Raw genomic sequence first — 144,179 nt, 5'->3', positions numbered from 1 at the left:
TCTTCTTCTGTATGATACTGTAGGCAAAATGGTTTTCTTTTGAAAAGCAGAATGGAGATAAGGGCATGGTGAGCTCTGAGATGAACTATTCCTGAAGGTCACTTACTTAGGCACCTCATCCTGGACAGGATATTCCATTCCTGCGCATCTTTTGACAATCAATCCTATCAGGTTGCCCAGGAATTTATTGGCTTTGTGGCACTGACAAATAGTCAATCATTCCAGTGGCAGCCTATAGGAAGTATGGTTTGAGCTCATGTTTCCAGAGGTGAAAGTCTAGGGCAATTTAACCCATTTTTCACACTTGTAATTTTCAGAGAAGCAGACATTATTTGAACAAGATTCTGGATTCTGAATTTCACAAAGAAGGTGCAAGGCTATGATTTTTTATTCAAGTTTCATCAAATTTTTCTGCATAAGATGAATGAATGAATAAGTTACTAACTAACTAACTGAAGACACCCTCATCAAGCAGCTTTTACTGGCTGAACCAAGTGTCCTATGGCCTTCATCAAGCTGCGCTCTCTCTGAGGTAGGGAATGACTGCTTTTAAGTGAGCACATTATGAAGTGCCATCTGCAATGTGCCGTCCTCCTGGATATTTTTATCAGGACTAACATAGCTGTCAGGATGTCATGGAATGAATGTCGGATAATTTGTACACTTGATTTTTTTTTTTTTTTCATAAAGCTCTTCCATACTATTATTATAATGATAAAGGCAGCTTTCTGCTTGAAGTGCACTTGCTACTTTCTCAATGATCTTAACTGAAGTTTTTCTTCTTTAAAATCTTTAACATTACAAATTTTGTTTAATAATACAAACATTGTGAAGCAACACAGTATGCATTGAATAATCAAGGCTTCTGTGAGGAGTGTGGTGAGTGTGGATTTTTGTAAGTTCTATAATTTATCTCCTCCATTTATTGCCTTCAGAACCAGGAGCAACTTTTCCTTATTTGTTAAAACCAGAGAACATGGTAGATCTTTAATTCACATTCCAGGAAGATCTGCATTTTTTATTTGAGTACTCATTGTTTCGATTCCTATCTGTAAGACATGGGAAATTCTAAGCTACCTCGCAGAGAAGGTAATGGAAATGCACTGAGGTGGCTGCAGGCATTCAGATAAGAGGTGGGTGACCATGAGAGCACCAGGTGAATCTCTAAAACATGACCAGCAACTTTTGTCACCTCTTTTTTGTGCTGGGCTGTGTACTCCAGTCCTCTCCAATGGACTATTATTATTTTATATTTTGTTGTGCTAAATCATCTCTTAATGCTAGGTAAAATAACTTTCCTTCTCATGGTTTGCCCCCTGTTGATTCATCAATTTAGTTGTCTAAGTGGGACCTCCTTATTTTCATAATGTTGAGGTATAACTTCACTAAAATTTTCACTGGAATTATCTTGGAGTCATTTCAGTTTTCTGTGTCACAAGGCATATTTTCAGGACAATCTGAGCCAATGTATAGGATCATGATGGTCAAGGAGTGGACCTTAACTCTCCCGTGCCCTAACACCTAGTCTGGCTCAGAACTGCACATAGGTTGCTCAGTTTGGGATAGGTTTGGCTCAGGTGTTTGGGTGTTAGTCAATTTAGCTCACTCAAATACAGAAAGTAGCCCAGAAATGAAAACAACAACAACAACAAAGTAGGTATTTCTTTGCTGAACTGGTGCTCCTCTGGACTCACTCCAACAGGTCCACATCCTTCTTATGTTGGGGCTCCAAAGATGGACACAATACTCCACATGGGGTCTGAGAAGATGAGTAAAGGGGGAGAATCACCTGCCTGGACCTGCTGGTCATGCTTATGTTGCTGCAGCCCAGGATTCAAATGCCTTTCTGGGCTCCAAACATGCAGTGCTGGGTCATGTGCAGCCTCTCATCCACCAGCACCCCCAAGTCCTTCTCCTCAGGGCTGCTCTCCACTCACTGCTGCCCAGCCTGTGTTTGCGCTTGGAACTGCCCTGTCCCAGGCTCAAGGCCTTGCACTCAGCCTTGTTGAACCATGAAGTTTGCACAGGCCCAGCTCTCAAGCCTGTCCAGGTCCCTCTGGATGGAATCTCTTCTCTCCATTATATCAACAACAGCACACAACTTGGTGGCATTGGAAAACTTGCTAAAGGTGCATTTGATCCCACTGTCCACATCACCAACAAGCACATCTCCTGCCGGTGGATGAATTAAACCAGCAAGCTGCAAACATACAGGAAAATGTTAGGTGATTTGTAGTAGAAGGAGCAGCAAAAGAGAAAAGGAAAGAGGGCAGTGTTTGTGGTTTTGGGCTGTTGTTGTTTGATTTGGCTTGTTTTGAGCAGCACTCCAGCAACAGTTTTGGAACCAGAACAAAAGTGTTAAGAACCGGAGCAATGTATTCTTAAGATCTTGGAGATGTTGATAATCTTTACCTGGACTCCCTTTCTCATTAGGAGAACCTTTCCAGACCTCAGTGATGAGTAACATTCCATTCTGTATGGTCAGCCTAGGTCTTTCCTTCTCTACAACTAATTGTACCTCTCTGTGCTCAAATGGACCTTATTTATGGAGAAGGACCTCAAATTAGCCTTATTATGTGTTATAGCTTTGGGATGATGAATCAGAACCTGAAAGCTATTGGCTGGAGGGAATTATTTAGTGGAATGAATTGCAGAGTTAAGCTATTCATAGAAATGTACCAGTTCACAGCCTGGAACTAATGTCATTTCTGTTCCCTCTCACCCCCTCCAATACCTGCTTCCCATAGCACACTCCTTTAAACTTATAGTTTAATAACAAGAATTGCATTTAGATATTTAAGGAAATCCAAGTCTCTGATCCTCATGATCTTCTAGTTGCTGGTTTTTTTGACATTGGGCTCCCATAAAAAACCCGTTTCTCTGAACTGGTACCTCCAAAGACTTAATACAGTGCTGGGGCCACTATGCCTGTCTCCCCCTTGGCAGACTACTTAGTAATTGTTTTCCTTTTGCTAAAAGCTTTCTCTCTGGAAACAAATTGCATTCTCACAGAACAATTTTCAGAGTTTTTTGGGTTTTGTTTCTTTGGTTTTTATTTAAATTTTCAATTTTTAAAATCTTACTTTGATTTTTTGAAAGGTTGAGAGAAGTTTTTCAGCAGCAAGTAGAGAGAAATCTCAGGTGCTGCTGAATGATGGGGCTGTGGCTGAAGAATGGATACACTGTTTGCTTTCTTTTTTTTTTTTTTCTCTTTGTGTTTTTTTTTCTCTCCCGTAACTTCGCAAACATTGCTCTGTTCTGGTTTTTGCAAGAAACCAGATTTTTCTTCCCATTGATATGCTTTCCCAATTGAAACAGAGAATCAGTCAGCAAGGAAGGCATCCTAGAACCATGCTAGAAGCCTAAATCTCAGAAATTCAGGTAAGCAACAAGGGAAAGTTTTAATTTCCTGTACTAGACATGTTCAAATATATATCTGTTGCTGAGCCATTTACTTTGAGCCTGTGCAGACTTTATATATTTTATCTCTACTTGCTTCAGTAAATTCATAGGATCAGCTACTAAATACACTTTTTTTGTGGCTATTTCATCAGACCTTTTTGAAACTGAATTTGGAGCAAGTGTACTAAAAAGCTCAGAAAATATACTTTTTGAGCATGTAAAATAATAACCACAGCTTGCCTCAGTTTCCTTACTTAAAACCTACTTTTACCTTGGGAAGCTGACTTTTTAACATAGTTGTCTGTGTATTTTTGTGATTAAATAATTGTTCTTTTGTAAGATTTGGCTTGTCACAAAGAAATTTCCTCAGAAAGGGATCATTTCAGCTCTGTCTTTTCACACTACTGCTGAAATTAGTGAATTTATCATCTTCTTTTTTAAATCCACCCGCCCAATCTCTCAGAAAGAGCTGTTACACAATTCCTGCAGTGGCTTAAACTTCGTAGGAACTTGCGGTTACTCTTTAAACCTGCAGCTGCTTTGAACTCTGAGATACAATCAAGGTTAATTTCAGTGTCCTAATGCCTTGAAACTGATACTCATGGATACAGAAATCGGTTCTCCTGGTCACAACAGAGCACAAAGTCAACTATTAGTGTCACATGCAAGCTGGTCTTTGCATATGGACAGAATTGCATTAGGGGAAAATTAAATGCTATCAGTTTAGACCAGGGGCTTTGCAAAGCAGATAGCCTTCAGAGCTATTGTGGTTTTTAAACGTCAGGTTAATTGAGAACTGCTGTATATTTAATAGGGGGGCCTTTGGGATATGACTACAAGGACTCTTTGTTGTTCAGCAGCACATTAGGCAGAAACTGCACTTCTGAAATGGTCATAAAAATCCCAGGAGGCATAACCATTAATGGGACACTAAGCTCCAATTAAGGGCATGGCCCAAAAGACCAAGGTGAAAAACACGGTCCTCAGCATCTGTCTCAGAGGATCTCTGATCCAGCTGCTTGACTTCAGCTGCAGAAACATAATTGCAAATAACAAAATATTTACTCTGAAAAAACCTCCCCTACTTCTTGTTGTCTGGAATATAAATAAGAAAAAAGAGAAAAACCAAAGGTCTTACAAATTACATTCTCCAAGTTCCTTACAACAAAACTAGAACTGCATATCACAGCTAACAGTTGTGATCCCTTGTCTCTTCATAGGATTTCATAACAGTTGCAGTCCAGCCCTCTAAACTTCGTCTTACACATTTTTAATATAAAATCCAGCACCTCTGCAAGTTTATATTGAGAAACTGTAAAGGACTTTCCTCTGCAACCCTGTTTAAGTTTTGTTTCTGTTTTTTGGTGGTTTTTTGTTTGTTTGTTTGTTTGTTTGTTTTTGATTCTCTGAGTTCCATGAGACACAGATACCCAGTTCAGTCAGTGTGCTGGTAACTTTATTAATGAATTACTGGGTCTTATGGCCTTCTTCTGGTTAAAGACTGTGATTCTGCCTCAGATAGACATGGATTTTCTGGAATGCCATAAATGTACAATTTCAGAAAACACTGGGTCCTTAGAGTCTAGCTGAAAATGACTGCTATCTTCTGGAAATTTCCACCTTGATAACTTCAATTACCTTGACAATACATTAGGAAGTAAATAATATGTGTCTCCATATGAATATCTTCCACTGTTTTATTCTGCTTGTAATCCAAACTTTTCACTGAAATTGCCCAGAGATAACCTAGTCATTTTCCATCTAGACAGACCATCTGAGTGGGATGTTAATTAATATGACACTATAGAATTCAGTTTAGTGAAGTACCACAAAAAACGAAATTAATTTCAATCATTGACAAACTTGTCAATTTAGTTGTATTGATTTTTTGATACCTCTGAAGCACATGGCAAAGTTCATACATTGTAAAATACATCATTATTATTGGCTCACTCTGCTGGATGTAAGTGGGCTGTTATTTTTTTTTTTAAGAAATTGACATTCTTTAAACGTATAAAAATGCAAAATTATGTAAGGGGCTTTTATTACTATTTTTAATAAAACATCAATTTGCTATCTTTAATGATGAACTCTCAGTCAGAGACCTATTTCCCAGAGCCCAAAAGATATTTGGTCTCAAAGCAACCTGAAAATAATAGTTCCCTGTGTTGGCAAAGTTTAGCAGAAAAAACAGCTGATGAATCTGGCCATCAGCAGCTGTTGGCCATGAGCTTCCTGGTGGGAGCTGGTATTCTTCAGAGGCTCTGGGTCCTCCTGGGGTTGGAGTGACTGCGGGACCCTGGGATGAAAGATGTTGCTAAAGCAGAGTGTGGATCCCTCTCCAGTTGTCTCTCGCAGGGCAGTGATGTCAAAGTGCACTCTAAAAGAGCAAAGATCAATTGCAGAATGCTCAGCCTCTACAGTGTTTAAGAAGTCAGTGACCAACACTGTATTTTGCTTTTGTCATGCTTCTGTGATGGAAAATCAAAAAAGGAATTGTTGTTCTGCTGACTCCAGCTCTAGCAAAAATAAGTTGAAGGTGTTCTGATTAAGTTTCTGATTTTGGTCTGCCTCTTCAGAGCATATAGAACTGTAGAAAACCCATATTTGGCTTGTGCCTGTAAGTTTCCTGGTTTTTAAATGCAATACTCTCATATTCCCACCTGAGGTCATTAGCCACAAGGTAGGTTAAAAAAAAAGTTTGAAGGATGGATGGATATAGCTGCATACAAACCCAGGCAATCTGCACTCATATCTATGCTGATGCTTCTGAAATTCATCGTGTTACTCTGTTAAAACTCAGGTCTACAGAATGTAGTGCTTGTCTAAATTTTCAGATAGAATTTTTATACTGAGGACTGCCTGTAATAGAGGAGGGAAAGCATGTATTTCTGATGGAATGCAATTGCTTTGCATTTCAGCCTATGAGACAGATAGTAATATCTGAGGTTTGATTTTGTTTTGTTGGGTGATTTTATTTTTAATTCCTTAGCGTCCCTAAACATTGTTTCAAAGTCAGTAAAAGACACATGAACTTCTGAGACAGCAATAAGATGTGGGAGAGGAAGGGGCAAATAATTAAAAAAGTTAAATCCTAAACACTTGAGGTTGAAAAGATTTTTTCCAGCATTAAATGTATAGTAATGGAACCAATCTTCCCTATAGAAGAATGCATTTAGTTATTGTCAAGCACTATTCTGTGAATTTTAGTCCTTCGGGCAATTGCAATCTTTCTCCACACAACACGATGTATCAAAAAATTCAAAATACACATTTCTATGGACTTCAATTTCAGAACCTTCTTATTTGGTCAAAATTTAAATTTGTCAACATTTGCCATAGAAATATTAGAGCTTTTCCATTCATAAATTAGAGATTTTTAGCTAAAAATATCAGTAAAGAAATAAACTCTGACAGAATCCCTAAATTAAAATCTGCTTATTTGAGCTGAAATTATTTAGACCAGTTTCCACAGTAGTATGTCTGAAGCATGATAGTGGAGTTTCCTTTTTTCTCTAAACGTTTATTGTCTTCAAGGCTGGAATTTCCAAGCTGCTCTGTGTGACCAGCCAATGTTCAGCCCACCAGCTTAGGATGGGGTTGAACATTTAGTTGCTCATTTAAGTCCTATTTTAACAATTCCTTCAATGAAGAGAGAAACTGAGGCAGAAATGGGCAGTGAGTCGTTACATCTTCTTGCACATAATGGAAGTAACAGATTATCCATTTTCAGTCTTGGGCTTACCAAGTGTTTTTCCAAGATAATGTGCAATGCTATATGTTGTCCTTGTTAAGGGGGAATATTTGCTGTCTCATTCCTTGGTAGGGTGTTCAGACTCAGCTGTGACAGGAGCAGCAGCAGTTTCTTCAGTTGGCACAGTTACATTTGACAGGGATCATGAATCAGAGCCCTGGGGTGACGTAATTTTCCAAGAGGGAAGGACTGCTGGGTGAAAACTTCTTTGGCACTGTGTGAATCACTGCTTTTGTGTTAATACAATTAGGTGCCTACAATTAGTCAGTCTAAGGACATAATCTATCTATTGACCCACACAGCAGATTGGGCTGCAGGTCGTCAGATCTTACTTCATTACAAGGCTCTAATTACCTCTCTTAGTTTTCCCTTCAGGACAATACTGGTAGGGATACCTGTCAGGAATGTTGTGAGGAGTTTGCAAAGAGCCTTGAAGACAAAATGCTGTGTGAGTACATGGGCCTGGACTGCTGCTGCTGTCTTTGGATGCCTGACTCCTGCTGAAAGAGCTGCCGAGCACAGGCACGTCTCTGGGGCTCTCAGCCATAGTCACCAGCTAAGGACGGAAAAAGAGGAGAATTGCTTTAGTCTAATCCCATGGGTCTCTTATATCAGACCTTCAGGTGTGATGGAGCTTTCTGGAGAGGCTAGAAGACTAAGGCACTGTTCCTTTTTCTCATGAACAGCAGAGGGAGGAGAGGACAACCAGTTGAGCTCTCTTCTGTGGTTGCTGATGTGAGAGCAGGGCAGAGTTTGGCCTGGAGGATTTAGACATTACTTTTAAAATCTGCCCAGCAATTTCATTAGCTAGCCCTGGGGCCATTTTGCTGCAGTGGATTCAAGCCTGACAGGGCACCCTGGCAAGATTTCCAGCTAAAGTTCTCACTGCTGGATTAGGGATTTATGCAGAGCCAGGATGAAGCTTGTTGTCAGGATCAGGGCCAAGACATTATAAAAAACCACAGGAAAATAGATTGTGTATAAGGGTACAATCAGCTGTGCATGACTGACATGTGTTTCATGATGTGAAACTGTACTCAGTACTAAGGCATATTTAAAGTGAGCACCAGGTACTGCATTTGGCCTTCCAGCTATTAAACATCACCACAAAACAGTCAGCAGAGCAATGTCATCTAGATCACTTTGACACAATTGCAATCCACAATTAACAGGCAATGAAGGACTTCCTAAAAGCACATGTTTGACACCCTGCTTTGTCATGGGTTTTTGTACTGTTGCAGGGATTAAAAAAAATTAAATTAACTTTGTGCCAGTGCATATCATATTTGGACAAGGGACTAGATGAAATGATTAGAATAATAGCCTTAGAAAAGATCACATTTCCCTACTGTGCCAATGTATTTGACTGCATACAGCAACCCTTTTAGGCCACTGTTCACGGTGAATTGTAACAACTTCCTGCAAAGATCTAAGTTCTGCATCTTTTGAATGGCAAATTATTAGAACTAGGTCAGGTCTAAGAAGAAATAACCACCTTTATTAACCAGAAATATCTAGCTTTATTAATATGAACTTCACTTTTAGGGTAGTTCACATGAATAAAGCCCTGCTAATAAAAAAATACAAAATCACCTGATTTTAATTACCATCCCTCAACAAAGAAGGGATGCATCCTATATCATTGCTAAACACTACGGGTAAACTGTCACCTGGCTTGAGGAAATCTCTGGGCCATTCTCTGTGAGACTCATCATTAATTGTCTTTTAAATCAACTGAGCAGTGGAAAGTAGAAAATCTTGAACAAAAGACCATTTACCAGTATTTACATATAAATTTTCCTAAAAAAAGTATTTTGTAGAGTGAGAAGTATCTTTATGAGATTCAGAAAAACTGAAGTGGTCAGCAGTATACCAAATGTGCAGCTACATTTGCTAGCAAACGTCTGTCTTGTTTGACTAAAGCATACCTATATCTCTCCAATGTTTTTTGTAATCTTAAAAGTAATACTTGCTGTATTTTGGGTCAGAGCTGTTTCATAGGGCAGGAGCTCTATGTAACATTCACATCAGACCATGGAGGCCTATGGTCATCTCGTCCTTATTCCCTTTATTACTCCCTTCTCCCCAGAAAATCTTTTCTTTAACTTCCTTTTCATTTGAGCTCCCCGTATGTGCACGTCTTTGTTGAGTCCTTCATGTCATTTTACTTCTGCTGTACGTCTCTGAGTGCCTTGATTTGTTAAAACAGAATGATTTTTTCAAAAGAAAATGAGAAAAATTATAAATTAATAGTTTTGTAGGATTAGACTTCCTTTAGACTTCTTTGAAAATTTAGCCCATATAAGAACTAAATTCAGATGATCATTCTGTTCTCTTTTAAACTCAGATGACTGTGACAGGACACCCATCACAGATCAGTGTCCTAGTTAGAACAATATTTTCTGGAACTGCTGCTCACTGTTAATTACCTATGTGGTGCATTAGAAGCTCACAGCAGGTTCTCTTAGGAAGCTCACAGAAGGTTCCCTCAGGAAGTTAAAATAACACACAGGGTGCACACATGGGCTGCTTTGGGAAGGCAGTATCATGCCATATTCTAAGACTGATCAAGCTAACCACTTCCATTAAGGCTGCCCATTTCTCCAGGCTGTATGTTCAGAGCATTTCATCAAAGCATCTGTATAGATAATCTTGGAGATATTTTCCAAGCTTAATGATTCTATGATTTTTAAAAAATAAATCAATTTGTACTAAATATCAACTGAAATCTGCAGAATGGTTAGAAAATACTCCTCCAGCCGAGGAGAATTTTGAGATTGTACTTGGGTCCAGTAAATGCACACACACTCACAGGCACATACAACAAAAAAGATTTTTGTTTCAAAATAATCTTCATTACATGAGGATTATCATAATTGTCATTTCAATTGACTGATTTTAGTCTTTAAAAGAGGGTATAATAGCATTCACTGTCTGAGACTGAATTACTGTCATTATGTTAAAGGTGCACTTTATCACTTAGCTTTTCTCCATTATAAACGCTCACAGACACACTCCACTTTCTGCTGCTACAAAATCTTCAAAACACAATATGACAAAGTTTTGTATCCAGACACTTTGTTACTAAAACTTCAGAACAAAGGGTTACCAAAGGCAATCTGCCATTGTTAATATAACCACAGTACTAAAAGATAGAGAGGATAATTTTGCAATAGCAAGTTTCTGAATTCCTGCAGAAGAATGCAAACTGTTCATTGAGATAAAAAGGCATTTTGTGTATCTTTTGCCAGCAGGGAAGATGCAGAGTTGCTCTTCTGCTCAGAGCAAACTTATTAAAGTAAAAGCAGATCAAGCAAATATCAGCCCAAATGAGAGAAGTAGCCACGCCATGCTATCCCAGACTTGTCAAACTTTTCTCGGTGATGTTTGGATGAAAATCCAGACATTGCCATGATATTAACCTGCCAGTGTATAAATGACATTTATCATTTCTGCAATCTCTTTTGATCTGATATCTTAAGATTCTTCATATGTAGAAGTTTTCAACACATTGCCCTGTCATCTTAATACATATGGGACATCTTTTACTTCTGCAGGCACAGAAGAACCAAGTCTGGATATGTCACTACGGCACAACACTTGGGCAGAGCTCTGTTGAAGTAAATGTCACTGTGCCTGGAGTAAGAGGCTATAGAGAGGCATGAAGGTATTAACATCAGATCTAGAGAGATCAAGGCTAAGAATTTGCCTGAGGAGCAAAGCTTTTTCTTTAGGGGAAGAAGGTAGCCTCAATTCAGAGATGCTCAAAAAGGGACAATTTAAAGAATCTGATTTTCAGAGGCTGTGGTCAGCATAAGATGAGCTAATTATATAGTGCTACTTGAACAAATAATTTCCCAAAAATGTTTTAAAATCTTGGGCTAAGTGCTAGAGCACTAAAGAATCTTACAAATTTTTTTGTAAGTGGCAGCACTCCAACAGTTCCTCTGACCTACCCTGGACTATACAACTCAGTGCTCTGTTTGCTTTATTCAGGCTCCTGAGCTTTGGGAACTTCATGCCTTTCCCTTGAAAATCTGAATATTGGGGGAGGTTTGAAACTTGTCACCCTAATCACTTCTGAACATTTCAGCCTACATTCTCCCACCCCTTTATGGGATTTTTTTCCTGTTGTAATGTTTTCTTCTTCCTTCAAAGTGATTATTAACAGATTTTTCTAAAATGCCCAGAGCAGCATACTTAGGTCAGAAAACAGAAGCTAGCGTGTTTTTGTCTGCCAGCTTCCTCCCTTACTTATCTTATAACATTTCCCTTATGTATCCCCGGGTCATGCACAGGTCTGGTTCCAACATTGCTTTGTGAGGCAGTGAGTAGGTTCTTGCCTAGAAACAGATTTAGAGTACAAAGGTTTGAGAGATAGATATTCTCTTATTTATTTATTTATTTATTTAAATCAAAAGACCTTATATAGAAAAAAATCATGGGCACTTAGAAATATCTATGTCATAAGAAGAGTTTGTGGCATTATAGGAAATGTTTATCCAATGATTTTTAAAAATGTTCAATAACGGGACTATAAAATATCAGCAACAACAAAAGGAATTAATACCCTAATTGTATTTATGACACTTAGAGAAATAATACTGGTCTGAGGTGTTTTGTGCATAAAAAGATATTTTTCTTTAAATTATGTGAATCAAATTAACAAAAATAATAAAAAAGGCTACCCATGCTTTGTCAAGGTGTTTTACTCTGTGTCACATTCAACTCAACTAACCTGGTGGCTAAATGAACACTCATGGTTAAGGGCTTGAATACAGTCAGAGAAATGTTCAGGTGCTGGCACACTGAATCACACTATGTTGTCTGAACTTGAAAATTCAGGTTGGAAACCTAGAAAGAGGTTTTTCCCAGTGAGACATGCTGCTGATAGACTTTTCTTACAATGATTTCAGGTTGTGCAGGGTTTTTTGTTGTTGTTTGGCTGTTTGGTTTTTTTGTTTGTTTGTGGTTTTTTGGGTTTTTTGTGGTTTTTTTGTGTTTTTTTTTTTGTTTTTTGTTTTTTGTTTTTTTTCCCCTCCATTCCAGGAAATCACTTATAGGACAGGGGCAAGTATGAGCAAAACTCAGCTTATATAAAGCTTCTGAGACTTCAGAAAGATACTAGAATAAAATGCAGTAACAGGATTTCCAGAGGGAAATTTCCTTTTATCTAAATGAGCTACCAAAATACCAATTTTCTGAAAACAAAGGAAGCTTTCTTTCTAGAGGAACGACCAGACATTTTTGCTTCTGTTTTTCAGAAGTTGCTTATTTCTATAATACTGGAACTGACCCTCAAATTTTCTGTAGTTAGACAGGGAAAAATCACTGAATCTTCAATGACTAATGAGCTGGGACTTTTACTCTAAATGTAGATCTCAGTCTAGTAGGAAAAGTAAGGGAATGCAAAAGCACATCTGGTAATTGGAAAGATGAAAAAAGTAATAATAAAGTGCTCATTTTGAGGCAACAATGATGAAGATAATGGATGATAGCCAAGCAGGCCATATGCACTTGGCTAACAGAATTAATCATGGACTATGCAATGCAAAGCAAGAAAGACAAGTACAATAAAACACTTAAAGACAAGAATGGATTTTAATTTTAGGAGAAGTATAAAACAATATGATAATAGTGGTAGCCAAGTTAGTCCTGTGATTGCACAACCCAAACAGGACACAAATTAAAGCTATAAATAATATTTAATCTGCTATACCAATACATGCTAAAAAGTAATAATGACGAAAAATGATTAGATTTAATCAAATGAGGAGTTCTGTTTCTAGCATATTCAGAAGGGCTGAGGCAATTCTAAAATTGTCAGATATGCAGTCATGTTTGGAAATGAAAGAGGAATATTACAAGTTTCCAACACAGTTTAGCAAAGGCAATATCTGAAAATGCAAGCTAGTGCTTAAATTTCTATTAGTAAGGGAAGACATATTATTAGAGCTTTGTGATTAGCAGTGTAAAATTCTCATAAAGCAATTTTGTAAATATCCCATCTTGAAGTCATTTTGCAGCATCATCTGCCACTAAGCCTCCAGCTACAGCACCTAAGGGATCGTGTTTTCTGTCGCTTGCTGTTACATTTTTCTGTTACATTTCCATATACTTGTATTTCAAATTGTCCAAACAGTTTGTGTATTACAAGACCTCACCTAAGTGCAGGTACTGTAGCTTTAGGAATTCTAGGGGACAGACTTTCTGCTGGGCCAGAAAATAGGTAATGAGAGGTGCTGAGCATCCTCTCCTCCCATTGCATCACAGTATCCTTTGACCTTTACAGAGAAGAAACAACAGTCTTAGGGATGCTAATAAAAAATACAACAAAATAACCAGCACTCTCTGTAGGTAACACTACAATAAGAGACTGCTGTATGGTTTTCTGAATTGCATGGCAAGATTTCTTACATCTTTAATACAAGCTGCAAAAAATCCCCTTATGGTCACAAATTAGTGATTATTAATTTGAACAAAATCAGGTATGATTATGGCTGTGCTCTAAGCAGTCAGATGAGTTTAAAAAGGAGAATGAGTACCTGAATGTAGGAATATGAATAGAATAGAATAGAATAGAATAGAATAGAATAGAATAGAATAGAATAGAATAGAATAGAATAGAATAGAATAGAATAGAATAGAATAATACAATAGGTTGGAATCATTTAGGTTGGACCCTTCACCAGCTCCATTGCCCTTCTCTGGATATGTTCCAGCACTCAGATTTCTTTTTTGTCCTGTCCTGAGGGGACCAGAACTGAACACAGGATTCAAGGTGTGGCCTCACCAGTGCCAAGTACAGTGGTATAATCACTGCCCTGGTCCTGCTGGCCACACTTCAGCTATGCCATTGGCCTTCTTGGCCACCTGGGCACTGCTGGCTCATCTTCAGCTGGTATTGACCAGCACTCCCAGGCCCTTTTCCACCAGGAATCTTTCCAGCCACTCTGCCCCCAGCTTGTAGAGCTGTAGGGGTTTGCTGTTGACCCATGGGCAGAATGTGGTCCTTGGCCTTGTTGAAAAACACACCACTGGCTTTGGTCCATTGATCCAGCCTGTCCAGATCCTTCTGCAGAGCGTTTCTACCCTCCAGAAGACATTCTTCTGAACAACATTCCAGCCCAATTTTGTGTCATCTTCAAACTGATTGAGGGTGCCCTCAATCTCCTTGTCCAGATCATCAGTAAAGATACTAGGCAGGATTGAGCCCTTGGGAATATCAGGAGTGACCAGGCACCAGGTGGATGTAGCACCAATCATCACCACTCTCTGGGCCTGGTGATCCAGTCAGTGTTTTGCCTAGCAAAGGTTATACCATCCAAGCCATGAACAGCAGGTTTCTCCAGGAGATTGGTGCGGGAAAGAGTGTCAAAAACTACTGAAGTTGAGGTAGAAAACATTCACAGATTTTCCCTCATTCACTAAGCAGATCACCTTGTCATAGAAGGACATCAGGTTGGTCAAGGAAGACCTGTCTTTCCTAAACCCATACTGGCTGGGCCTGATCCTCTGGCTGTCCTGTATGTCTTGTGTGATGGTCTAGTCCTGGCACCAAGCTCAGACTGATAGGCCTGTAGTTTCCTTGATCCACCTTTCTGGGCCTTTGTGTCAATGGGTGTCATCACACTGGCCAATTTCCAGTCACCTTGTACCTCCCCAGCCGACCAGGACTGCTGGTAAATGATGGAAAGTGGCTCAGCAAGCACTTCCACCAGCTCTGTCAGTAACCCTGGGCAGATCCCATCTGGCCCCATAGACCTGTGTGCGTCTAAGTAGGGTAGCAAGTCACTGACCACCTTTCCTTGAATTTAGGTGTTTCATTCTGCTCCCCACCCCTGTCTTCCAGCTCAGGCAGCTTGGTACCCTCATAACTGGTCTTACTTTTAAAGACCAAGCCAAAGAATTCATTAAGTACCTGATCCTTTCCCTTATCTTCACATTTCCCCCCACATCCAATAAAGGACAGTGATTCTTCTGAGCCCTCCTTTTGCTGCAGAAGTATTTATAGAAACATTTTCAATTGTCTTTTATGGAAATAACCAAACTAAGGTCTAGCTGGGCTTTAGCACTTCTAATTTTCACTCTGCATAACTTCACAATATCCCTGTAGTCCTCCTCAATGGCCTGCCCCTTCTAAAGGACATAAACTCTCCTGTTTTTCCTGAGCACCAGCCACTCTCTGAATGAACAGTACCTCTCTGTTCATTCAGACTGGTTTTCTTCCTGGCTATCTGCTCTTTTGGCACACGAGGATGATCTGATCCTGTGCCTTCAGCATTTCCTTCTTGAAGAATGAAGAACCTTCCTGGATCCTTTGCCCTTCAGGACTCACTCCTAAGGGACTCCCTCAACCAGCCTCCTAAACTGATCAAAGTGTCCCCTTTGGAAGTCCAAGGTAGCAGTTCTGATTCCCTTCCTTTCTTTCCAAAGAATGAAAAACTCATAATTTTGTGATTTTTATGTGCTTCAACCACCACATCACCCACCAACCCTTCTCTGTTCACAATCCACAGGTCCAGCCAGGAGCCTTCCCTAGCTGGCAAAGAAAGAACAAGAAGGTTGGAACTTGAGAGTAATTAGTGATTTGAATATAAATAATAACTAAAAAAGAAAGAACCGCAAAAGATAAAAGGTGAGGTTGTCAGTCAAGTTACATCAATGTTTTCACATGGCAGGCTTAACACTATTTCAGATGTAAATAAAAGGATGGAACATGAATTCTTCTAGAAATATTGTTTCTGTCTCTACAAACAGAATAATTCTTTACTGAATACAATGGTGGAATTTGACAGTACAAAATATATTTCTTGGGGTTTTTTATTTGTTTCCAGTGTTTTGTCTAATCATACTATGCATGTATTTCCCTAAGACCTACAGTTTTTAACAGTGTAAATTCTGCATACATGAAGGTCCATGATAAACACAAATTTACTTCTTCTAACCTAAACAATCATAATCTGAATTTTGTATATGATGGTAACGTCTTTTTTTAAGATGAGGTTTTTGTTAGAGGTATGTGTATTCATGTTTATGCAAGTTTGTGTTTATTCAACTGGTCAAATCGCTTTTTACATCCCTGACTATTTCCTTTGCTTACTGTGGGCTCTATGGATTATGGTGAGGGCAAAGATGATCAGCTGGAGACAGCTCATAGTTGAACTTGGGCAGGAAGCCAACCATGTTGTCAGCAGATGTTTTGCTGTATGTGGGTCACTAGGAATAATCTAAGTATATTTTCCCCCCTTTACATCACTGTAAAGACCCTCAAGCTGACAACTAGAAGCACAGCTCTTCTACCCTAAAATATTTGTTATTTAAATACAGTAAATTGTTAGTCTCCTTTGGGATTTGTGTAGCAAGCTGAACAACTGTTGTGTCAGAAAGGTGCACATGGTATGTGTGCAGCTCTGCCATGGTAGCACACTGACCTGGATTGAAAACATTTACATTTTGTTGAGAGCCTTGGAGTTGTATAAACCTGAGTGGACCTGGAGTCTTTGCTTGTCTATTCATAATGTCAGTCTCTTCTACTGGAAAGTAATTTCTCTGATTATTTTAACCAGGTCCTGTTGCAATAACTTGCAAAAAGCATTTTGAGAAGCCCTCTTCTATCTTGCATGCCCATCCTTCTTTATGCAACTATATCTGTCAGGAACATACATACATTCATATATTTACATTAGTACACACACGCACACACACACACACACACATATATATATAATGTGTATATATATATATAATGTATATACATACGTAGATTTTTTTTCTGGTGTGCTGCCTAGATGTGGTAATTATGGGAAAGAGGATGGGAGTTCTCTATAACTGGTGCCCCAGCCTCTGCAGAGGATATTTTATAGCCCTTTCCAGTTCACTCTGAGTAAAAAATCTAAACTGTGCAGTTTTTGGACACTGATAATAACAAAAATTTCTATCTTGTACACTTGGATCTCTTCCCCATGCATGTTCATGAAGGAGGTGGATGAAAAATTCTGATTTGTACTGAAGAGTTCTGGTAAAACAGGAAACCAGTATTGAGGGAAATTTTATTTCTTGAAGGTTTTTTCAAAAGCTGATACCGTATGGCATTATTACTCCAGTGGTTTCATCACCATGGAATGCTGAGACTTACACTGTGGCCATTAGCTGAGAAGCAGGTTTTAGTGTCAAACAGGTGCATGATCCTGCTTATCCTATGATCTGAAATAGAAGTAGATGACAGCTGCCTTCATAGCCCCACATCATCAGGTGGATCTGGGGCACTGCCCCAGGGGGCACATCACAGCCCAGGGCGTTAGCAGTCATCATGAGGGCTGTGACTCCACTACTTGTAACAGGAGTGCTTTGTAAGAATCTTGCCTGGGCATTAGCAGGACTGGAACATTAAACTCTCCCATCCCTGTGAGGAAAAGGAAAGTTTTTTATTGGAAAGAACTTTAGCAGCTGTCCTGCTTGCTGAGCAGCATGGAGGTAGGCAACCATGTCAGACACAATTACTGCTCCTTTTGTAATAACCCCTTTTTACAGACAACCAGTGAAGTGAATTACCAGCCTGTTAAGCCAGATGTAACTTACTCAGACCTAGGCAATGCTTTGTTTTCTGGGCTCCCTCCAGCTCTGTTGCACCAGGGAGAAGCTGCTGCGAAAGTTAGCATTCCATGCTGTTGTGCCAGTCACCCCTCTGTAGGGAGAGGCTGAGGAAGGAGACAGAAGGAATATGTGGGGAAAATTCACTTCTCTTGGCCATGGTGATGTGAAGGGTGAGAGGATGGCAGAAGATATGGGAAGAACTCTCTGCTCATGCTCCTCTTCTCACTCTGAAGTTCCATTCCTTCCCAGGCAAGCTACTCTTCCAACTGATAAAAAAAAAAATATATATATAGCCCACCAGTCAGGTGGGGTGTCCTTTTTGTCAGTTGTGAGGCAGTTGTCACCCCATCCTTTCCCATTCTGAGTGTAATGCAGGCTGTGAGAATGAAATTTCTAATATTACGGTGCTGTAACCGCTCTGTATGTGTAGAGAAATTGGAGGATTAAGAGCGAGAATGACTGAGTGGAAGACCCTTGTATAAAAATGACAGATGCCCTGGTTTAAAAGGTGACAATTTGCCTATGCAGTGAAATGGTTCTGTCAAGGCATCAGGAAATTTGGGGACTTGAGTGTAGAGAAGGAAGCATTTGAAAATGCAGTCTGCCTTGAGCTTCTGAAGTAGCCTATGAGCTCCAGAACTGATGTTTTGTAATTTTGCCTTATCATCTGCTTGGGTTTATCATGGTGGTAATAGGGATAATGACAGAGAGTCAGTCATTTCCACTTAGATGCCAGTTTTTAAGTAATAATAAGCTCACAGCGGGTTCGATTTGGTCTGTGCTGAGAGTACCTGGGGTTATTTTCCCTTTGCTTTCTCATGCTAAATTATCTCAGCCCACCAGGGCCAAACTGATTTTCTTGCTGTAAAAACAGAGAAGACGAACATGCAGCACTGCACTGTGCTGTACACTTAGCTGCTTTCTTCTTTGTTGTTTTCTTCATGTTATTTAGGAAGAGAAAATTCTCTGAGCCACCCATTATGGTTCAAATCCAGGACATAAAAAATAGTGTAAACTAATAGTGGACTGTCTCCCCTAGCCCTCTCACCCCATGCATCTCTCCCCTGTATTGCTGTCCCTAATGGGAACATTTAAAACCAGTGCTTATGATAATGCCCTTGTTCCCATGGACACCACAGCGCTGCAGAACCAAGATTAATGGAGGACCATTGAGACTGGTCCTAAAAGATTGTCCCTCTTGTGTATTATGGTCTGTCATGCTGCATCCATTAACAGAGGAGCGGAGGGTCCTCATCGTGTTGGTATCACTGGGACCAAACCGAGCTACTGCAAGATGGCATTTCCATAGCACATCAACAGATCATTTCACCACTGCTTAAGGCATCGTAAATTGGACTTATAGCTCAGCTGCTGGCATAAATAAGTCCCTTTGATAGTTAGTGGAAGACGTTATGACACTCCAGGGTACAGGAGGGGACATTGGCACTGTCATTTTTTTTCTCTAGCCCTGGCACCCTGGTGCCTCTGATCTTTCTGAAGATTCAGGGCACGCGCTCTTCATTACGGTTTGGGCACCAGGGACTTGTTTTTTTTGCAAGATTAATGAGCGCCACGGAAATTCTCCAGCGCATCTCGATAATTAAGTCTTTGTTTATCAAAAAACAAGTTATATTAGGAGCAGAAAATTCGCAGTAATTATTCATAATTCTAACAATTCAAGTATAGCTACCTCATTTGCCTGGGTAATTCTGCTTTTTAATTTCTTGCATACATTTGCATATTAATTTTGCCCGTCGGCTGCAGCAGGCTTTGACAGTTTGTTACTATGTGATGGTTTTCACAGGGGTGCGACTCAGTTGGGTGGCATTTCGACTGGGTGCAATGATAAATTATGAATTTTCTAATTTGCTGCATAATGAAGTAACCCCTTCCAACCCAATTAAAAAAAAAAAAGCAAAAATGGTGTCTTTTAAATAATATTTCCCAGGTATTTCATCTCTCCAGTTTTGTTGTTGTTGTTTTGCAAGCTTTTTTTTTTTTTTCACTTAGAAAGCAGATGACTGCATTTGCAGCCTTTCAGAGTGACTGTGCCTTTCCATACATCAAACATGATTCATGATTCATGTATCCCCAGACTATATTCATGCTGTAAATTGGCCACTCCTCAACCCTCAGGGCAATCATGGATGATAGCAAAGAAGTCCTAGTTTCTTCTCTGATGTCCAATTTGGGCTGTAGTGATCTGTGTGTATGAGTCTGTCTGTCTGTCTGTCAGGGAGTAGGGATTTGAAATGAGAGAAATAAATGATGTGTTTGTTTTACACACTAGCTCAGGAGGCTGTACTGTTGTAAATTAACTGCTAAACTACTGTGTGGGTTTCCTTCTAATTTCTTAAAATGGTTGTACAAATAAATATACATGTATTTATTACTTCAGCATTGTAAAAAAGGATCTTTGGAGACTTAATTTGTGGGTGAGAGATAAGGGATTTTAGTTCAGTGTTGGGTAAGTGTGTTCAGTACATTTGGTAATTTTATGCTCATAATGCAGCACTTAGAAAGCACAAGTATTGCCGGGTAAAATTTGTGGTGTTTCATTATACAACTGCAGACGGGCAAAACAGTTTAGAAATACTGTAGGCCTGATGCCATCCTGACTTTAAGGAATCTGAAATAACCCAGCCAATCTGTTTAGCATGATGCAAATATTGTAATTACACAATTATACTGCATTTTTAATATAGAACAATTCCTATACATTTTGTTGTCTCTTAAAATTCTGCATTATTAAGAAAAGCCACGATTTTATCAGTCTCCGCCACAACCACATAGCAGTACATCATGAAAGATTTTGACATTAATACCCCGCAATCAAGCAGCAGAGAGCACACAACATCAATGCAAAAAAACCCACAAAGTGCAGATTACATAACTAATTCTGCACATCCCCACCAGGCAAGCGAGGAGCCGTCCACGCTCCCCTCGCCCAGCCTGGCACTGCACAAAGCCCCTGCACCACCTTGCAGGAGCTCAGAAGAGCTGCAAAGTGCCTTTCAGCCCTGTCAACATTATTGTAACACACAGCACACAATGTGAGCCGGGCACAACTGGGCAGCACGGAGCCTGGTGATATTATAGCGTAATCACACAGCTAAATCCCTGCCTACAGTACAGAGCGAGCAGCAGCAGTGCTGAGCACAATGCAGCGCTGTCATAACATATATTAAAGGCGTTCAGCACAGCCACAGAGAGTGGTGGCATGTTCCATGTTTATACATAAAAGCAGAGCAGACTGTACTCAGCACACAGATGGTGCAGTGCTCTCACCACAGCTGTATGCCCACCCCAAAACAGGCATGAGCACCTACAGCCAAACAACCACAGTGCAGGAAGCAGCACCAAAACACAGCTTTCACTCCTCTGGTACAAAATACAGACCCACAGCACAAGTCCATAAAAGACCTCAAATAAATACCTGACATGTACACTCGTTACTTCATGATTTAATTGTGGTGTACACACAGCCACAAAACACTTTGCCTCATACAGTCCTAAAAGTAATACAACTTTCCTGAAATCTACCAAAGTAATTTGAAAGAGAACACCTTGTTACTTATTTGTATTAATCACAAGAAAAAATCCTTTCATGATCTTTTACCAGTGGAAAGTGCAGCTTTGTCAAAATCAAGCTTTTCCATAGTAATGTCTTGGTTTAATGACATTTTGACAGATGAGGGGGTAGGTTTTTGTGGTTTTTTTCAGTGTTAACCAATCAATTAGATTTTTTTATTTTTGCATACCTTCTTTTCTTTGAATTTTTGTATGATTAAGAAGGGTTTTTAACATATCAAAATTATCCAAATCAGTATTATTTTAACATTGATGGTTAGCCTCAAATTTCCCCCCAAATTCAGCTTTCTGATGAATGCAGTTGCTTGATTCTGAACAGGAACAACATTTTTGTTAATACTTTTTATTTCATATGTGAGAGAAGAAGTGCTGTCTCTGTCTTTTTATGAAAGTGAGTTCAAATCCTTGCAAGTGCCTAGGTGAAGCTAATAGAGGTCCAGCAAGCCACAGAATACCCCAACACCACAATTAGTGCAGCAAGGACAAAATGCTGGATGTTTAGCCGCTGTGATGGTACTGACATTATATGGTACATCCTCAACAACAATTCCGCCTGCACAGTCTTTGATTGAGAAGTGTCAGTCTGGGGGGTGCCTGCAGCTTGGGCTGCCCCATGTGGAAGCAGAGTGTGCCCCACAGTGTGAGGCAGACGGGGTGCAGCACTGGGCAGAGCCAGTGTGAACACAAATGTCGCTGAAAGGCAGCGTCACTGCACACCAACACAGCCTTGCTTTCTGGTGTCTGCTGGGCAAAACATTGCCACTGTGTAAAGGGAAGAGACTGATCATTAAATGTATGCTAATGACATGAGTCTTGGGCTGAAAGCATCAATATACTCCAGTAAAGTGCACAGTTAGTACACGGCAATTAATATTTATCTAATCTGATTTATACTAGGGCTTTCTATAATGCCCGCTGCTGCATCATCTATGCTGTGATCAAGTGCACCAGACATACATAGCAAAGCATCTTCCCAGACTTCAGTCTCCTCCCTTCCCTCATTCTCTTTCACTTTGTTATTTATTATTATTCAAATTTATACATCACTAAACAAAAGAGCACTCATCCCAAGCCACTGATAAACTCTTAAAAATACATCTCATAAAATGAGCAGACTCCATAATTATCCATGGATAAAAATGCAACAGTAACCATGTGACTACACTAAATTTAATCAAAATTATTAACAAATCACCACCAGAGTTCCTTCCAACCATTTCTTTGCTCATCTTTTGCCAATGAGCTACACAGAAAAGAATGGTTTTGCACTGACACCTGAAGGTTGTTTTGAATCAAAAATCAAATGTATTTGAAGTGATAGATCCTATCTGGGAAATACCCTTTCCTTTTAGTACCTGTACTGATTTCTTTGGGAGACAGCAGTGATAGCACACGTGTATTGAACTAGTTCATGTATCAGTTTGGGTGTAACTTGGCAATATGGCAGTGCTACTATGTGAACTCAAGTGCTGGCTGACTCAAGAAGAACAAATAAAATTAAAAAAAAATTAATTCTTTTCATAGCCTTCAATGGTCATTTAAGATAAGAGAGAAATTTAAAGCCAGTCTCATATCTTCAACTGGAGAGTAGAACCTTTCTGATGGAGACCTTTGTGCCTGCCCTGTGTCAGTGCTTGGTTGTGTCAACAGCTGCAGTAACCCAGGGTTTTTTGGTGAGGGGGACATGGAAACATCAGGGACATTCTGTTCTGGAAAGGGGCACTTGCACACACAGACTGACCTCCAAGCCTTTGTGACAGAGGTTATGATTTATTTTCTGTTGAGTACCTTCAGAAGAGACTGATGGACCAGCAAGGACAGGTCTGCATGTGCTTCTGGAGGAGGAGGAATGGTAAAACTAAACTATGTAAAAAGCCTTTGAGACAGGAACTTCCCCACAGTGGTTCTAGTGGACTTTGTAGGACAGGAAATGCTGATCTTGGAGTGGGCTTGTACATACTACTCTTTGTGATTGGTCCATGTAAGGGATTATCCTGAGATCCAGGCAATGGTTGTTTCCTGAAGAGAGAGATGAGGGTCTAAAACAAAATTCAAAGGTGAGATAATTATTAATGAATGTGGACTATTGGGGTTCCCGTGCCCAGGGACGCATTCTGAACTTTTCTCAGCTTTTCTTTAGCATTGTAGAGTTGACTTAATCCCTTGTTGATTTCATGAATTACTTTTTCTCCTCTTGTGGAGAAGGGTTAGTGGGTTTGACATTCACTTAAACTCATTCCCTACCACTTCCTGACCTGAAATCTGTTTTCAAAATTGGCTGCGAGGTGAGCCTAGTTTAGGGATTTAACTCTGTAGACCAGTGTTTCATGGACCATTTCCTTTCCCTATACCTTAAGTCTCTGTGTTTGACTATTACAAATGCTTCACTGTTTGGTTCACTGTAGGTATTCCAAATAAGCCAGGCTTTTTATAGAAAGTTAAATACATTATATTCCCTTTATATATTCCCATTATTTGAGAAGTGACAGATTGTTCTACTAGTGTTTCTTCCTTCAAGATTCCGTGTTGCACAGCTCTACTTTTGAGGGGCTGAAGACCAACACCAGGGCACCAGGGCTGCTGGCTTGCAGGCAGTGAGACAGGGTTTCTTGTGTACCCTTTCATGGAAGTCATCTGTTACTCATCTCCTAGGTTTTCTTAATAGTGGGGAATATTTTGCCTGAAAAAAAAATCCATACACTATTAATGTAAAAAAAGATTTAGAACGATGTACCACTGAAAGCTGACTCAGACTCCTGAATTGTTAATAATAATAAAGATCAGCAGGATGTGTAACCCATCCACTTGTCTTGTTATGTTGCTCCTATATTCAGCTGCAGAGGTGCACATATAAAAATTGCTTCCCTACTAAAACCAGCTGGAGAAACTTTTCCCTCCATTATGGAAAGTAGAAGATAATGCATTTAGTACTACAAGATATAGATTACTGAAAACTTGGTGCCTAATGTAGCAATACTACTTCTTTAAGATAATTTTTAAGCAATTTTATAGTTACTGATTGACTGTTCTAATCTAGATTCTAAAATCTCTGTCTCAAATGGAAATGTAGATGAGGGGTAAGAACAAGATTTTTTTGTTGCTGTAGAAAACCTCAAACTTTTTATTATATCCTTCCTAAAGTCAAAATACTCAAAAGTCATTGACAATGCAGAGTCTTTGCCCAAAGAAACAAAACCTTGTACGTTATTCCCTGGATATTGTCATATCTGTAAAGCTTCAGCCTGGCTTGTCACTTTGAGTCGGCAACTATTGCTTACTGATTTTAATTGCTATTCTTCTGGCTATAGTAGGCAGAGTGAGCACACAAATGATAGAATGGCCTGGGTTGGAAGGGTTATTAAACATCATCTAGTTCCAACCCCCCAACCTCCTCTGGACCAGTTGCTCAAAGCTCCATCCAGCCTGGCCTTGAACTTTTCCAGGGACAAGGCAATTGCAACTTCTCTGGAAAAGCTGTTCCAGTGCCTTATCACTCGCAGAGTAAAGAATTGCTTCCTAACATATGACCTAAACCTACCCTCTTTCAGTCTGAAGCCATTCCCTCTTGTCCTGTATTTAAATGCTCTTGTAAATAGTCTCTGTCTTTCCTTTAGATTCTCTTTCGGTTCTGCAAGGCTGGAATTGGGTCACCCTGAAGCTTTCTCTTCTCCAGGCTGAACAGACCCAATTCTCTCAGCCTTTCCTCATAGGGGATGTTCTATCCTCCTAATGAACTTTGTGGCCCTCCTCTGGACTCTGACCACTAACTTTTGCTGCTGCATGTTTCTGTCGCTAGCTGTACCACTCATCTGCATGAAATATTTTTATTCCCTAAAAAACTTGCTTCAGAATTGTTAAAATAAAAAGTATAGCAACTACTTATAAAGCTGTGGTAAAATGTAATTAGCAAATCAGACTGGACTAATGTTTTTCCTCATTTTTGTACAAATATTTTTAATTTAGCTTTTTGCTTTCTAAATTAAGCATGTGTATTAAAAAAAAAAAAAAAACAAAACCCAAACAACAACAAAAAAACTCCTAAAATGGAAAAAATTTCTTTGAATTGCCAAAAGAAATAATTTAGTTGGAAAAATATTTGCCTTACAAGTATCATGAAAGAATAAACCCTTCCACCACATTTATTAGCAAAATATTTGTAACTCATCTTTAATATGGCAATGACTATATGTTAATTATTATCAATAATAATTAACAGACAGTTAATAATAATAATTATATAAAGGACTGAAAACTTTTTTGCATATTGTCTGAACAATATGCAAGACAGCAAGTTCAGAACCTAAAGCTATAAATACACAAGGGAATAGTTATTTAACATGTGCTGTAATTTCCACTATTTAAATCTAATATTAGAGCTGTGGCTTTTTTATATCAAATCTGGAGTGCTTCAGCAATGTTAGATATAAATGGTCATTTCTGCATTTCTGAAATAGATTGTGCTGTTTATTAAAAGAATGCCATGTAGATTTAATCCGTGTTAACCGAGATCTTTCTCATTATATGCATAGGATAAAGTGTTTTCATTTCATCACATTCAGTAAAGACAAACTATTTTTAAGTTTCTGTACTTATCTGCAAAGACTGGTAATACACAATGAAGTTTGTCTAAAAGGATGATGTGCATTGATTTGACTTTCCCAGTTAATGGGTTCAGTCCAGTCTATTTTTTGTAATGGGGAGGAAAAATTCAAGAATATAATATTCAATATGATATTATTCAAAATAATTTTGTGTCATTTAGGGGAACCACGAATGTAGAACCAAGGGAGGGAAAGGGAAATCATAATAACTGTTCAAATAATTTTAGCCTGAGAAGAAAATAGATTTGACTGCAGTGCCCACCCCCCCAACTGTATTTGTGTACACTGGTTCAGAGTTTAAGATTCAGATAACACTCAGTATTCAAATTTGTCATAAGCCATATGTGCAGGTGAGAAATTGCAACGTTTTGAACTGTTTAAAATTCATTTTATTTGAAACTGTGCTTCAAAACCAGAACAGTCCTGCTAACATTCTAAACGTCACTTGACTCTTTAATAGTATTTGTAGGGATATTTTGAGCAGAGCTAATTTTAAGTACAGGTAGTTAGCTAGAGTTTAGGCCCCTTATCAGCTAAACAACTTGTGTCACGTTTACATCAAACTTGATTATGATATTTGTTTTTAGTAGGAAATCATGTGCATATCCATTGCTTAATTTTATTTTGCTTATAATTAGGATGGCACACACAGCACTCAAAAAGAGAAGAAAGTGCAACATTTTAAGTGTGTGCTTCTGTAACAGTGCTTTGTATTGATGTATTAGTGTATAAAAAAGAATTGAATACAGGGTAGGAACGGACAGTACTAGGCTGCTGTTTTTATATAAGATATAAATCTAAGCCCATATTTCAGCACCCTGGGGTTTGCTTATTTCACTTTCTCATATTCTTGATGGCCAATTCTGGAGGTAGTTGTGAACCAAGAAAGTTTTGTGCTGAGGTTAGGTCTCAATGGGAAGCAGGGCTGCTGGGGTCCAGACAATCCCTATCCAGTCTGTCTTCAGTGTATTATCTTCTTTTACCACCCAGCTTGCTAAAAGTTTTACAAGCCTATTGTTTCCTAGCCAATGATGTACTTTGGAATAACCTTTAATTTAGCAGCCTGTCTTTATCAGCCCACAGTGCTTTTTTGTTCTCCACAAAGGCAAACTAGTGTTCACTAACGTAAAAGCTGTGGCAATACTGAGGAGAGAAACTAAGAAAAACAAAACTGATTAGGACAAGATTTGCTTTCAGAGAACCTATTTCTGTCACAAGGGGATGGATAAATAAAATAATGTTTCAATAATTTATGCAGTGCACACAGGGAAAACATTGGAAATGTGAAATAAAAACGACATGTAAGGAACAACTGAAGTTGAAACCGCTTTAATCAGCTCAGGTGATAATTCTAAAATAAATGGAAATATGACTCCTGTTTTCAGCTCATGGATGGCAAAAGACTTTTGGTTATGTATCCCCCCTCCCAGGAGTTCACTGCAGTCTTGTTCTTCTCACTGCAATGTGGGACCAGATGAGGTGTGGCCATGACCTAAATATGAACTGTCCTAATCCCCAAGGGGCTGCATGAATCCCCTTGCAAGGTTGTCAGCCCGAAGCTGGAGGAAACAGGCACTGGCAGTCAGCCCTCAGCTCAAGATGCATTTTGGGAACACAGTTAGGTCAGTGCCTTACTTGCTCTGTGCCTCAGTTTACCTGCCTGTAAGTGCAGGGGTTTATCTGCTCCCTTGGGGAATGATGAAGGGGAAGGAATACAGACATCATGCTCCGGCAACTTTTAAACCATTGCTCTCCCTGCTGAATGATGAGCACCTCTGCCTCCTTTTCTCTCCTTGAGCTCTGCACATCCTTTTGGCCACAACATTCGCCCTCAGATTCTTATGTCAGCTCAAAATGAAAAGAGAAGTTGCTATGGCATCAGCTTAGTGCTCGCAGAGAAGGCAGAGCAAAGCAAGCAGGGCAGCCTGGGGCCCTGGAGATGCTGGGGCCAGGGAGGGAAGGCAGCAGAAGGGCTCAGGGTCACACTGGGGACCAGCACCTGCAGTCACACAGCCACTGTCCCTCAACACCAAGCCCGAGTGTTGGGCTCCTGCAGGATTTTTGTGGAGGCATGCTATTGTTTTGCAATGATTCTTTGTGCTGGCTGCCTGCTTTTGTTGGCCTGCTGCAGGCAGGGGCAGGGCAGTGTCACAGCCCTGACACAGGCGGAGGTGCCAGTGCAGGTGGCAGCGTGGGACACCGGGGCCGTGTAGGCTCAGAAAGGTCGGGTCCCCAAGGGCTGCGACAGGGAAGATGCTGGCATGTCACTGGGTGATGCTGCTGAAGAAGTTGAAGCCTCTTTTTCACTCTCCCTCTGCTTCTCTTTCCCCTCCATTCCTGCCTGCCCACCCCCACCCCTCCCCACCAGCCCTTTGTCGACACTTGATCATTTACATCAAGTTGACATTCGCAGAGTTTACTCAGGGGTCTGTAATTGTATTCTTTCACCGGTTCTGCATTACCAACCATGAAAATGGAATCTTATCATCCTTGACCAATTTTTAATGTACAAAATGATTTGGCCGAGGTTCAAAGGGAGTCACAATTGAAATCAGGTGAATGATACATGTAGGGGTTTTTTTTTCAGTTTCTCCGTGCCTTGATTTGATTTTTCTCTTAGGCATACAGGGAGATGTAGCTTATTTTTATATGTGTGTGTTTGTACAAGCCATATAAATGCATGTATATACTCTGCACATATATTGAGGCACTATCCACCTATCTATATTTTGTGTACATATCACTCAAATTTACCTCTTTGCAATGCAATGGATGACAATGAAGTTTGCTCTAATCCCTAAAAAGCAATCAAAGAATTGGAACAGGGTTAAATCCTACTGATAGTGCACTGCGATTAATAGGACATTATTAAATAGCCCCCCTCCTTCAGCTCCTCTTCCCTCCACCCCCTCCCCCACCATCTTGCCAGATGAAAAGAGGCCTGGGAGACAAAATAAATAAATAAATGAGGTTACATTTACATTATAAAGAATAGGGAAGAAAACAATAGGGAATCCTCCTCACTGAAAAGCATACCATTTCCAAAGGGACAGAGTCCTCAAAGTATGAGGGGGCGAAGGGGAGTTCCTGCTCTCAAATATCATTAGAATGTTTTTTATCTTTTGGCAGTTTCATATTGTGAATAATACGGACATTTATAACTCAGTCAAGCTGCTTCTTTCAAGAGTACGGTTCCTTAAGATCAAGGAATCTATCAACTTACATAGCTCCCTTAGCTATCTTATCTAAGTGCCTCACAAACAGGAATGTATTTATCCTCACAATCCCTGGGCAGAAGGAAAATGTTCTTGTCTCCATTTTATAGATTGAGGAGAATGACAAAGAGATTTGTAGCCTCAAAACTGGTTTTGGAGGGCCTGGCTTGAGGCACCCAGGACTTTCCACCTTTCCTCGTCTGTAAGGGTTGCTCCCTGCATCGATGCCCAGATGATAGACATCTTACCTGTATTGCTGAATTAAATGAATAGTTTCTGAAAACTATACTGAAGAAATACCAGGTTTGACATTCCTGAGTCTCTGGCCATTTTTCAGGACAAGCGACTTCCTTGAGGTCACTTAAGAGAGCAGGAGGCTACGCTGTGAACTGAACCTGGCCTTTTCCAATCACAGGATGCTGTTTCCTAAGACTTTTGGTAAGAGAGGAAATCTGTACTTGGAATATTGGAAGAATCAGCAGATGGGGCTTTTTGGTAAATGCTCAGGATGGACAAATGGTCTTCTAATTGCTATATCCATAACAGGTCTATAGTGGGAATAGGAAAGATCTGGTGTGTTGACACTGAGATGTGTGTACAGCTTCCACACAGGCAAATTGTTAATGACAATAGAGCCAAAGTGGTTCCAAGAGTCCTCAGGGTTAATATTTGGTGATGGGACAATGGCATAACTGGTAAGAAAGTATATCTTTGGTGGGGATTTGTAGTGTTGAAGTAACTGGTAAAACATTCAGCATTCCAGGTCTGGTGATGTCCAAGTCAAAAGTCAGTTCTGGGAAAAAGATATAACCTGGAAGTGTGCTATGTGCTATGAAGTAAACCTCATGGCTGAATTCTCATAAGATTAAGTGTGCTGCATGCAATATCCATTTGTCTTAATTGACAAGTTGAGTTATTTGATGTTCTGAAATAGATTTGCAATTTTAATCATATTTGGATTCTAGAGAAACTCACCCTGAAATATTTCACCACCATTAAAAAAACGTGGTTCCTTTAAGCAATCATTAATTTCCCTAATTTTTGGTTGAACCCCAGGACCAGGAAAATTTCTGAAGTCACCATCCTCATGCCCTTAGTTTTGCTGTGGAATAAGAAGTGTAGAACTTGTGCTTTTAAAAGTAGCTTTGATTTGAACTGTGATCTTCTGATTAAAACGTTATGGGAAAAATTTAAAAAATTCCCTGTAAACTGTGTGTCTGTTAATGGTAATTTTAATGGCAAAATATAGACACCTCTGAAACACTCACACTCATTGAAGTGCTTCTTGCTCATTCCATACTCTATTTCTCATCTCAGTTATGTAGCTGTGAGTTTATATTAAAGGCTAGAAATTAGCCTGACCAGAACAAAATTATTGTTCATGTCCCAGATGTATTCAGATAGTGTTTTGATGTTTTATGGTGAACAGTGTTACTAAAAAGGATTTGCATACTCCCTTTGGAGTTGTTCTGGCAGGGTGGTTTTCCAGTCTGGAGTCAACACATTGCACACACAACAACTCAGAAAATGCAGTTATTTCTGTACTTCAGAAGTATCCAGTGACAGATCTAAAAATGTGATGATGGTTAAGCACTGGCTCAAAGATGACAAGAATCAAAGAAAGCTCTTCTATGCAAAGCTTTGTTTCCATAGTCTGTGTTCTTGAAAAAGTGCATGTTAGTGACAGAAGTAGTAGGCTAAGCTACTCCTCTCATATATAAACCTTGCAATGAGGGAAATCAACAGAGCTGCAATTGTAAATAAGGGTTTCCTTGATGCAAAGAGAAGGGCAATGTTTTCTAAGGAATGGGAAACAAAATAACAATTCCTCCTTGGCATGCTGGACAATGCTTGACATGACTGGTGATTGTCCTGAGAAACATATTTGGGAACAGCACCCTTTTTTCAAAGGAAAGCTTTGGATCCTGCTTATTTGTGGTGGGTGGGAAGGATATAGAAACATGATAGCGCAGCTATTTTAATGTAATTTTCATGAAATGAAAATAATGTCACTTCTGCCCAGCAAAAAGAGTACAAGCAAACAAAGATAGAGACACTAAGATACTGGGAAGGTGAGAAGTATTAGTTTTCTATACACCATAGCCTGGCACTATGTATGCTATGTGACTTCACAGTGTCCATGTGTGCTGAAGTTTTGTTGAGCATGTTACAGGCAAGAGACAAACTTTACACATTGGCAATGTGGCCGTGACTGAATTCAACAAAATCATTGCCAGTAACCTGGGAAACCGAAAATACAGTGCTGCTGGTGGCTGTCAGGATGATGATGGCTCTGATTTTGGCAAAGCTGATGTGGGCTCCAGATTGCTGAGGTATTTGTACAAATATTTAGTTAATTGGCTCTTAAATTCTGATATTTAATGATCTAAGTATTATTAAAGACTTTAGCTTTCTTTTGTCTTTGCTGTGGTGCAAATCCTTGCAATGATATAAAAAAAATATTAACACTGATTTCACTGTTTTAGGTATGATTTCAATATGATAACTTCATTTAGCCTTACTGTAAAAATGATTATGTATATAGCATATCATAACTCAAAATGGTCTTCTGGTTTGGGTCACAGTGATATAGAGGATAGTAATATATAGCCTTTGTTAAATAAGAATGAGATGAAAATTTATAACAGTCCATAAGTATCATAATGAATACAATAAAGTCTGCTTTTAGCTGTTGATTTTTATTATTGTAGGATCACCTGTATCACAGGAGCATTCCTGACATTTGCCAGAGTTAGAAAGATTTATCCTTGGGCTAAAAGGAAATGCCACAGGCAGAAAGTGTGATAAATTGTTAGAGTTTTTCACAGTAGATTATTTAGAATTAATACTAAAAGAAAGGCAACAGAACAGAACCACTACAGCCTCCAACAAATCAGTTCTAGAACCAAAACATCATGACTACTTACCTAACTACTTTTATTTTAGTTTGGAGGAGCTGTGAGTGAAAAAGAAGAGCTTGTTAATGAAATCTCAAAAAAAAAAAAAAAAAAAAAAAAGGCAGAACTGCAGGTAATTAAATTATCTCCTTTGGGATACTATAATATCACAAGAGATGTGTTAATCTTTGAAGAAAAGGAAGCTTGAGAATTATCCAGAAAGAAGTAATAAAACTCAAAGCAAAAGCTGGTGCAAACATTCTGATGCAGCTGAAGGAAAACAGACAATTTCACAAAAATTGTTCTGTCTATAAACTTAAATTTTTTGAATGCCATTCAGCAATTTAGCATGGGGAGGTATCTAGAAACCAAAACTGATCAAAAACTGAGTTTTGTTCTCACAAAACATATATAAGCATAACAAAGCATAAAAGCATTGGGGAAATAAAACTTTCAGAAATGTTGTCTTTGCATAAGGTAAAGTGTTTGATTTTTATATTTTCAATTATTTCATCATTAAACTGCATCTGCTAAGAGTTTTGCTAGAATTCCAGTTTGGATGTGAGACAGTTCAGTCAGCTCTACCTATTGGATTCACAGCTGAGTTTCGGTTTCTGTAACGCAATTGCTGGGGGCTGTGTATACTTGCTGTTGGGTTTTTGTGGAAGGATGGAAAAAAGGTGTTTCTAGCCCCATTTCAGCTTCTTGCCTAAATCAGAATTGGTGCATGGATTGACTACAAAGGCACGAAGGCAAAGCAACCCAACAAAATGTAACCAAGGTAGGGAGTTAAATCTTACTTTTCTGTTTCTGCAATGGAAAAATACCTATTCATTTGTGAAAAAAACTGAATAATTTTCAAAGAACATTTTGGGTATTCAAAAATTGCAGACCACGTGTGGGTAATGTCAGAAAACAAAAGCTGCAGTCAGAATTCTGCTATTCTTAGCCACGGTCAGGTATAAAGTGTGTGTCTTCTCCACTGCTCTTTTTGAGGTTGTTCTGGTTGTGTATAGAAGCAGTCAGGACCTTAGGGAGGTTGTTCTTTTCATGCAGACAGAACAGGTTTGGGCTGCATTCCTAGGGCAGCTGTATTTTATACAGTGGAGTAGGCAATTTCTTGCTGAGTTGAACCACACATATGTTACTTGCTATTGTCCATGAATAACTTTGGGAAAGATGTCACAAGTCTATCCACTTCCTAATTCTTCCTTCTTTCGTTCTTTTAGCACTGAGACTGTTTAGTACTATTATATATAGAATTCTCTTTGTGTAGGTTTACATAACATATCTATTACTGGAATTTCATAGTGTTTAGACAAATATATATTTGGGCAAATATTAAAATAATTTACAGTCTGAAATTTGGGATTTTGAATTATTAATAAATAAACTGAGAAGCTGTTGAGCATCTGCGAAATGGGAAGCAATTTTCTGGGACATGAGAGAATTATATCAGAGAAAGGCTGTGGGCTAAGCCCCAAAACTCTCTACATAAAAAAGTCTGGTTAAACACCTTGCAAATATGTTCTTGGATTTTGGCTTTCTATTGTCTCTCAAAGCCTTTTGTCAAATAGGTACATTTCTTAGATTAAATGATTTGTCCAGAGCTGTCCCATTTCATCTGAGACTCAAGCTGAGTTATTTTCTGGCCCTTGTCAGGTCTAGAAGTTTGCAGGCTTTAGTTACCTCTGTGCAAATCCTCTGCTACCAGAATTCAATGGAGAAGACACTGGATTTTTACATCTGTGGAGCAGAAAAGCCAATAGCTACATGCAGTGAGTAGTGTGCACTTACTGGCTTTTCTGAGTAGAACCATGTCTGAAACACCCCAAGAGGCCACAGTTACGTGGAAGAGAAGCACCTCTCTCTTTCCAGCCCCAGTCAAGCAAGGTGTGCATGCCAAGAGTATAATATTTTGCTGCTTTTAATATTTTACTCGTTATGTTGTGAGACACTGTCAAGTCAATCTAATATCAAACCAGAGGTTTTGTAAATCAATGATGTATAAAGCCTGGCAGCAATAGAAAAGAATCCATGACATTAAAAAAGTCTGGAGGAATCTTAATTTTAAAGAAACAGCATAGCTGTGTGTTGTTTGTTACTCGGACATCACTGTATACTCATGTGTAAAAAAAAGGCAGGGAACCTGATTAGAAGGAGGCACAATCAATAAAAGTGAGATTGATCTGCCCTTCCTTAATCTTTGAGTAATGTACAAAAATTAAATAGAATAGGGAGATGTGACTTTGTTTTGATAATTCTATGCCTTTTGAATAAAACTGAGATATTTCTTTCTTTCTTTAGATGTAAATGAGATTACTAGTCTTTTTGTTGTCATCACTTTTCTTGCAAATATTTTCTACTGCTAGTGCATTTGCCAAATCCAAAACAATTTTTGGCCTCCAAATCTTTATAGTATTGAAGGCACTATTTGGAAAGGGAGGGAACTGATTAGAACTTCTATCTGGGGCTGATCAAGAAGGTTTGGAGGTCTTCCAGATGTGTTTGCTGTTTGGTCTTCATAATGTTGCTGTTAAATTAATCCTGAAACAACTTGCAAGTCAAAGCAGTAGCATCCAATAGATCCAGGTATGTAATGCTGGGGCCAAAATTCATGACTACACAGGATAAAGACCTAGTTAAAGTAACAACTCTGTTAAGTATTCACACTTGATTCTAGTGAGAACCTTAATGTACTTTAAAAGTGCTTGAAAGAAATTGGAGTTCAGCTCTCACATGGATAGAGTAAATTGCACCCTTAATTTAAAAAACAAAGACTTTTATGAACCCTTTCCCCTGGCAGCTTCCTTCTAGTTATCAAGCCCTTCCATTCTACTTTTACCATCTCTTTCCTTCCATACCATTTTCCCAATCAAGTCGTGTTTCTTTTCTTTCTTCTTACCCACTTCTTCTCTGATCTCTTGAAGCTGCTCACTCTGCCTCATTTAGAGAGGCCCAGGAAGAAGTTGGTTTTTTGTCTACTTTTAATACCTTTGGGTGTATTAATATAGTTGAAAATACAAAGTGGAGGGGTGGCCAGCCAGAAAAGCTTCCAATTAATCAAAGCATATAGAGAAACTTACTTGGTTAAATGCAATGGTGACTAAATCTACTAGATGTTAAAATACTTCTAATAATTTTGCTTCTCAATATACTGCTTCCAAAGAGATGTACAAAGATATCTGCAGTTTTATTGAATCTCACAAGTCAATTATTTTGATCACACACAGTAAATTATCTGCATTTACCAAATGTTGGGAGAGTTTACAGAGAGAGCAGTAGTGATTTATGCTGTTCTCCCTGTACCTGTCTCTATAAAGTGCCTCAGTGTTTATCCAGAAAATGCAGACCTCTGGACAGTTCTTTGTTTGGAATTTTAACACTCTTAAATAAACTCTTCCTATTAGTAGATCCCAGTGACATCAGACTGCTGTACCATGTTTAATTGAAAGTGGCAAGCAAACACTGTACAACTGCTTCTAAAATGCCTGGGAGCTATTTGAAAGCTTTAGCATGTTAGAGGGAGAGATGGCCTGGTTCTATCTCCTTCTTGAGGGAGGGAAGTAGGTGTTGAGAGGGAGAGAAAATTAACCTTCCTGTGCTCCAGAACTGCTTTGTCTATGTGTCCTTAGCCTTTGGTAAGCTACTAATTTTGGAGTGATTGAATTTCTGTGGATACCCCTTCTGTAATGTGATTATGAAAACAACCAACTAATTGCTAACTGACAGTGGGTTTGGTCAGGTTCTATTCATATTTAATTGGTTTTAAGAGGGTTTGGGTGTGCTAGTGCACTTGTTTGTGCTATAAAATTATGTACTATGTGTGAGAGAGACCTAGAGACGAAGGTAATAGTCTTAAACACTTAAACAAATTTAGGAAAGGGCATTCCTATTCTCCGTTCTGAGAACTAAATGGCAGCCTGGTGCCAGCAGTAAGGAGTGACATTTATAGCATCTAACAGATAGAAAACCTTCAGATAAGCAACCCTTGCATTTCCTGGTAGGAGTCCTTCTGGCAAGGAAGATCACCTTTAGTAGGTTAAGAAACTATTTTTTTCAGTCTTTAATATAAAGGAAGCATGGATTTTGTCACTTTTGAATACTTAAAAATTATATTTAAATTATTTATTTAGAATATTGCTGGGGGATGCAGGTAATAAATCAGTGCTTTTTTTCACCAACAAAAAAGCCTGGTGACTATAATCATAGCCTACACAAATTCATTGATCTCTTTTTACACCATATTCTCAGGGTTTACCCTACAGTTGATTAAATCTATTAGAGAGCTGCTTTTGCTTAGCTGCCTAAATATTGTGGTTTTTGAATTTTGTGATGCATCTGTAATTAATCCTGTAGTGGAGCTTTGGAAATTTTCCATGTATTATTCCACATGGCAAAAGGTAGCAAGGTTACTGTGTGGGACCTTGGCTATTTAAGCACTTCTTAGCATCTTGATACTGCAGGACTTGTAACGTCATTTCATGCAGAAATGATGGAGCTAAATATTTCTTCAGCCTTACTGATAGCAAATTAAATAGCTTTTTTTTTCTGGGAGGCAATTAGTTGATACCCCCAGTGAAGTTCTAATTTATTTTGCAAGAGAAGCCTATAATTGGACATTGTTCCCACCCAATATTGAGCACAAGTGGGTTTTTTTGTTCCAGCAGTACACACCTCTTCTCAATGTAACATTTTTCATATTGAAGAGCAGCCTTTAATTTCTATTTAAAATGTGGTTTTCAGTGGCCTGTGTGTGCAAAGCACTGCTCCCCAGTCCAGAGGTGAAACCACCACTACTACACCACAAACCATTCTGGGACTGCAGTGTATGACCTCAGAGGTCAGTATGTGGAGAATAAATGAGATGGAAAAGGGAAAATGGAGAGAATTACTTAAAAGAAAAAAGAGTAAAATAAATTTCTAGAAGGTTCTGGAGGCTGTAGGCAATGAGACAACAGAATAACTGTCTGGCATATTCCAAAGGGAGTGTATTGGGTGTGTGTGGCCAGCTTCTGGAAGGGGGTGGGCTACAGGGCTGGCTTCTGTGGGAAGCTGAGCTGCTTCCCCCAGGTCCGGGGAAGCCAATGCCAGCTGGACCCACCACTGGCTGAACCCATCTGTTGATGTTGGTTGTGCCTTTCAGATAACTTATTTAAGAAGAGGAAGAAGTTTCTGAACCTCTGCAACTTCAGCTGTAGAGAGGAGTGAGAATGTGTGAGAGGAGCAGCTTTGCAGACCCCCAGGTCAGTGCAGAAGGAGAGGCAAGAGGTGCTGCACACGAGGTGAGGACCATGGTGAGGCAGCTTTGCCCCTGCAGCCCCTGGAGCACCACAGGGGAGCAGAGATCCATCAGCAGCCCTTGGAAGAGCCCACACTGGAGCAGGAGGGTGCCCAAAGGAGGTTGTGACCCTGTAGGAAGCCTGTGCTGGATCAGGGTCCCTGTCCTAATCTTGGTTAAGGAAATCTCTGTCCAGCTGAGGAGGGCAGTGACAGACCAGCTTTTGTGGGCACCTGGCATCCAGCCAGGGTCAACCCACCACAGAGGGATTATCAGGAATGATTGCAGTCTAGCAAAGCTCTATTTACTGCAAACCATTTTCTGTTGTTGAACTATATTGTGCTTATAGCTCTTTATTCAGGTGAACTATCCCACTGGCAACAGATGGACTACTTCTTTGAAAAGATCTCTGCATAGTTTTCTATGTAGGCCTCTTAGACTGCAAAATTCTCTGTCAAGAAAAGAAAATGAGGTCCCAATAGGGAAAATATTTAGTAATGGTTTGGATGAAGCCCGTGTTAACTGACTCTGGAGGATGGTCTTTCTGTGCTGGTCTCAACCAGCAGATCTGAGGTTAGGACTAAACTGAAGGAGTTGAAATTGTCCTAACACTGTAAAATCTCAGCCATGTTCTGACTCAGTATTATGGCAAGAAATAATTGTACCTTTTCTCCCCCCTGCATTGTGACTTCAATTGCCAAGGAAATGTGAGCCACAGGGGAAAAGCTCCAGCCAAGGTCTGGATCTGGATGCTATGGGCAGCAAGGGCCTGGCATGGGGCACAGTTCACATAGCCCATAACAGAGTCAAGAAGGAATAGAAGTAGAGACATGCCTGATTCTCCTAATTAAATTACCATGTGTTAGATATTTATATTTCAATGAATGGTTTACTGACAGTGCAGTATTCTGAACTTGTGAAATAAGGAGTGACAATTCTTAACAATAAAAATCTTTTGAAGACTTAAAGGCTGCATTCACTGAGGTTATTTTTTTTCCTTTTTTCCTCCCTCTTTTTCCATCCTGACCCCACACACCCCCTTAGTGGGCAAGAATCAAAACTTTTACTTTTTCCAGATTCACTTTGGAATAAATTCTTTAAAAAGGTGAATTTTGTGAAAAGTAAAGTACAAAGAATACCCAGGTAACTGAGTTTGGTTTACTTTGGGTTTTTATAGATCAAATTTGAATGGGACACATGGTGTGTCTCATTCTGATTCTCTCAGTCATCTTGTCCACAACATTAAACTGTCCAAAGATTTGCTTTTATGTGCTATTGAAAAGCCATGAGCTTAAATATAGTTGCAGTTTTGTTTTGGGACTGGAAAGCATTACTAGAGCTATAGTCAGAAACCTCTCTCTCTCTCCCTCTGTCTTCCTTTAGCCAGTACAATCATTCTCTCGGAGACCTGTGTCTGGGATTAATACTTTATGCATGAAATGTTTTGTGTACAGTAGTGACATAATAAGAAGAGGCATTGTATTAGTTTGTGCATGAAGAAGAATTGATTACAGAAACAGGAAGTGTGTAAGGACTTGCCTTAAGATGCCATTTTTATTAACACCTAAGTTTATTGTTTTAAAGTGCACATGGTTTATGCTTTTTAGTTTTTTATTTTAAATTTGCCAGGCCCTGTCTAAAGAGGTATCACCCCATTTATTTGTGTTCTTCATGCATATCTTGCACAGAAAATAGCCCATGTGGAAAGACAGCAAACAGATAGCTGCAGCTGTTGCCACTTATGCTCCACAGCACAATTTTAGAAATTAATGGTTTCTAATCCCAAAAATAATATAGATACAAAATGGTGTTACATTCCAAACTGCCAGGATGAAGTCCCTTGCTCTTATTTCATAAATATGTTTATAAGAGTCTGGATTAATCTCTCAGCTGCAAGAAAATCTTTAGAAATCAGCTGGGTTTTAAAGCTAAAGTTATTGACCTTTGGCAAATCATTGGTAGCCAGGGAAATACGCTGAGGTATCTCTTTGTTGAAATATTCAAGACAATTGTAAGGCATCAGAGCTATTGTTAGATAGAGCTCCTTCTGGTCTTGCCATCTACTTCACTGGCTGAAGATAAATGCAAATGCTTTTGGCACTTTTGGGCTATTGTTAAAGTGCAGGAATAAAACATGCTTGTCTGACAATTGCAGGTTATTAAAGACTATTATATTGGTAATCCCTAGGAAATAGAGGTAAATCTCTCTTCAGTAGCAGCAACAGAACAACTTTTGTCTAAGATTTTGATTATTATTATTACTTTGTGGTTTAGTAAAACAATCTGGAAATTGTTCCTGACCTCAGATTTTCAAAAATCATGAGTCAAATCTCTTTACTCCCAAGACATGAAGCAAAATATTGTCCTACCTGTTTCCATAGGTTGTATTTTCAAAATCTTTTTTCCAACTGGAGGGTTTGTGCTTTCTGTAAAATAATATCAACCTTATTAGCATGAGCTGTACTATAAGGAAAGTACCTAATAATATCTATATAATGGTAGAATCATAAGAATAGGATATTTACTACATAAATATTTTATTTTAATAGCTTCTAAAATTAATCTCAAATGGATGAATTTATTGACAACAAATATATATGTTGCAGGAGAAAAAATACAATAAATGACAACTTTTTTTTCAGCACTTCTGATCTCCCTCACTTCCAGATGAAAATGAAGAGACATGCTGGTGCATGGTGTCTCTGAAAATCAGACTGCTGTTCATATCTTATTACCAAAGCAGGGTGACAGTGACGATGTATTGACAAATAAGATGCCTTCTATTCCATCCTTCTCTTCATGCTACATTAGTTTTACTCTCATCAGTAAATGTGTTATTAAAATAAGTGATATCCAAGACGACAGAGAAAGAGCTACTGTAGGGGGCTTGATGATGCCAGGGTCATACCAGTCCACTTGTTGTTGAAGATATATATCCATCTTCCCAGTTTTACCTCTTTAGAGTCTTTTGTTGTTGTTGTTGTTAACCTTTAAAAGCAGATGGGTTACCTATTCTATGTGCAGAAAGTTTGGCTAAGCTTTTATAACCTCAGCTGTCTTTTCTCTCTCATTACAGCTGCTGGCCATTGGCAGTGTAAGTACTCTGTAGCCCTTTTCCCCCTCCAACCCCTTAGTTCTCAACAATACCCAACATCTTGCTCTGTACCATCCTGGGAACTGGAAAATAGAGAGTAAAGATGTGTGAGAAATCATCCTGGAGCTAGAGCCATGGCACTGCAGTAAAAGGGATATTGCCCTGCAGGCAACAAAGCACACAGAAGTTCTCTTGTTCATTTAATATAGGACTTGGAAAAGACTTGGACTTCTGCTTCCTTCTAGTTCTCCTTGGATCACATGAGAGTCACATGGAGCAGTCAGAGCAATGGGGCTTCAAACTTGCTTGGATTTTCAGACAAAAGACAAAAAATTAATAGGAACATGAGGGAACCATTTCACACTCCATTCAGTTTGAATCCTGACATGATTATTCAGTTTTTTTGTGGAAAGTTAAGGGATTGCTGTCTCCCAACTCAGGCTATGCAACACATGGAGTTTAAATATGTCCCATTAATCTGGACATAGCATGGAGGGCTGAGTGGACTAATGCAAACTGTCTTGAGGTCTGTCAGTGTGCTCCTGCAATCTGTGATGCATTTCAAAATTGGGAAATGCTTAAAGTCCATGGATATTTTTTTAGTTTTAGGATGTTTTTAATAAAGCACTTTGTGACCAAGAGAAGAAGCAAATGGTAAGTATTTGTGAAGAAGATAGACTTCCAAAAAAAATTTTCAATCTCAACACATTGAAGGGTCTCAAGCATTATGCTATCCATCAAAACAGATGTGAGAGTAAGTTTAAAAAAATAATCAGATTCATAGGCTGTAATGAAATTAATTATGTAGGCTCTTACATGCAGGTGAACCATGAACTCATGTAACACAAGGAGTAAAGTCAGGTTTTTGTTCTGACTGGCTAGGAAAAATTTACTATAATCTGAAGAAGCTTGGCCAGTTTGCCAGGGAAAATACAAGGCTGCAAAATATAAGATTTTTGAACACACCAAACTGGAAAAGTAAAAAAAAGTGTGGCAAACATCATAATGGTCCTAAGAAAAGGCAATGAAAGTGAAACCAGTTGTATTTACAATACAGAGCTGGAGTGCAAGAAGGAAAACCAGAAAGCTGGGAAGTGTAGTAATGAGATGGGGAGTGTGTGAAACAGCAGAAGAATGGAGAACTGAATTGCAGAGTACAAAAAAACCCAATCCATGACTACAGTGAAGTTCCTGGAAAAGAAATAATAGATTAGTATCAGGTTAAGATCAGATGAAGAGATGTAAATGGTGGGTGCTCAGGAGAGCAGGAAGTTACAACATAACACAGAATTTGCCTCAGAGAAGGGTGGAGAAAAGCCCAAACACTGGCTGGAATGCAGGCATGAAATGGTCCCACTGCATTCACTTTACATAGTGACAGAAGGTTTTTACAGATCGTCATCTTGTCTCTCACTTACTGTAGCTCTAGTGTTCAGCTCTGGGAGTGACTTGGGAAATTTGTCCTAGTGATGCTCTTGTCAGTGTTGCCTCCCCCTTGCAGAGCTTCTCTTTGCCTGGTATTTATTTGTTCATCTTTCAGTGTGATGAAAATGAGTTGCATGAAGATGTGACTCATCAAAGCTAATGCAGGTTCTTAGGAAGCACATCTCAACATATCATCAGAATGGGGTTCAGCACCGACCCCTGCTGTCCTTGGCTTTGTCCACCATGTGTTTTCCAGTTTGGATTGTTTTATGAGCAAGACAATTGCTTTCCAACTTAATATCATGGATGTACCTTGACAGGGAGCTGTCAGGGCTTTTTAAGTGTTATTAAATCCTCACCTGAAGGAATATTTTAAATCATATCATGTTATAATCCGCATGCACCTTGTGTTTGTGCACTAACTTGTACTCTTGCATTAGTTAATCTGAAAATAGTTTTTTTAATTCGTTCTTCACTCTGGAGGTCACTTTATCTGCCCAGATTTTGCCTTACCTCATGCCTTTTCACAGATTTTTGGGTCTGGGCAATAGCTTTTGATAACTCTCAGAAATGTGTTATGTCATTGTCCCACAGAATAATGATCAGGTGAAGAGAGGACGATGGTTGTTAAGATAATTCCAAATTCTTAAGTCTAGGAGGGACTGTTGTGGCAACTTAGTCTAGCATCCTACTAGTCATACATAGCGTGAGTTGCAGAGCTTTATTGGATGATTCCTGAGTCAAAGAATCTCCTTCAGCAAAACTGTCTGGTTAAACCTGTTTTGAGGATTATTGTGATGAGATCTTGTCATGAAGCAGGATGCTTCAATATTCAATTGCTTTCAAAATTTGTGTCTTATTTGTCTTTTGCATTTATCAGTGTAGATACATATTCTGTCAGCATCTGATACCATTTTTTGTCTTCTGATTTTGGCTACTTCTACAATCAGAATTATTTTTCCTTTAGGCATACCTGTAATTTGACTGCAGCCCTCTATTATCTTTCTCCTTGCTAAGCTCAGTGCTAATATCTTTCAACTCTGGAAGTAACACAGGATTCTATTTTCCGGCTTTTAAAATTACTAACGTTTTACATTCAGACATGTCACCTCCAAGACGTGTCATCAGAACTATCTCTTGTATATTCTATGTAAGTATTTTGTTAATTTAAATTATGCTTTCTATTGGGGTGAGTAGCTCTAAAAATTTTACTAGCAAGGTTTTTTGTTTCTTTGTTTGTGGGTTTTTTTGGTTTTGTTTTGATATAGTGTTGGTTTTTTTTCCCCAACTTTGAGGAACTGGTCAAGGAAAAAAATCTAAGTAGTTCTAGAGAATTGTTTTTCTTTTTGGAAAAGGAAAACCAGGCCTGTGGATAATATATAATCAGCTATAGTAAGTTGTATGCATTCTGCATGTGGAAAGAGCATTTCATTTTTTGCAGAGAAAGAAAATACAATTAGAGAGTACTTAAACAACATCAATTTTTACCTCAGAGACCAGTGCTCTTCAAAGTTGTAAAATAATGCTGTTCCAGTGTAAGGTTTTGTACCTTTTCCTAGCATCTAGGAGCCTCTGTCAGATGAACTGAAACTGATTTGGGAAGAAAACCTTTATTTTATTTGAGGGAGTAAATGTTTCAGTGACTGCAGGAGCTGTTGATGACAACAGTACCCAGAAGAGCTCTCAGGCCTGGACTGAAGCATACAGATCAATAAAACACAGATTATGTTGTAATGACATAGAGAGCATTTATTATTTCTTCTACAAAATCCTTTCGGAAGCAAAGCAATGAACCTTTTATTGAAGGAGGAACCACTGATGCTGTCTATGGTGTTGATTTTGCCTATACAGTGTTTTGAAGAAGAAACTTTCCCATATCTTGGTGAGAGTGTTGCTGAAATATGTTAATTGTGTTGTGATAAAATCAACTATTTTGGCAATGAAGGCACGGGTGTAGTCTTTTTTATCTTCCTAATTGCTAGAAGGAAGGGAGGTGAGGGAGTGTATGGAACCCCTGGATTGAAGTCCAAGTTGCTTCCCAGTCATCAGAGATGCAGAAGATATTTTTTCTGCTTTTGCAGAGTAAGTTATCTACTGCAGTTTTAAATTTTCCTTTTCCATGTTGCTGTTGATGTCTTTAAATGAAAACTTCCATCTGCCTTAGACCCATATACTTCACTTTCTCTAGTGGCATTAGTATTTTGTAAGAAACTGTACAGTCCCACTGAATTATAACTGCCAGATACAGAACTCCAGTCCTACTGTTATCTTCCTACTAGACATATTACAGCATGTGGAGAGGTCTTAAACCTAGAGGGATTGTTAATTTTTCTGCAACAACCTTTTAATTCCCAGAATTATATCCTGTGACTGTGATGCTAAATAATGGCATAAGGAATTTGAGCAGGGAAACCTACTCTCAATTAAATTGGAAGGAGGCACGTCACATGAAAGAAGAGGAAGAAGAGGCCCTTGAAGTATGTCACTGAGTTCCTTATAGTTGATCTGAGAGAGTTGGAGTCTGTCGATCTAAAACTCACCTTTTTCCATACTGTGGAGGATGACAGATGTTCAGAGGGACCTAACATGATTAACTTTTTTACTCTGGGAGGCAGAAGATGTTATGATTTACTTATATTGTTGATTCAGTGTGCTTTGTTCAGAAGTTTGTAGCAAATGCTGCAGCTGCTTTTCTGAACTAATGCCTGAATTTTATGTGCCTTTCCCCCACATCTCTCCCCACAGTAGCAGTGGTTTATTTTGGCTGAGTCTGAAGGTTTCATACCCCTGCTCCAAGGCTATGCCTCCAGATCATATTGCTGCCATTGGGATTGCTTTTTTCACTGTCATTCATCTGTACTTCAGACAGTCATCTAGGACTGGCCTTGTACTTAAAAAAGCTCTGAGTTCTTGTTATTTTCTATAATGATGCACAAGGCAGAGAACTTTATGGGGGCAGTAGAAATATAAATATCTTACCAATACAGGGCAGTTAGGTCTTTTGGTTCCATCGTAATTGTCTGAGGAGCAACTTGAATTTCAAGTAGGTTTTGTATTTCATTGTGAATATTTCACATTCTTCTAAGAGACAGCCAGAATCCATAAAGGTCATGTACTGTTGCTGATTCTGTGTCATTTGTCACAAAACAGCCAGCTGCTAAGATCCCCCTATGACCAACATTACCTGGCAGCTCAGATAGTTTTGGGAGAGCCATGTAAAACGCAAAGGAAGATCAAGACAGGGATGACACTGATGCTGGCAGAGTGTCAAAAGGCCTGTTCAGAGACATTGCCCTTGTCTCTGTTCTCCACAGCACCAGTCTGCAGCTCAGATAGAAGTTACCATTGCATGAGAGGAAAACTCTTGTGCCACAGGTATGCAGACTGGATACCTCCACTCCATCAACTTTCCTACTCCAACAACTCCAACCATCTGTTAAGCTAAAACCTCTACTTTCCTTTGTTGGCTGTGTAAATGTATTTTTTTCCTCTGCTGGAAATGTTTTTGAGTCTGAAGAAGTAAAAAGAAAAAATTATCATCCTACTGAACAACTTACAAACAAATGAAAACACTCAAGAAATGATGGAAAAATAAAAATAAATTGAAACAAATCCTGTAAGCTCTGCTTAAGGTAGAATATACTGCCAAAGATGCTCTCGACACTGTAATTCCTGTATATGTTACAATAAGAAGATGCTCTTTACCTTGGAGGCAACATAAATTCAATGTGTTAATACACAGGCTGCCAAGGCTAACGCTGCTTTTATTTAAATATTGTCCTGAACAAAACATACAGCCACAGTACGTTAACGGCATGTAAATCATTGCTGTGCCATAGCTGCCTCAACCTATTTCTTACATTTCTTTTCTAACATTGTCAAACTTCTGTTTCATTTCTCCTCTTCTCTTGAATAAATGCTGTTTCCAGTGCACAGCTCCAAGCTACCTATTTATTGCCAGTTCCAGACCTATGGTACCTGGAGTTAATCACCCTTCAGCTACATATTGTTAACTGTGATGTGCCTGCTACCTATAAAGGAAACTTTTTTATACTAGAAAATAAGATATATTCTACTGAATTGCTGGGGTGGGGGGAAGCCTTTGTTGAAAGAATGGGACTACAGCTATTTTTATTAGTATTATAAAGAAATCCGTGCTCCATTGAGAACACATGCTGCAATGTTAAATTGCGGGGAATGTAACATTTCCTGTGCTATCAAGACATTATTTGCAGCTTGTTTAATGAACTCAATTTCATTTTTATCTCTACTTTGTATTTAGATAAAGAAACAAATAAAGGAACAAAAATAGGAGATTTCTCTGGCAACATTTTTGGAAAGGGAAAAAACGATATAGCAGTCTCGACCACAGATATCTTGGTCACATTGTCAGGATGGACTGCACAGTCTGTCATTCATTGCCCATGGCGGTGAATTGGGACACGAGCTGTTGATATGACACTAAACAGAGAATTACATTTTTCTACACTGTATGGAAAACATAGATGTATTCTTGTTCTCTGTGCCTCTGAACAGGAGAACAATGCTGATAGGAGCCCACCACTTTACATCGTTGTTGGCTATTCAAAGCATTGACAATAGAAGGCAGTTGTGAACTGGCAAAAAAAAAGAAAAAAAATCCTACTGGAAATGACAGGAAACCATTTGGCATGCGGTGAACAGAAAGCAGGCTGGTTTTATTCAAAAGATGGCTGAATTCCTAAGGAGCTGTCAAGTTTGCTTTGGGGCTTGGAGTGTTTGCGGGGTGTCCTATTCTCTTTCTCCCAGTTTGATTTCAGTTCCTCGGATACCAGAGAAATAAACTGAAAACTCTGAGTTATATTTAGAAAAACAATAACTTCTTAGTTTTATCCTTCAAAGAGAAAGGAACTCCTAACAAAAGTCCTACCTCTGCACTGGGAATGGACATCTAGAGTTGTGTATGGAGAGGGAGAGGTGGTTTGGTTTTTATTTCTTTCTTTCAAGTAAACTCTATAAAAGAGCTAACACCTGAGATTCTTCCTATAAGGGTATGTAACCTCCAGGCATGGAAAGAGGTTCAGAAAATCAGTGAAGGTTTTTGTGTATTCAGTGGTTAAAATGAGCTTTCAGAGTACTGTTATACCAATTTAGAAATAATCATCTGGAAACCTTAAAACCCTGGTGTATTTAGCTTCCACTCTCTGTCTTTGGACAACATAGGAGGATGCACTACCTCTTTATTTAAACCTCAGGTTCTTCAATCTGCATTTATTTATTTATCTGTTTATGCTTCCATTAACCTTTTGGCTATTTTCCCTCTCACCACCAGTTGTCCACTGGAGAAACCTTGTGGGGAGCTCAGGCATATTGGAGCAAGCATTGATTAATGTGGTTGCTGGCTGCAGTGAGGCTCAGCATGACCAAGTGTTTATCCGTGTTTTTGTTGCTGTAATTCCACAAGTCCTGTAATATTCCATGACTTTTGGAGACGAGCAAGAAAACTGAAAAAACTACAGCAAGGAAAAAATCCCCTTCTGGTTTTAGAGATGGGGAAAGAACCAGATCTGGTGACCCTTTGGCTACAGTTCTCTAGAGACGTGCCTTAGGCAATGTGGAACATTCCATTTGGCATTCAGTAGACTGGAGTTGTTGGAAGGAGCTTCCAGTCTGATATCCAGGACTGCGAGTAGATAACCACAAAGTGGCCACCTTCCATGGAGATTTACCACAGTCAGAGAAATGCAGTTTGACATGCTGTAAGTGGCCACCTCTCCCTCCACACTTAGTAATTTTTGTGTTGCACATAGATTTAACTCAAAAACATAGCCACTGTTTCAAAATTAGGGTGAAAAATATCAGGGACTTAATTTTGTTATTGGACTTGGGAATCCTGAGACAGAGCCCACGGTCTCACGAGGGCCATGTGTGGTGAGGGTTCCCTCCCTCAGAGACAGTGAGTTTTTATCCCTCACCTGAATTCTTGAGACAGTGCCTGGTGATTTTATCACCCTGCCCTTGTGCAACCACACTTGCTCAAACCTAGGAGCTCAGTTTGAGTCTAGATTCTTTGGTCCCGTGGCAACAGAGGAACTGCTTTGCTGACTTTTGTGGAGTAGAAAACTTGTGGAGGAGGCTGAGATGGGTGGCTGGGGATGCATTTTCTTGGAGACACAGAGGCGAAGCAAGTATTTGTTAGTGTCATGAAGTGTGCCAAGTTACCCTATGCTTTTGGGATATGGGCGAGATCTGTGTGTTGTTCTGCCTGCACAGACAGTGCATGTCTTCCCAGCAGTGATTTATTGAAAATTGGGGGACACAGGTTTCAGGAAAAGGGATTATCCTACAATTGCTAAAAATCTGGCAAAAGAAAGAGGAACCTCTAGTGATATCTCTGTATAAGCATGTAATGTGACCTTAAACAAAGTAAAGCTACTACCTATTAAACATATCTTGTGAAGTCTGCCCTCGCAATAGAGCTGTGCTGCTCAGCTTGTGGTCTGTATCATCTGGAAAACTCCCAGAAAACATTGTGTCATCAGAGAATGAAATGTGTACATTTTCATTTCCTGTACTTCAAACAAGAAATGGACTTTTTGGTCTTTGAGGGTGCAGGACTTCTACTGTTCATTTGCAAGGGAGAGGCAGAGCTCACTATCACATTTTTATCCATCCTTTTCTGGGTCACTGCTGGGTACCAAAGCTGACCATGATGTGTTCAGTCTGTTGCATCTGTACTCCTGATGGCATTGAGAAGCTTTCAGGTGTCCATACGTTGTATTTTCATCCCAAGGATTAAACAAATTGCGAGATTTGGAATTGGGGAAGAGGGTCCTTTTTGAGGATGAGATTGGCAGACCTGTTGCACATTTCTTTTTCTTACTGTGACATGATCCTTCATGTATCAATCCTCTAAAAACTGCGGTGAAATCAGTTAAGTAGGGATTTCTCTGGGATGGACCAGTGAGATTAATATTTTCACTGTTCATTAGTATTGTCACAGTCATGATGCAACTTCAGACAATTTTTGTATTTCTGCAGCTGCAGTGGGAATACTTTGGAAAACTTGAAAGTTGTTGCAAGACATGGAAGCTCTTTACTGTGCTGCTGTTTCCCTGTATGGAGGTTCTCATGACAGTGCTAGGAGCAGAAGGAACAAGCTAGAGAGAATATGCCTGTTGTTCCATATACACAGGTGGAAGAAGTGTTTTAAATACTTTGAGTGTGAGTATACTTTCAGTCCTGGGCAAATGCTGAAAAAAGTTTTAATACAGAAATACAGATTATTTTCCTTGATTGGGCAAAATCCAAATTCTGAACAGTATTCCAAATATTTATTTGAGCAAAATGGAAACTTTGGAAAAGGATTCTAAGAAACCTCTTCCAGAAATTCTAGATATCAGTCTATCCCTCATTGTCTGGGTAATATGGGATTTGAGAAACTTAGAGTAGTTCTACAACTCCTTGTAAGTGGTATACATGTTGAATGACTGGAGGTGATATCCTCCCTCAAGTTTGAATCAAGTCCAAATACTCCCCTGCTAATGGGAGCAGCAGTTGGACAGGCAAATTAGGAAGTCACAGCATCTGAATTTAGGAAGATTAATTTATTGCTTCTCTTTTTATAAGAGTAAAGCAGACATGGACAGAAATGACAAAAATTATTTTGTAAAGGAAGATATTAAAAGATATGTTTCTGATCCTCTGGGGGAAAGGGAAGGAAATAAAATAATATTTTTGGTGGAATTCTTTTCCAGACCAGACTGTTTATTAAAAATATTTCACGTTCAATAGGTTTGTGAATACTCCTGCAAACATAATTGCAGCTGGTTGTGTCCATTTGTTATTTAACTTGTGGGGAGAAAAGGAGTGTGGGAGTAAAGTAAACACCTTGAAGATTAAATAGTATCTTCTATTCAAAGATATTTGAAATGGGGACACTGGTCACAATGGAAACAATGCCATATTCAATTACTAGTTTCATAAATTTGGGAATAATCCAAATTGGTTAGAAATTTTGACTGCTTCCTTGACTTCTTCACAACTGCATTATTGACATTAAGTAGAATTTACCAGTTCTTGTCAGTCCTTGGAACAGCTCCTCTAATAAAAGGGATATAGCTGGAGATAACAGTGAAAAGTTATAATACTTTGAAGTCTGTTCCGCAGAGCTTTGTTCTTTTCTTTGGTGGTGACTGGAGGAAGCAAGTGCGTGTTTGGGCTTTTTATTTTTTTTAATGCAGTCTAATTGTGCCATGGTATTAAGAGAGTATATCTTTAAATTTTCATATGAAAGTATAAGCTTTGGTATGACAGAATATCAAAGTGAAAATTAATGTCCGCCACTTGTATATTGCCTAGACGTTACTTTAGAGAGAAAACAACAGGAGCGAGACGAAGCCATACATATGTTAAATTCACATCAGTAATAAAGATTAAGTAGAAGTTAATAGCATCCCAGTCATGCTTGTGGAGGTAATCTCCTTTCTGAAAATTCAAAATTAGATTTGGAGGATCGAAGCAAACAGGGGGTGAGACTTTGGCGTAATATTTTAATCAAATTGTCATGAATGAGTGGATACAATTAAGAATTCTGTCAGTCACAGTGCTGAGCCCCTTTTGTTAGTCAGCTGTTGTGAGGGATGCAGTAGGGCATCGTGGGTAGAGATTAAACTTGACCTTTCCCAGGATCTTCACTTTTGACCCTCTGGCTAGGCTTTGCTTGTCAGATGGCTATTTTTTTCACTATTTATTTAATTATTTATTTTAAAGAGATGGCAGTAAGAGTCGGGGGCACACAAAGATGGTCCCTCTTTTTCGGTTGGGTTTTTTTCCCCCCTTTTGCTAAATGCAGCAGACAAGGCTCAATAACAGCTCCCCGTCAGCTGCAAAGTGCCCATCTAAGCCTCTTTCCTTCATTACTCCTCTGATGTGTACTGCATGTCATTCCTTGGACAAATTTGCAGCTGAAGAGTTTCTGCCAAAGGCAATACAACTTAACGTGCAGAGAAATGTTTTCTATTCAATAAGATGTGCTCTAACATTGCTCCAGCAGGGTTGCTTGGCTTTTCAAGTCCTTTAGATAACTTGGGCTTCTCTCTAGAAATTTTAACTATATTTCTCAGGGGGATTTCTAGGAGTGCTTTTGGACAATCTTCTGTTACCAAGGAATTTTGTTCTGTGCACGGTCCTCTTGCGATTAAGACAGATTTAACTCTGAGATTAAAAATAAAATACTTTTTCTTTTCAGGTTAAATCAAATAATACATATTTTAATTGCTGTTTATGTAAAAGTATTCTGAAGTAAAGAACTTTATGCACTGATTGAAAATGGAAATATATTTTATTGGGAGCGTTTCTGTGAATTCATATTCTCTAGGACCAGACTAATAGGTGTTTGTCTAGTGGCTTATTGCAACAATTTGTTTTGTGGAATGCTTCGTGGCCCCAACTGAGACCGGACTGCTGCATTAGCCATTTTAAGCATACCATTGGAGACAGCTTCTTTTCCCTGCTTTGGGATCTGTGCAACTGTAAACTTTTAGCTGTGGAGCCACCAACCCCAAAACTTGCCTGAGAAGAGATTGTTTCAAATAAGCAAGCAAGCAAGCAAACAAATAAAAACCCAAAAATCAATAAAAGTGTATATTCTGAATTTAGTCTCATTAGCCCTCTTGTTGCTGAAAACCTCTATCACAATGCGACTTGAAAAAGATAAAATGAGTGATTGAAAAGTCTCATTTAATGTCTCTTCCCAGTGGCTTTAACAGTGTTCAAACATTGAAATAGTCTCTATGTGCTGTTGGAAAAAACTGGGAAAAGAAAATAAAAATTGTGTTATTTCAACACCATGAATGGCTCCCCAAGGCATTAAAGTACATAAACACAACTACAAGAAATGCAAATATTAGAACCAGGGCTCACCACTCATTTATAAATGAAGATAAATCAGTTGTATGCAATAAACTGAGATTAACTTGATGCCTGAAGCGTGTTCTCTATTAGAGGTTTCCACATGCTCACACATAGGTGGGTTGTCATTTTTTCTTTTATTTTCTTCTTTTTCTGTTAAATAAAAAAAGAATTTATTATTTTAAGCTGATCCTAGATGATCCTTTTATTTTCTATCTTCTTTTTTCTTTTCCTTCCCTGAATTTTTATACAGAGTGTTTAGTAAATAGTGAAGTGCTTTCGACATTGGGTGACAGTATGTAATCTACATTCCCTCTGTTTGTTTTACCTTTTGTTGCAGAAAGAATAAAGTCTGGGCAACTTGTGCTAGTACATCAGTTTCTTTGCACTCCTCTGTACTGTAAGACCTAATTATATTTTAACACTGCATTTACTCTATTTACTTGGAGAATTATTTCAAATAAACTGACAGACCTATTGTGTTGCGACATCATAGCAACTATTTTTTGTTGTTGTTTCGGGTCTTTCTTTGTCTCTTTGTTGTTGGGTCTTTTTGAGGGTTGTTTAAAAAAAAATAACCAAACAACCAAAACCACAGAAAACAAGCCCTTCTGTGAATTCAGCAATAGCACGAGAAATTGCATTAACAACATTTAAGCAAAGTGTTGAAAACACACCGAAATAAACGCTAGAGCACTTCAGGGGTTGATAGGAATATGCATCAAAATGCTTGGCATTTAATTTTTTTTTTCTTTCTTCGGGAATTTAGCCAGTGAAATATAGCTGCCAGTGTCTCAGGCCTGCGTGTGTTCTTCTGCAATATGCTCTCGATCAATCAGATTTGCATAACTAAACTGTCGGCAAGCCCGCTCGGCTGCCCAGGTGCAGGGCCATTTGCATATAGAACAGTGAGGAGGTCCCAAGAGTCACTTCAGACTCCAGTGACTGCTGAGCCCGCAGTCCACACCGCACTGGAAATGAAATTGGAATGACAAAAAAATGGTTGTGCTAGTCTGCAAGGGTGAAATATGCACTTGTGTTTCAAAGGTTATGTAGAGATCACAAGACAGCATTCAGGCACGAGAATATGCACGAGCCTTCAGGAAAGTAAATGCTGTTGTATGTGTTTTGTTTCCCTTCCCCCAGCCACAATGTTATATACTTATTTATTTATATATATATGTGTGTGTGAGTAGATATATATGTATACACAAAACTGTTTATTTTTTCCTTTAAAGTTGTGTACCACATTTCACACATTCTGCAGTGCTTAGGTATGAAGAAGGCAAAGAGTACGGGTGTGTTTTAACTGTATAGTTCATTCCCATTAAATCTCCTGGGGGACAAAATATACGTGAGATACCTTTCCCTTGAGTTTATCTCTCTCTGGAATGTGCATCCACTTTTTCAACATGTTTGCCCTGGAGTCTATCTCCTGCTTCCTGGACTATTTATTACTCAATTAGAAGGGCTAAATGGTGAATAATTACCATAGTATCGATACAACTGGAAATAGAATAAGAAAAAAAATTGATTACAATACCGATTACTGAAAGCTCTTTATCTGAGACTTGCCATAGGTACAGTTATCCCCATTTTGCATGCAGGAAACAGAAATGCAGAATGCTGAAGTGATTTTCCTCTAGGAAGACAGCGATCTGTCTGGCACTCTGAAAGGAACGGATTTAGTGGCACTGTGAGAGATCTGGTATGAGATTCTCTGTTCTAGCCATTAAGAAAGGTGGCCTCCTCTTCCCCTTATCACATCTCAGTAAGCATTGAAAGCAAAGAATACTCTTAGATGTAGTGTCAGAGGCAGTTTTTGGGGTGCAGTGGCCATGTGAGGCTGGAGCCAACTGCATTGACTCCTCACTGAGAACACATCCCAGCCCTGCCAAGGAAGAAACACTGCAGATTTGGCCCCTGCTGTACACAGTGTTTTGGTGGGGGAGGGCAGGAGACAAGGTGTCCCTCCTGGTTTGAATGTCAGTTGTTGTCAAGTTGGCATCCTGAGCTGTTTCTATGACAACAGCTTTTTGTGCTGGGGGACGAGGTCATGCACCTGTGATCTCGATGAAAAGGACAACGAGAGAATGTACATTATTTAAAGCTTTTATCTTCCAGTACGTGTTTGAGTACAACCTTGAAATTGCGTGACTAAAGGGCAAAGTATATTTCTATGCATAGGAGTGAGGCAAATTAAATTGGTTAGAAAGAGGTGTGAGGAAGATTGGGGGCATTTTGTACCATGGACACTTCTCTAACTTTTCATGGATGGGTCCAGCTGCCTTAACAACTTCCCATCCTGTATATCAGCAAAAGTTTCCCTGGAGTAAAAGGAGTCCATAATTCTTCTGAGATGGAAAAGAAGGGTAGCAATAGGCTTTCACTTGGCATTTTCCTAAAAGAGGCTTGAATTTAGTTAGCCATTCTGATTCTGCTTTGGTTGCCCTCCACAGCTCCTGTTGTGTAAAGCTTTGGTTGAACACTGAATGAAAAAAATTGTTGACCCGATGAGCTTCCAGTCAGAGTGGCTATGTGTCACTCTGCACCTTCATTTATTAAGAATGTCTATATAGTTCCAAAGTTTCATTTAAGGCTTCAGTTAGATGAGACCTGCTGGAAATAAATATAAACTGTATTTTGCAAAAGCAAGATGGTTACTCCTTACATTTTCCAAAATGAAAAGGAAATTTTGCAAGACAAAATTAACACCAACCACAGGTAGTCAGCTTTTTTTGGTTAGAGATTCTTATTCTGTCACTATTCTTGGTGTTGTCAACTTAGTACTATTAAAATGAGTTTGGTTAATTGCAATTTTCTTCCTTTCAGAAATCCTGGAAAACACTGTTGAAGTATTTTCTCTCATGAGGAAAGAAATGTATGGATGGCTCATTGTGAATGAAAAAGAAACCAGAAAGACGATTCTGTAAGAGAATGCTTACATAATAACATTAAATTAACTAACCCAAAATGAGGAAAAAATGAAAACCTCAGCTAACTCAAATGGAAACACAAATTATATTATTACCAGTCATAAAATATGTTTGTATTTTTATATCTGTGTATATTCTATATAGGTAAATCAACATGATGACATTTTTACTTCAAATACTTGCATTTTTTGTCTGTGAGAGTCATCTCCTGCAAACATATTGAAAGAAAACCCATAGACCATCCCAAAAAGAGCAGGTGGTGCAATGAGAACAATTGAACAAATTTTTCTTTGGCTATTAAATCATAAACTTCAGAGATGATTTGGATTAGAATTTTCACAGCTCATATACATCAAGCATTTCTTTAAAATCAAAGCATTCAGGGTGGCTTTCAAATTTTGCTGTTATGGAGATGAAACAGACTGCACCAAGGGAGTAGAAATAAAACATCACAGAATGAGAAGAATCATTAGGACAGTAGATAGTCTGAGGAATGGTTACAATTGTTAGAAAAGGCCATTAAGGTTAGATGGTGGAAGCAGGGATGACTGCAGCCCAGATCTATCTATCCTTCCTTTGTGCTCTTGCAGGGCAAGTGATCCATTCACTGCTATCCCAATTGATGACAGAGATTTCCTGCCACTACTTCCTCTTGTACTGAGTGCCTTTTGCCCAATATGGAACTGCTGGAATCCATGGGATGTCAGGAACAGGTTTGTGAGGCTGACATGAGAAATGTATGCATGTGGATGCACGGAGCATCACAAGATCCCCAGAGCTATGAGGTGTGTCCTAGAGGACAAACTGACCTCCACCAGGCTAAAAAAAGGACAAGCCAAAGTAGTGGTGTCCCAGTGCTTGTCCCAGCACAGAAATGGCTGCAGGCTGTGGTAGTTACACATTTAAACTCTCCTGTCCCTCTTGATATGTGAGAGGAGACTCACATATGTGGCTCCCTCCCTCCCTGCCTCCCACCTCGGTGTAGGTCAGCTGCTGTGCTTTGTGCCATTGTGCTTGGGGATAGCTGAGCAGGGGAAACCATGCACAATCACTGTTACTGGTGATGTATGAGGGAGAGAGAGATCACTGTCACAGTATATCTGCTATTTTCAATTTAATTAGTAGTCAGAACTTCATTTGTCAACTTAATCATTGCAGGCAGACACTGCAGAGGTGGAAAGTAGGGGGGAAAAATCAAGAAAACAAACAAAAGAAGGCCCATTTGTGGCTCTTCGCATATTTTATTTGTTTCTTAGCTCAGTTTATTTAAATATTTCATACATGCCAAAGCTTAGATTAAAAAAAATGACAAATGTGTGTAGCATTGTCATTAAGCATTGGTTGCAGAGGAACTGGTTTTGTCAAGTTCTTTCAGAAAAATTGTGCTGTAGCCTGCAAAACTACTCAGCTTCTCAGTGTTTCCAGTTTCTTTCAGTGTTAAGCAGATAAACATTTGTTCTTGTTTCAGCTGAGGGAAACAGTAGATTTTGTCATTTGAATGCTACTAGCTGTGCCAAAACTCAAGGAAATTTTGCACAAAATAAGGAGAGACTCCATCTGATTCATACAGATCTGTCATGGTTGTAGGTGCTTGGGAGTCTGTCTCTGGATGGTGTTGCCCCTCATCTCATGCAGTGGCAGTAAATGATGGTGGTGGTGGTATCAGATTGACGCTGGGAAGTACCAGTAGACCCTACGGAGTATGTGACCTGAATCGGTTGCACAGACTCAAAGACTGGGGAAAGAGTGGTGATTGTCATGAAATGCTGTGACCAAAATCATCAGAAAGGTGGTAGCAGAGCTGGGACTGGAGCTCCTTTCCTGTGCTCTGCTGCCTTGGTGAGAAAACTTTGCTGTAGGATCCTGACTGTGGCTGTGACCCTTTCAGACAGAGCGTAGTTTGTCTTGTCATCAGTCGCTGAACTCAAAGGACAAGACTTAAGTGTTCATGTGGATTTGCTCTGTGAAAATGCGATGGTCCATGGTTAATTCAGGTCTTACAAAACATGTGCTGATGATCTCTGGACTTGACTTTTCCCCCCCATAAATATATAGCTCATAACTTTTCATTTCTGCTAGGTATTTTTGGAACTGAACATTTGTTTTGTGAATATGTATTGAAAAAGAATATAAGATGGCATGCAACCATTGTCAGAGCACATTCTTAAAGAGGGTGTGAATGTGTGTGTGAATGACCTTCTAACCAGATGGGTTGGAGGACCAAACTGCCTGGCTTCTGCTATTGTGTGATGATTCATGAGTCACACTAGCTCCCTCTGTGCCTCACCTCTTTCTTCCCTTTGTCCACCTCAAATATGGTTCTCCAGCAATGCTTTCTTTACAGCCTTGTGTGGCCTGAATCATAGTTTCCTGCCAAAGTGCTCTTGTAGCATAATTATACGTAAAATTTTGCATGAGTATTATATATAATTTATAACATGGCATCTTATGCAGGATTCACGTAGCTTTTAGGTAATATTGTCCTGGTTTCTTAATTCAGCTTTACTGTCACTGAAGCTTCTCTGACGCTTCTTTGTTTTGAATATTTCTGATGTGCCTGAAGTATTTTGGTACATGGTATTTAAATACAATAGGAATAATTAACAAAAATAGAATAGTGATCCTGACAATGGCACTCTCACTCCCTTTCTCCTTCAGTCAGTTTTCTAGCTATTTTTCTAAGAATTTTCTGCTTTTATGTCTACACCAAACCTGCTATCACAGAAAACTGTTGGTCAGAACTAATGAAAATGAGTTACTTAAATGAAATGTCACTTAAATGAAATGTTGCTTAAATGAAAATGAATTACTTAATAATTTCCCACTATGAATTCTTTGTATCTCGAAGGAACCCTTCATTAGGAGAGCTCACAGCTTTTGAAAGAGCAATGAATTTGTATGTCATCGCAACAGCCTGTTGAATTAAATTATTATGATGCCCATTTTACTGATGAGCAAACTGAGGGACAGAGAGAAGTAACTTGCCTGGGGCTATGTGGTAAATAAGGATTTGAAGATGTCTGACTTCTGGCTTCATCCACTTACAGTATTTTCTTTTTTTTCTACAATATTTTCTTTTTTTCCTTTGTGTGTGTGCATCTTATTTACTTAACTTTTGGGGTTTTTTAACAAGTTCCTTCTTGAAAATTGTAAATTGACCAATTACTCTAATCATTAGTTCTAAGGTTCACTTTATGTATATATATATATGTAAAAATCCACATTCTAAATGCTGGAGCTACAATGCAGTTACAATTCAGCCCAAGCTGTTGTTTGGACTAAATCTTCTTGTTAGTTAGATGTTGTGACTCTAGGAAAAGGTGACTGTTTACTTGGCATGTTCCAGTAATCTAATTGGAAAAGGGGAATTACCACTTAGAAGATGTGCAAGAGTGATGGGGAGAGAGGATCTTTAACTCATGAAGCAAAAATGAACTGAAGTTATATGTTGGAAAGTGCTGCCGTTGCTGCTGTGGAGAGAAGCTTTATTTGAAATTACAAAATGAAAATTACCGATCAATGCAGCCAGAATGGAATGATTGATACCTCAATTCTGCTTCCAGAAAATGTAACATAGCATAAAGATACACTGTTTACTTTCTTTTCAATTCCAAGTTTTTGCACATTATAATAACATATATAAGTGCACAAATGGGCATTTCCAGACGGCGCAGTTGGGAGCAGAGATGAAAAGAGCTACAAACTTCAGGCAGAGCTCAGCTGCAGTAACATTTACTTCTGGGAAAATGGTGAGATGAGTGGTCTCCTATGGCTGCAGTTGTGTTTTCCTCCACTGCAAGAGGCTATGGAACTAAGGGTCAGGAAAGAACCGTACCTGCTGTGTTCATGGACTATGTTACCTGTGCAATGACAAGGTGCAGAATGACTGCTCAGACTGTAGGACACACAGCACATCCCGGGAAATACCTAAAAGTTCACAAGTTCACTGCTTAGTTCTTTAACCATTAAGAACCTTAGTTCATCTGCTCTTGTGTCTCAATATGTTTGTGCAATAGCCAGAAGTGGAATTCCTACCATGTATATTTTCTAACAATGAGCTAAGGAAAAGAAATTTGCTCCTATCTTTTTGATGGATATTTTGATGGGTCAAGTACACAGTTTACATCATAGACATGAAGTGCTTTGCCTCATTTTGCTTAATATCTAAACCCAGTATATAAGCAAATAATAATTCTAAAGCTTGGGCCAGATTTCTGTCCTTGTGTCCTGCTTATTATTTATGATTTCCAGCTATAGCTAAGCTGCTTAAGGAATGTGCAATACTTATTTGCTTACAAATATCCAGCAAAAAACTGCACAAAACTTAGAGTCTATGTAAGAGTCAAAATTTATTTTGGCTTTTGGAGAAGCCTTGTTTGTACAACATATATATCTTTGTCTGTATTTGGCCTGCCATTACTTCAAGGAAAGAAGCTTCCTGAGAAAATATGCAAAAATGTTATTTGAGAAATTGCCTGTTCATTTTTTTTTCAATTGGAGATCACTCTATGTAGACAGGTTAAAATATTTATATAAATATTGTGATTTACAGGAATGCTTAGCTTATTGTATTTCTGCAATTAAAAGAAAAGGTCAAGTCCTGTGTGTGCTTATGTAACAGCAATAGCCCAATTCAGTTTTCTGTTAGACTTCTAACAAATTTTCACTACTGTAGTGTAATATGGCGTTTGGCCTTTTAATATCATTATAGCCTATTCATTGCCCTTCCCAGAAACTCTAATTTTCTATGACATCATGAGTGGTTGCTATGGATATGATTGCTGTGACACAAACGTGATTAGTGATTAGGACATCAGACAAAAAATGCTATGTGAAGATGAGGAGCTGTAGTCTGTTTTCATGCAAATGTCCCCAGTATAAAGTGTAGGACGAGGAATGCAGAAAATAGAATAAATAACTAGAATAGCCTCAATGAAATGTTTTACCAAGTTTTCCCTGAAGCGTCAGCAGCTCTTTAAACATGCTGGTGATGGCCCATCACAAAGCCAGATGTTACCATTTATCAAGTAAAGTAAAGAGCTCCTCCTGCTTCCACAAACTGAATATGAAATCAAATGAGAAACTGCTTCACTAACACTGGAGAAGATATAATGTAACTTTTAAGCTATCCACAGGCTTGAGAATAAAAGAAATGTCTGAAAGGAAAGTGTCGGCATTACTTGATTTGTTTTTCAAAGGCAGAACTGCAGTCGTATGTACAGACTTAAATCACTTGATGGATTGCCTTCTCCCATGTCCCTGTTACCTTCTATTCCTGTTCCATACACACATCATGTTCTTCTTAGGGAAAAAACCTAGGAAGCTAGCCTTTACCAAGCTTCCTAAAGCCCAGACTAGTAAGTGGGGACTCAGGACACAGAGCAAACACCTTGCAAGCATACTTTCTCTTCCATGACAGTCTTAAACCTGGTGAGAAAAAACCTCCAATAGCATCAATCCTCATGTTTCCTGAAATGGTGTAAAGCATGGAAATTCTACTCTTTCCAGCTCCGGCTTATATGGTCAGGAAACAGCAGTAGTAAAAGTATTCTTTTGTCATGGTATTTTACCTAAAAATGTGTAATTTCTACTCGAGTGAGGACCTGGCAATATAACTGTTGAATGATGGAGTGATGTAACTCACTGACTTTAGAATTAAGTGTAGAGTCATTCAAAGTCTTCAGATCTTAAAAAAGGCATGCACAAAATGAGAGAAGATTTGTTTATGTAGGTGTAACAGTCCTCCAAAATACCTCCAAATTGGTTTGGAGGGAGAGGTGTAGGAAAACTGATAAAGCTGGAAAAAACAGATATACTTCTGTGAATGTAAGTGCTTTAACAGGTCTGAAGGTTAAGCAGAAAACTTGAGAGTACATATTGAGGGTAATTTTTTGGTTAACTTAGTTAGGTTAACTCCAAAGAGACAATTTAGAAGAAGGGCAGTTGGGAACTGTAGTGCACTATGTGGTATTAGCAAGCAAGAGGTCATGAGATTGTTGGGTGAATGGATTTTTTTTAATGTATTGAATTTTGAGGCAAATAAGAAAAATTATATATGTCATAAAACCAGTACTGCTTCCAAACTCATGATTTTTATTACTGTATTGGACTGGATTTTAAGTTTACAGGCTTTGTTTTTTTTTATTATTTTTTTAAGCAATTTGTAGGGTTTTTTTTACGTACAAAGCCTGAGAGATCAGGGTCTGAAAAGCTGTACTGTGAAAAATGTTATCTCACTGGAAGTTATTGTTTCTGTGCTTTGTGTGTTTCAGTGTTCACTCTGGTGCATAGTGATGAATTCTATTATATTCTGGGATGGATAAAGGAGAGTTTTGTTGTGCAGTGTTAACTGTGGTGGCTACAGTGGTACCTTTGCATTTCTGGCTGTGCTGTGGCATTAGCTGGCTCCCGTCAGCATTTGGCTTAACACCCTAACGTGGGCTACAGCAGTCATTTTTGTGAGTACACAGTACAGCTGGTTTGTGCTGGGTTAGGTGTGCTGGTGGATACACTGCTGAAGTGGGGAAAATGAGTTCCCTGTTTACCCCAGCTACACAAGGATATAACCACTGTGAGGTGCAGGTAGGAGCCCTTCTGTCCCAGCGCTGCCACTAGCAGCATTTACTCCTCTGGAAACAGGACTGGTCTCCACCCCATCTGCAGCAGCTCCAAGAGGTCCCATGCACAATTTCTGTCTCTCACAGCTTCCCCCCACTCTGGTGCCTGTTGTACAATTTGAGACCAATATGTTTCAGGAGGGTGGTTGTGGAAGTGGGGGATGGGGTCGCTAAATTATGGTTGCTGTGGGAACCATAACTTTGAATTTCTTGACATCTGTCCAATGACAATCTCAACATTAACGTTGCATTAACATAGTTTTTTTGCATTTAATTAAAAAAGATGATGGCCTGGAATCTGTTAAGGAATTTAAAGCCAACATTTAAACTGTTTGCTGGGAGCAGATATGTCAAAGCCTCTGCTCTGGAAATGCTCACAAAACAGTCTGACAATGTACAATAGCCACAGAGATGAGAAATGAAAGCAAAATTTGTAACACCATTGCTTGTCTCCTTCTGGTGGCTTTGCCCATCATTCTTGCCTGCAGAAGACTGCTCTGAGTGAGTTTAAAATAACTTGGAAATTAAATAATTGTTTCCAGTTCCTCTGTATGCCATCCCCACTGCTGACCACTGGCTCACTTGTGTGTGCAGGCTGAGTTTTCTGGGGAATTGCTTCTCCGGCCTATGCTGCCATCCTGAAGCTTCCTAAGAGATTATAGCAGAAGCTTTTGTATGTATCAATATAGGGGCACAAGACAATAGTTAATGACTGCAGCATTCATCCCAATTTCTGGACTCTTAAAAATGTGTCTGGGTTTTTCCCGTAAAATTCCAGTAGACTCGTTAATTTGTTTTAATTTTGAAGGTTATGCAGAAAAAAGTGTTTATGACTGATGGGTGTCTCACCTTGAAAGGTCTGGGGGAACTAAGCTTCAGAACACTTTTTTGTACCTCATGTTATTTCAATAAGTTCAGCTATCAGACAAATAGACATATGGACTATGCTAAAGTTAGGTGCTGTAGATAGGAGAAAGATGTTCATATGGCACCCGTGTTATTTAGCCTTCTCTCATAACAGAATACCATACTGTTAAAAATTGTCTATTTTTATGTAATTCTTCCACTTATATTGAGATAAAAAAATTATTAGTTTAAGGTTGGCTCACATCATCAGAGCTTCTAAATGCTGGCAACTTCCCTACAGTCTGTTGCAGGCAAGAACTGCCAGGGAAGTTGCTTGAACACAAGCAAAAATAGGTCTTCCTGCTGAGCCACCAGCCCAGCAATGTAAGAAAGAATTTAATACCATGGCCTTAAGAAAGTTTCCGTGTTCTTCACAGACAGTCGTGCCTTCAGTAAGGTGACGGAGGGAGAATATAAAATCCCAGAGTTACTGCAAGCCTTGAAAAAGTTGTGAAAGAAGACTTGGCAGTTAGTATCTTTATGTAAAAGATTTTTGCATATAAATTGCATACGCATATGACATTTTAGCTCCAACTTTACATGTGTTTTGGAGGTTGGATGCAATCTTGTCCCTGCCTGTCTGTTTGCTTTTGCCATAACTGCATCAATATTAATCCCGTTAGTTTTTCCCTCTAGCTTTTTTCTTAATTTCCCTCTCTTCCAGTTTTGATTTAAAAACTAGTTGGTTCCTTTTATCCTAGGAAAAAAACCTAGGCATCTCTTTTCTATTTTTAAATGAATTATTGTATATAAAGCATGTATATTTCTTTTTTGTCTTTTGTAGTAGACACTCTAGTATTCGTCTGGTGACAAGAAATGGCTAGAGAGTTGATAAAATGAAGAGATATTCCTTTACTGGAGACATTTTCTCTTCTTTAAAGGTAAAGAAACATTCCTTAACTATTATTACTATTCTGTCTCCCTCTGCCTGTCTTCTTTCCCCCCCTTCATTACCATCAGAGAATCACAGGATTTACCAACTGTCTGCACACTGTATTTAAGAAAGATCACTATTCTGAGCTCAGATTTGGATGGACTGTTTAAAATGACTCATAAATTAACTCATTTTTTTGTTTGGAAATTTTCAGTGTACAGTCTAGTCTCCCTCTATTTTTGTCTCTTTATTAATAGCCCCCTGGTGACTGTATTTAATTTTTGGGGTTTCTTGTTAACTGTTCTGAAAAACAAAATCTGGCTTATCTTTGTAAACCATGTTTATAAGATGCCATGACATGGGACAGCTGCCCCGCACTGCCTGCATGACTGAGGTGGTTGTGGGCAGAACAATCTATAGTTCTTCAGCTCCATGAAACAGAATCAGAGGTATGAAATCATCACACTCACCCCAAGCAGAAATTGCAGGTTTCAACAATATTAGCTGATGAAATAAGCAATCCCTCTTTCCCTTCAGTTCCAGCAGCAGTGACTCATTTCAGTCAAGTCACTTTGACTTACCTTGCTCCTACATTGGCAGAATCGAAGCACTCTAGGAAATGCCAGCACATGAACTACATCTGTAGTGGAAGGGAGTTTTTATGCCAGAGGTCTCTCAACAAATGATTTGCAGAACTGTACCTCATTGCAAAAGTACTTTCTCTCTATCTAAATTTTTTTTGATTATTTGAAATGGTTTGAATTTTTTGTTTGGTTGGACTTTTTTCCACTAAAATTTCCCACACTAGTGATTTGTTGCAGCCGTTTTAATGAAATGAAATTTGGGGAATGTTTGAGAGCAAGGCATTATCCTTAATATCTCATACTTTCTAGCACACACAAAAAAAATTCTCTGAATGTTTTTAAGTGAAAAAATCTGATTTTCTCACAATCATTCTCATTAATTTCCTGAAGTGGACACATGATATAATTAATAACATGCACCCATGGTCCAAAATAAATGTAATTTACAACCCAACGGTTAAAATTTGCACATTTAATTTGATTCCTAAGCATATAAAAGTTGCCTCCAGTCGAATAAGAGAATGTAGTTGAACAGGAGTTGCAATGGTGCATCAAAAGCTATGACATCCCTGTTCAAATCATTTATAAACAGCAGAAGAATTTTAAGAACTGAATTACTACCTGAACTTCAAAAGAGACCATGTATTTCTATTAATATAAAGAACAATTGCGAGCTGTTAGCCGTTAAGTTATTTGAAATTGAAATTCATCAAAAGGGTGGTGGAGGAGGAATATATCTGCACTCTAATGTGAATAAAGGATCTTCTGTGTCAGGTAAAATTACTTCTGAAATAAGAGAAGTTTAAATAAACTCTAAAGTAGACATGTAACTTTACCTTGCGGGTGCCTTTCTCCCAGCCCCAGCTCAAACTCTCAGCTTTTTTGCAACTAGATCCTAAACCCAACTTTAGATAAAAATTTCTGTTTCTACAGCCTGGGTTCATTCCTGACCAAGAATTTTGTGAAACTCTTCAGCCACTAAAAAAAATAAAAATATTTGTACACCATCCTGATGATTTTTTAAAATGAAAAATCTAACTCTATTAGAAATGCATAGTATTTATTTTCCTTAAAATAGGAATTATTGTGTGGAAAGGGGAGATGCCATATGTGGAGGCTCTGTTACTCATCACCATGGAACTCCAGCCTGACTCTTTCTGCAGGTCTCATCTCTTTGCTGTGGAACACAGGGCTGATGTTTTCCTCTGTAAACAGATATGCTCAAATACATTACACTACTCAGCAGAAATCTCTGACATTACCTTTTTACCTCTTTTTAGCAGGTTCAAAATATGAATAAGGGCCAATGCTCTGAATTGGAATTTCTTCTGCAGTTTTGCTTTCATGGAGTTGTAGCAAGCAATGGATAATTTTGCTTTGTGTGTGTATGCCAGGAGCAGTGCTGGTATTTCAGAGTAACCAATGTCCCTGGGACTCAGGCAGTGATGTTGGGCTGAAAGGACAAATTGCTACATGCAATTTGGCAACCTATTTAAGGGGTAAAATAAGCAACTTTTAGCATGATTATACACCAGATCTGTTTTACTAATTGCTATTTGACTAAAAGCTGTTTTTTTCCAAAGCCCCTGGAGCCGTTATGCACAGCAAAGGAAAGTAATAATGAAAGAAAGCTTGATATTCTACATATGAGCAGCAGATTGTGTAAATCCAGCCTTCCGATTCCGATATTAGCTAACCATGCTACTAATATTGCCACACACTGATTCAGGATAAAATGCAGCAAAATAAGGCAGTTTGAAAAAGTCCTTCCTGTTCTATGTGGAGACATAATGAATTTAGCAATAGTGGTGTGATTAGGATATTTTAAATCCAAATTAATTCAATTTATTTTACTGACCATTTCTCTTTACTTTCAAGTGCTGAAAACTCAAAGGTTTATTCACTCTCTAATTCTCTGTAGGATCAGCCAGGGATGGGGGAAAAGATTCTGTTATATGAAGGAAATTCAAGTGTATGAGTCTTCTTTCAGAAAGAGGGGAGAAAAAAAGACAGAATCAAAGCAAATAAAATCCAGATCAGCTTTTTTTTTTCATTCATTTAGATTTCTCCCAGACTGGCAGCTCTGGATGCAAGGTGAGATGAGCATTCTGTGTCATGAAACTATGGTCACTTTGACTGATGAAGAAAATCATTGAAATTTATTTCATGTTTGATACGGGACAAGTATCAAGCTAAAATATTTTATTTTACAATATGAGATCTGAAGTTGCATGTGAAAAAGAAAAGGAAACAGAGAAAGAAGCGTAAAAAATAAAAAGAGGAAGAGGGGAGGGGGGAAGGCTGTACTAAAACTGCAGTCTTAGCCCTCTAAACCCTTTTGCTTCTCTGATTGATACTTTTCAATTATACCTTCCCATTTCACTGACATTTGAAATGCTATTTTTTTTCTAGTGATAACTTCAAATGCTTAAGTTCCAACAGCACCAGTAACCCTGTTTAGCTGTAGTAGTAAATTGGTTCCTTGTACAACATAATGGCAGTGACAGCCTTTTGCTAGGGAAATGAGTTCTCCAATGGGACATGCCTATGATAAGACGTCCGGTTTTGAAATTGTATTTCTTTGTATCAGAATTAAATCTGGACTTTATATTTCTTTGCTGCCACTGCTCTGTAGCTGGTCCCTATACAGTACGACCAAAGACTGACAAGTAATGCTTACACAGGAACCCTTTCACTTAAATTGGATTTGTCCTTTTATGTTTCCTCCTATTATTAGCTATTAAAATCTCTCAAACCCTTTTTTTAAACAGTGATAGGGTTTGGCAAACCTGAAACTCACTGACTTGGAGGAGAAAAAAAGAAGTGTTCTACTATTAAGAGCAGTAATTTCCTTCCCTGGGTAAAATTAACTCACATTTAGTAAAATACAGTATTGATTCCCTGTGTTATATGGTAAGATATACAGAGTATCTTCATTGTGTTGAGAAAGGTCAGGATTTGAATCTATTATATTGGGACAGCTAAAGGCCTTTTAAAAAGGATACCAAAGAAAACACAAATCAGTGCCACTCCTGGGTATCTTTAGAAAATCCAAGCCTTCTTTCTTCTGTCTGTCATATTGCATTTCTTAGAGTCTTTAATGGTTAAAACAAAAGTAATGTGGCTCCTGTGATGCTTGATTTGCATTGGTACCTGACAGTACCATAAGTGTGTGCACTTAGTGTATTATTACTGTTTGCTGTAATGGAATAGCACAATGGAGGTCACTAGGAGATCATCAGTATATATAATTTCATTTTAACCTTAGGTTTACATTATCACTTAAATAACAAAATAATAATCAGTCTGTGGGAAAGGGCAATTCTTTTTCCATTTCTTGCAGTAAAAAATTAACTCAATGTGATTCCTATATTAGTCTCAATACTGATAGCAATTCCATCCTATTTTTCTTCAAAGAAACACGCCTGGCAAACTTAGGAGAGAAACTGCTTGGAACTACAGAGATGTTCAGAAAGAAAAAAAAAATAGAATTCAGCAATGTCCTCTGACTTATTTCTGATTTCATTTCAGTATGGGATGTATTCACAGTAGAAAATACAGACAAGGATGCTTTTTGACTAAGAGGCACATCTTGAAAAGGCTATTGGACTTGTACATATACAGATGATCTATACAGCATTTATGTCTGATTTGAGAAGACTGCAATTTTTTGCCTTCAATTGCCGTCAGGGATTCATAACAGTGGTCAAGATTATACTTTTCCTTGGTGTGGTAAAAATTCCATTGCACCTATTAAATCATTACATTTTATTTAACTGTATTTTATCAAATGATTAAATTTACTGTGTAAGAAGGGTTTGGACATTTAATTGATATATATATATTTATATATATATATTATATATATATAAATATATAAATATATATATTTATAATATATAATAAATATATATAAATATATTATATATATGTATATATATATATAATATATATATATATAATATTGATATAAACATTGATCAGAATATAACTTTTACAGCCTCTGTCTGTGTTTTCTAAATGTCATTAATAATCAGAAATGTTGAATACAGAAGGGCAAGTTAAATCCTGTCATTGAAACAGCAAACAGCTTTAGTCAAATGTATTGGCACAGAATTAAAAATGCATCAAGCATGTATTTGTCTTCTCGATGGGAAGCCCTTATTAATAGTTTGAAGAGGAGAAAGCTTAGCCTTATGCAACAAGCACTGTAGTAGGTTGGTTTTTTTTAAAATATATTTTAATGTGTGAAATTGCAGGATGCCAAGGTTGCCATTAAACCTCCTTTCTTATTCCAGTAATTTTCCCACTTAGATTCATTCTTTCCTTTCACAAAAAAGCACTTCATAGTGGTCACAGCAGAAATGCAGTGATACTGAGCACAGTGCAAGGTTAATTACTACTCCACTGTCAAAATATTGGACATAACTACAAGGACATGAGCGGCTCACTTCTCTGAGAAATCTTTCCCTTTCTCTCTTGTGAGCAGGGATTTTCTAAGGAAGTGTATGTGCTTTATTCAGAATTTTAGTAGAAATGATTTATAGACAGGCTATTTTAGAAGAACCCACTCTTTTGATTCTGACCCAGTAGAGAAGAGTAGCATGAACCCATAAAAAAATTGCATTCTCTCTAGACCTGTGGACATAACTCCCACCCCAGGGATCCCTTTGAAAATAAATCAGATGAATTGTCTGTGTTCAAAACTTTGTTTTGGCTTCTGACTCTGGACATTGAAAGGCAAGTGTTTGTCTTCAATGCTGCTACTCTTCCCTATTCAGCCAAGATGTGGGAGGCTTGACAAACTTGGAAAATGGCTTTTTTGTATTTAGGAATAAACCATATCTAATTAAATTTTAGAATGAAATTAAGGGAAATCAGGTGCCTCAGTCTCTGTTTAGTAGCCATGGGCTGGTAGGTTGGAGTACCTTGAAGTCCATACTCGAAACCTACAAAACAGAACAAATGTGATCTTGTTATCTCATTCACAAATCTGATCAAACTGCTGTAATAAAGAGTGTGTATGAATCTTTCCTAGGCTTAAAATTTCTAGCAAGTGCTCAAGACTTCTTCTTCTATATATGTTGACAGAGTAGCCAAAAGCAAAACCTGACCAACACTGCTCTGGACTTCAATCTCCTCTTGTGATCCAGCCCACTGATGCCCCTCAGCAGGGTTAAATAACTCTCTTGCTAGGAGGTCAAGATCAGTCCACTCCTATATTTCACTAAGACCATCTTGTGTTGTCATTTGTCCTTTTTGACAGCCAGCTGCTGTCACTTGATCATATTATCATGATCCTTTTGCTGATACTTCCTGGCGAGTGTGCTCTTTTCTCCAGCTGCTGTTCCAGCCCAGATCATTTCCACCACTTGACACAATGGCTGTGAAAGATTTCCCATAGCAAGCCCAGTCCTGGAAAACAGGTCCTTGTATTAACATCCTTCACCAAAACTCTCAGCTTCAGGCATGGCATTTCTGATCAGGCAATACAAAGATTTTGCATGGGCTGTGAGGTCTTCCAAGGCTGCTTTGGGTGTTTGTTGAAAAGGAAAGATGTGACCCACTAAGGTGTGTCCAGAGTTTATTTGAACTCTTTCTGCAGTTGGAATGGGAAATGGGCTGAATAAATAGAGATGAAGCTGAGGAGAAAACTGAAAGAATAAGTGTGGGAAACGTCTTGTGCTTTGCCATGCTTTCATACAACACACATATTGCTACTACTCTTTTAAAATTGTTTTTTAAAATATGTTTATGACATTATAGTGTGAGTGAGAACAAAGCACTCTAAATTAACAGTGTAAGTAAAAATAATTAAGAAGCTGGCCACATGCCTGCTAATAATCTCAATCAAATTTGCAAATTGCCATTAAAACAAAACAAAACCATAAAATCCCCCTAAACCCCTAAATCCATCATAACTCATGATCTTATACACACCTAATGCATCTTCCAGCCTGCTTGGAGACCTGAGGCTCTTCACACAAGTGATGCTGTGAGCAATTTCTTCACTGGTGGTTCTCATTTGGCAGACAACTGACTTTTACTTTTACTTTGTGTCCTTTAGTAGAATTTAGAGGTTAGAGAAATGAGAAGAAGGGTGGGTTTTTGAATAGTCTTTAAAGGCCTTGGTGAGTTAAAATCTGCACCTTAAGTTAAACCCAAAAGGAGTATGGCATCCTGCTTATCCTGGTAACCATATTTATTACAGGGTTTTTTGGACCAGAAGAGCTAATGTGTGATGGCATTCTGCACCAAGCTATAGTCTTCTTTGGGATGTACCTTTAAAAATTCTTCATGGTTTTCCTGATGCTTTATCCCCTTCCTGTTATTAATGGACAACCAGGGTATGGAGACTAAGAAATGTGCCATTGTCCAGGGCCTGATTTTGTATTCAAACCTGCCTTACCTGTCTTAATCAGCAGCTTGGATTTTAAATAGCTGGCTTTCTGACTCTCTTCTAGCTGTGTACACATGGCATTTTCTTTTAGTTGAGGCTTATTGTCAGGTGGCTTTTTCTCCCCTGTAAAAAAAATCGATACAATTTGAATTTTTCTACCCAGACTGAATCCTTGGTAAATTGTTGTGGATGGTTATTGATTTCTTATATCTGCGAGGTTTTTTTTTTTTTTTTTTTTTTAACTAGCATTAAGGTAAACAGAAGTCTTATTGTGTTCATTTTACAGGATAACACTTATCTAGACAAAAGAACACATAAGCACAGGGCTTACCAATAGGTAAGATGCAGCAAGTCACTTCCAAAAACAGAAAATAAGAAGAACAAAACTTTTCCTTTGCTGAGCAGAATGGGAAGATTGCTTTCTTGTCACAAATTTTGATTGAATTGAGTCTGTGCTTTTGGAATGGGTTTACTGATAGAGCAAGAAACATCATTTAACTATTTCTTACACTTTCATGCCCACAGAAAACACAGAAAAGGCAGAAAAGGTCTTAAATGAGGACTGTGACTCTTTCCTTACCCCACTGAATCTGGTGAGGGAAAGGATGAGAAACATATCTGTCTTACAAGATATCAGGTTGATTCTTCATCTTTAGTTCTAAACTGCCTCCAAAATATAAAGGAGACTCTGAAGGTAAGTGGAGCAGCCATTTCTAGACCACAAGGAAATAGAAAGCTGAGGAATACTGTGGAGTTTGTGAAGTCTCCACCCATACAAAAACACACAAGTATTTCCAGTGTTCCCTGAGGCTTCCAACCTTTGGGATCAAAATATTACAAGCAGGTATTGCAATTCCATACTGAGGTACATAATAATAATAATAATAATAATAATAATAAATAATAGCAATCACTTTGAAAAAGTGGAATGAAGGGGAAGGTAATGAATTCCATCAGAAAAATGAATGGATAATGTCGACTTCCTGGGACAAAGAACAGTCCTAGGGAACGTGTGACCCCAGAAGTGACTTGAACATTGGGAACACTGATTTTCAGTGACAAGCGTTCTGAACTCCAACATTTCTCTTTCAAAAATGTTGATATTTAGCTTTTATAAGGCATGACTGTTTTAGGGTCATGTCATAACCCAGAACTACTGTGGGGAAAATTGGAGAATTTGAGTTAATTATTGCTGAATGAGATGCCAAACCATAATAGGAATCCACAGGACAATGTATTGAAATGTTTGTTTCTTTTTTTTTTTTTTCTCTGTCTCTCTCTCTCTTTTTTTTTTGTGGGGTTTTTTTTGTGTTTTTTTTGCATTCATTCTTTTTTGCCTCCCTGTGGAGTATTCAGTTCCTAGGGTGGCCTGAGGAGAGATCAGTGATGCTGTGCTTTGTAGTCTATTACAGCACAGCTGTTCATCAATTAGAATGGAGAAAATAATCCTGCTGCTTTAGAATAGCATGATGTGCCTTCTATGTTATCAGGCAAAATGCAAACTGGATACATGAAACCCATGCAGTGAGGCTGCCAGTGTGAGGGGGAACCTCTGACTCAAAAAAGTTCTCCTTTATTATTCTCATTTTGTCTCCTAGTATAAACCTATAATTGCAAACTTGAGCACCCACTCTACCTTATGAAATGAAGGAGCACCCACAGTTGCCCTGCAGGAGCCAGCAGAGCAATTAGTGAATCACAGGTCAAGAATAAAGCTAAGACATGTGAATCTGCTATGCTTATATGGTGTCTCTACACTGCTTTCTTTCTTTCTTTTTTTTTCTTCCTTTTCCATCAGGCTTTCTTTTCTTGTAATAGCAGAGGAATGTGTGCTGAAAAGCAGATAGTTAGTGCCACTTTGCCGCCATATGCTTTTATATTTGGAAATTTGCATAAACAGCAAAACATTAAAACAGGATTTATACCCCCCCTCAAAAATAGAAAATATATGCAGAACTTTCAAAAGGAAACCATGGGAGTTAAGTTAAAAAGCTCCAGCCCTAAATCCCATTAATTGGAAACAGTGTATTTTATTTGTATTCATGACATGTATCTATTATGCAGACTGTCTAGTGTACAGCATACAGTTTTTATGGGGGCTAAGGAGCCCTGCTCATGGGCAATGGTCTGGATTTCTGTTGTAATTCCTGATGTGTCGAGCAGACATCCAGAACAGCAACTGCATTAAAAACCTGAGAGTAGGAGAGAGATGGACCATGGCTGAAGCAGAATCAATCCTCTCTGCTCTACCACAAACACGTTGGCACATGCCAGTCCCAGTTGCATTCATACTTCATGGAAGCAAAAAAATATACCTTGGGATCCACTAAATCAATCCTCAAGGTGTAAAAGAGTGATACAGGTTAAAATTTCCTTCTAAAGTTTGTGGTTTTCCCCTCTGATTAATGTTCCTGCAGAGAAGACACACTGGTATTACAAAGAGGCTGCATCACGCCTGCTTGTGGGCTGGTGCTGCAGGTCTGGCTTGAGCTGTGGGTGAGTGTTGGAACCCTTGAAACTGAGGATTTGGGATTTTCTGTGCTGACAGGCACTGACCCTCAAGAAAACACTGCTTTGGACCTGAGGCCTTGGAGAAGGTTTCTGAAATTGAATTATAGAACTATAATTCAATTATAGAACTAGAATCACTGGTGTGTAGTTTGCATAGAAATGTGTAATATCACATGGTGGAAAATTTGCAATTTAAGGTTTTAGAACATAGCAATATATAGAAGGCAAGATGGAGGTTTTGGGGTGGAGGTTTCTTTCTTCTTCACCTTCTTCTTTAGGGTTCTAGGTGATACTTTTGTAATTGGATGGAAAATTCTGCATTGAAGGTCATGGGTGTTTGGTTATTGGGGAAAAAGTAAAAAATTATTTAGGTGTCCGTTCTTAGTTTGAGATTAAAAGGCTTTGTAGAGAGAGAGATACATCACCAGTTTTAGCTTGATAGCTAGAAGTACTGTAGCACTCACTTTACTATAGATAAGAATTAATAAATATCTGAGTACAAACACAATATACTGTCTCTCAAGCTTTTAATCCCAACTCTGGCAGAGAAAAAAGAAAACAAAACGTGATAGGTGAGCAGCTTTGGAAACCCACTGAGACCAGCAGCTCCTGGCAAGGCCATGCTCTGGGGTTCTGAGTGGCAGCAAAGCTTGAGGTTCTACTGAGATTGCTGCTGCCTTTTCCACTGCCTCCTTCCCCTCTGCGCTGCTGTAGGCATCACCAGGCCAGGCTCTCCTCTCCAGCCTGCACCCTTGCCTTCCTGTCTACATACTGACAGAAATAAATAAGAACAGCCTGGACAAATTAATTAGGGAGGGGACCACCTCTGCTTGTCACAAGTGGTTAACAGCTGCAGGATATGCTCTGTTCACTGCATTTTGACATGAATCAAAGCCGCCTATCTCCAGCTTTCAGATATGGTAAGTAAAAGTGGCCTTCTGCTTCTGAAGGGTGCAAACAGAGAGGTGACTTCAGCCAAGGGAAAGTCTCACTTTATCTGAATTTTACCTAGAAACAAAATGCAAGATTTTGCTGTTCATACTTAAACCCATTTTATTAATTGGTCTGAGCTAGTGTTCTGCCTTAACAATAAACTAAGGAGTACATGGATATGGGCTTGTGGTGGTCTCTCTTTTATTGGGAAGGTCACAGAAGAACATTTATGTCAGAGAATATTCACCTGCCCAAATACAGAAGCAGGGAGGCCCTTCTGGTCACAGTGTCACCTGTATGGGCACCGTAAATTGGCTTGCAAACTTTTATCATCTTGCACTATTTCAAGTATCTGAAATTTTCCTTTTCTTTCCCATCAGATTCAAATTTGAATTTACCATCTTGCTCTTCTCACATGTGCAATTAGACCTGTGAAAGTATTTATGGTTTTTCTTGTTTCTTTCTTCCCAGTACTCCTGCTGTTGCATCTTTCACAAACATTTGTTTTAATTTCTCACTCTAGAAAGCCAACACACTCCTTAAAAGCAAAGGTACTGGAACAGAGACTGTGCTCCATTCATTTACTTTAGCAATTAAAATGTAAGCCATTTATTATTCATAATGTCTTATGTACTACTGACTATTGCTGTATAGATGCTAAATGTAAGGAAATTGTAATATGAGGCATTAAGTGATACAAGATCCTCCTACAGCATTGCTTCTGCTCAGTCTTGGACCAGAAGTGGCTGAAAGGCAGTCATTTTGGGTGCAAAGTAGATAGCATATAGATTAATAATGAACAATTTTGAATGGCTAATCCATGCAATGCAGTTGTATTAATCTTTCTCTCTTTTTTAAAAATAGTCTTTTATTTGCCCTTTTGTGTTGGGTCCTGTGAACAGAATCCTAGATTTTCAGATGCAGTTGATATGTGGACATCTAAAAATTTTGTTTAGGAGTAATAATTGGCTTGTAAACAGCTACTTGAAAACCTGTGCTTTTCATATAGGCCAGCTTTTGTGTAATCTATAAAAATTCTCCATACTGCAGCTATAGCTTTAGTTTCAGCCATCCAAATCCCTTGTGTCCTCACATGGGACAAAGGGTGCTCAGCTGGGCACCATATGCAGATGCAGCTCTTCATTTCCAGCCCATGCTTGATATTGAGACAATAAAAAGTCAGTGAAGGATTTTGCAATTGCCTCTCAGTGTAGCTGGAGCCTCAGCTGTGTATGTGACAGTTTAACTTATCTTCCCTTTCTGGGATGGCTCTTATGCCACCATAGTAGTGAGCAAACATGGGAATGATGAAGAAGATTAGGAATGATTGCAAATGTGGCAACTCTACTTGTAGGTGAGTCAATGTGAATCTTGTGGTTTATGTTCATGCTGATGAAAACACACTTTATTCCTGGTAAAGTATGCTTTCCCTAAAATCTCCACTTACTTTCTTTTTTGTTCTCAAATTATAATTGCTCTCCTTGCAGAATTATGTTGTGGAGAAGGAAGATGTTCAGGAAGCCTCTGCTCTTTTGGTGTAATGTTGAGGGTGGTATATGCAGGAAGTATTTATATATTCAAACCTCTGCCTCAATAAACAGAAGAAATTAATGTGTTACCTTAGTCTCTCACTCTATTTCTTACACTAAAGTTTATTTAGAAAGGAGAGGCTTAATTCACAAATGAAACTAATTTGGCAGTCCTTCATTAATTCCAAGTTAATGTCTGTCAAAGCTGCAGTATAGCAACAGTTCAGCATGACTGGCATCAACTGCTCAGAGAAAGCCCTTCACTGGAATAACACATGGATTGAACTTTGACATTGAGACACATAGTTGAGAAGAATGTGAGAAGAGGGACAACACTGGTCCCTATAGATGGTACTGTTCCCGCTGTTCTCCTCAATAAAAAAAAATTCCTACTAGTTAAAATTTCCAAAAGTTTTGTAAAAATAAAAAATAAAAGTGTCCCTAGGAGTTGAGACACATTGAATTTTATGTAAGCTATTTCTTAAATATGGAAAGATATACTGGGTAAATTGAACAAATGTAAGCCACTGAAATCTTACTAACCAGCTAAAACTTACCAAAAGATCCAGAATTCTTCTGTTTAAAGGCAGGTTTTGAAGAACACTGCAGTCCTGGGAGGTCTGTGGATCTCTGAAACCAAGGATACCTTTTCATAAGTATTTAATGATTGGAGACCAGCATTTGGAAATGCAAAATACTGTTGTATTGGTAGAGAGAATGAACGTTTACGACATCACTATTAAATGAACTGTTAAAAATCCCTTTATTTACAGGCAAGAGAAACACTTGAAGTACTTAGATTTAATTGTTCTTAAAGCTGAGCTTATTTATGCTTAAGCACTTTCTACAATCAAGGTGAAGAACCTGACCACAAGCTTTTTAAATTCAAGGGAAATTTAACCACTCACAGAAAGCTGGAAAAATGGCTATCATATTTTCATGCACATGACACTTACCTCAGGCAATTTGCATCCTCTTAAATGTTGTGAGGCTTAAAAATACATTTTCAGATAGCCTACACATACTTGGCTGCTTCTGGGCATGGGACCTGGAGAAAAGGTCTGTGGATCTGTGGTAAACCTGCCCTTGCTACACCCATGTACTTCTGCTGAGGCAGAATCTGTTTCCTTAACAGATAATGTGTGGTTGAGATGTGGTAAATTAATTACAGTTTTTGGGAGAAAATAAAGAAGGTAGAATGTGTGTGTAGATTTGCAGAAATTTGTTATTTATTTGTAACTGTAGGAGACCTCAGCTGTGTTTTTCACCTCAGCGTGGAAGCATTTTGATCAAAAGCCCAGTGCAACAGAGATAAAGAACTTGCATGACAGATACTTTTTGAAATGGAAGCAAAACATGTGGTATTTGTAGCCTGGCAATGCTGAAAAGAAATATGTAAGATTAAAACAAGCAAGTCCAAGTGTGTTTTCTCAGTAGATAGATATATACATATATACTTAATTTAATGCATCAGCTTTGGTTGGTCTATTTCTCATTCCTCCCCCTCCCCCCTTTTTTTAAAGCATATAAATTCCAACCATGTTTTGTGTGAAGGGTCTCAGTGCATACTGACATTGTGAGTGTCAGCTCCAGATCACTTTAATCAGAGAGTGGATATGCATGATAAAACGGATAAGGGACTTTAATCAAAAAATCCGCTGGTCTGGAAACGTGACGCACTCCGCCAAACACACTTCATCCCACTTTTCTTGTGCCACTGCCAAGATTTTTATTTCATGAATATGCATTGGACATGATATTACATTAAAATGTGACATTGTTGTGTAGTGGTAGGGATTTAGAATTAGAATAAATAAATAAATAAATAGACTTCTGTAAAGTTTTTGTAATTGAACATTAGTATCATGTTGTGATTTTACATACATTTCTTCACCTACCCCCACCCTTTTCCTTCTCTCCAAATTTATTTTTGAATTGCATATTGCATTCATTCCTTTCTGCTTAATAAGAAAAACAACAGCAGCAGAAGGATGCTTTATTTAACTTTTACCTATAAGCATAATGTATAGAGTTCTCACCAAGGAATTCTATTTTTGCATACAAAATACATGTCTGTGGCTCTGTGGCTTGGGGCACTTTTGCTTCTACAGCAAGAAATGACTCCTTTGCACAGAGCCTACTCCAAAGTCTATTATTCTGTATGCAAAGGCTCCCTCTGAATTTCTCAGGATTTAGATCATGTACCTAATAAACTGAGAAATCCTTTGTTTCCCCCTAATTTTGCTATGTTATTTTGTTTCCTGGAAATTGTTGAGCATTATAAAAGTGATGTATGGAAATTTGCATCATTAAGTCTGTGCTAGTCTCAATTTTAGATTTGTACAGTTTCATGTGCTTGGGCCAATCAGCTTTGAGTCAGAACATGTAAGCATTTCTACATCTGTCTCTTTGAAAACCCCCACACCACGATTTCTGAGAACAGATCTCTCAGACAATATACTTTGAAACACACACCCTAGCATGTGGTGAAGCATTCATCAGACTAAAGATGAATGTGTTTGCTGTTGTACAGTTTCTCTGCCACAAGTACATACAGGGCGGCACTTGAGGAAACCAAACTCGTCTAAATTGAATGGTTTGCATCTGAAAAAAAGCAAGGACCTGGTCCAAGTATATACAAAACTGTTAAATTCAGTGAAGCTGTGCAGAATTGCACAAAGCATTTGCCCTTAAGTAGGCAAATATATGTTACTACTACAATACTGTTGAGTGTCTGTGTGGGATATCTAGGGTGGATAATGGCTAGGTATGAGTCACAGAATGAATTTCTTTCCTTCTTGTCCCCTGACCTAGATGCTTTTGGTTAAAGGAGAGAGTGGTACTGCCCTCTTTTCATTAGTGACTTGAAATCTCTAAGTAAAAAAGTGTTGAGCAGTTAGGGAGTTGTGTTCTTCTTAAGCTGAGGATAAGAATGAAAGTTCTTTATTTGCTAACCGAGGATTGTTGTGTATCAGTTGTTCATTGAGGACCTCTTCTTGTAATGGATGCATTCTGAGACTAATTTTAATTAAAGCCAAACAAACAAAAATTGTAATTACCTGACTAATGATCTGGAGCACCAATATTTCATAACCTGTGTTATTCAAATGTACAGAGGCTGTATAAAGCCTGAGTGGTGTAGAAGGTTTCTAAGTGATAACCACACGGAGAATGTGGTCTCAGTTGTTAGCTGTGCTTCAAACTTTTGAAAGAGAGAAAAGAACAGTGATTGTTGGATGAGCTGTCACTGACAAGGGCAAAAAATATTGAAGATAAAATTCAGAGCTCTTTAAACTACTTCTGCACTAAAGTTATGGTCATTTCAAATAGAATTTCCTTTATGAGACTCAATTTCACCAGAATTTATACCTGCTATACATACACATCTTCTGCAGGTGAGACCAGAGAAAGCTTGACATTGAGTCCCACATCCTAATCAGAAAAGGAAATCTACAACTTAAGTTTTCAAAAATTTTATAAGCACTTAGGGTTAGATTTTAGTCCCACCACAGAACTCTCTGAGCTGGCCAGTGTGTACCAGGGAGCTCAACACTTCCCCTTTCTGCAGAGTTCATTTCATAGTGCTGGGAGGGCCAAGAAGGAGAGCAGTAGGGGGACCTGTTTGTCCACTTATTGCCAATTTGGGGTGTTTTGTGGAACCAACTGGCCTCAAACCTCATCCTGATACTTTTCCTAAGTTGATCTTGCAAAACTGCCATGGGCAGCAGAGTACAAATTTTCCCCCAGGATATTTCTATTGTGCTTGTGTTGTTCCCTGCCACTGGCAGAAGAATTCTTATGCATCAGCAGGGCTTAGTGTCCTTCTTCCTTTCTTTAGAACTGGACAACCACACTCTTTCTGAAGAACCTTATGCCTTCATGCTATGACTCTTGAGTGCAGTGGGATTTATTTAAATTAAAGGATTTGCATTGTGTTCTTAAAGCCTCAGAGGCCTTACTGAGGCCTTACTGACAGTACTTTTCCACTCATAACCAAACCTGTTGTTTTTATTGTCTGTCCTTTTCTCTTTTAAATTGTACTTTTGTAAAAACAACTTTTTATTCAATGCACAGCTTTGTATGGTTGTAACCATTGACAGACAAACTCTATTTCTGGGACAGGCACAAACTAGGTTTACTACAGCTCCTTTGATTTCTGAGCTCACTCAACACTGTTCTTCATCAAAAGCCTAATTCAAACCCTTCTCACTATTTTTGTCCAACTCCTAGAATCCACTACCCTCTCAGACAGCTAAAACACCATAGTTATAGCATCCATGCATCTTTGAGACTGCCCACCTCACGTACAGGCCATGTAACAAGGCAGCTGGACATGTGGGTGAAGTCCTATCCCAGCAGAGCAAGAGGGGTGCACTTCTGGGTAGATTTCAAAAGAAAAATCACACCTATGGCACAATCAAATAGTCAAACAGTTAATAGAATAGAAACATCTAATATAAGGGACAATGACTTCAATGGAACAATATTCCTGTAGATTATGGATATGTACTCATAGAAGAGCTTTTAGTGGGTGATAGAGATATCTGCAAAGACAGACATCAGTCAGAACTGCCTAATGTAGAATGAAACATCCCCAAAGGAAATTACCATTACAAAAACTATTATTTAATATTAAAGGTAATTGTAACACAAGGGCATGACTCATATCCTTGTGTTACAATTAACTTAATATTAAATGATAGTTTTCTGAATGGTAATGAGGGGAAGTTAAACCTGACACTCTGTCCTTAACCCTTGCTACCGTGCCTGACTATTAATATGACTAAGAGGTGTCTGTACAGTCTGTCATTTACTCATGTCACCTGTTAGTCATGATGAAGTGTGGAAGGTAGAATTATAATACCAGCTTTTACAATTAATTGGAGAATGCTCATTTTGTGGACTGTTATACAGGATAACTGACCTTTACAACCATCACAGCAGAGAGCTGATGTATTATATTGATAATGAGCACTTTAGTATGTTAGACCATGACAGACTTATAAAGATTCACAGCCTTAACTTTCTGTACTTCTTGCCATCTTCCTAATATTCTTCCTCCAGAGCTTTTTCAGCTGCTGCACAGTTCCAGCTGGTATCAAAGATGTGTACATAGAATGGGGCAAGTGCTTTTCATGCCATGATCATGTTTAAAATCTTTTAACATTAGGTTTTCTGTTCTGTAGAGCATACCTTTAGAGTTCCCATTACAGAATTTGGGTGTTAATTTAGAGGCAGCTTTAGCAGCACTTCAGCATTATGTTTAGTTTCCACACATCTGTATATTGTATTGCTACTGATAGTGCATGGACAGCTCTGCTTCCTGCACTCCTGCATTTGATTCCTGAACAGAATTAACGAGTTAGGGGGAAGGGAGAATGTATGAGTTAAGAAAAATAACAAGAAAATCATTATACGCTTAGTCAGAATGAATAATTTAGGATTTGGTTTTGCCATGTTAATGGTTATATCATGTCATTCTTTATCATTCACAACACATGACATAGCAGAACCACTGCATGCAGTTTATATTAAAAAATAAAGTTAAAAATTAAAGATATAGACACTATTTTCTTATCTACTTGTAGCTGTTATTTCAGCCAGAGAACTCGTGTTATGAATTCTTATTATTAATTAGCAGGTTGCGATATCTGCAAAAAGCAGATAATTCTGAGATACCAGCACACAGTCCATGAAAACAAATATCTCAGGATGAACTCAGCTCTAATAACTGGGTCTATGTTTGAAACCAAGTTTAAATCAGGAAATAGAGCTGAATATATCATCCTGCTCTGTGATGGACCCTGTTGCTAGGGTATAGTACTACTGCACTAATCTTTCCCTTGGGAAAAGCACATAGTTTCACCTGTAATCATGTTGTAAACTCTCTAACACAACACAAAGAGGATTCCACAGGGTAGTAGAAAATCTCACCAAGATGTTAAAATTCCACTTAATATTTAGAGGTGAGAAAATCCATGTGACTCCATTGCCTTTTGCAACGAAATAGGTGGAAGGAAAGCTGTGAAGCAACATCTTTCCCTCTTGCTCTTAATACTAGCAGATGTAAGTGAAACCCCACAAATGCATTTGTTTCCCTGTTGGGCTGTCAGCAAGATAATTTTAACCTGAAGTTGCACAGTACAAAAGATCCAGGAGACAAATACTGGTGTGTCAAACCATGAAGTTGTCCTCTGCTCCCCCTGAAGTGCAATGGTACTTTTGGTACCAAAATGTTATTTTCTCTGGCAAGCAAACTCTGCCAATACAAAGCTGACATTTTCTAGGAGATGGAGCCCTTTCTCCTGAGCAAATGCTGCAGTTCCATTTCAAGAATTAGCCTTGCCCTGTTTAAAATCCTGCATCATTTGTAAGGGTTGGATTTTAGGTAAAGTTTTCCATAACCTGCAATGTGCTGCAGAGAAAGCGTATTTCCACCTCAGACTGGATTCTTCCTTCAAGAGTCTCTGCCTGTTCAAGGTCAAGACAGACTCAAGCCTTGCTGGGATCTCTGGTAGTTTAGTAGCAGCTGCAGAGACACAGAAACTAGCAGAAGAGCTTTGAGACCATGCTTTTAGGAGACCATAATCTGCCCACATACATGTTCCTGGAGATTTTGGAACTGAATGGTTGTGGCATCCATGACTTGTTTTACTATCTCTAGGCATGCCAACACTTTCAAGCTGGATGTAAGGAACTCACCCTCTTCACCAGCAATGAACCTAGATTTAACTCTTCTGAGTTTAATCTTAACATGCTTGTACTATGTACAGGAACTGCGTTAATGTAACATGGGTGACCCAACAACAACTCTGCACAGACATAAATTAACAATCACAAGTGAAAATTTGTTTTGTTTTGTTATTTAAAGACAGACATTGAAGGAGAATGTTAGCCGCCTGTTTTGCAATCAAACTGTACAATTAATATTATATATTGTACAGAACGAGAGAGGAACATCATTTATTTATTCCTTTTTTAATCTTTCCTCAAGACTCCAGTGGTTTACAGTAGGATTGATGATACACATAGTAGATGTGCTTCTAAGCTGAGGCAGAAGCCAGGTTTCCTCAATGAACGGGCTAGCAGTTACCATGTCTACACATCACTGGGGATAATCACACCAGACCAGCAAAGTACTTCAGGATCTGCTTACCTTTGAGCATGCAGGCAGACTAATTGACTTAACTGAGATTACATACAGGCTTAAAGTTAGTCGTATGCTTTCCTGGATTTGTCATTAATCCCATGGCCTGAAAAATACAGAAGCTTTATCGTGAACTTGAAGGCCAATGAACCAAGCTTCCTTGAAAGGCTTTCTTTGCAAGTAGAAAACTGATTTTTGAGGGTTTGATGGTTGGTTTGTTTATTTGTTTTAAATAAGGGGATGGAAAGTTTGACAGGGGAATGACTGACCTGTGCTTTTAACTGGCATTGCCTAACTGCATCCTGATCCTTTCCCTACTTGTTCAGCTGGGAGTATCCACCAGCTAGTCCCAGTTGCTTCTTGAATTTTACTTGGAATCTAACTTAAGGCACATGTTAGCCAATGAAATTATTGGCAGTGGTTTACTGTGGATGCCATTGTTTCAGAAGCTGAAATGTGCAATGTTGCATTTTGATACCAGTTAACATCTTAAAAGAGGTATACCTTGCTGTCAGTAAAAGGTTTACACTTTTATTGCTGAATGCATTATTTCTAATGCAAAAAAATATGATAGAGAAACACTTGAAAAATAAATATTTTCCTTCTTAACACCATTGTAAAACTAAAATTATTATTATTATTATTATTAAAGATTAAAAGCAGCTTCAGGGATTACACATTCTCAAGTATAGTACCAACTTTGTGCCATAATCCTCATGTCCTATTTATAGAGAAGAAACAAACAACAAAATTATTCCTCCCATGTTACCTATTTCTGAATTTTACATAGAGTTATTTCTTAATTTTTTACACTGCCATCTCATGTTACATTCATGGCCCAGAAAACATCTTGCATTTCACTTTTGCTTAAAGGATGCTTTGAGTGCTGGACAAACTTAGCTTTTTTTTTTTGTTTGTTTGTTTCCACAGTAGAAAGAAGAGGCCTGTGTATTTTCTGTTTCTTTAGTAGATGTGATAGAAAACCCACGGTACAAGGACTGGGGAACTTCTCAATAGATCCTACCTTGAAAATCTTACTGAACAAGCTCCATCTTTTGAGTTTTGTATCACTGTCTTGCAATGTTATGTAGAGAATTAGAAAATGTAGCCCAACATGTTAAAAAGTTATAGAACTTAGGGGTCCTGTTGTCATTTCTGGTAGCCTGACACACAGATAATATCTCAGTAATGGTATTCTGATTTATCTGTTGTCTAGTAATGTTCTTGCTTATATTCCCATTTATTCAAGCTGGATTTTTTGCATTCCACCTGTTGATATCCAAGCAATTGGGGCAGTGCCAAAGGAAGTCCTGGTATATGTGCAGTCTGTTATTTCATTTGTATTATCCCCTGAGCTTTACTAAAAAGAAAATTAAAATATCATCCACTGCAAACTGTGAGTTTATTTTAGAACAATGTTTACCATGACAATCTGAGAAACCATGAAATAGATTCAAACCAGTAGGTGTGTGATGCAGATTCTGTGTATCTCTAGGTTTAAGTCAATGAGTCTGAGATTGCCCATAAATAATAACAACCCACCACCTCTCCCCCAAGTCATCTGCACATCTGGTCAATGAGACAGAGTATCTGATGGTGCTCTTGCCATCTCTTCTGTATGTCTCATGGGAGGCTCTCTAGGTACTGGTCAGTGAGCAGGTTCAAATGGTTATGTTTTCACCTCCCTGCAAGATTCACTCCCTAAATACTGATGTAATTACAAAACAACTTTAGATGACCTTCTGACTCCTGGGAAATTTTGTTTACATTTGATATTTAGTAATTTGTAACGGCACCAGTGCAACTCAGCATGGAGGTGGGGAAAAATATATTTAAGTAGATCTTGTCTCTTTGAACCCAATGCTATCTCTTTAGTTTTGCTTGTTCACTCTTTGTAGTTCATAGGAGTGCAACTATCTCACAGGGAAGAGATAGTGATTTTTTCCATCACTGATGGAAAGTCAAGAACATTTCATCAACACAAAGAAGGTCTGATTGAATGAATATTTAAGGATGGGTTTTTATCAGGTTTTTTTTGTGGGAAGATAAGGGGAGATATAAATGTTAAAACATCCAGCCTTCCACCCTAGTGCCACTTTGCCACTTGCTGATGTGCTCTTGAGTGTAATTTCATTAAGGCATGCTGGAGCATGACCCTTAACACAATGCCATCTTCTGTGTCTCTCTAATCTAACACACATGAAGCAGGACTCCAGGATAATCCAGGGCTCCAGCAAGGGCAGCCTATCAAGGGTGAAGCCATGGGACCCCTAGGGGTTTGTGCTGAGGGTCTCGAGCCACTCCTTGCCTTTGCCTGCTCATTCCTCCCACCCGTGTGACAAGAAGAGGGATTGCACAGACTCCTGCAGTGCTGGCAGCCAGAGCAATACATATCTGTTGTCAGGCTTGAGTGAGCAGAAAGATTCCCCATGAAGTCGAATGAGCTTGTTTGATCTTTGATGCCTGCTGGTGTGAACATTTCAAAGACCTTGAAGTTATAGCACCACCCAGGCAGCAAACAATATGGAAATGTTAGTGGCCGTCGCTCTCACGAGGGGCAGGTGGAAGGAATGGTTTGTCCTCCTGTGTTACCACAGAAGGCTTCTCCTCTTAGATAGCTTGCTCATTTATAACTGGGGTTGGAAAGTGCAAGCCAAAATGGAATCTGCATTAAAAGGATTTTGTGGGCTCTATGAATCATAAGGGTAACTACTTCACAAAATACTGTCCACTGAGGCATATATTTAAAAAGGTTAGATAAAATATCTCCTAGCCATTTTTTCCAGTTCTTTTCTTTTTATAGTCCACTGCAAAACAACAATAGATAAAAAGACTGTATATAATGCATGTATATTTTGTTGGGTTTTTTTACCTTTCCCAAAGGAGCCTCTGTGCTTCCCACACTAATTGTAGGTTTTTCTGAAAATGCAGCATGAATCATTTATAAATAAAGAGACTTTAAAATCCCTAAAAGACTCCCTGAGGTATTCAGTATTTCAGCATAAAATAACTGTTAAATGGAGTTATTCTGAATTAGCTTTTACTGGAAAGTGGTGAAAATAAAGTTTTCTTTTCACTGTGAATGTGCAATAATTCTTTTACACAGCTACCCAGGGTAATTGACAAGTGATTTTCATAATTCAGGTTTTAGCAAAGAAATCATCTGAAGTGGCTAACATTAAATGAATGGAGCTGCTATTAAAATATAGCTTTCAAGAGAAACTGCATGAGATGTCAGAACCAGGGGCTCTGTGTTGAGACCTTAAAAAGTTAATTCGGGCTATAAAGTAAAAACACATACATTCAAGCTCCACAATAAATTCATACATACACCCTCCTCACACATGCATACACACACTTAAAATAATAAAGAAGTATTTTTCATCTTTCTCTTAAAATCCTGTGATTATTTCAGTGCACAGATAACCCTAGAAAGTCAAGGCACTCAGAAAAGGTAACTGATTTGCATGACTCCTTTGGACTTTGTAACCTTGACTGTCCATACCCACTGTACAATCAGAGGTCACATTTGATCTCTGCGTGTAAAATTATGCAGAGGAAGCTTCCTCAACACTTTGTAGTTGATTGACAAATTGGTCTGTCACTCAAATGCTCCTTCAACTTATCGTGAACAGTAAAGAAAATTATCTGTTCTGTGCATATGTGAGAAAAAGCCTGTTCATTAACCTCTAGTCTGCTGAAGCTGTAGAACATATAATGCTTAGAGGAATATGTACTATATAAGAAAAGTATGCAAAAAGATACAGGTGTGTGTATATATATATATATATATATTCCTGTGTATATATTTATGTGTATAATGCAAAAAAAATGCATCTCTGCAACAGAGCAGTCTGTATGATACATACATATTTCATATGTATATATACATATGACACCAGTTTCCACAGAGAATTTTAGGCACGCTTTTTCATTAATTTTGTACAGCATGGGAGTTAGAGACAGGCAGACACCTCTGAGATGATTCCTACAAATATTTGTTAGAGCAGGCTTCATAATCTAAGATGCCTGTGACTATTATCCCTCAGATATTCTGCCTACACTGTAGCTCTCAGATGTTGGGCTATTTACAAACTGTAAATACAAACTGTATCACAGTGCAAGGATTTAAAAGCAACTGACAGGAAAGGTAGGGCCTAATTCACTTCAAGTGTTAAGCAGAGGCAACTCCGACAGATTTAGTGGAGCTATACCAGTTTATCTCAGCAGCAAATTTAGTTTTACATACCATGGCACACTCATCTGGCATCCAGCTATTTCAGCTTGGGGAAATATTTGCAAGTCTTATATATGTATATGTCTTTTTTGCTAACTGCTAGTCAGTGTACTCTTTTTTATCTGTCTGATCTAGGTGAGAAAAATTAATTTCTCTAGGAATTTGTCTCTAAATTCTCTGTGTATAGCTGAACCTCAACTTTTGATATTGAGATAAAAATTTGAAGTTCCTAGATGATGACACTTCTCTACCTTGCTGGACGGGTTTTTTCTCACCATAAGCCCCGTGTACAGGTACCAGAGAGCAGCCCTGATGCGAACTCTCCCAGTTCAAACTTTGTGAAAAATCCTGATCACAGCACAGGTGTTATTTGCCAGCTTCTGACTCACCCCTGGTAGTGAGGAAACATGCCAGGTCAAACCTGGGGAAAGTGCCTCTTCCTTCTTGACAAGATCAGAGAGGTTTGGAGTAAGGTATTTGCTTCAAATCTCCATTGTTAAGTGACACAAACATAAAAAATCCCAGAAACATAAATCTCCACAATTGGTGTTAACATAATTTTTTTCCAATAAAAAGTTTTCCTTCTAATATTTAGTAATTTTTCTTTGCCAGTGGCTGACTAGCTTGAAGTCTTTGAAACACTGAGCTTTCTATAAAATCCAAATAATTCTCTGTAAATCAAAGTACTTGGCATGCTTGCTGCAAAGCCTGAAGCTTTTTTTTTTAAGGTAATCTCTAGAAAGTAGTTTGTACTCATGTTTTCACAGTGATTAAATATGCAAAGTAATTTTCATGATTATCACCCCGTTCTGAACCAAATCAGATGCGGCTATGCTTCTCTTTGTACAAAGCCAGTTATTGGATCAGATTCCAAAACAAATCCCCTGAATTTGGCGGATCATCATTTTAAAAGGGGGCTTGTTAAGGTAATGATTAAATTAAACCACCCCTTTACGAATATTTAGATCCGGTCCGCCAAGCGGAACGGTCTAATGGTTTTTAAATTAGAAGCTGCGAATGCTAGTGAATTTCTTTTGTGGGTCAAGTGGGTATTAACAAATGCTAAGACTGTTCTCTCTTTTGTCATCACCTTGAAATCTGCAAAGAAAAGTGAAGAGTGGGAAAGACATAAGGAGAAAAACACTGTTGGTATTTTAACATCAGTGCTTTTAAACCAAGGGCAGCCTCAGATTTACAAGGTTGGATAGGAGAAGGTATGAGATGATGTTGCTAGTAATCTCTTTATACTTTGCTCTTGAGAAAGAAACTGAAGTTCGACTTTTCAAGGAAGTGGAGAACCCAAATGCATTCAATTCTGGCAATCTTAAGCTATTGCAGAGGTGTAATAGCCTGCTAACCACAGAAGCGTGGATAACAACCCCTACCTGTGGCTTCCAGATTTCTTAACCCTGTCAATTTTAAATGTGCTTTTTAGCCTCAGATGCTGTTGGGAATTTGTGGCTGGGAGAGACAGTTGTTTCCTTGTGTGGAGAGGATGGCTGGATCCTTTCCAAAGCCAGAGACTTCAGTTTCTCTCTTTGATACTCTAAGCAAACTGTTTGTCACTAGTATTTTACATCCCTCAGTACTACCTAATACTGGAGTTCTGTGAATATTGGATTTATGGGGCATAACAATCTCCCTGGTGGGAGGAAATCCACATTAAAATATAAATCTGTCAAGTCAGGTCAAGTCACAGCTAACAAAATACCAATGCTGATATTCTCTGCTTAGTCCCTGCTTCTTTTCAGTCATGCGTAGATTTCTGAAAATGGCACCACTTGGGCCAAATTTTTCCTATACTGAAATGGTTTAAAAGAAAAATGTTGGTTAGGGGCAGAGGTGAAATTTGAGTTTCTTCAAGAAAAGTGGGGAGAGAAATAGCTTTCTGTGTATTCACACAAAATCCTTGTGACTCTTTTTGTTATGAATAGCCTTCTAAGCAAGGGTAGTGGTGGAAAGCTTAAGAAAAAAGCTGTAACTGGTGAGGTGCACTTCTGCAGGTGAAAAAGTCAGTTTTCAGTTGACTGAATTATGACCCTTTAGAAATTGCATGCTTTGGACAGTTTGTGTAGGGCTTTTTGCTAAGCTTGTAAAACGTGCACTCAAGGAGAGACATGCTTTGTGCTTGTGTATGAGTTGAGGGAGGGAGAGAGGGCAGAATAAGTTTGCTGTGAAATGAATGGTTTTCTGACCTGACAAAGTGGTTAGGGAAAGTGGCTTACTGAGCTGAGTCCTGGACTTATTCTCTGCAAAGCAAGTAGGCAAAGTGATCAGGCCTAGACTGATTGGCATGAAGTGGGATTTACGGAGAGAAACACCACTGCAATGAATCCAACACAATGTCTTCATGTTGTTATTTGCATCCATCTTACCCCTCCTGGAATACTGCATCCAGATCTGGGGCTCTCCACACAAGGAAAACCTGGACCTGTTGGAATGAGTCCAGAGGAAAGCTGCTGAGTTGATCAGAGGGCTGGAGCAGCTCTGCTGTGAAAATGGGCTGAGAGAGTTAGAGCCATTCAGCCTGGAGAGGAGAAGGCTCTGATGAGACCTTACAGCACCTTCCAGTTCCTAAAGTGGGCTGCAAGAGGGCTGGAGAGACATTTTTACAAGGGCACATAGTGAAAATAGGACAAGAGGGAGAGGCCTTCATGTTAAGGAGGGTAGATTTAGATCAATATTAGGAAGAAATTCTTTACAGGGGGGATGGCAAGGCAGTTGTAACAGGCTACCCAGAGATGTTGTGAACATTTCATCTCTGAAAGTGATAAAGGCCAGGTTGGATGGGGCTCTGAGTAACCTGAAGGCTCCCTGGCCACAGCAGTGGGATTGGAACTAGATGATATTTAAGATCCCTTCCAAAACATTCTGTGATTCTATTCTGTAAGAATTTATCTGTCAGTGAGTGACCATCATCCTGTGACAACATTTTAATACACTGAAATCTTCTCTACTAAAAATTACAGTAAAATGCTGATAAGAAGTTTGTAACTATGACAAAAATAATTAGGGGAATATGAGTGTTTAACACGTGAGAATACAAGAAAACCACCCCAAACATTCATCCACCCACCCACTCACCCAACCAAAAAAATCCAACAAACATTATTCAGCATTGTTAAACAACTTTAACTCTGTTCCTTACGTGTATACATGGCAATACATGTGGTCAGTTCTAAGTAACCTTCCATATCCTATGCAGACTTTTGCATTAAAGCAAATGGAATATTTTAATTCATATCACACTCAAGATGCCAGTAAGATGGATCAGATTCTAATTTGCATGCAAGTTTGTATAATATATATAAGCCTTTGCTTCAGATTGCCACATGTAATTATTTTGGTCAAAAAAGTATTACAGTGCAAAATATGAAATAGAAACTAACATTAATAATATTAAATTTCACATACTTTTTTTTTTTTTTTGAAGCAGAGAACTTATCTCTCTCTCACTAAAAAGCCTTTTGACTTTTCATAAATGTGATTTTGACTCAGGATGAATATTTCTAACAACAATAGAAAGGTTGCAATCATGCTGTATAGTCTAATCTGACACCACGGTGACCAGGTTGCAATGAACTTCCTTCACAAGAAAGCCTAATACATAATTAATGTAAATTCACAGCTGGATTTTTGTTCTTTCTTTAAAAGCACAGGGCACTGATTATTTTCATATCAATTTGGTCTGTTCTGTTACTCCCAACTATATTTTCTTAAAATAAAAATGTTAACAAAGTTATCTCACCAAGTGTTTGGTGAATAAAACCCTGAAGCAGTTCTGCTTTGTACATCATCAGGGCCCAGTTAGTTTGAGAGAGAACCTGAAGTGAAGTTCATTTTCAGATAACAGTTTTCCTCAGTATGTGCCCACCTTGATCCCCTCTCCTTCATAACTTTCAGTTTATTGTAGAGACTATCTGTGTGCAATCACTAAGCCTGGACCCTCATTCCTGCCTTCACCAAAGGAAAGGTGTGATTGCATCTTGGATTTTGGTTGGGGTTGACAGTTTAAAATTAACTCATCAGTTGGTCCCTATTTTCTAAGGGCAGAGAAGACACTATTTCTGGGAAATGGGCTGCATGTTCTGTTGGGCAGAACACAGTATTTCAACAGCACAGCTTTAGAAGTGCATACAAGTATTATCTCTGTTTCCAGCAAAAGAAAATGAGACTGAACAAAGCATATTAGTCTAGAATAACTTCATCTTCTCTCCAGTGATCATGCCTTAAACCTGAAAATCACCCTTTCTTGAAGTGGACACTGGAAAGTGAATTTGTATTTCAGAAGGCCTTTTGGAGCCTGTGGTTTTGGATATGCTGCTGTTGCTTCAGGGCAGTCATGGACAAAGGTATCCCACTCGTTCCTAGAACTGCAGACACAAGAATGTGCAGCTACAATTATTGGCAGGCTGAAATTACTAGAGTAAAGATGGAAAAGAGGTTGAGAGTCTGTTTTAAATTCACCAATGTTGTCTCTTAAACATGTTTCCATAATAAAATATAAAATTTCATGATAACACAAAGAAGTAAAATGGATATAAACTCCAGCAAGAACTTTTGGTTTATTCTATGTTTCAAACATTTGTTTGAGGTTTGAATGTGAATATTTTTAGACTGCTAGTATCTCAACTGGCATCTAGCTTTCTCTGCTGAGCTATAAGGTCAAAGCTCTGCTTTTGGGTTATCTGCAGAGGGGATCTTGACTGCATATTGTGCCCTTGATCCCTGCATAAACCAACCACTGACGTCAGTCTGAGTTTCATGTGCAGATTAGAGCTGTGTAAGCTCTTCACAACAAAATTGGAAGTTATGCAAAAGTCTCTGGTAGTTTGCAGTTTGAATGTGGAAATAAATCCAGAAGAGGTTTATGCAGAATTTGACTCACTAGCAAACTTTTGAAGGAAAATTCAAAACTTTTTTCTCTAGACTAAAGGGATTATTATTATTTTTTTAGTGCTTAATGCCATGGTTATGCCTCCTGGTTATATGCGCTCTCATGGAAGGCATGTGGATACTTTTGAATGTCACCTGCATATCTGCAAGTTCTGAATGCAAAGTTTGAACCCCAGAAAACTGGAAGATTAGAAGATAGAGGAATGACATGAACCAAATGACTGAGTTGTGGATTGCAAAGGTTCTCCACTCACAACACAACCGACTGGAGTCAGACTTTTTCCATCCTGGTCAGGCACTATTCAGAGCAGAGCCTAAGGAGTATAAAGTGGATATATTGAAAATTGCCCTCTGGTCTAAGTACTGAAACCAGTAGGTGTTGCAGTGCTGCATGAAAGTCATAAATCTAAAGACACAGATCTTTTGTGGCAGATGAGAAAAGGAGATTGTCCCCTAAATATTTGTGAAGTAGGGACTCCCTTTGTGCAATATTTTTTATGACTCTTGAGTAGTGTATATTAGTAGTGTTGCTCTTTCTCAAATAATGTCACTTGATTAAAAATTGTAAAACATATATATATACCTTCTCAGACAGGAATGTATGCCTTTAGAATAGTTCTAGTCTATTAGTAAATAATGCACATTTAAAGATATTTATAAATATGCATTTGACCAAAGCAATCATTCTGATGTCTTAGATAATTAATATGCATTGGGGAACTTTCTATTAAATACTTCTTCCTTTCTTCTTTTTACTTTAAAAAGTGAAGAAGTTAAATGAAAAAAAAAAAAAATTGAAAATCAATCCACTGAATAAAGATAGGCTTGGGACATAACCCACAAAAAAACAGGACACCGAAACTTCATTAAAACTTAAGTATGGAGAACTTGTTCTGTGAAGCTGATTTTCTTTTTTCTTCTTCTCTTTGACAGCTAGAATTAAAGGACAAAGTGTCAGCTTAATTTTAAATTTCCTGGCTTTGGTCCATTTGTGTTACAGCCTTAATCAGGAAGACATAGTTCTGCTAAGGGTCATATTATTTTTGGCCCATGGAGGAATGTTTAGGTGAACTAAAGGGCAAAGCCTTAGGCAGGACATTACCAGAAATGAGATAGGGACCACATCTGTCCCTTCAGAAACATTACTGGCATAGGGATTCTGCCACTGCATGGGGCCAGGGCTGTTATAGCAGCTTCTTGGACTCCTCTAGAACAGCTTGCCTTTCTGTTTGCCACTGGCCAGCTCCTCTCATATTGGCCCAAAAATCTCTGCCTTGATTTGATTAGTTATGACTCATCATTTTCTGAGGTTGTGACTGTTTGGCTCTCTTAGAGAACCAAAGGAGCTCTGATCCTAAATGGCACTTTCCAGTTACTGAACAAATAAATATTTAGTGACCATGCTTCTTGATGGAGCTGTTGTCTGAAAGCTTGGCATGGTATTTGGAAGAGATATTTCTCAACTGTTTCACCTGAAATAGAAATATTTTTGTTATACTAAATAAGTGGCAAAATAGATAAAAATGTAAAAGGAGATTTGGTTTGAGTTCTAAATACTAGCATACATACTTTTCTGACCTGGATCACATTTATCCAGTTTATTGAATAAATTATGAAGAGGTTTGGAGCAACATAAATTCCATTGCAACCAAGTAGAGGCTTATAACGTCTGTAAGATCCTTTAGTGTTTGATAACAAACTCAAGTTAATAGCAAACAATTCACAAATGTCTTCCTAACACAGTGCATTTTTGAAAGCCCTCTGAAATCAATACACAGGATCCCATTGATTTCAGCAGATTTTGCATCATGCTCTAGCTAAATCATAAGATTCAGTCAGAATCTTTACTCTGTATGCTAAAAAAGAGATGTATCTTTTATTTCCCTGGGCACAGGACAAGAATATAATTTTACTCTGTTATACTACTCAGAGAGTGATGCACATGCTGAAAGATGAATTCTGATCTCTTAAAGTAACATTAAGCCAGGATGTCTTTCACATTTTCATACTGATATGTGAGGAAGCACTTTCTGCTTCATGTGAGATGCTAGCATGATGGCTCTGAAATTTAGAATGAATATAATTCCTGCTGTACGAAGGCCCTCATGAAAGTAAGCCTATTTACCTTGTGAGGCTGTCCTGGCAAACTAAGGCTTAAATATAAGAAATAAATGCTTTTCAATTTTACAAGAGCATTGTGCTTCTGAGCTTTGCATTTTTTCTAAACCCCAGGATAATGTAAGAAGAACCAGTAATAGGGAGGCAAGCTTCCATAGCTTCCATATCAAAGAAGAAATGCACACAACTCTGTAATAAAGGGCAAGGATGTTCATTTGACTTGTTGATTTACTTTATTATTGGGATGCCATTCATGTTTCTATAATTAAACTTATTTTAGCGTCCCTATTATAAACTTTTTTTCCTTGCTGAAGCAAATGCTGGCATACTCCATCTGTTTCAGGGATGTGGAGTGCCTTGCTTTCATGTTTGGTTTTTTTTTCACTTGAGGCATGGTTGATTTTCTTATTTTTTTTTTTTCCTTTCTCCTCCTTCATTTTGGAAAGGTTTAGCCTCAGTTCTAAGAATGAAAGTTGTGTAAATTTCATGCCTCTTTCATATCTGTGTCTCTGGAGGTGTCATCATACATCATTCTTCTCATTCTTGTAATGGAAAATGTGCATGTTTAATAGGTCCCGGACTTAGAATTATAAAACGAATCTTATATTTTTAGCTGTGACAGAGATTGTCTTGCTGTACTTCTGCACTGATTAGCTCAGCAGGTGTTTCTTCAGTAACTTCTTTCTGTGTCTTGATACTGTGACTCATGAGCTCTGGTGGTACTTGTTGAGAAGACTGAAGTCCCTGAAGTCATAGTGGAAAAAGCTGAAGGTTCACTGTGCCTCGTCTGAAAGTACCCAGTTTATGAGTCTCCATAATCCAGAGGGAATAGCTAAAGAACAGACATTTTGCATGGTAAAGATGGTAGGCAGATAGGAACAATAACCTCTTTGATACTTGCCATAAATCACCAGAGCTTATCAGGTAGTGCCCTCAGTGCACCATCCTGTTAAATACTGTTTCTTTTTGATGTCTTCCCTGCCTAGGTATCTTTTTAGTTTAAGGTATGAACTGCAAGTAGGTGCACATGTGTGTGAATGAGTAGAGAGGAACAAGAGAAATCTTTATTTTCCTTGTGTTTCTTACCAAGGTAAAACACAACTGTCAAGCTTGGAGAGACTCACCTGTCCTATATGTGGTTTACCTGATTCACAAATGTTTAGCTTGAAAGTCTGGCCCTAAAGCTTTTCAGGCATGTAAATCCAATTCTTAACTGCATCAGCACTTTTGAGGTACTTGATCCAAGCCTGAAAATTAGTCCTTGGACCACACCTATATATATTTGTTGGTATCAGTGCCCTTTTGAGGCTTGGTTCTGTGATACAGGTGCAGACAGGCACCCCATGTGCATTGGGAAGGATTGATGCACGAACAGTGAGAATTCAGGCATGTACACCCGCCTGAGGTCCACATCCAGGAGTCACTTTGTATTGCTACACTACTGTGTTCAGTGTTTGCATTTAACATTTTTAAAATGAGAGAAAAGCAAGGAATGAGAAATGCAGAGGCTAATGTTTCAGTTGTGTGGCTCTCATAGTTTTACTTATTCAAACAGGTTTAAAAAAAGTTTCCCACCTCAGACTCATCCTAATATGCCATTTTATTATAATACCAGAATCCTTTTGAGATTTTTTTTCTTATACTCGGTGATTTGGAACAATGATTCCAGATTATCCTACTTGTACTGAGTAAACACAGTTCCACTTTCAGTCTAGGTCAGTTTTCTCTGTAGCTTGTTTTTCACTATTTCATTGGATGATTTTTTAAATAGATTTCTCTCTTCAAAGTAAGTCCTTGCTTTCACTAATATAACTTTAATTTGTGATTGATCTGTTCTGAGGTGCAGAAATAAGGTCAAAATATATATAGGCATCCTGATGGCTTGAGCTGGTCAGTGCCAGCTCCTAATCAGCAGCCAACTTTTCAATTAAGAGGTGAGAGTGAGTGATCTTTGCTGGCTTTGCTATTTATCTCATCTCTGAGGAGTGACACATTTTGCCTTTCTGAAAACAGCTCTGAAGACTCTGTGGTTCAAGTTAATTTTGATCAGTGGCTGATCTTCAGCCCATGCCTGAAAAGTTCACTGAGGTTCTCAGCACCATCCAAGTGCTTGGAGGTAAAGGTATGAAACACAGAAAATTATCAGAGCAGTAATGATGATAATATCAGAAGAAGAGAGACTAGTGAATCAGCTAAGATATTATAATCCAAAAAATTGTTATGGGTAATTTTCTTCTCATAACCTGAGGACAAAAACTTTATTACTCTTTAAACTCCAATATTGCACCAATTAAATTCCAGCTTAAGAACTAAGGTTTCCAGTCCACTTTTCATTTCAAAATGTGTCTCCTATTCTTGTTCTCAGAAGTCCCATAAGAACAACTTTTTATTTTTCTTTTTTTTTCATCTTCATATTTTCTATAATTAAAAAGCATGAAGGAATATTATGTTACAGAAACTTTGCCAATGTACTTTTGGTTTTCCAAAAGCACATAGTTAAAATCATACTATTTTTTCACACAAGAAATAATATATTTTGAAAAAGAAACTTCAAGCCCTTTTCTTTTTCTCTTGCTGCATTTAACTTTTCTACCTCACAGCTCAGATTGCTTTTTTTAATCAAAGCAGTAATGGAAGAACAGTCCTTACACTCAAATGCAATCACATTTAATCATATTTAATATCCTTATTTCTCAGCTGATCAGACTTTAAAAATTTGATTGCTTTAGTTTGATTTAAGGTAGGTCAAACTCAATAAAAAAGGTATATTTTTGTTGTTAGTGTGTTCCAATTGTGTGGTTTCTTAACATGCTTGAGCTTTTGGCTGTTGTATTGCTGGAAAAAAGATTTCTGAGCACTTTCTCAGTGGAAATGAGCAGAAAATGAAATGAAACAATTTTAACCAAACATGATACCTTTTTTATAAGAAAAAATAAATTGATTTAATGATACATTAATCTGTATCCTACAAGAAAAAAAGACTTTGATTTAGTCTGAATGTATTTTGTTATCCTCTTCTATTTTCCTCAAACTTATTTCACAAATAGGTTCAGTGGAATAGTTTTCTGAGTATTTTACTCCAAATTAAATCCAAAATAATTCCAGTTGACATTGAAAGCTCCCATCTCTGTCTGCAGACTTCATTTCCAGTCTGTAAACAGAGGACAATAGCTGAGGTCGTTTCCTTTGTTGCAATTGCCCTGTAAGCTCCAGAACATAACCTCACACACAAAATGCTTGTTTCCTACTTCTATTAATGTAAAGGCAAACTGTGTACTGGGCATCTCAGAGCTTCTTTTCATGAACTGTAGCTGGTTTCTTTCATTTCAAACTGGATTCTTCACTTCATATGGGAGCACACTAGCTGAAAGTTTCTGTTGTGACCACCAATCATGATGCTGAAACATGCCCAAAGATTATATGCTTTAGGAGCAAAACTTTAGAGAGCCATTTGTCCTGTAAAAAAATATTCCCTTGAAGTCTTCTGAGTGCTTATGGTATGTCAGTCTTTCTTCCATGAGAATGAATAGAACAATTATGCTTTCATACAGACTGAGACTGCAGAACATGGTAAAACTTGATCCTCCCAGTCCAGCAACATACATAAAATTTGCTAAGCCACAGACAAAATAAATGAATTTAACTAATGAAATGTTCCATTCCTTGTTAATTTGATGCATGTGTTCTGGGTGGGTGAGAAAGAACAGAGCAGGAAAGGGCAGGCTTGTGCCAGAGTTCAGGGTCAAGTCACTATGGAGTTTTAGCACAATCTCAGAGATTAATCTCTGGATTTCTGGAGCTGTTAGACCATGATGATTTGATAGGCATATGTAAACTGTAGGAAAGTTCCTTCTGAAATATATCAACAGCAGTGAGGGGTAATCAGAAAGTATGTAAGTTGTCTGTGTTGACATCATGGATCAGTCTTATGTGGAAAGATTATAATTTCATTAATTTGTCATCAAGGTGAATTTATAAAATGATGGACACTGCTTGCAAGTCTGGTATGAGCCAGAATAAAGCTTTGTAGTCTCAAGGTCATGTTATCATAATTTATTGTTACTTTTTTCAGTGAAGACCTGTTATCTGAAGAACAGATATTACCTTCTGTGAAATCATTATATGTGCTAATTAAAAAAACAACCAAAAAAACAAAAAGAGAGAGACTGCAGCCCCTACTTGGCAACGAATACCAACCATATAACCTAGTCCTGGTTATTGCTGGTATATCTGTACCCAGTTCTGCCACAGTACCTGTGAGTCAAAGTGGAAAGTGTAAAGTGCAGTACTGGGGAGGGCATTTGTGAGCCTGAAATGTGGCTTTTCTGTTCCAACTTTCATTTCGCCCCCTGTGTTCACACCTTGTCCATTTGTGGGACATTACAAATAATGTAATTTAAAAAAAAATACTAGCACACAGTGTTCAGGCTGACTAGGAGTACTCTGCCTTACATTGTTCAGTCTGATGTTTCACTCTGTGTTTGAGTTAATTTTAATAGCAAAAAATATTGTGGGAGACTGCTGCATAGATACAATATGCTTCTCAAGAGGTAGATGAGTTTTGAAGGTAATGTGAAATGATTCTATCATAACTTGCAATGTACTCTGGGAGGAGAGGCATTGCATTGATATAAGATGATGATTTAAGTTTTGGCAGACATTGAGTAACAGTTACCATGCATTTTGCCTCCAAATTCTCCTAATTCAACTTAATAGGCAAATCATGTTTTCTCTCTGCTTTCCTGATCATCCTCCATTAACCTGCAGTCTTTGATAAATATGCATTGCCTCATAATGTTGCATAAACATTTTTTAGAAGGCAAATAGAGAGTAAACAAAACCCAAGTTAAAATTATATTAAAGACTTTGATGGCTTATTAATCATTTATACAAAGCTTGTTAATCAAATGGATACTTTAAAACAAAGTGCTTTCTTCTAAAATCAGAGAACAGAGGCTATGCTGGCCTTTTCTCTGTTAAGAGTGAAGGCTGGCAGGAGGCAGTTCTCCATCATTTGTAACTCCCTTTAAAAAAGTTCAGACTCCAACAACATCCCCATACTAATTCGCTGTCCCTGTCTTCGTGTGAATCTGATTCAAGGGCTTTGTGTGCTCCTGGTGAAAAAGTCACCATATACAAAAACCTGCCCATCTCCTTCATCACAGTTTTCTTCCCCTTGGTCTTTCATTTTACTACCATTTTTTCTATATCTCTGTCAAATCTCTGGTGAATAAATGAACAGTGCTATGTTTGCTCTGTGTGCCCAAGAATTAATGCACACAAAGGAACAGCTTTTTTCTGCTAGAGTTTTCAGCACCCCAAGTGAGAGCATTGCAAGGCTCTGTTTCAGTCCTCATGACAGCTGAGTGCCAGGTTGGGACATGGCAATGGGCACTGGAGGCTGGGAATAAACCTCTGACAGCAGAACTACTGGTGATGAAGAAGAAGACTTGTGTGCCAGCTGAAAGGAAATCTTTGGAGAAAGGTGGAAACTGGCAGTCAGGAGTATACGGACAGTAAAACTGGTAGAACTTCTGCAATGAATCTGAAAAGATAAACTGGCTACTATTTGTAAAATTACACTTGATGGACTGGTTACTCTTTTAAATTGAACTTCTAGAGAGGGAAGCTGTGGTTTAGTATCACTGTGCAGCTGGGCCACAATGGCAAAGGAGTTTGGGCCCCCAAAGATGTGGAATCACAGTGTAACTCTCAGCTCTTAGATCAGATCTGTAGTAAGTAGGTGCTCTTACTCAAGTCATTCTGATTAATGTATGCTTAAAATTACAAGGGAAATTCTGGGTCATTTGAAATCAATAGCAAACTTATGTTGATTTTGTAAGGACCAAGTATTTACTTGTAATTTAAACAAGAGAGATCATAGCTTGGGATGTGTTAACCTTGTCATGCTGAAGCATAATTTCTTTGTAAGTGTTTAACTTGCCTGGCTGAACATGAGTTACACGATACACAGCCTGGTCCACATTTAAACATGTTAGCTGGACCACGTTAAAATTCACTCTTTAATTCCTAGTCTAGACAAAGTCACACTCTACAGGAGAAGGAAAAAACTGTCTACAATCTAGGTGATTAATGGGCTGAAAGCAGATGTGAGATATAAAAGAGTTTGTAAGCCTCCTTTACTACCTGGAGGTAAAGTTTGGCTGTCACAGGCAAGAGAAAAGGGATAAATTTCAAAGAAGGCTGAAACTGCAGCCAAAATGCATTAAATGATTACACGGCCAGGACTTACTTTGATCACACCTCAAAAGTAAAACAAACACAAGCATGAAGAAGAAAGGTTCTTTTCCCCCCAAAATAGCTCAAAAGGATGAATTCATTAAAGAAAAACAAGCACTCTAGGGCAATGGCGCTAAACATGTCGTGGTGTTTTAAATCCCGCAGCCCCACAGTAGGGGTGAATGTGACTCCACTCAGGGCACTGGCCTAACCCCGGTGTCCCTTGGTCCCCAGGGACAGGTAGGGGTGGCTGTGAACCTCTGCATACCTGTGAACTCCTGGGAAGAGAGCACAGCCTCACTAGTGCAGCCTGGGCAGGCTGGCATTCGTGTGACCTGGCACAAAAATCGTCAAACAGCTGGTAATCAGAGCCAATGGAAAAAACCAGACACAAGGCATCAAGAAAGAAAACCAAATAATACCAACTTACATGGACAAACATCTGTGAGTCGCAGAGTTGCAGAATCTGGTGTCATCATTTCCATTCGAAATACAGAAAATTAGGGAAGAGAGATATGAAATAGTTTATTCAGGTCATCCAGAAGGTGAAAGGTAAAAATCTCTGTTTCAGTCTGTTGCTGTTGTAAAAATATCTACTAGAGAAGAAATAGGGAAAGTATATTCATATATGGTCTGGTTTGGAATATTTTGCTCTCAAAGGAGCAGGCAGTGTAATGAACAAAATATATTCTCTCCTTGTGGCTGGAGTTTAGTCAAGATAATTTTGCAATTAGGAAGGAAACGTAGCTTGTCTTCTTGTTTAGGTAGTTTAAACCCCTAGACTGAATAATGACCTGTCTGAAAAAAAAATCAGATTTTAACATCACTTCAGTTTTATGATTTTTTATAGGAAGTAGTCGAACTCCATGAGTATATATAATTTATAGCAGATATTTCTGATCAAGACTACATCAGATAATATTTGGCACTTTAGACTTTCAAAGCTCTCCAGATTTTAAGTAACTTTATAATTGTGAGACATGCAAAAGACTGCAGTCCCATTTCCCTGCCCCATTTTTCCTGATTATGTAACAAAAATTCCTTGTAAAGCTCAAAGAAAGGCAGCATCACTGTGTTTTCTGATAGCTTGCATTCAAGAGGCTGAGCAGATGAATTTGCAGAGTCTTGTGTCTTGTGTAGTTTTACCCATCTGTAGACTGAAGAAAATTCTACCAAGAAAAAAAATTGGATCTCCATTTCATCTTGTTATTTTCTTGTTATTTTCTGTTCAGTCTCTACATTATTTTATACACCAAACACAATCTCAGTTTGCCTATACTCACAAAAGTAGAGTGACATATTGTCTCTTTTTAAAAATATTTGAGGGTTAAGGCTGCAAAGTTTGTTTTAAAATACCAAGTATAACTTAGGGCTGATTTTTAATTTATAATAGATATTCCCATATGTTTTGGGGTGGAGGGGTGAGGATGGGGGGCAGAAATCCTCTAAAATCTTAGAGAGAAATCATGTAAACAAGTTCAGCTTTTGCAAATGATTTCTTGAAAAGTTAGGCTGGCTGATATTTATTTATTTTTAATATTGCTAGCAAAAGTTCTAACAAAATAAAAATATACAAGGAAAAAATTCCTTCTGTCTGGATACTGAGCAGTGCACACATTAGGCACTTTATTTCTGGCACATTAGGATCAGGAAAACTTCTCAGTCACAGGCTAGGTAACAAACACATTTTAAGTAATTCCAACAGCTGTAAGTCTATCTAATTTGAAAAATATTGTTCTGATAATACATCAACAAATAAACATAAATCAAACTGAACCTGGAAAAAAAACCCAAACACTTTCTTCTTTTTTTTATTTTTTTACATAAAAGAAAAATTCTGATATCAGAAGTAACAATAAAGAATGGCTTCAATAAGCAATACAAGCATCGTTATTTTCTAAAATTTATTTTAATGTTTCAAGTCTTATTTTACATGTTTTGTTTTTAAAAAGGAAAAATACCATATAATTACTGTCACACTTTTTCTAACACCTCCTTCAACTACTATGGTAATAAGTAATGACAGCCTCCGTTCCTCTGTCAAGGGAAAGGGTGAAGTCTTCATTTACTTCTAGTGTAATAGATTAAACTGGAGAATCCATTTTAGTCAGGGCAGAGTGGATGTTGGTGAAGTTATGAGCTTACTGCACCTTTTAAAATGAAATATTTAAACAAGTGGAACCTTACGTGGTTGATGCATTAAGCTGACATAGGGTGTAAATCAAACAACACCTAAATGTCCTTTAACAAAGTCAATTATATTATATAAGCGTAGCAGAGATGGAACTCCTTTATCCTGTGCATCTGTCACTTTCTCCTCCTGAGATAAAAAACCTTTCCCCAGATGCAGAATATTATAACTGCTCAGTATTGTGCTGTAAACTTAAAAGAAAATTAAAGAAAAATGTATTCTTTATTAATGTTATTGTGAAAGGGTGTTCCATAATCGAAACATCTACTGGAAACATCTACTCAGTTCCTGAAATCATCTCTATTAGATTATGTAGATACCATCTAAGAAAATACTTCTAAACTTAATCTGTCAAGACTTCAAAGAGTCTATAAGCAAATACTTAGATTTGCATTAGATTTTTGACTTTGAAATCCATTATTGTAAGTTCCTTGCTGACTTTGATGTGCTGCCTTTACACCTCCTCTCCGAGAAAGGAAGTGTAAAGGCAGCACATTAGTTTATAGATGTTCACAGACTGTTTTTCGGATAAGGCCATTTAAATCTCTTTTGAAGGTCAATCCCAGCTCTTATCATTCAAGAAGTAATAATAACAGAGAGAGTCTGCCTAGACTAAGGACTGCTTTAAAACACAAAATAGCAGGGGTGGAATGAACTTACTTAACTCTTGACCTAGCACAATATCAGCATTCTAGTGTTTTGCTGTGACAATGCCCTGCTAAGGCATAGTGTGAAATTTCAATATAGGTGTATGGAATTAAATGATTAAGGAGAACAAGAGGTTGCAGGTGTTTACAGCTGACTTATTTTTACTTTCACTTCTTTGATTTCTTTATAGATGTTTTTTGTAATTAATAATGTATAATAATGTGTATTGGGTAACCATTAAAAACACTGTTTGCAACACAGGGTGAGTTACCCATGTTCAAACACAGGACAAGAGTTTCCATTATGCACATGTCAATGCTTTCAAACCTGGCTGGCTAAGACTCCGAAAATAATCTGGAAGCAACTTCCTTATTTTTCCCAGGCCTGATTTTTCTCTTCACTAGACCACTCTACTTCTCAAGGAACTAGGCCTGTTTCGGATCTTTTCTGCTCTACTCTTATGAATGTCACTTTTCTACAACTCGTAAGACAAATTTTGAACCATTTAGGAAAATTGTTATTTTCCTTCTTTTCATTATTTTCCCTGATCAGTAAAAATGAGAAAGATTTATTTTTCCTCTTTTAAGAAACATTCTGCATGCAAAATCTCTTTCTAGTCACTTTTTCTAGCTCCATTTTGATTTCAATGATGATTTCTCATTATGTACCAGTCCATAAGAACAAAAGATTTTGAAAGTTGTTGCCTTCATATAAAGGACCTCATTCTCAGAGGATGGAGCCTTACATTTGAATGCAAAATTTGGCAAAAAAACCAGTAACCATCACAGCCAATTATTAAACATAGTATTGAAAAACATTCAGCAGCCTTTTTCCCCCTTCTTTTGTAGGTTTTGGGTAAAGTAGGGTAGCGATCATGGTGTTACATGTTCTGCTAGTTGAGTGCTGACAACTCTAACTTTGCAATAACTAGATTATTTGCCTGTGATTTATGAGCAGAATGAGTTAGTTTTGAAGCTGACCTTGTCCAGATGCAGGTTTGTGTGATTTCAGCAGCGTTTTCTGTACTGCTAATGAACTAGCAGAGGTGCTTCAAAATGTCAATGCAGCACAGTCATTTTCCAGGCAGATTTGTCTCTGCTATTCTCTAATGAGACAGAAAAGTTGTGCTCTGAACTAAACAGTGCTGTCATAATCCTATCCAATAGATTATAGAAGTGACCAATATTGAAGAAATCTGCATGAGTTCAAATCACTCCTGTAAAAACAGCAGGGCCAAACTGATTTCAGAAATTTTAAATTGGCATGTTTGCAGTTGTGTTTTTATATACCACGCCTTCTTCTGTACTAGCTTTCATGTGATTAGGAAAATAGAATAGCTCTATATTTTTCAAGAAAGTAACTTTAGAATGGGCTGTTTTACTTCCAAAGGGATTTTCTTACCCAAATTATTTGTAAAATATACAAAGATTATAATAAAACTAGCCATTTTAAAGTTTATATTTAAATCATGGATAGCAATGAAAAAAGTCAGATAATGTCATTCCTCAACCCACTTAAATGCAAACAGCACCTAAAATGCTGTTTCAGCATTTTACGTCTGTGTTACAATCTCTCAAGTGTTTTCTCTCTTAAACAGTTTCAGACCCCAGCTTTGCTTCTGTTGATTTTAGGTGCTTATCAAGCCCACATTTTGAATGATTCTTGTGCTTCTCCCCTGATCAGCAGAGGCATGGAAGATATTTTCATCCACTTTTCTTCAAATGGGAAGTGATGCAGAGAGACAAAAAGAGTTTGTGTTTCAAGGCCACTCTGCCAGGGCAAGTGCTTGGGATGAGTAGTCCAAAGGTCTAGGTGAGTTTGAACCACTGCAGTGGCCTTTCTTTCTGGATCTAGAGCTTACTCCATGGCTTTTGCAGCAGAAGAAGGAAAATTACAGTAGTTTCACGAATACAAGCCGCACGGATTATAAGCCGCACCCCCGGTGCCTCGACAATGTTGCTGTCTTTGTCAATAGATAAGCCGCACCCCGAATATTAGCCGCACTTTCGTTCGTCGCGAGAATCCGTGCGCAGCTTTCACAAATTGGCCAATTAGTAAGAGGATCGCGGCATAGCGGGCTTTACTGGCTCGGGGCGGGGCCAGGCAGGCTCGGCCCGCTCATGGTTGCCGACGGGGCCGGGTGGCCCAGCTCAGCGCCACGGCTCGGCGGGGCTGGCCGGGTGGTGCTGCCGCCGCCGCCGGGCTCGCTGGCCCCCCTCTCCCGTCAGCACCGCCCCGCTGCCGCGTTCGCTCGCCCGGCTGGCAGGGCTGCCGCCGCCGCAGCCGGGCTCGCCGTCCGCCCCGCTGCCGCTTTCGCTCGCCCCGCGCCGCGCCTCGCGAGCGCCGCGCCCGCCCCGCGCCGCGCCCGCCCCACGGCGCTTTCGCGGCTCGCGGCAGCGCTTTCGCGGCTCGCGGCTCGCGGCGACGCTTTCGCGGCTCGCGGCTCGCGGCTCGCGGTTCGCGGCTCGCGGCTCGCGGCTCGCGGTTCGCGGCTCGCGGCTCGCGGCTCGCGGCTCGCGGCTCGCGGTTCGCGGCTCGCGGCGGCGCTTTTGCGGCTCGCGGTTCGCGGCTCGCGGTTCGCGGCTCGCGGCTCGCGGCGGCGCTTTCGCGGCTCGCGGTTCGCGGCTCGCGGCGGCGCTTTCGCGGCTCGCGGCTCGCGGCTCGCGGTTCGCGGCTCGCGGCGGCGCTTTCGCGGCTCGCGGCGGCGCTTTTGCGAGCGGCGGCGCTTTCGCTCGCTCCGCCGGTAGGGCTGCCGCCGCCGCCACCACGCTCGCCGGCCGCCCCCTCCCGTCTGCACCGCCGCCGCGTTTCCTCGCCCTGGCCGGCACTGCAGGCCCCCGCACCGCCGGGCTCCCCCACGCTGCTGGCCCCGATTATGCTGGGCTTCCCCCGCTGCCAGGCAGCCCCACCCGCCGGCCTTCCTGCTTCTGCCATGCTCCCCTGCACTGCTAGCCCCAGTTCTCCCGGGCTCCCCCGCCCTGCTGGCCCGGGCTCTGCCGCCCTCCCTGCCCCGCCCTGCTGGCTCAGTCTCTGCCGCCCGCCCCCGACACTGCTGGCCCCGCCTCTGCCAGGCTTTCCCACCTCTGCCGGGGCCGGCCGGGCTCCAGCTTGGCTTGGGGCTGCCGCGGGCTCTCACTTCCGTGTTGGCAGCTTTTAGAATTTTGTTAATAGATTAGCCGCCCCGGAATATTAGCCGCACTTCCGGGTTTCCACCAAAATTTTGGTCAAATTGGTGCGGCTTGTATTCGTGAAATTACTGTAACATGTATGGGCCACTCTTCAGCATGTAGTTGTAAGAACTGCTGGACAACTTAACACCAGTTACGGATTGCATTGAAAGAGGTGGTGCTCTGGTGATTTTTTGTCTGTACAATAAGTGTATGGCTCTGACTGCTATAACTTCACAGGCAGGTTGGAGCATTTGTGCCACAATCTGTACTGTGGAAGACTGGAGGAAAGCAACAGCTTGTGGGTAGAAAGGCTACTAAGCCCTCTGCACACCAGGAAACAGTTTTTTATGCTGAACTTTTCATTCTGTCCTAGAAATAAAAGCAATCCTAATGTAGGTCAGGAGGAAAAGTAGTTTAGGCCTCTTACCCTAAGCTTACATACTGTAGTAGGGATCATTCCCATCACTGATGTCAAATGCTAGATAGTTAAAACTTTAACTCCTGTAGCAGTGATGAGAAATATCCAGGATCTACTTAGATAAATGTAAGCTTATATTCCTTAAATGCAAATAAAAAGCAGTATGCCTCAAATTCTTAAGACACTGGCTGAATCTGACTCAAGAACTTTAGTATACATATATAGAGGATCAAAGTAAAACTTATTTCAAAAATACTTTTCTAAAGATTCATAATTTTAAGACTACAGTGTTACTTCTTTAAAACATTTTCATGTATCACATTCTTTCTCTTCATGGTTAAAAACCTCCAAAAAGACAAAAAACCCATTCTCCTTCCCCTAGTAAACCCCAAAACTGCCCAGTAGGATCATTGCATAGGGTCTTAGATTCCACTTGTCTGTGATGTAGTTCTGCTTGAGGTCCAGTTTTCCTCTTTTCCTGCTGACCTGACAACAACAGTGTATTTTCTGTCTGCCTGAAGATCACTGGAGAAGTGCCAGTCATAATCTGCTCCTTATCGATTCTGGTCAGCAGCTATTGACAGTTTTAAAAAGATTATGTTTTAATTGGGGATCAGATAGATGGCATCTTAAGGTATTTAATTTCACTTTGCAACTCACTATGGATTATCTGAGTGGTTCCACAACTCAAGGAGGATAAAGATGAATGTGTTGTCCTTTTCTTTAGGTGACCCTGAGTGCAAATGTAGCTCAGGCTAAAGTGACTGAAAATCTTTTTCTATCACTGGGCTGAAAAGGTTGAATGTGAATTCATTAGTATTATCTTTGTTTAAGGCACAATATCTATATCTCACCAAGCGCACATCTTAGGTGGTCACACACTCTCATGTGGTTTAAGAGAGAAATAGACTGGTGAAGTAAAAAGGAAAAATCAAGACAAAGAGTAAGAATTTTTTTGTTCACTTACAACTCTGCAAAATGGGTTTGCAGAAGTACCTTTACAAAGATTGTATAGAGGTCCCTAATTTGATGGTGATTTTATCTTCTTGCAAAGGAAGTTCAAGGTGGTTCTGAATAAACAGCCTCCAAAAACTATCTTCTGCATTTTCAAAGAAGTGAAGGTACCCTTACAATAAAAGGTACCCTTACAATAAAAAGTAGTTCAAGAGACAAGCAATCAAAAATAAATACCAAACTCTGAGACCTAAAACCCCCTGTGTACCTCAGCCTGGACTGTCTGAAGGTGCCTTCAAGAGATCTAGATCCATCTCACCAGGAGGTTCTTGGTAACACAGACTGATGAAGTTCAGACCCTAATGTCCCATGCATGCCAGATGCACCAAACTTTATAATTTCATTTTTACTGGGCTGTAATTTGTAGGACAATTTTCCCCAGACATACTTTTTTGTCTATCTAGGCTTGATTTGAGGACTCTGAACACAGGATAAGACTTTCCAACATCCATCTAAGCATTTCAGAGAAATTCACCATGTTGCATGGGACAGAGCTGATGTGTCTCAAAGGTGTTGCCTTCACTACACAAAGATATCTCACAAATTATGGATGATTTATGTGAAGTATTTTATCTGTGAGTATTGGGTTTGTGTGGTTAGGTTTTGGTAGCTCCCTACTGCCTTTTCAGAACCCTAATACCATGTCATCAGGAGTGCTTTCCTCCTCACACAGCTCCTATAGTGCCACTGGAGACATGGGGCACGGGCTGATAGGCAATGTGTCCAAGGTCATAGTAGAAGTCAGCAGGACAGCAGAAGTCAGAGTTGCATCCTGACATGAACATCATTCATTTTCCTTAGTAGAAATGTAACTAAATAGTAAATGTAAAGGAAATCAGAATAAGGATGACGTCTGTAGACTTTGCAGTAATGATGAGCCTTTAGAAGAAGTTAAAAATATGGTGTGTTCAAGATTTTGCAGTGTTGGCAGAGTACTAAGTCTTTGTTTTCCTTGTTGTCCTGAGGAACTGGCTGAAGTGTCATGACTTTAGCAGCCTTAGAACAGTATGGAGGAAATAGTTTCAGCTCTGTGGCCTCCTGAATAACTCCTGTTTTATTCTACTTTTTGGTACAAAATTTCTCTCTCCTTCTTGGAACATTAGTCAGTTATCCTTCAAAAACCCTGTAGGCTCTCAGAGCAGCAGCAGAATATGCTATTTTGGCCAAAGATGGAAGAGATAATCCTGGAGGAACAGAATAAAAATATGAAATAAGATGGATCATTGGGAACTGACCAAGAGAGCTGATCAGAACAGTGAGCTGAAGCGAGAGAGGGCACAGAGCATCTCTGGCAGCAGTGCCCAGGTGGCCTACAGGAGGGTGACACAGATATCAGATAAGTAAAGGGAGAAGCAAGATTGCTGCAGTCAAAGGGAGAGATGAATGAACTGCAGAACTTAAACTACCCACCAAGGACCCACCTTTCAGAAATACCAAGAAATCCTATGTGCAGCAACTGCTTTTGTACAAAAGATTTAATTGAAATAACCTCCAAGCCTGTGTTGAGAAGGCTATGTTAATTGGCTCTACCAAGCTTAAATGTTGAGCAGCAATTTATATTTCATGCACTAACTCTCATATGGGCCAAGAACCAAAGAAAACAAGCTTTCCTGTGGCTAGAAATGAAGATGGTGTTTTTTCTCTTTACATCAGATATTCCATATCCCAGAACTATTTCCTTACATTTGAAAAGCCTTTATTTGTGGCTGAGGTCAGACTGACAGACTCCAGAGAAACAGTATCAAACTGTCCCCATAAATTTTATTCTCAGAAAGTGGGTGACTCCATTCCAGGATGGTTTGGCTGATGATTTTATTGTTGTCAATCCATAAGAAGATTATAAATATCATAATCAAGTAATTGAATTATAGTAATTGCCCATGGTTTCTGTTCTCACAAAAGGGCTCTAATGAGAACTAACTTGGCTCCTTCCTGAGCCAATTTTTTTTTTTTTTACCTGGTCTGAATTAAGGACAGTCCTTTTAATCTCCATGTGGAAGTCAACCTCTTGGTCTTTCCCATCCCCAGGCTCAGCCTGGGTTACATTAATTTGCTTTTAGTGGTCAGCAAGCTCAAGGAAAATCTATGCTCAGCTACTCCCTGCTGTTTAATGGGCTGATTCAACATCAGAGAGGGAGAGGTCTCATGCATTTTTCTCAATTTTATCCTTCTTGCTCCTGATTCACTCGTTCAACTATGCTAGTGATGGGAACGGTGGGACTCCACATATATAGATGCAATCCCAGCAGACACTGATATTTGAAGCACTGTGTTCTATAGACCTGCTTTGAGCAAGGTTAGTCAACTCAGTGCTTAAAAAGCTGGCAGCCATCTGGAGAGCAGCCTACGCCAGAGTTCAAAATTGTTTCCTTCACTGTTGGTAGCAACAATGGGGAGGGGGGTAGTGGGTTGAAAGCTTTCTTAGAAGCAGAATTGGAGAAGAGGAGAATTCACTGCAGGCTGAAGTCACGAGGTAACCCCAGATCCTAGAGGTTCATGGACACTGTGCTCTGTAGTACAACCTCTGCTTAGAGGCATCATTAAACTTCTGATAATTAGCAAGTCATTAGGTTTTGACTACACTTAAAGGTTAAAAGGAGAAACTTTGGTGATGGATATTTTGTGTTTTTCTTTCTCTTGTGTTATGTATTCTCTTTGTGCTAAGTGATTCTGGTGCCCATCTCTTACCCACAAGCTGAAATCAGCTCATATTGAAACCCTTTTTTGAAAACAACCCCAATAGTTATGTCAGCTTTTCTCAAATTGAGGCCACATTAAAAAAAAAGGTGGGTAGGAAAAGTTTAACACCAGTGACTCTTTAATTTTTGATCAGAGCCTTGAAGATGTGCATTTGATAGCAAGCTAGAGAGCTGTATTATAGCTCTGCAGTGCAAATCTGCAAGATGACTATCTAAGCCTTGATGAGATAATGTGGGGCATGTCATTTCCTGTAGTCAATATTTCCTGTAATGACTCCTCCAATGTGATCTTGCTTGATTAAGTGTTGTTTAAGGACTTCTATCATGTTAATTTTTCTATCCACACAGTAGTTAAGGCTGTCTTGTAGGATTTGGAACAAATCTCGAACAGTACATTTCAGGCTCAAGACAGACAAAGTATGTCATTAGTATTTCCAAGGAATTAAGCTAATATTCCTAGGACACTTTTTATAACAGCTAAAGTCATATAGTAGTATACTTATAAATCTAGAAATTATTTGCAACATATTTTACACTTTGGGGTTAGTATTCCCACATAGTGAGCTATGTAAAGCACATGCAGAATTTTTAGTCTGCTTATGACTTTTAAAGTGAGGAAAATTCTGCAACTCTGTACTTCAGAGTATTAAATATATTTCAGTTCATGCATGCTTGTAGAACAAATTGAGAAGTAAAAATAAAAATAAAATAATAACTGAAAAAAGAAAACAAAGAAAACAGTACCCTGCCATGCAGTGGAAGGATGGAGGGGAGGCTTGTGAGGGACAGTCTGTGTGACATCTGGCTTTCTAGGCCTGCCATGACGACAGGAGGACAAATTACAATTTGTCTATAACCCTTCTGAACTGCCTTTCCTGAGATAGTCTGCAGACTTTCTGAAAACTTTGGCCTCTGTGGGACCAGCTCTGTGTCCCTTCCACTTGGCAGCCTGTCACATCTCAGAGGACATCTGAAGGCTACTCAGCATTAGAAGAATACTCTTAGATCCTAGGAATTCTTTGCTTCTGCAATAGTTTGAGGGTGCCAGTATTGCTATGGAGGGCTGTGAGAAAGCTTGACCCTGCCCGTGGTTACCAGTAGATCCTGCCAGCAAAACATCCTGAGTGGTGTGCTTAGAGCTTATCATATTAGAGAGAAAACATTCCTCTCAGACCCATGTGAAGGATCTGTATTTCCATTCATCTTGCCTCGATCTGGGATTTTCACATGGAATTGTGTGAAGCTGCAATTAAAACCAGAGCTAAATGCCTGCCTTTCTTTTCAGTTCTTTACTCAGTAATAGAGGATTTTACCTGCAGATAGCAGCAGACTCCTATGCATTGTATAATAAAATCTTATCCACGGGGAAGTACCTTTTTTATTTTTAATAAAATAAAAAAACCCAACTTAACAGTCTTTCACTACCTAATTGATGAATCATGGCACATTTACATTTTTAGCAGTTTTTTTTAGATCATATATTCCACAACCTGACACAGTGGCATGCACTTGCTGCAGTAGCTTCTTCTACTTTTATATGTACAGGTGAAAATAAGTAGGGGGAAGGGATGCAAGTGCTATGATTCAGACTTTAACCAAACCTTAGATAAGAGTCTACAAAAAAAGCAGTTTCCATTTCTTAAGGGAGTATAAATGGACATCTTAAATGGATGAGAAATAAAAATATTTTGCAATGGGTATCATCTAAAGGCTTTGCCCCTTAGAGAATAGTATCTGCAATCCAAGATGTTATTGTAGCAATAAGCTATGGAGAGGGCTGAGTGGCATGACAAAAAGCTTTGTGTGTTACAGTAACCCCTCCCTTCCCCCCAAGTACAGACATCCCTTGCTTTGCTTGCTGCCTCGTTGCTTTTAATCACTTTTTAATTTTTTTTACATTCTTAATTTCATTTTTCTGACAGAAATTACATTGTTAATATTACACAAAGTGGACCTGTTCATGCACATTATATGTTTACTTTGATCTGACTTACTTGATACTGAAGGACTTTTCTGAACCATTGAAAAAATTGAATGTAAAATGAGAGTGCATGAACAGACAGAAACTATGTAGTCATGTGATATTTTCATCCATGAGGCCTGGAATCACCAGTATGATACATTTATGGTACAGATTTTTGCCCTGTGTTTTCTGACCTGTTGCTGAACAACAAAGGACAGTCCTGGTGAACACTGGTACATGTCACAGTACAATATTCTTGTTCTTATCAGCTGCCATTATTTAGATTGCAGTCACTCCAGAAAATATGCAAGCAGGTGCCATGCAAAGTCATTCCTTCACTCTCTGATGTGAGCTTGAATTTGGAAAAGCTGCGTGATCACAGAAATCCCGTTATCTTCTCTGCTGACAGCTCTTTTTAGCATCAGTGGCACTGGGTAGAGTGGTACATTTTTGGAGGGCAGTTCACAGGCACACTCTGGAGATTGGGCATCCAGTTTTAACCTTCTTACATGAAAAGGATATTTTGAAAACTGAGGGTGGGCAGGGCTCTGAGTCTAAAAATGTGCTGCAAGTCTTGAGTGCTTAAGGTCTCAGGCAGGCAGAAAGTCAAGGAAAGTTGCAGCCCAGCAGTGCCCTTAAAGGAGGTTGCTTTTCAGTTGCTATTCTGCTCCCCTTTTTATACTGTAGTTGCACTTCATACATGACTCAAAAATGAGAGCTCAGTTTGAAACAGAATGTTATGAGTTTACACATTCCTACTGCTTTCTGTTCCTGCTTTTTGGAGCTGCGTATACTGGAAAGTTCTGTATGCAAGAAAAGTGACTGAATAAAATAAATTTCATGTTTGTATTTCCTATGACCTGCTTTTTATAAATTTAAAAGCTTGCCATTGCATTAAGAATCTATCCTGGGGGCACAGATCTTCCGCTGGTAAATTGTCAGCACTCCAGTGAAGTCAGTGAGGCCGAGGACCAGCCTGACTTTGCAATCAAGCCATCAGTAAGTATTTCCTGTTGTGGATAATCTATTCAGTAAATATGGAGGTTTCACCTTACCAGAATAATTTTCATCCTTCCCCTTTGAATTTTTGTACTTAATACTATTTGGTCAATCAATAAATAACCTGATCAGCTCTCCACCCACACAGACATGTCCTTAAGGCTTTCTATGATATTGTAACAACCCCCTGGCACCAGTTGTGGAATTTCTGGGAACCATCTTAACTGAAAGGACAGAAAACTCTGCTTTAATGAGAAATGCACTACTTCTAAGTAAAATTAATTTGGACCAGTGCACATTGTCAGGTCATGCTTTAAAATCTAGCCTTGACAAGGGTGCCTCTTTGGCAAATTTTCTAATTTCATCAATTTTTAATGTTTGAAGCCTTCTTTCAGAGCTGCTGGTCTTGGTGTCTAGGAATTCTTCCTTGAAGAATGTTGTTTAGTTTTGTTTTAAAGTAGATTAATACATCCATTCCTAATCAGCAGACAGTTTGGGCTTGTAGTCAGAAAATGGCTTGGAGATGTTTATTAATTTGATATGTTGTCAAAAGATTGTATCCTCTGATAAAATAATTTTTACTTTTCTATCTGCTTCCCTCCTTTCTCTTTTTACCTCAAACTCCTTCTTACATATTTTTTTTTAATATTATATTTATTTCCATGTCTGAAAATGTGAGGCTTAATATAAGCCTCATACTCTCCCCCAGTCTTTTGCAGGTTTTTGGTAATCTGTCTGTCTCTTACTATCATTTTCCTGAAGACCAGACCCTCCTGTGAAAACCTATTTCTCTCATTTATTCATTCACAAAACCACCAAAAGTTTCTTCAAGAAATCCGTCCGTGGCAAGCAACTAACAAAAAAAGAAAAGAAAAAAAAAAAGATTTACAGTAAATCTGCTTTTGAAATATTTCTCTGAATAGATAGTGCCCCTTTTTATATGTTTTAAAGAACTTCCCTGGCCTATATATTTGTTACTTCATCTATTTTCTTCATCTATTTGTTACTTCTGCTATTTAGGCTTGGTTCCTTTATACACGTCTTTCATTTTCAGGGCACTGCACAGCTTCTCTCCAATCCACACCTACTCCTTTCGCTCTGTGGAGCCCTGCTAAGCTGTCCTGGTACTCACTCGTGCTATGAGCGAGCAGACACTTGACACAATGTCTCTGCTTGCTGTGAGAGTCCAACAACTTCATTGTTGGATCAAGCTTATTGCCTGGTCCACCACTGAGTCTAAACTGTAAACAGCTGTGGATCTTTGTAGTCATTAACAGACTCCTCTCGAGTGGTGCAGAAGCCTGAATTCAGCAGGGAAATAGACTTGGACATGTGCCTAATGGTGATACTTGCAACTTTTAGAATGGGGGACCTGAAAATGGGCCAGCAACCCTGTTAAGCTTAATTTCATTATTTATTTTGCTCTTAATGTTGTGTATTCCCTGTCTCAGTGAGTGCTGCTGGAAAACTGAGGAATTTCAGGTTGTACACATCAGGAGCAGCAATCTGCAGTGAGGCTGTGGGAGGGCTCTCTGCGCAGCAGCCCTACCTAAGCAAGGTGTTTTCCTGCTGTTCAGTCCTCAAGGCCAGTGTCAGTGGGATGCAGAGTGGTGAATCTCTTTTTACAGTGATTCTCCTCTGGCCAGGGTTGAACTAAAGAATGGTAATTGTTCTGATTTTACACCGCTAGCAGAGATAAGGTGGAAATGGCTTTTGCTTCATGTGAGATGTTAAGCTGTCAGTAGCATGAACTCAAGACCACTTGAAATTTCCACTGTAAAGAGAGATGTGATGAACAGACAGGTGGTGAAGTAAAAGGTGACTTTGTAATCTGGAATCAACAGAGTGCCCCAAACGAGACCTTGCAGAGACAAGGGTGTGGATCCCATTTGTTAGCTTGCAAAGTATCCTAACTGCTGACCTGTTTGTTAGTCTAGATGTTCTAGCTCTATTTTTCTGGCCTTAGATATCAACTTTGCCAGACCATGCCCAGTCAAAACACATCAAATTTCCTGTAACTGTTTTCGTCAGAAAATTCCCATCAAGTCTGAGAGTTTGTGGGTGAGGATCTGAACCCAGAACACTTAAAGGGCATGCATGGGATTTAATTTTCTGGAGTTTAGGGGTGGGAATTTATCCATTAGGTGACTCAGTCTATAACTTTACCCTGCAGGATTAATGGTCACAATGGTTTTGGCTTTTGGCTGCCTCTGTGTTAAAGTCCCTGCTGTGGGGATAAGTACACCCACTTTTGCTGCTGAACAGTGCCACTCTTATCAGAAAGGAGTTTGCAGTTATTGCTCAGAACATATGAAAAGCTATATAATAAAAATATTTATTTAAGAACCTCAAACAACACAAACTCTGGTTTCTATTTTCTTTCCTTGTTTTTCTTTATTCCTGGTTCTGACTTCACTGCACAATACAAAAAGTCCATTAAAATATTGATACCTTGTGTTTTACAATTTCTTGATGTATCTATAAACACCCTCTCATGAGGTCAGGTTATTGAACCAAGAGATAATCATATGGTAGCTGCAATATTGTTTAATGTCATGCTAGCTGATGCTATAGGGTATCTGTTTACTCCATTCATATATATTACTATATATGTCTCCACCTGAGTTGTCTGTATGTTGAATTCTAGCACTCCTTGCATCTGCCTTAAATAATTGTGTTCTAAGAGCTGAAGAGTATTTCAATAACATGCACTGAAACTGGACGACCTGCCCCAGAGTTATTACATGTACAGTGCAACGATCATACATTGCTTATGTAATATCACTGCCCCCTTTAATTTATTAAAAAAAAGAATGGGGTTTTTCAAAGCACAGTAATTTCACGATTATAAGCTGCACCATTTTGACTAAAATTTTGGTCCAAACCCGGAAGTGCGGCTTATAATCAGGTGTGGCCAATATATTGATGAAGTTCAGAAATTTTACAACCCGGAGGTGCGAGCCCGCACGGCCCTGAGCCGAGCCAGTAAACTGCACGATCCCGTGATTCTGTCACTAATTGGCAACTTTGTGAAAGTTCTGCAAGCATCCTCGCTGCGAATGAAAGTGTGGTTTATAATCCAGTGCAGCTTATTTATGGACAAAGACCTAAACGTTGCCAACACCCAGACGTGCGGCTTATAATCAGGTGCGGCTTGTAGTTGTGAAATTACTGTACTTTATTTTTGAAAGCAGTTCAGGAAAACTTTGTCCATTCTATAAAAGGACTATTAAATAATTAGGGAAAGTCAAAAGGAAATCCATTTTTTTGCATGTTTTTAATTTTTGGAGGTACTCCCAATAGATAAGTATTAAGTATTTCACGGTTTTGCATTTTTTTTTTTTCTTTTTTTTTTTTTTTGGGGAGGGCTTTTTTTTTTTTTTAACAAGTGAGGTGATCTTCAAGTGTGTTGGTTATCAAGTGAAATATTTTAGAGGCAGATGGAGATGACACACTGTGGATTTAAGTGACCCTCAGTTAGACAATCAGAGGAACATGAGATTAGTTACTGAGTCTCTGATTTGCTGAAATGTACTGTAGTTGCATTCTTGGGTCAGGAGGATCTGCTTTGAGTTGTCCTTTTCCAAGGGTACCTGTCTTTGCCTGTTCTTCCCTTCTGTTCTTTCTGCAAGTCCTTTATTTTTCAGGCTTTTGAATCTTTGGTTTCCCACAGCAAGAAGTTTCAGAGGCCTCTGCTTGTGCATTTCCAAAGCAGCTGCCTGTGGAGCAAGGAATTGCAGCAGGGGATGCCTCTTTGCTTCTCTCAGCTACTGAAGAAGAAAGAGCGGAGGGTCCTCAGGAGCAGTTTGAGTCATGTGCGCTGGCAGTGACCCATCCTGCAGGGTGGGACTGGCAGAGCACACGGGAGGAGATCACGGAGATTGTTAGCAGCCAATAAACCTTTTCTTCCTCAAACCGGGACAGGACTGCAGTTTGATTTGTTCCAGCCCTGCAGAAGCACCCAGTGGTTTCAATGGTACAGCGATCACCCCTTTGAGAGCGTTGTTTCAAACACAATGCCTGTGGCATTGCATTAGTATTGGAGGTTTTTATTGTGGTAATATCTGGAGCTCTGTGTAAGGAACAGAGGCATTGTCTGAACTTCAGCAGTCTGAGGCACTGGCCTTGTCTTTTCTTGCTCAGGGAAACTTTTGAGGGTGAATTTTTGACTTGCTCTCTTTCCAGCATAAAGCACCTCTGTATTTCCCAAAAGTGAATTGGGAACAGATCTGCTTGCACAGGGAAATAAAATGGTTTTCCCTTCACCATTTTCTTGGGAGTATGCAAAAATCCCATGTGCATTCTTTTATGAACTGGACCCTTCTCTTTTATAGCTGGTAGTATTCATGCTTATTACAATGCCATATTATGGCCTTAGACACTTTTTATGTCCCTCTAACATAGCACCCTAGAGAAAGATGCTTCACTAAGCAAGAACCAGTAAACTTGCTACAGAATCAGCAGAATACTTTTCACAAAAGTGCATAAACTTCTGTTCTTAAACATTGTCATCCTTCACCTTAACAAGCACAGAGAAAGGTTCCACTGGTTTCTATGCCTTGTTAGGTCTATCATCTTTTTAATTAATAGTGTTTTTACGAAGCCGTCTGAACTGTGTCATTTCCATTATCAGAAAACCATTGCCATTAATGAATAATTTTCATTTCTGATCCTTGATATCATGCTAGTTGATCTCCTGTTTCCATGCCGCCAAATGATAGCATCGTTTTCTGCCCACGATCAAATTTAATTTGGACTCTGATTATATTATGCTGTTGCGACTGAAGTGTCAATTTTTGTCAGGCAATTAGGAGCTATAACCTGTGAAGTTAAGTTTGATAGGCATTGTAATTGGATTGTTACAGTAATAGCTTGGAACATTCCCTTTTTTTCTTGCTTCTTTGATTCTTGATGCATACTTTAGTTTTGAGAACAAAGGCATTTTGTTATTATGCAACCATAGGATGTTCAAGACAACAAGATGGAATTCAGGTTTTTCTGCTTTCCCCAGATGGACTTAATTTGGATTTAGTTTTGGCCACAAATTATTCCAGGATTTTAAAAGAACTTGGGGGTGGTGTGGGGGGGGTGTGGTGGTCTGTCAAGGAAACACTGAAAAAGAGAGCTGTTAGGATTGTGATAGGGAGGTAGGCTTTACATTAAAAGGCTCAAAGGCATATAAAAATCCTCAGACTGGAAATGTGTCAGATTACCCAGGTGAGTCTTGCTGCTTTTAGTGGTCTTTGCAGTTTACATACTTTGCAAGTATTTAGGAATAGAATTTAAGCTCACACTGTGGCCCAAATTTTCCATTAGTGTAGGTCTGGGCCCTTGCATTCTCATGAATAAATAGAGAAATTGGCCCTATGAAAAATAATCACAAACTTAACACCTAATGGAAAACATGTCTCCTTTCTTTGTGAGTCCTTGGTGTCAGACTGTAAGTTATCTGTTTTTACATTTTGGTTTTTTTCTTTTTTTTTGTTTGCCCTCTGCAGACGCCTGGCAATTTGTCAAATAAATTTTGTTCTGAGTGTCTTTAGGGTGTGCTCAGCCCCTCCCCTTCCTTCATCTCTTGATCATCTCTAATGAAAGGCACAATAAAGAGACCTTTTAAAATGGACAATGGAGGGAAGATAATTTTTCCAGTGCTTATTTGGTTGGACGCTTTTCGTAAATGCTGCTATGTGACAAGAAAAAGGTAGAGGAAAACAAAGAAACTCCAGCTGCCATGGAATGTAAGAGAAAAGCTCACTTGCAACAGGGTTTATCTGGAACAAACTAAAAATCAGTACTAGAGATGTTAGGTAAAAGGTAAAGAGAAATTAAACCTTTAAAACTGACTGCAGGAAGTTTTGAAAAGTCTCATAAGCTAGGTATGGGATTGTTTTATCCTCTCAGTTGGCAAATATTGACCAGGCCTCCACCTTTCTCTTCTGTCAGGCATGATACTCATCTCCTTCCCACAATGCTGTGTCAGCACTGCTTCGCTATTACATCCTTAGAGACAGACTCCTTTTTCCTGATAAATTTATGATATCCAATAATTTCATGATGTGTCTGTCTGGGTATGCTCTTTCCTACGTCAGGCATATGTTCAATTTTCTCTTCTGGCATCTTCAGTGTCAGGTGTGTGCTTGGTCAAGGAGTAATTTTGTGAGTTTGCAGCATTCCTCATTAACAGAGATTTGTTCCTCTTGGATCTGTCACCTGCTCACCTCCCAACAGAACTCCTCCTCCTTCTGCCTCTTCCCAAACCTATACCAGAGATTTTCTATCAAGGCTAATGGATTGAGTATTCACATCCCATTGCTTCAGTCATGAGCTCCCTCAGCAGCTCTGTTCCATCCTGTAATTCCACTTCTCTGCTGTGTAAACTCACTAAGTTCATTTACCATTCATACTCCTGTCGTGTTCTGCTGAATTTCACCATATACTCTTCCACTTGCTCTGTTTCTGCAGGGCCTGGGTGGACTGTGGGTTCTGCAGCTGCCCTCTCTTCTGGGTCCACTTGGGACACTGGGGATGGAGGCAGCAGAAAAGTATGGAAAGTAGCAGTTACCAGACTCCATCAGCCAGTGGGGCACTACTCATGCAGTGGCACCATTTTATTTTGTTAATACTTTGTATTTAAGCTAAAATTTGCATAGATGCTAAACTCTGTTTTATTTTTTAAAAAGCAATTATTTTCCTTTTACATTTTTTTCTTTTTGTCTTGTTCTATGAAAACTATTTCCAATGACTACTTCCACTTACACCATATTTTATCACCCAATTTATTTATTTCAATATACAGAGTCTAAATACAGGGGCTAAACTTCCTGGCATTGCCCCTTTTAGTTTCATGGTATTGAAAACTAATACTGAGGACCTGAAAGGATGCATCAGGACTGCTACTGAGGGAATGGATTGCTGATGTGACAGAAACTGCTGCATATGAAAAGGTGATATATGGAATGGAAAGTAAGTCAGATGAATTTGAAGGTATTTGTAATCTATTCTCCAGCTATATCAGAAGAGATGTCCTGAAATATGATAGAAGATAGTGGAGAGAGGTTGAAGGGTGAATGAAAGCTTTTGTTTCAAAAGGTAATAATAATAACAACTTATCTCCCTGCTTTTCTATTGCTTGTATTTTCCTTTTTCCTTTGTTTTTCTTCCTTCCTGGGAGATAAGGATGGGCTGCAGTTATACATGAAAAATAAGTGAAAGTCACGTAAATTTTTCAGTACATGTGTTCTGTTTGCAAAAAGACAGCCTAAGAATCTGATGAAAAAATAGCAATAGGAAGACACATAAACATGTAAAAATCCATTCCTGGCAGTAGATGCTTGCAACTTTCTGGAATCTATTGATGGAACATGTATTAAATTTCTACTTTTCAGTTGATCTGACACAGGTGTAGCGACTACCACAGGCCGATGTCATTAATTGTAATGTTCTGTAGGAGTAATCAATGAACTCTGTTTCCTGAAAACAGTTTCACCTTTGAGCTATTAGTGCTATAATGAAGAGGGCACAGTATATACTTACATAAAGAACTTAGAATCTATTAGCACCTGTGCTGAGCACTAAAGCTGCTGATACTTTGCATGCAAATTGTAGTCATCATCTGAGAAGAAGCAGGGTTCATAGGTTCAATATTCTCTCACTTTCAATCTCCTATGTCAGCTATGTCTTAACCAGCTGGGGGCAGAATTACATTCTGGAAATTAGTGAGAAAAAAAGGTAAAAATTGAAAATCTACTGTTTCTGCATCTAGCTTCCCTATTCATATGTTACAAGTCAACATGAAAAATTCTAGCAAGTATAAATGATATCTGATTTCACATTATATTTTTAAAGTGTTAGTACTCAAGTAGGTTTACATTTGACAGGTGATTTAAATACTTCAGTACATTTCTATAGCCATAAGAAAAAATCTTTATCAGAATAAAAAACTTGATGAAACTATTATTTTTATACTAATGCAAGGAACATTACTACTCTTTTTTACATGCAAATATATGGGGCATTATATTAATCTTCATGATTTTTCTAAATATTTCACTGCTTGAGGATATTTCAATGGCAGATCATTTATATTGTTTATGTTATATTAGTCTTCTATACTGATTCTTGAATGCTATGCTCTGAGTATACACCTTATTATGATTCATGCAATCTTACTAAAATGTTGAGATAGACATACCTGTATTTCTGTAAGTCTTCTAATGATTTTGTCTTTGGTAAAGAAATGGTGGCTTTTTCCACCTCATACCAAAATAACATTTTTAGTACTTAGAGCAAAAATATGGCTCGGGCATCTCACAAGCTCTAATACCTTTTCTTTCACCACTCTCTCAAAATAAACAATTGTGATGGTCTCTAAGCTCAGTTTTTGAGCACCATGAAACTGTTCTCTGTTTAATTCTATCAGAAATAATATTAAAATGGGTCTATTGTGAACATTGTGACTCAGAGAGGAGAGAGAAAGACCACAACCATATACCAGCAGAGTAAAACAGTTCACAGAGTTAATGAAACAGTACTGAGAAAGGCACTCCTATGGACAACAAATATTTTGCATCCTTGGCTCACTTTGTCAGTAGGTTCATGGTAGTTCACCCATGGAATGGTGCCATGAGCATTTCTCAATTTATATCAGCTTCATCCCTGGCTGGTCAGACTGACCTGGTTAAAGAGATGAGAGAAAATTCATCCTCAGCAGTATAATGATATATGAAGTTACTGAAATAATACAATGCTGAGACTCGATTAAAATTTGGACTAGATTGACATGTAGCTCCTTCTTTGTTTATGAACACGGACTACAATATTTAAATCTTCATGTGATGTCTCCCAAAACGGGAGAATCTGGCTTCTGCTTTACAACAGTGAACATAAGAATGATCCATAGGATTTGTGTTGGTTTCAAAATCCAGCAATTTAAAAATATTTCTGAAAATTCAGGAATTTATATTTTGTTAAAAGTGTGTCTCTTGTACATCTGTTGAGAAACCTAAAAAAGAAAATAATATTTCACAGCTAAAATGAATGATTGTTTTAAATTATTTTTCTCCCCATTGGATTTTCAAATCAAAGACAACATCACTAGGATTGAACCAGAGGATTTATTAATATCAGAGTAGTTTGGCTTATGATTGAGGAAGGTTGTCCTCTCCAGATGTTATTCTAGGTATATATAAATCATTATCATTCTGGGATGTGATTTTCAAAATCTCTCTCAGTGTAGACCTGACTCTGCCTCAGTGTACATTGAAGCAGAGGATTATGAACACCTCTGGATAGTTCATCATATATCACATATTTTCATTGCTTTCAGTTAACAGAAAAGACAAACCAATATAGAGTGATCAAACAAATAGCACATCACTTATATCATTCAACTTTATTTTATTGTGGCCATGTTTCCTAAAGGACTGTATTTGGAGTAAGGACAGAGTGAACTGACCCAGGAGAACACAATCATCTTCTGGCCTCTGTTAAGCCAAAAAATGCTCATTTATTTCTCTGTACAAGAAAATTGAGCTTATGAAATCTAAAGCAGTCAACCTGTTTGGCAGCTCAGACATTACAAATAGTAATCTCACATCAAATTTTAACTTCATCTGCAGCTTTCTCTCTGTCTTTTACTGAAAACTAGGGCTGTGATTTAGGTCTTTCTTTATCTCATCAGCTGTCTCCATAAAACCAGTAGGAATATAATTTTGGAACCCTCAAGTTCAAAATGGCTAGTGGTTCAGCCTTTTGTTGAAGGGAAAGTAAAGGGGAGAGAAAGGAAAGATGGAGAGACAGACAAAAGTGTTACATAAAACTTATTTCCATAGGAAGCCAAGTTAAACTGTCTTTATCTGCAGGAATGGTAACAGTTATGTAAGTCTCCAGCTTACTTGAAGAGGTGATTAGCTGTTCCTAATTAAGAATTCAGCTACAGCCCCATTGTAAGACATTTCCCCTTCCCAACGACTCAGTCATAAATTAAAAAAATTTAAATGTTAAAACCCCCCACCAACAAGCCCATAGAAATCCCTCTGCATTCACAATTTAGGGTTAAGACAAACTGACAGCTTGAGTACTTTATGAAGATTGTGATTAAATTGAGTAAGTACTTTTTAAGATTAAAGTACTTGAAACAGCTTATTTTAAAAATATTTGCAACACCTATTGTTCCTTTGTATCCATCTCTGTGTCCAACAAAATCACATAATACCACAGAGTTTGAAACATAAGTAGATTTCAATATTGACTGTGCAAAAGTCAGTTTTAGGGGCAGGAACAGGAAAATGTTTAAGAAATATCTCTATTTGAAAAAACATGAGTGATTTATCTACCTATGAAGATGGCAAGGAAAGAAAAAAGCCTCAGAAAGCAAAATACTTTCATCGCCAAGCTCTGAATTGCACTTGGGTGTTTCTGAAATCTCTTTTTAAAGCTCCCGTTTCTCTTTAAAACTCCCTGCAGAAAGCCATTTTTCCAGGCAGAGACCAGAGGAATTAGAGGGATTTCCTGATGAGGTGGCAGAGATGGGGAGGGAACCCAGATCTGTGTGTCCTTCTCACTTGGCTGCTTTTGTTGGCAGCAGCTGAGGAAGCTGAAGTACCCGTGTGATTCTCTGCAGACTGCAAGCACTGCGATAGCCAAAACTCGCGAATGTTCTTACTTGGCAGTGTTTTGTTGTGCCTGGTAAAAGCTGTGGTGAATGGGTACCTCATTAATGCTCAGGGATCTTGGGGTTTGTTTTGCAAAGTCATCACCTGTGACTTCTGTCTAGGTAAGATGCTGATCTCCATGTGGGTCTGTGCTGCTGTGATTTATCAGATTTCACCCAGTTTTGCCTTAGAATTGGGAAAATTAAGCTCTTACCTGTTCTCACGTGATATCCTGCTCACATTATACTTCTTGCACTATCTCAATTTAATTTACCTTGACTTATAGCAAAGGTTTTCTTCCAAAAGCCCTTTCTTATAGACCAAACCAATAAATTCAGTGTGAGGAAGGCTAGACATCATCTTTTCATTCAGAGGAATAGACCACAAAAAAGAAAGCCTTTAACATGCTACTATCCTTGCTTTTACCTGATCAGTATTTAAAGACCATAGTATAAGAGTAAGGACTGAAGGGTTAATGTCTTACATTAATCTCCCCCATTACATTATGTTAAGCAATGTCTTCCTCAAATGACTGTACAATGCAGTACTTACAGTAAAATAAGTTTACATCAGGATTTCATAAGAATTGTAGCTATTGAATAATTTTTTAAAATTTAAATCCATGACAAAATTGCACCCCAAATAATATAAAAACATCTGCTTTGATGCTTGCTGAGACTGGTGGGATTGGTGGAACTACAACTAAACCACTCAACAAAAAGATTCCTCAGTTTTCTCTCATCATGCACAATTATGAGTTTTGACTTCAAATACTTATAATTACAGTATTCTGAAATGATGTCCTAAATATATATGTTTCACAGCATGACTATGACTTCCAGCAAATTCTCTTGTCTGAGGTGCTTGGTAAAGTAAAACTGAATTAGTGAGAATACAATAAGCAAGTTGCAGTGTTTAGATACAATAACCAAAAATAAAGTCAATTTAATCTTCCAAAGTAGGACAGCTTTTCAGTGTATTCGTCACTATGGAGATTTATCAGTAGATTCCAACTTGCATTTTAATAGCAAACTTACATAATTGTGAGTCCTGGTGTGGTACTGCTGAGCATATTCAGGATAGAATTACTAGTTAGACAGATCCTGCTTAGCCCTGTAGTTAAAACATGCTAATAGTTTACACACGTGTATGACAGATTATAATAACCATCTTTATAATCACCTTTGGATATCTCTTTTCTTCCTCCTTCAACACCACCTAAAAGGGAAAATCAGTATTAGTGGTCAAGGATGGGGATTAACAGTCAGGATGCTTGGGGTGTAATTTTTTAAATCATTTAGCTGGTTTTGTCAATGAGGGTGTGCAATATTTTTGCAACATGTATTTTAAATAAACACACTTCATTTATTTGTTTGCCTATTTATTTATTTGTAGACAATATATATTTTTACATGTATGTAAAGATATTAATGAGGAAAAAATTATTAGATGTATTTAAGAGATTTCTGGGTGCTCAACTTGGTAAAGTCTGCAGGACATTTTTTGTTTTGACAGAAAAATAGTTTAATTTTGGCAATGTTTGTTACACATGCCTTCTTCATTCCTATATGATTGATGAAATGACCAGTTCTAGTCATTACATAACTTGAGGCAAATATTTTGCTTTAAATTGTCTATGCCTTAGATCCTCCAGTTGAGGAATGGTTGAGAAAAAATAATCTATTTCTCAGGGTGTTGGGAGGCTTAATTAAGTGTTTATAAATTATTTAAAGAGCTTTTCATGGACAGCATTATGGATGTGTAATGTAATATTATTAATGTACATTGAAATTATTTTTTATCTTTGGCAATTTTTCATTACTTTAGAAAATTAGTCTAATCTAAAGTATGGGCCAAATAGACAGAATTGCCACAATGGCTTTAGTAAAAGTTCAGTGATGGACTCATGTTGACTTTTATCTTCAACAATCTTCCCCTAGAGTCTCCCAGAAACACAGAGCTGGAACCATGCTTCTAATTGTTGGCTTTAGGCTAAAACTTTGGATCACTTTCTTTCTCTACTTTCTGTTAAACTCATTGAATGAAAAGGCTTGATAACATTTTATACTGTCTCATTCTTTATTTGGAGGAATATGAAAGACAAATTTGACCTTCTGAATTTTCAGTCTAAACTTTGGTAACAGGGAGCATTCTCATTCTTGTTTTCATTCATATTAATGCTGCATCTATCTCTTTTGCCCTGTAAAAAGCCATTAATATTGTTCTATTAACCTCTTTCTAAGTAATAATGACCTTTCCCCTGAAAATGTAATTATTGGACTTTTTTTCCCACAATAAATCTCATTTATTAGAAAATTTGGCCTTGTGCACTTTGTTCTCTGCCATTTCCTTAAAAAAAAAATCACGCTTTATTTTCAAATAAGTACATTATTTTTATTCAGGAGGGTATTCTATAGTGCGTGCACTCGGTCATAATTGGAGAGGAGGTGATGGTGCTCAGTTTGATTATTTCTCTGCCTTTAGAAAGAAAAAGGCTGTAGTGACCATACTCTACATTCCTTCGTTCCTCAGTGGTGGCCTGGCTGTTTTTAGCTGCAGATTTTTGCAAAGAATTTCTAGCCACGTCAGGTTGGCTCTTGCAAGTGTCCAGCTCAAACTATCTCCACTTTGATAGACAGAGCTCCTAAGCCCTTTCTGCAGCAAGCAGTGATTTATTTTAATTTTTTTTTTTTTGAGGTGTTACCTACAAACATTCTCTATTTCACCATTAGTCCCTGAGAGGAGGAAGGAGGAGAAATATGACACATCTTGTGATGTATGTGTCAATGCAAACTTCTGGGAGCACTGGAAGGGAGGCAGGGGAAGAGCTCTTACTGCATTCCTCATCTTCAAGCTGTTGCTTTTGTCAAGGGAGATGATAAGAAAACTTTTCTGCATTCTGAAAAGGGAATTTTCTTCAATCCACTGCAAAAATGCAAAAAACAGTGTAAAAATCAGTATTATTGTCCTGGTTCCTCTCCACTGCCCATTTTAGTCTTGTTGGAGGAGTTGGTAGCTGTTTGAGTTCAGAGACCGGAGGAAGGTTGTGGCAACTCCTTTTCTCTGGCCATTTTCTTTCCCAGTTATGAAGAACCCTATAAAAAGAAATGTGAAAATCCATATAGATTTTCCTTTCAATGTAGATAAGAAAAAACATCTATAATCACATATAGGGGAAGAATATTTTTGTGGTTATAGTTCTAGGATGGAAAAGGGAAAAAGTGGTTAATACAAGTTTCTTAAAACACGAACTGAAATAAAGCCAGGAGTTACAGACTGTGTTTTATGATATAGAAAGTGAGACTTAGTTTAATGAGGATTCTCTAATTCAGAAAATGGATGTTAACTGCATACCATGGACAGAGAGAATGTCCTTCCACGTGTTCTCCCCACCCATTCTCCAGATTATTCAGACATGTAATGAACGTAAACAAAGAAAAAGGACTTTGTACCATGTAGTAGGCAGACATGCAGATATGCACAATTTTAATGCAAATAATTTTTTTAAAACTATATTTTTTCTAAATTTTTTTTAACTTCATCCTTCAGAAAACTGAATTTTCTGGCTCTGTGACTCATCAAAATGAGCTGTGCAAGTCACATCAAATGATGTGTTTCATAGAATAAGACAGGAAAAGCAGCACACTGAGTCACTGTCATAGGGAGGGTGGCTGCCAAACTGCTATTAGACAAAATAGGGAAAAGCAAACATATTAAATGACTGGGATCACAGAAACACAGCCTAGTGGCAGGAAATCGTTTACAATCAGGTGAACATGAGTTTCATCATTGTTTTAGACAGTTTTTTAAAGAAGTGAGGCATGTCCTATCATGATGTTTGCCTGTATCACCTCCTGCCCCCACTAAATGTGTAAACTGCTGGCCACTCTCCGTAAAATTTGTTGAGGCAGTAGAAGTCTCAGAAATACAAAATCCTAAAAGTTGATGTTTGTACCAAACTGGAACATATCTTTTGGACCCTCCTGAGAAAAGCGCTGTCATTCTGATGCACCTGCTCCACTGCCATGCTGTGCTGGCCAAGTCTCACCTGCACTGGCTGCCCTGTCAGCCATCGCTGGGCTCAGCTTAGCACATCTCAGCTCAGCAGAGCTCAGCTGAGCACAGCCTGCCCCTTGCCCTGCAGTCACAGAAGGATCTGGGAGTGTTACACACCTGGGTCATCCTTATGGACTTGAAAGAGGAAGTGAAGGAATGAGATGGCAATGATGACACATACTGACAGAAAGAGGTGTGGGAGAAAAGGAACTGTGATATAAAGCTACTGCAAACCAGGATTCACTTTTCTTGGTGAAAATCTTTCAGTTCTGTCTAGGTTCAGAAAATTACTTTAGTTTAATTTATAACCTTATTCTGAGTACTCAGGTTATGCCCCTTCCTAGAGGGACTTAAGCTTTTGCTTCAGCTCCCTTAGGAATGAAGTTGCAACAATACTGCTTGTCTGCTATGAGCAAAGTCAGTCTCAAACAAGGCCCAGATTTGACAAACTTGATTGAGGAGTGGAAGTCCCTATCTAAATTCTTGCAAGTTTAATGAAAATGAGTAAGTGGCTAGAAAAAATAGTTTATGCTAATTATCCCTCAGCAAGGCAAAATTACTGGGCTAGTCAAACAGCCTTTTCCTGCTCTAACTATAGCAAGAATTATGTTTTCCTTGCTGGGCACTGTTCTGACAGGGAAAATGAAGGATATAGGAAAAACATTTGTATGACATCAGGGTTTCATTTGTCTTCTGATGAAATAATCTGACAGTTTTGACAAACTTTTTCATTTTTTAGATATGTAAGTGGCAAGAATAACTACAAAAACTATCACAGCATAAAATTGTTTCCTTTTTTTTTTCTCCTATTGATTAATCTTTGAAATTTCATAACTGACCATAATATCTTTGTTATTTTTTAGGCTGGTGATTACTACAAATATCCTGCTTCTTATTAGGAAAGCAACATGTGTACTTCACCTGTTTTATTTTATTTCTTTTTTATATTTTAAGAGACTCATGAACAGAAAGCAAATACCTGGCAATTCTGTTATAATAACGTGTTGAGGTGGATTTGATTTTCTTTTTATTATTGTAAATTTGCTTATGTCTTCAACAGGCTTAAGGATAAACAAACACACAGGAGAAGACACACACCATGACAATCTGGACTCAATAATTATAGAAATATAAATTGTTATGCTGAAACCTCAATATTGGCATTTGAACCAGTTACCAAATGAAACCAGTATTCCAGTTTTTTTTTCCCAGTAACTAATTCTTATCTCTAAATTATCTGGTAGGATTTTTCCTGTGATTACTTTTCTTTTCACATTGTTGCTGACACACACAGGAATTATCATCTGTAGAGTGTACCATGTCCACTTACTTCAGTGTACCATGATTTTTTGCTTATTGCCATGTATTATTGTAATCTGTTAGAATATAGCATTCCATTCATTACACAGCTCAGATCTTTAAATATTACCTGTGACAAAAAATTGCCAAATTTTGTTCTTAATATTGGAATTTGAGGGGATGGTTTTACTGGGGTTTTACTCTTCTGTGTTTGTAGGTTAATACCCACATTTCATGTTATTGAAGTTACTGCTTATAGATGTGAACACATTTATCTTTCACTCTAACATCACAGAGGACAGAAGGAGCTATATTCTAAACGTATGTAGGAGATGGGAAAGGCTTTGTTGCATCTGCAAATTCAGTTAGCAGTCACTGTTCTGTAACTGGTTTCTATTCTAGGATGAAAGAATAGGAACCAGTAGCATCTTCTGCCTCCCTGCACAGAGGTCTGATATTAGAACTACTAGGACAGAAGGTCTGTGACTGTTCTACTTCTTTGCAGACTGACTTATCTTAACTGAAGGGTGAAACCTAGCCTGGAAGCACTGATGAGAAAGCATAGCTCTCCCCTCCTCTGATGAATGTGAAAGGAAATATTGGGTAAAAAAATCTTAAAATTTCTATACAAGCAGAGGAGAAGGGGGAAAAGTCATGAGCATTGAGCCACATAGCCCTGAAGGGAGGACCTCCCCATGTTGCTTTTGTTAGTGAGCTCAAAGAAGGATTGCAAGGACTGAGAGATGGCTGTCTGAGAGCAAAGGTGCTGAGAACGCAGCGCTGGTGCCCATGATATACCTCACCTTGAGCATAGTTCAAAGGTGCTTTTCCACTAAGTTAACTGAGGAACCCTGTCAAGCACCCTGGAGTCATCAGAAGCACTAGCACCCTTTTCCTTGTAATAGTATGCTTCTGTCATAATTCACTTATTTTTTAAAAATTTTGCAACTATAAAACAGAGAATAAAAAATACAAAAATCCTGTGATTCTCAGTCAGTCTTGTTATTTTAATTTTTAATTTATGGCCAAGAAAAAGAGGTTATTAATTCAGACTTTTTGAATGTGGAATCAACAATACTGTGATTGGGCTCTTGCCTTTTCTACAGATAGTGCTCTGTGTTGGTGGGATTAGCACGGCAGCATTTGCAACAGTGGTGTTCTCTGAAACACTTTCTACAGCTGGCTGCTTCTTCTCCGGGACCAAATTTCATTTGAGCTTTTGGTTGTGTTTATTTTGGAAGGTCAGACTCTAGGAAAGAGCTGTTTTTCAGTAGATTTTGAACAAACAGGGTTAATCAGGTTTGATACTGCCCCATTCGGACAGACACATATGTGCACACACATCTGCATCATTGATTTCAAAATACTTCCCCAACCACTCACTGTGTCTGCAGACCCTACTCATGGTGTCCTGGTATTTTGGTATCAAATTCATATAGAAAGAAGTTGCAGGGACACTCAGTTTTCCCTGACAAGCCTTGTTTTAAGAATATGTTACTTCAGTTGCTGCAGTAATGTCATTTGGTAAGTACTTTGGAAGGTAACATCTAGCGCACCACAAATTTTGACTGTAATATGTTACTGAGCAAGTCCACACAAAACTATTTGTGATCATTCACCTTAAATATAATTTTTTATTTTCAGCAGAAGAGGACTGCAAACCTTTCCCGCAGTACACCCTGGCTCACTTCCTGCCCTTGGAAAAGGTTGTTTCAATACCTGTGAACATGTGCATTACAAGAGACACACTTAGACTTGCTCCTTCCTGTATCGAAAACTGAGCTCTGAATATTTCTCTGGGAACCTCAAGCATGGAAAATTAGCGCATTGAACAGAGAATGCTTTCCTACCCCTGAAAGAAAAACAGAATTGACTGAGGCAGCACCACGGTTACAGGCTGAGGACCAGATCCATATGGTTCAGAAGTGAAAGAGAGAAATGAAACCAAAGCCTCCTACTGCAAATTTCGTCCTACCTCTCTTCTCCTTTTCCTGTACCAAACTGTATTGTCTTAATCTGAGAATGTGATTTATTTGTGAAATATCTAGTGGGTGGCAGAGGTGGGGAGCAAAGCTGCACAAAGCTCCCCAGAGCTGCTGACCGAGGTAAATAGTGTGTCATAACACATTTATCAAATAATAATGGAAACCGTATAGAACATGTAGGAGAGGGAGGGGGAAACCCCATTCCCCACTGGGAAGTTACTGAATATTTTAGCCAGTTTATAAAAGTATGTGTACATGTGTTTGGGAGGGGGGAGGTTTTTCTAGTTTCACCTCTGCAAATAAATCATTGGCGTGGGATGTCTGAGCAGACAAGTGAAATGGATGAGCGCATTATGGATCAAGGAGGTGGTATTCCTGCCTTGGTTAGCTTGAGACAGACCACCCAAGCACTGTGGGTCTGAGATGAGACTGTAAGTAGTGCTTGTAGAGTTCTGAAAGGCCCATACTGCAGCCTCTGACATGGTATAAAGGTGGGGAATAAAATAAAAGTGGTGGTATTTTCCATATAGCAGGCATGACTTGTCTGAATTGATGATGTTCCTAATGTTTTTTTTCCTTTGGCTGGATTGCTGCTATAGATAAAATGAAAAAGAGATAATATGACAAAGGTGTAATAGTTATGCCTAAAATAAAGTTAAGGTTAAAAAAAATGAAAAAAGAAAAATTTAATTATTATGTATTTGTACAGTATTCACTGTTTGCCACTAGGGACTTTCAGAATACAGAAGCCATAGTCAGATGCTCTCACTGAAATTAAGAATCTTGCATCATAATTGGTCTATCAACAATTACTTATGGAAAAAGACCCCCCTTCCATGTAAACAGGGCTAACATGGATGAGTATTACCGAAAAATACCCAGGTTAAAAGGAGCCTGGCAAAGACAGTATCCTTATAAATATATATGTATAGTTAAAAATTTGGAATTTTTGCAAGGAAGACATAGTTTTGAGTTTTGGAACAATCGTCTTTAACAGGGAAACATCTTGGAGTGCAACTGAACATCTTTTTATATTTATACATGGCAATCCTGATTGAAGGCTCATCAGTCAACATACAGTAATGAATTAGATGAATTTTGGGTTGTAAGGAAGCAAAATAGGAAACATAGAAAGTTATTCCTGGAAAATGATCCTCTTTTTATTTTTCTAAGAAAAAAACTAGCCTTGATTTTTTTTACCATAATTTAAAATTTTATCATTCTTAAAAAAATTGATTGAAGGAATACTGGAAGTTTATGTTTGTACCAACATTTCTGTTATAGTAGACAATCTCAAATGGTTTTAAAATTATTTTAAAACTGTTACTGGAAAAAAAAAATCCACCATATATTTTAGGGAGTAGTACCTTTCCTCTTGGCTTGATCCCATCTGATAGCAATCCATTAGCATTTGCAGCCACATGCAGCCACATGCAGCCCCCACTGTGCCAGGTCAGGCCCTGGTTTTGGTTGGCAAATGGGCCAGATGCTGTAAGGGACAGACTCCCTGGGACAGCTCACCTTTAACACCTGCCAGGGGATGCCCTGGCCACAGAGGGGAGGTGCTGGAGGTTTGTGGGCACTCTACCTCCCATAGGCAAAGTCCCAGCGGGGTGTCAGCTACGCTTCTGGCAAGGGGGTGACGTAGGAGGCTGAGATGCTCAGCAGTTAAGTTCCTGTATCGCATTTCTCAGGAATGGAGATGTTAACTCCCGTGTTCAAGTTGGATTTCAGCTTCAGCATTCATAGTATGTCTACCTAAATCTCCCCCGAAGTTTTGATTTGATACAGTATCATTCATTTGGTGCCTTAAATTGTGCAGTCCAGCTTTTTCTCCCCACACTCTTGAACATCTGCTCTGCTTCAGAAGTTGCTGCGTTTTGCCTGCAAGAGAAGATGTTATTTTTATAATTCCTTTTTTTTTTTTTTCCCCTCAAGTTTTAAGGGGAACTAACTGTCCCTGGGCAGGGGATGAACAATTGGTGTTTGTGCTGGATAACAGTGCTGCAAGAGACTGGAAAGAATATTTCTCTGCTCAAGGGCTTTAGGCACCCAAACAACTGATCAACTGCTAGTGCTATAAACTGTGGGCTATGGTTGCAGCTGTGATCTCTGCATGAGATTTACAGCCCCTGGATTTGCCCCTGCTGTGTTCCCAGCCTGACTAAAGCAATTTGCTGCCTTCTCAGCATGTCCTTGCAGAACGTGTTGCACAACCCTATCAGTTCATGTAGTCTACCTACAGCCTGGCCACTGGTGGGAAAGTTCTTCCTTGTCTCAAGTCCATTCTTGCTGCTAAATCGGGTGTTATCTAGGTGCTCAGCTACATCAGTGACTAGTTCTCTAGATATTAAGGAAAAAGCCAAAAAAATGCCAGATGTGGCTGAAGTAAAAAGAAAAATTCCTTTTAAAAAAGTTTATAAAGGGGTTTGTTACAACTGAAGCTATCTGGATATCACCCTATTTTTTTACTACTGATGTCTGTGCACTGAGGCTAATTGCACCCATTCATGTACAACTTTAGCAGTTAAACAACTGTACAGTGAGAGAGCTGCCCTGAATAGTAGAAAAGCAGCAAGGTGGAAGGGGAAGATCTGTGATCCTGTGAATCCTTTTGCCTTCTCTGTTCCCTCATCTAGAGGTTTCTCCATCAAGAGGTCCTTTGTAAAGGAGCCTTCTTGCTGTATCTGCTGTGCACCTCCTTGGCACTTGCTCAGCTTGCCACATTGTAAGGCAATCTCAGAGCACAAAACCCACGCCCGATAATTCTGCAACTAAATTAATATGTAAGAAATGCAGTATTAAAAAGGACCAGAGAAGACTGATTTGTTGTTGAAAGCATTGTCTAATGCATATTGTTGAAAGGATTCTTGCACAGAAAGAAGACAGGTTTCCTTGACATAAAGAACAGGCCTTGATCCCATAATTATTTTGGCAGGTGCTTAATTCCCAAAGTGTGAGTTATCCTATGAAATTCAATGCACATAGTGAAACAAAGGAGTGGGAAGGGAGGAGGAAGGGATTACATATGTTGAGAGAAAGGCAAGAGGGGCTCTCTGAACAAATGGGACTGAAGGGAGGATTGAAGGAGGAGAGGAAGGGCGATTGGCGGATGAGAATAGGAAAGCAATTCAAATTTGAAGTTGAATCAGCAGCTGCTGACATGAATGTGACACTAATGGAAAAGATTTGAGAAAAGAATAGATATAAGGTAATAGATTTGTTCTCTTCAAAACATTCTGTGTGCAGGTAATAACATGTAGAGTTTGTTTATAATAACTTAAAGTGACATCTTTTGGTTTCAAAGTGAATTCATGGTCAGAAACAAGGAATGCCACACTTACCTGTTTTTCTTCCTCTTTCCTTATTTCTTGAAATTTATTTCTGGAAGTCATTAAAATTCAGATCCCATCACTTGTAACAAATGATGTGAAGTGTTAGGTACAGTACTTGGAATATATGTTTGTTAAAATGAAGGAAGAGACTCTCCCAACACTTTGGGATTTTATGAATGATTTACATCTGGTGCTAAAGTTCATAAATGAAACGTGGGAGAACCAGATGCTTCATTTCTTGACTGCATCGTGTCTGCACATACTGATGGTGAATTGAAAACAGGAATGTCTCATAAATCAAGGAAATCTATTTTTGTACTCTTGATTTCTATTCTGAACATCCATATAACACCCAAACAAAAGTGGTAAAATTGGTTCCTTGAGAAACCCTTTATGTTTAGTAACAGTGTGGACATGTTAATAAAAAATATTTTAAAAAAAGGGGAGGAAAAAAGGAACCCATTTTCAGAATGAGCAACTGTTCTTGGAGATCAGCATTGAAGGCACTTCATCTAGCAAGAGAATGACTGAATGGAACTTCTGGGCAAACTCTGCCAGCCATACAAAGAACTGTGGTGTATAATAAGGTGACATTTCACAGCTTTTGGCATTGAGTGGAAATTTACTGATACAATAATTGAAGGCAGAATCTGGCCCACCAATTGAATAAGAAGACTGGAGCTCACAAGCACATATTTGGAGAGAGATGAGTGAAATTCAGATATTTAGTTTTCCCATCAGTGGTTTGGAAAGGTGCTCTTAGCCTACTCTCTTTTCTTGTTGACATCTACTGGCCTAAGAACTGTAAACAATGCATCTGATGCTGTTTAGTTGCCACTAAAACTTTTGTAAATATACTTTTAAAATATTAACTCAATTAATAACTTATAATGAAAGAATAAGCACACGTCTGTCTAAAGGGTTTTTAAATAGAACTAATAGGTTCCCACTTCATTGATTTCCTAGCATGTGTTTATACACACATTTTAAATTATTATATTACAATTCCAGAACTACCTGTGAGAAATGGCAGGGTAACAATAACAAGTTTGGATGAACAAGTTGTACTAAAGGTTACCAAGTACCAGCTGATGCGTGGTAGTGCCCATGTGTGTCCTCAGCCTCCAACAAATGCATGGTAATTGGAGTGGGCTCAGCCCACTGTGCAGGTGTGTGAGGCTGACTTGACTCACCTTGCAATGCTGTGGGGGGAACAGTGTGCATCCAGGCAATTCTTGCAGCTTAACAGAAACTCGTTACCTTGTGGGGTCTTGTTGGTGTGTCTAAGCCCTGGATGTGCATACCTTGCTATTTCTGTTAACAATTGAAAACAAATATTTATTTAAATTTATTTGCACATCCTACAGACAGATTGAGTGTAGGTGTGCTGACAGAAGGGAGATTTTAGGAAGGATTTCATAAAGGTGAAGGAAATGGGATAGCAGCCAGGTTTCAAGGAGGCACCCCAAATGCAAGGAGCAGCCCCATGCCATGGAGGGCCTCGTGATGGTATCAAGGTACGCTCTGCTGGCAGAGGAGGTAGAGCTTGTGAGCTGGGGGAGCTGACCTTGCTTTCAAAGGCAGGTAGGCAGACTGTGTAAACACACCATTAGCTTATGTATCTGCTACTCCAATATTTCTCTTGTGGAAGCCAGTGGAAGTTTTGCTTTTTATTTCAATGAGAACAAGATCAAGCTATTCTAGGGGGAATATTCAATTTCCTGCTGGGCATTGTACCCACTTTCAGGCTGAGGTGGAGTCACTAGGAGTGACAGAATTGCTCTGTACTCCTCTTAGTTACTTTGCTGCTCAAAATGTGTCCCTAACTAATACAATTTGCTATATGTCATAAAACACAAAGGAAAGCACTTTTCACACCAAATATCAGAAAAGCGCTCTCTTTTCTCAACTGCAGAAGTAACAGAAATGATGTGTTCATTTTAAATTCCATTCATGTAGGCCCTAATAAAAGCTATTATAAAATACAATTGTGTGGAGACAAAAAGAGAGATAATATCACTATAGCTCAATATAAAATTTAAGTAATTAAGACATGAAAACTATTACACAATTTACTATGAATGCAATGTGAATAATAAAAGGTTTAACCATTTCAATTCTCTTTTGGTGTTTTGTTTTTTCTTTTTTTTAACAGCGCCTTTTCAAAATGTTTGAGGTTGAAATATTGAAATATAAAGATCTAAAATCCATATTATTTCAGAAGTTGAGCAGGGCTGTAAAGTAAGCTAGCTGGGTTTCCAGAGAAGTCTTGTACATTTTTTTAGGTATTGATGTAAACATGGCATTCTGCCACATAATGAATTCTACATGAAAAATGTCAGTTTCAGGTGATTTTGATTGTGGTTGTAAATAAAACAGGACATACTGAGTGAACTGAGGAAGAATTTCAGCAGTGCAAGCTAAGCAGCTGCATAATGGATATGAAATTGTGTAGATAGACAGATGGGTCCCAAGATTAAAACAAAAGCATCCATAGAAGTACTGGAAAGAAAAGTATTTTTAAACAGGAGTTCCTTAAACTCTGCATGTTGCTTTCACATGATCAACCACTGTGTCCTCTCCTCTGATGGGCTTCAGCAACCCTACTGGTAAATGGTTGAGAGGAAAGCTCACCCTAGCCTTTCTCTAGATGAGTAACTATCAAAATTCAGAGTATTTAATAGACATTTAAAAAGACATTTAAATAGACATTTATATATTATATATCTAAAGATATATAAAAATAGACATTAATAGACATTTAAAAGACATTATTTTCTTGCGCACTGCCATATGCATGACAGTGCCTGCTAACACTTAGCAACATCTGCTCAGCGATGCAACCCTGTGTTTTTGCTGCGTTCCAGTGTGCTGGAGTGTTTGTTTCCTGGCTGGGCTGTGAGTCCAGCACTGCCCTGTGTTTTTGCTGCGTTGCAGTGTGCTGTGTGCTTGTTTCCTGGCTGGGCTGTGTCCACGCCGCTGTTGGTGGAGCAGCGCTGCCCGGAGCCGCGGTGCAGTAGGTGGCACTCTTCCCCCGGAGCAGCAGCTCTGCGGGGCTGACACCGCACAGCCTCGTCCGGCACTGCTGGGGTGCCAGGGATAGCGTTTGCCGATGTCCAGGCTGGAACACATCCTGCACTGCACCACTCCTGGGTCCATGCTGGGCTCGTTTGCCACAGCAGAAACCTCCACACCAGTCCTGTGCAGAGGAGAGAAGCAGGGACCGTCTTTAGCATCTGGGCACCATTCAGCCTCAGTATCCAGCTGTCCCAAAAAACCTACATGGGGAATGGAAATAAGGTTTGGTGTTCAGTAAGATGCAGCTCCGAGGTCCACTGAGTTGTTTAGGAGGGCATTTTCAAAAAAAGCTCACAGGTCTCACTTGGTAAATTTGAGGAGATCTTGTTTGCTAGGTCTTCAGAAACTGATGATCTGGAGTTCCATTTATCATAATTTGTAGTACTCAAACCTTCATCTGCCAGGTCCCAGGTGCCCCAAACTGGAGACCTTTGTTTATAAAGTCCTAGTCTTCAATGTGCATTAATTTCTTGGCTGTAAAATGGAACTGCTAATACTTACATATTGTGGCTTCCAGATGTGTAGTAAGGGATGAAAATATTTGTGATGTGCTAGGAAAAAATAGGTTAAAAAATTGAATTGAGCATTGTGCTTATATTTGTTGTTTATGATGAAGATTCTAATTGTGAAATTCATCTCCTGAACCTTTGTCTTCTCTCTGTTTTCCTATTGTCATGGCTTGTTTCAAACTGGGATGATTCCTCCCACACATTACAGTGTGTAAGTGAAATAATGATAAAAGGCGGTCATGATAAATTTGGCCCATGAGATTTGAATTCTTTTTAATTGGTTAGTTTTGTAAATCACCATTTCTTCTTTAAACTGCAGAATACATTTATCCAATAAAGTTATATAAATGACCCAGAAATTTCTTTACTTTAGGATCAATCATTAAAAGAAAGAAATAGTGAAAGTTACACAGGTCAGGTCTTAGGATAGGCTTTATAGGAAGGAAGAGTTGCAGGTTTGTGGTTTTGTAGTCTCGCCAGTAACTCTTCCCATACATAGTTTAATATTTGAGATATAAATTATTCATGAACAGTTTTTAGTAATCAGTGAATTAGCCACTTCCAATTAAAAAAAAAATTGACCTCCCCCTCTTGCATTTAATCTGAGTAAAGTCAGTGTCATAGCTGTGTGATTGGGTCTCATCTATTTTTATCTGTTGTAGCAGCTGTTTTGATCCAAAATTGACAAAACCAACCTTAAAACAAAAAAAGGTACGTCATACATACATATATATATATATATATATATACTATGACCCTGTACTCCACGTACAAAGACAATGCAAGCCATGCAAAGAGGAGCAGCAGACCTTTAGCCCTGTGTGCTGGCTGAGATGCAGTTATTCTTCCCCGTTGCAGTGTTCACAGTGCTTTGCTCTGTGAGCTCAAAAAGGGGAACACAGCAGTGTTCTGGCTACTGCTGAGGAGTGCTCCAACAGCATCAATGCTGTGTCTCCAAAATCCAACCCCAATCCCTGACCCTCTCTGCCAATAGTCTGGGAGTGGGGAAGATCTTGAAAGGTGATGATTTGGACAGCTGAACCAAACTGATCAGAGCGGTACTCCATACAGTATGGTGTCTGCTCAGCAATAAAGGCTAATAAGGAGGAGAAAAAGGGGTATTTGTTATAGATTAAATTAGTGTTCTGGAGCAAGCACTATGTGTATGGAAGCCCTGTTTCCCAGGAAGTTGCTGGATATGCTTTGCTTTCTGGAAGTAGAGAAATTTTTTTTGTTGTTTTCTTTGCTTCTGCATTCTCAACCTTTTCTCTTCCTTGGTTAAACTGTGTTGATCTTGACCAGAAAGGGTTGTTCTTATTCTTATAAGAATATAAGAATATATATGTAATAATATTCTTATATAGAAGAATGTATAAGAATGTTCTTATAAGAATATGAAATATAATTTTCATTCTTATTTTTCCCTGCTTCCCCCACCAAGAAGTGGAGCGATAGAGCAGCTTGGTGGGCAACTGGCATCCAGCCAAGGTCAACCCACCACACAGCCTCCAGAAACATCTAGAATGCCAGATCATATACACCAAATATTTTGACACCTCTATTTGGAAAAGTAATGCCATTTTAGAGTAGATGACTCTTCTGTCCCTTTAGCAAATATAGCCTGAAAGAAAACAGAGATTTTAAAATGTGAATTCTAAGAATTAAAAAATTTCAAACAATTATAAAATATTCTTTGAAGATGTTTTATGAGACAGTAACAATGGATGATGCCAAATATCATGTTTTCCAATTTGCCAAGACTGCTTTGTTCCAGTGCCTCACTTTTTTTTATCAGGCACAAACTGCTGACAGAATGTCAGTGTAATAGGAAAAGACATCATTTGGAACAGTTATTAATATAAAAACCAACCATGTCAGAAAAGGGTTAGCCATCCAAATGGACAATTTCAACAAGACACAATTAAAGTTGCATTATTTCCCTCTCTAGAGCTTAGAAAGAGGAAAAATTTGCCTTGTGTTTACCTTTTTTCACTTTGTCATTGAAATAGTTAACACTTCTACATTTTTTTTAAAAGCAGTTATATGATTTTATCTACAATACCTTTGATTTCTTCTTATCTTCGTATTTACTACACTGTAAATACTTGTTTGTTCATATAGATTACATTGAAGAAAATATAGTAACAAAAGGCCCTATGTTACCTTCCGTATTAGACAGATGTGGGAGGTAGTGAGTAGAGATGAGTGCACTGAGACTGAAGGCATTATTTAGAGAGATAGAAGAACAGAAAGACAATTTAAAATGAAAAAAATACCCAAATTTTTGAGGACAAGATTTCATAGAGAAAGTATGGCAGGTTATGTGAAAACCCATTGAGATGTCACAGGGAAATGTAAGAAAATTCAGACCCTGGAATTTGACTAGAAGAAGAAAAGAGCTACCTTTAAGAGAAGTTTCAGTTAAGTTTCAGTGGAGTACAGACTGAAAATCTGATTTAATAGGTTCAAGAAGTAGGCTACAAGAGATTAATTCAGCAGGAAATTGTAGATGATGTAGACAGATAGAAATTCAATAAGCTTGGCAAGAGAGGGAAAAGCAGGCTGGATCCTAATGGCAGAAGTATATGTGAAAAAGCATGGACGTACTAAGGGTAAAAGAGACTTCTGTCCATACATTTTGTCACAATTACCATAAAACAGCGCAATAGATTCTAGTAAGAACTGATTGCACTCCTGTCAAAATTTTCATTATGAAACTCATTTATGCCCTGGCCTCTCCCTTAAAATTTGTCTTCTGGAAATTCTGAAAAAATTATCTCGATTTTCTACTAAGTCTATTAATTAAGACAACTAAAAGTTTGTTTATGTTGCTGGGTAAAATTTTTTTCCATCTATAGTAATTAATTCTTAAAATGATAGGAAAATATTTTGTAAATTGTTATTTTTTGCTCAACCTATAAAGGAAAAACTTTTTCCCCCAGTCATCATTTTAAAGTGGTAAGTAAGAATTTAATGTATTTAAAAGATAAAATGAAATTCAAATAAACAACAGCATAAAATATTCATCTTGTTATTCTCAAGCATACATATCTCAGTTATTAAAAAGAGACCATTTCTATTAATATACTTGTAACCAAACATTGCCTAACCTGGCTCTGATGTGCTGGAATGGGAATATATATGATTATCAGTGGATGATTTTGAGAACCTTATTGGGGAGGAAAAAAATATAATTTTGGCTAACAACAGTTCAGCTAGCTCCACCTGGACAACAGCTTCATTTTCAAGCCTGACAAAGTACCATATTGTTTTCTGTGTCCAGCCAGCTCAAAACTAGAATCTGAGAGCTCATGCCCTGTGTTTATGACAGTGAGCCAGCATCCAAGATCAGAATTCACATTCATGTAGTGTGTGCCACAGTGTGCTGTGTCAGTGCTAAAAGTCCTGAGCTGGTGCATCCTCTAATAATTTCGGGTTTGTGCAAAAATCAGCCACAGGAGCGAAACTTGTGCAGACAGCTCCCTCCCCACTTTGCTCAATCTTATATTTGACACTGCCAGCTTTACTCCCAGAGGTTTTCCAGAACTCTGCTGTTTCTTTTTGGTCTGCCTCTCTTTCTTACTTTTTCCTCTAATTGACATATTCAAAGCAGAGCCTAGAATGCAAAGATTATCCGCTTCCAAAATCTTCTCTGCATGGTCAGACCAATATAGCATCTAGTTATGGATTACAGCTTACTGTCCATTCTAATTGCAGTAAAGTGTAAATCTACTGACTGTGAGTAGGGAAATTGGGAGCTTGTTTCCCTATAAACTTTCTCAAGTGACTTCTGGAAACAGACAGTCTCCCCAGCCTCCATTCTTCACTAGCAATCTCTGAAAATGCAAAACAAAAAATAATCCTAATGCATGTGGCACATAAGAGGCAGAAGGTATATGTTTTAATGTAAATTGAGCTAAAAATTCTCAGGCTCAACTGCCCAAATTGTTCAGAAGTTAGCTGAAGGTGTATAATAGCTGCTCAGCCTTTTTCTTGCTTCTCACTGGAGACAGCATTGATTGGCTGGGCTGATTATAGCCCTGCACGTCAAAAAGGTGCAAGGTGTTCTTAACACTAGAAAATCGGCTCTTGCATGTACAGGCTTAATGCATGATAAGCTATATGGTGTAGACATAAATTTTGTGTGCTTGAAATTGAAGTGAACTTTGCTTGTATCCATGTAGATATGGCCAGTAGCTGTTAGAGTCTGTTGCAACTCATATTTATTGCTTGTAGTTAAAGTAAAAATCAGTGCTGTGTGATTTTATTCAATTCAGGGAAAAAAACTAATTGTCCTTCTGCCAAAGTTTAAGTGCTACATTTTTTCATTAGAATTTAACAAATGTTCATCTTAAAATAGACTGACAATGGGTCAAACTGTTCCACTTTATCTGTTATGAACTTAAAATTTATCAAAGCTACTACTTGCTCTTTCCAAAGCAATTTGTATTTTCACTCCTGTATTTAACTATCAAATTCTCCTTTGCAGCTACTGTTTAATAGCCTCAACATCCTAAAATATTTGAAATAGACCACTGCAGCCACCTTCCTCTTTCACCAGCGTCATCCAATGTGTTTCATAGATGTTTCAGAGCATTAATATTGTTTATAAGTCTTTAATGCAGAAATACAGTATTTTAGGGAATATTCTTGAAGAAGACAGCTGTTACCTTTTCCAAGTTTTGCTATCCCTCTTTATCGTAGCCAGCCATGGCCATTCCACAAATGTGTGTGATTCAAACCAGTTTGGAGTGTAAGCTAAATCTTCCTTCTCCCTTTAGATTTGTATTCTACTTCATCATTTGCAGGCCCACATCTTGAATAGGGACTTTTCTTGCTGTCGTAGTATAACTAATGGTAATCTTGAGGAGGTAGATGTGATCCAGTATGCGAAAGGGTATCTTAATCTTGCCCTCTCGTGGTAAAGTATATTAAATCCAGGATTTAAAAAGTAGACTAAGCATTGATGGGATTAAATGTATTACATATCTTTATGGAAGACACATTTATTCTTTCGTGTTCAGTGCTAAGTCCCATGTTGAACTAAATCCAAAAATGAGATGTAGATTCTGGCATATCTTAAAATGTCGAACCACATCTCTTGGTTCTTGCTTTGATGTGGCAGTATTCTTTTAGGGCCTGAACAACATCTTGGGTAGAGGTGAAAATGTAACACAGAGCCTTTTAATTTCATTGTGTTATTTATAACAATTATCTAAATCAAATTAGAAGTAAATGGCTACTAATCTTTGTCTGTATGTGTATGCATGCCCAACAGTTCCTAAATGCCGCTAGGAAATGAGAGTAATTTTGATATTAAAATGATTACTACCATTTTTTAATAAACTGATGCGACTTTAGAAGTCTGTCCCTGATATCTTTCATGATTTAGACATCACACAAGCTGTAATTGTGCTATTAAAGGAAAGAGAGCTAATCTTTTTGCATTTGAAGTAAGCCCTCATCATCAGACCCGACAAAGCCAGACAGATCAAAAAAGAGTAAAAAAGAGCATTTAAGGAAATTAGTACAAGTGTCAGTTAAAAGGTAAAAATTAATGCACTTATTATTGAAATACTGTTGAAACCTGCATTCTTTTCATTTCTTTGATATTGCTAAAGCATAAAACATTCAATTAACTTTCCATTGTGTTTGCTGGGTAGCAGGGAAAGGCAAACCATTGTCAGTGAAGTGTTAGGTGTGTAGGTGGTGTGTGCAAGGCAAAAATGATTAGATACTAGAGGAGGGTAGAGCAAAGGCTTTTAGTTTGCAACTGACAAAGACAGTGAACTCTACTGTGTTCCAGAACAATGTTCTGGTGTATATACTTCTTTTCCTAAAGATACAGTGCTGAGCCTCTGAGAAGGTAGCATACATTCCTTTCATCCACACTGGGGAGTATTTATTTTCCTGATTATTATTATCTACATCATTAAAACCTGCATGGTTTTGCACCTCTTTCCTAATAAAAAGTGAATAAGGATAAATTGATAATATTTTGGACCATTGAATAATAGTGCTTTGCAATATAAGTGAAATAGATACATTTAATTCATAGTTACCCTCAGCCATAAATATGAATTCCCATGGCTGTATTCTTTTATTCTTTGAAAGCTGCTACTAAGAGTGTTGATTTGTAAAAACTGATTTAGAATATTTGAAAATAGATCCTTGATTTACAGCTGTTATATGTTGGCAACACTGAAGCTGCAAATAATTTGTAGTAAGGCAGTAGTTTTTCCTATTCTTTGTGCTGTTTAAAGTGAAGACAGGGGTTTTTTTGGTTTTTTTTGGTTTTTTTTGGTTTTTTTTAATGAGAGCAGTGGAATGAGTAAAATATATAGAGGTAAAATTTAAAAAAATCACATAAGACAGGAATCCCTTGAACCCATTCAGCTGGCTTGTTAATGAAACCTTCTTAATATATTGATGGAGATGTTTTCTCTCTCCTTCCACTATCTCTATATTTTATATGGATTTTAGTAATA

At 38.6% G+C, this 144,179-nt stretch overlaps 1 long non-coding RNA gene across 2 annotated transcripts; it reads left to right on the top strand.

Annotated features, from left to right (window-relative positions):
- Nucleotides 1-31,378: 31,378 nt before the first annotated feature.
- Nucleotides 31,379-131,941, top strand: LOC116998390. Of its 2 annotated transcripts, XR_004418374.2 has the most exons (4): nt 54,605-54,676; nt 55,274-55,396; nt 62,991-63,087; nt 130,432-131,941. It is a non-coding gene; the product is annotated as an uncharacterized LOC116998390 (long non-coding RNA). The 2 variants fall into 2 exon arrangements; XR_004418373.2 differs by lacking the exons at nt 54,605-54,676; nt 55,274-55,396 and adding an exon at nt 31,379-31,492 and having other exon boundaries at nt 130,432-131,939.
- The last annotated feature ends 12,238 nt before the right edge of the window (nt 131,942-144,179 follow it).

This window comes from Catharus ustulatus, chromosome 6, assembly GCF_009819885.2.
Source record: "Catharus ustulatus isolate bCatUst1 chromosome 6, bCatUst1.pri.v2, whole genome shotgun sequence".
Lineage (NCBI taxonomy): Eukaryota > Metazoa > Chordata > Aves > Passeriformes > Turdidae > Catharus > Catharus ustulatus.
This window is presented reverse-complemented; position numbering and strand designations above follow the sequence as displayed.